The sequence below is a fragment of the Tachypleus tridentatus genome, chromosome 10, assembly GCF_004210375.1.
Source record: "Tachypleus tridentatus isolate NWPU-2018 chromosome 10, ASM421037v1, whole genome shotgun sequence".
Lineage (NCBI taxonomy): Eukaryota > Metazoa > Arthropoda > Merostomata > Xiphosura > Limulidae > Tachypleus > Tachypleus tridentatus.
This window is the reverse complement of record NC_134834.1, coordinates 139,598,118-139,742,296: the sequence shown is the minus strand read 5'-3', so window position 1 is coordinate 139,742,296 and position 144,179 is coordinate 139,598,118. Positions and strand designations below refer to the sequence as shown.

The following is a 144,179-nucleotide window of genomic DNA, read 5'->3' as shown; positions in this document are numbered from 1 at the left end:
ACTAGGTAAGGGCTACGTTTAAAGACTGACAACTCTAAAATGTTGGAATTGATTTATCTTGGTGAGCTGAACACTTATAGACCATCGTATAGTTTTGTACTTAACAACAAAGAAATAAGAAATATTTAATTATTAACAAAAAAGTGTTTGACTGCGTAATACCAATATTATAAGTTTACCGTTTGATCAAGTTCAGCATGGCCAGGTGGTTAAGGCATTTGGCTCGTAATATGAGGGTCGTAGGTTGGAATCATCGCCGCACCAAACTTGCTCGCTCTTTCACCCTTGGGAGCGTTATAATGTGACGGTAAATCCCATTATTCGTTGGTAAAAGAGTAGCCCAAGACTTGGCGGTGGGTGGCGATGACTATCTGCCTTCTCTCTAGTCTTATACTGCTAAATTAGGGACGACTATCGCAGATAGCCCTCGTGTAGCTTTGCGCGAAATTCAGAAAACAAAGAAACAAACTTGTTAAATTTACGTTCTAGAGCAGATAGAAATGCAAACAAACAAACTTCTACTAAATAACATAATAAGTTAGAATTACTTCTTTATAAATATATTTGATTCTTCAGTGATTTCAGATTTTCTTAAAATTGTTTTTACTCTCTAGAATTTTGTATCTACATGCACATAGATAAATGTATAAATTATTATCATTTAATACAATTTATTAAATTTTTAAGAATACATTTAACTTAAACGTCAAAATAATTCTTAAGATAAAAATTATTAAAAGTTCTAAAAGAGAAAAGAACTGATGTTTTATTTTGAACAAATAAAAATACTGTAATTCAAATCATGAATTAAATTTTTTACTTATTCTTCTACTTCATGTAATTACTTAAGTTATACATTCAAGCTGTAACTAATTATATTATTTATTTTAAATTAAATATAGTCAAAAGGTGTATGAATGTTTACGTTTAATAAGACCTGAATATCAGTAGGCCCGCATCTACTTTATCAAGATGTACTGGTTTTGGTTTACTTTATTCAGCAAACCTCAGTTAGAAATACAATAAACCATAAATATGTTTATGATGAGCCGTTGTTAGTATTTGAGTGAATTTCTATTTTCATAGTTAGCCGTTTATTATTAACCTTTAATAAGTAAGCTATTTTGAAGCGAGTTAGTTGACCCACAGTATATGTTCTCAAGGGCAGAAAGCAGTCAATACATACCCCCGGTTTCCACAGTCTCATTTCGTTATGGGTGGGTGATTTCTGGCTGACAAAATGATCAGAAACTAAACTCCATATTAATTGTTGTCTTCATTCTCAACTGAACAAATGATAGTCATCAAAATAACGAAGTGACTGAATTTTATTCTTTTACAGGTTTAGTAAGCATGAGATATTTCTTACCTCACATTGTTTGGTGACTAACAGTATGTTTATTTAATAAAAATAAGTTACAAACGCGTGCAGGACTATGGTTATCACGTCGTCTCCACCAATAACAAGATGCAGCCTCCCACCCTCTTAAAAAATAAAATCGTGGCCAGTGTATTGTACTTCGTGTTTGATCTGAGCGGAAATGGAAAGCAGATGGCTCTTTATATTCAGCTGAAAGAAACTTCTGTCCTTGGAGATGCTGTACAGCTAGTTGTATTGATAGGTGCAATAGCTGCAGATTGCATTATTTGTTACTTTTGATAACATGGAAACAACATTCTGGGGATACGTTTTCTTTTTATAAAAACCAAAACGTAAAAATGAATAATATTTTAGAAATAATATTAATATTTGTTTTGTCAGCACCATATAATATGTAATAGATAAGATAATAAGTCTTTACATATAATATGTAATAGATAAGATAATAAGTCTTTACATATAATATGTAATAGATAAGATAATAAGTCTTTACATATAATATGTAATAGATAAGATAATAAGTCTTTAGATTTGTGTGTATTTATTATATTATGTTCGTTTTTAAGCCGCAGCTGAGAGGCTCACAGAATTTCCCTGAGTTTGTTTCTTTTTCCCACGGGCAAACTTTAAGCTCATACTTCGCCATCTCTTGGCCAATTTGAGATCTAACTACAGTTTTGGACTCCAAAGCTCACACCTTTTGATGGATATATTTAACAACGCCCAAGGTCTCATATATTAACTTACTCTAACTCTGCCTAAAATAATTTCAGTTGAGAGTAGACTGGTTAAGATCCTTATGAATAATAAAGTCTAATCTGTACACTTGCACCCCACACTATGTTACTACCGCAAAATAATTATAGCTAATAAATACACAGGGTTGCTTCCTTTTCTATTTTCTTTTTCAAACACCAACAATCGAACATAACATAATTAAATATTTTACAAAAAACGACAGGCAGGTCTTCATGGTTTTGATGAAGTTTTATCCTGACTATCACAAGATTTCGAACTAGAGAATCTGGATTTTTAGAAGGATCCTCAACTTAATGGATTGAACAGGTACAGGTTTTTGTTGAGATGGTAAGAATTTCTTTTTCAGAAAAGTGGTTATAACAGTAAATCTGTAACAATTATTTGCAGTTAAAGTCATTACAACAGCGTTGAAGAGCTTAATCAATATGCTCAGACTGTAAATCCTCAACTTTAGTGGATTTAACAGATAATAGTTTTTGCTGAGATAGTAGGAACTTCATTTTATCTAAAGTGGTTTTATGCGTTTAGCTGTAATCATCGGAAAGAGCAGTTGCTTTATGTAGTGTTTTGACTTTCTTTTCATCCAAGTAAGTTTTGAGGTTCAAACTTCTCAATTACATAAAATTTTCTTGGTTCGTCCAAACTGTTACAAATATACATATAATTATACCATCGATCAAAACAAACCTCTTTTTCGTGGACAAATTCCATGCAAGTTTGATTATGTTACTTGCGATATCCTTTAACCTTTCGGTAATAACTCGTATGTTTATCATAATTAGTACAATCTTCTAAAGACAGAGTGGCATAAGCTTCTTGTGCTTTACTAATTAAAACACTCTGTGATAATAATAACGATTATTCAGTGGGCCATTCCATGGTTTGGACAGCCTTCTCAAGATATTGGAAATATTTATCAACTTTATTTTCATTGAATGGTGATTAAATAATAAAAAGTTGTCATTTAACCTGAGTCTAATTTCCATTTCTTTCGGACTAATCTATTTCTCGGCTTAGATAGGACCTTGTTCAACCTTGAGACATTTATTTCTCATTCATCTTCGATACGAATTTGTTCAAGCTCGATTTGTTTGAGTTTTAACTGAATCTCTAACTTATTTTATCAGTCAACTCTGATTGGCTAAAGGGGATACTAAAATATTCCCTTAATACTTCCTCAGACAACTAATCATCATAGAATAGTATTTCAATAATACGCTTTTTAGCTCATTTTTTCTCATTTTATTTCTTCTTGTTTTAAAACTTTAACAATTTCGAGCAATTCACTTTTGTTATATCTTTCTAGTTCGAAGGAGGGTGATTCAAAAATGTCTTCTAAAATAATAAATGATCAAGTCTTATTGGCTCTGATAAATATAAACTGAATTACGGTTTGAATTTAAATCGAATTTTTTTCTAATTTAGATGTTGGACACAAGTCCATTTTATTATGTTACCGATTATAATTTATTTCGGACGAGCCTCCAATTTATTATGTTACTGTAACAAATCTAGTAATGTATATTTTTTGTAATATAGATATTTGTTTTAGATTAATATATATTTAGGTATGCGTGTAACTTGTTAAATGTATATTGCAAAAGTCCCAGTTGTACTCTAAATTTGTAGCAGAGTCTCGAGTGTAACAATCAACAATGTATATATTTCGTAAATACCGCTATTTATTGCTGCACCTAGTGAATTTTTTTGAACTTCGCCTTAAAGCTTATAAATTGCAACATACTAAGAGACAGTCTGCGCCAGTCAGTATACAATAAACATCGGAAGCTATAATTTTGATATACGCTTATTAATTGAAAAACTATAGTATTTGACCAGGAATGGTTATAGATTTCGAGAATTACAAACCATTTAACTTCACCGAATTAACTTCGGACGTTAGTATTTCTACGAGAACATTAAATGTCTTTGTCGGTAAAAAGTCAGCTTGTAAACGACGTGAGACAAATTAAGAGTAGACAACTGGATAGCTTAAGCAAAGTGTAACAATATCAATTTGCCTCTGAGGAAGCGCTTGGGTTATAGGGTCTTTATTCATTAATATGAAGTTAGAATTAATTCGCTAGTTGTCGACCTAGACCGTCGATAAAATATTCGATTCCAGACCAGATAGAAGATTGAATATTGTTTGTGAGTTTGTAATTTTTTTGTATATAAATCATCATTTGTTAATAATTATTTGTAGTAATCGTTATTATAAATTGTATTGTTGTTTGTATATTAAAATATATTTGTGTTAAGAAAGAAATTTGTGTGTATCAATCTTATTGGTAAATATCTTAAATTTAATACATATCCACATTCAACTAATTCTAAATTTCGAGTTTTTGAAATAGTAATATGTTAACTAACATACGTTATGTATTAAATAAATCAGACACTAGTCCGAGATAAATTATAAAACGTAGCAGTTACACATTACGATTTCAAATAGCCTAAAACTGAGTTAAATAGCAATTTATATTTGGAATTTAATTAAATGTCTATATGCATTAGTTTCTTTTATATTTGCCAACAAGACTGATACTTATAGTTTTCTGTTTTAATACAAATGTAATATACGAACCACAACAAAATTTACAATAACGGTTATTACAAATTATGATCTATATACAAAAGATTTACAAACTTACAAACAATATTGAGTCTTCTAGCTGATCTGGAACTTCCTTGACGTCTTGTCGGTGATGCACGATGAGCGAATTAATTTTGATTGATATAGGTACAAACCCCTTAATAAGAAGTGCGCTTGCTCTCTGTTGTTTTTTCGCCGGCCACGCGCCAAATTATTCTACTGCTGAAGCTGTATAAAATTTTCTCAAAAATACTAAAGTTCGATGTGAATTTGTTGAAGTTAAATGGTTTATAATTTTCGAAATACATAAATTTCTTGGTCAAATATCTGAAGTTCCCAATTAATAAGCGTTCTAACAGTCACAGTTAATAAGTTTTAACTTCCGAGGTTTATGGCACCCCAACTATAGCAAAACAATAATATATACTGGCTTTTGGTGTCCCGCATTGCTTTGATTTGTATCCGTAAAGAGAGTTTCTCGAATTTTCAGCTTACTCAAGAACATAAACGATCCACCAGTAGTTACGTACACAGATATATTGTTGATTCTTACACTCATAAAATGTCTACAAATTTAATGAAATGGAAGGAATTTCATAATACAAATTTAATAGTATAAATTATATATATTTAACTTAAACAAACATTAATATTAAAATAGATATATGGTACAAAAGCGTCACAACCATCACTTAACTGTTATTTGTTTATAAACTTTAACACTTTTAATATTTCCAAGATGTTTCATTTACTGTACTGGTAGATAAATACAAACAAATGCAATATTGAGAAACACTCTCTTTAAGGGTCAGAATGCTGTTAAGTGATTAATTTAAACAGCTTGCTGAAACAAACTGTTAATATACGCACATAAAACTTGATGAAGAATAAAACTTTTTATACTTTACTTATCACTGTTTCAATGGAAGGGGCGTAAAAGTAAAATACAAATTGTAGGTTTTACTTTTAAGCTAGAAAAAAATAAATAGACAAAAAGGTTTTTCTACTTCTACGACCTTCAATGGTATAGCAATGAGTCTTTAGATTTTAACTCATAGTGGACAAAGTACAAATAGCTCATTCTTTTGAACATGATATTTTACTCAAGAATAAAGTATTGATTAGTTGAAAAAAATTATCTTACAATTTGTTGAATATTATTATTACATAGAATAATTACTTCCAAAGCTGATAGTTTCTCTTGACTAAAGAAGCCTACAAAAAAGAAAATCTGATGTTGAGAATTTTTTACAAACTTTACCTTAGATTATAAGGCCAATTTATATATTATTATTTATGATAACAGAAATATTCATATTTGCCAATAAAAATCTTCAATAGTGCATTTTCACACAGCTTCATTTATAAATAAAATTTTTAAGATGCTCTGACAGTGAGTTCATGTTCTACGTAATAAAGTTGATAAATCACTGCATTAGTAAACAAACAAATAATAGTTTAGGAATATACATTGTCACACAGAAAAAGAAATGAAATAGTCCTTACGAAGACTAAACAGATAAACATGTTATATTGTTGGTTTTCTCTTCACTAATGTTCACTAAAGGAAATAATGTTACAATTAATGAAACTATGTAGAATGGACGGCAATTGCCTGTTGTGGAGACATTCGAAACATCGTCCTCTACACTTGTGTCTTCACAACATTCAGTTGCCGTCCATTCTATAAAGTTTCATCATGAATGCTTTGCCTAAACAATCTATCAAAAATAATGTTAGAATTTTCATTTTACTAGAGCATACAATTTGGAAAGAATATCGCAAATCAACTTGATAAAATATTATTTAAAGTGTGACTGATTTACTATCAAATATTAATTTTAATATCGATATTTGTTTCAATTAAATACATGTTTAGAAATACATATAACTTGAACTGCTAAAACTCTATTGCGAAATTCCTCTCTATTCACTGAAGTTGTAGAAGGTTCTCGGTTGTAAGAATCAACAATGAACTGTATGTGTATGTGAATACTAGTGGTTGCCACTACTGTTGCCTCAACTGAAATTTTTAGAAACTTTCCTCTTAAACTTATAAAAAGTAACCAACACAACAAAATGTTTTTATGTTTAACTCTCTGTTTTATACTTAGAGTTTCATTAAATAGACAGTGAAAAACTTTACTGAGTATAGCAGAAGTATTTATATATTGTAGTCATACAGTAAATGTATGAGACATTAACCTCTATTTGCAACAATTACGATTTTATGTTTCACACTAATGTGTTTGAGTCTTTTTCTTTATTTTTTGTTCGAGTCCATTGTATTTTTCTGCATCAAGTATTTTGAAAATTCTTGTATTGGAGTCTTTTTCTTGGCTGCTTTTTCGATTTTGAAAACAACATCATTAGTATTGTCTGGCTTTGTTATTAATAAATCGACATGTTGTCCCAACTGAATAAAAGTCTTGTATTCTTGTCTACATAAGTTATAAGGTTTTCCCCCAGAATTATAATCATAATACGAACACATAAACTAATATGGATTCTCAATGTCTAACACTTCAGTGGTATACAGAGATAGAACAATCCTTTAAATATCACAGCCAAGATTCAGGCGAAATTAGGTAATAACAAATTAGAATGTTTTTGGTACGAGTCCAAATGATAACCCAGCAGCTGATGATCATTTTTCAGAAATCATTAAGTTTCTATGAAGACAATTTATTAATAACATCAGCTGATTTAATTAGAAACGAATACTATTGTTGGACAGAATGAAACGGATTCAATTTAGGATGATAATTAATTCTACATTGCCATAAAACCTTCCTACAGTTCTATCTCATGAGTTTTATAAACAGCTAAACTCTAGTTTAATAAGTTAGTGTCTTGAAGTGGTTTAATAATTCTTTATTTGTAATTTCAGAGATTTAGAAAACCTATAATTAAAACTTAATATTATCTTTTAAAAACTGTATTTGTTCTTAGTATAATTTTCACTTTCGAGTTATATGTTAAGAAACTTTAAACTTAAAAACAAAGCCAAAAATGAAATAATACTTACATTGCTTTAAAAAGAATTCTAAATAAAGAATACTCTTGTGAGCATTTGTGTGTTTTGCTATTCTACCGTTCTAAACTAACACTATATTAGTTAAAGTCTGAAAGGAATATTTATGTAAAGAAGAAAACTTAGGTCATAAAATATGAACGAAAATATATACTTAAATGTTTATCATGATATACGTTTAATGAAATCATTAAATTTATAATCTATAAATTTTATACTCTTACAGTCCAACAGTTTTAGGTTTAGGAGTGTACATATTGAACAGACGCTCTTGCCTCTGTCTATGTAAATAGAAGAAAATGCTAATTAGAATAAGGAAATAAAAAACAGTTTATTTTTATGAGTAGCTGCTTGACTAACACGCTACAATACAATTAAGTTACAAATTGAAACCTCTTTTTCGATTAAAATATACTGACATCTAAAACCATTGTGATCAAAATGACTTATATATCTTAGCTATGTTAGTTCAAAACCATATCAAGCATGAAATAATGTTAAACGTTATTATATGTTTCTAAACATGTAACTCTAAACTGCAATAATATTGTCTCTGTCCAATTTTGAAAATAGACCTGGTGCTACGTCAGTAAGATAAGGCCTGTTTTAAGAATCATCAGGATTATTGTAATGCAGGATATATTATAAATTTATTCACAAATACAGAAGCAGCACAATAATTAGAAATTTGTTCTATTTTAGGTTTATGTGTTTAAGTAGTTTAGGAGGACTTTAGTAATGTCAACCATAATCTACAGAATCCATAGGTGGTTGTAATTACACATGGGTTTATTTACACGTTTGTGTAGCACAATACCAAGCTACTCCACTCGCTCACTTATACTTCCAGAAAAATACATTTGTTATAATGTGACGGTCAATCCTACTATTGATAAATGAGCAGCTCAAGAGTTGGCATTGTGTGCTGATGACTAGCTGCCTTTTTTTTGTCTTATACTACTAAATTTGAAACGGCTAGGGTAGATAGCCCTCGTGTAGTTTTGTGCTTGATTCTAAACAAACTGAAAGAATACTAAAATACTTATTGTTTAAAGTATGTTTAAGTTTCACCATAGGTGTAACAGAGCTATAATAATATGATATGTGCTTTATGTATTGCTAGAGACCCAACAGTACTGAAGTAATGTACAGGCCTCTTCTAATTTACACAATGAACGAGGCTGCCTATGTTAACATTAATATGCTCAAACCCTTTTCACAAGTTCAGTAGTACTGTACATGTATCTGTCTGTTTTCACTATCTGTACATGTTTGTTTTTTTATTTTTCTGTACAACTGAACGAGTGAAAAATAATAGTTATGTTTTAGGTTTCATTATAGTTCCAGCAGTATTGAAACAATGTTAGATCTACATTGAACTTTAATATTCTATTAATGCAAATATCTATTCTAAGTTCTTCTGAGGTGCAAAATGGCTGTAATAATGTAAAAATGTGTTCAAAGTTTATTCGCAAATTCAAGAGCATCAAGGCAATAATATTTGGTTGGTCAGTTGTGACATATAGCAGAACAGTAATTTTGTTGAACTGGTCTCTTCCTACTTTCTGTATACGATACGTCTTACACAACTCTAATAATTTACATATCTCGTAATTTCACTGTTTGCTGTTATAATTTAAATAACTATTCAAAGGATCTCCATAATTTTCGTTATGAGTGATATAATAACGCATGTATTCGAAGTTTTTTTATACGATGAGAAAGACTGAAAATATAAATGTAGTAGCAATTATTTTAAATTTCCAGTAAAACTATGCAGATTATTAAATATCCTGGTCTCATTGTCTGTAGATCGAATAAAATTGTAATATTAACTTTCATAAAGTTTCCAAAATTCAACCAAGACGGTATTAAAGTATAGCCTTCTAATGACTCCCTGTACGCGTTCAATTGAAATGTAATAATACCAAACCTGTTTTAGGTATCTAAAGAGTCATAGAAAAGCTATAATATTCTCTAGGCCTTTTATACATTTTTCTACCAATCCATCCGTAATGTATAATGTTTTTCTAAGGTCCTCATGTAGGACAGTATTACATAATACGTCTGACATAGTTTTCTAAGGTCCTCATGTAGGACAGTATTACATAATACGTCTGACATAGTTTTCTTTACGTTTTTGTGTCTAGTAGGATTATTTTAATCCATAGCTTAATTTTTAGTTTCTTTTCTCAACATTTCTGTCACGACTGTAAAGAATATGTATAGATATGTTTCAATTCATCAGCAAAACTAATAAAACTTTTAATAACGAACTTAAAAGTCTAGTAAGATAGCAACGATAGAAAGCATTATTCGCATTTGGTTTATAAGCCTAATGAAACAGTAATTATTTGAAGACCTTTACTAGTTTTCTGTCCATATTTATTTCAACTACAATGTCATGTAGATTTAATCTAAATTCCTCCATAAATATACAAAGTTATAAAACGTAAAGGTTTGTTTTAAGCATCTTTACACATCCAACAAAACAGTAATGATACAAAATCTGTTTTAAGGCAGCAATGGTTGTAAAGAAACACACTGGACAATTAAAATTAAAATTAAGTTAACCGTTAAGTCGAAACAATTAAAATGATTTTGTACGCGAAACAAGTAAAAATTAAGATTCTTATGAAGACACATGGTAGTTTGTCGTGCGCCAAAACAACCTGCTGCAATGTGCTAGTTATAATAATATTAATAGTTTAGCGAATTTCCATCTTCTGTAGTTCAAACTATGGTAATCCAAACTATCACATATTCTCAGTGGATATGCTCTAGTGAATTCCTTCTTCACACACCAAACTTCAAGGTAATACATTAAAAAATACATGAAATATAAAGTTTTTTCCGTTTGTTTTTTATATCGCACTGAAAGTACAGAATCTTTATTTGATAGTAAAAGATACTTCAATTTTATGGATGTTTCTCAGATTTGGTACACTGATAAGTACTTACAATTAGGAGTCTCATGTGATGTCAATATAAGCCATATATTCAAGTTATTCAAATTTAACAATATTTTTGCACACGCTTACGCAGAATGTCACACGAGTTATCAGTCTGAAATTTTAATACAGATTCATCTAAAAGTAAAACTGGACAGTTTTTAGCTTTAATCATTCGTATTCAAGACGTGAGATTTAGAGCTGCAAAACTACAGAGTGAAAGAACAATCAGATAGATACCTTAATACTGGTTAAACCAAGCAAACGAGATTAACATTTTTCAACTCAAGTTTTGAAAAGAATCATACAGGTTAACGGTTATTATTCATTATCAATTTTTCAGCTCATATTTACTAAATTTTACGAAATTATCCTAATTAAAGAGTATTTAGCGTCACATGATACTAGCCTAAGCAATTAACACCAATAATTACAGCCATTGGTATGGCTGTGCCGATTGCATAGGGATGACAACAAGAAACTGTTAATCTAAATTCTATAGTAAACTATAAATACTGTCTGGGAGGAAAACCTACCATCATACATTTTAAATAAATACTGTTTTAGAGAGGGAAAACTACCATCATTTGTTTTAAAGAAAATCAGTTTGGTTCTGTAAAGTACAGATCTCTTCCGAATAATAGGAAAGCGATCGTCAAGCTAATGTTGGTTACTACAGAGTGTTACATTCTTACATGCTGTGGTTTGTTGGTGTGTTGTTAAAAATGTAACGATATCTAATCAAAAACACCTTAGGTGTGAAAAAACGGTGAGGTAAAAAAACAAAAAACGACTGACTGTTGACTTAAACGAATGAAATTAAAAGTGGTGGCCAAACTGATAGCTACACTTATAGCATTAATAATAATCTAACAGCAAATATTTATTCATTAATTAACTAGGCAGTGTATCTTGTTTTACCAACTGTCATGAACCAATTAAAACACAAATGCTCTTTGTATGACTGATAAATGAATATTATCATTGCTATAAGTGTAGTTACCAATTTGGCAACCAATTTTGATTTCATTCCTTTAAGTTGAACACTCACTAATTTTTTGTTGTATCTTTTTTCTTATAAAAGGTGTTTTTGTTAGATTGAATTTAAAGTTTTGGAATATTATTCTTAATAAAAAGGAAAAAATATTTGTTTGGTGAATAAACCTCACATTTGAAAATGATTAGTTACGTTTTGTGATGTCTCGAAACTGAAACTAAAATTTTGTGAGCTTTTATGTAAAACAGTAATAGTAATACATGACGCAAATTCTTCGTGACAGAAAGTTTGGGTTTAAAAGTCATATAACCTTTATAGTTATCACGTGAAACAATTGAAAGATGTGCTGTTCTCGTTAGGCAACCGTAGGAAAATGTCTACAAATGGACCGCTGAATTATTTCTATATATAAAAACAGTGGGATTTTTCAAAACTTCTGTTGAAACTTATTAGATTCAGGATAATAGAATGGACTGAATAATAATTAAAAAATACTATCTGAGTATGAAACAGAGATTAGAAACTTACAATCTAGTGCCTTATTTTTCGGTCATATTCTGTCATTTTTTGCGTTAACTAAAACATTTATCCGTGTATTTTCAGGTACACATCTTCTTTACAATTATAAAATGTTGATCAGAAGCAAAATTTTTATACATAACGCATATTTCAAAGTTGTAGATACAACAATTAAGCTTATAAATTTATGTAATCCCAGTTACCCAGTTTTTCAGGAACATTTTCTGGTGCTTATCACACGGTATGGGCTAGAGCACTGACAGAAATGTCGTTTTAGTTGCGTGTGTAGACGTTTCACATTTTCAGATATGGTATTGTATGGCTGAAACATGTAATTAAAAAAAAAAGGAAGATGCGCTATTAATAAAAGGAAAAGGAGTGGCAAGAGGGAAATTTCTATTTTGAAGCACTTGCTTAGCTATCATCAAAGTATAAGATCTGCATAATGTAGCATACTGTATTCCTTTATGACGGATATGTGTGTGTGTGCGATGTTCTTTTTAGTTCCATAGAATTCTCCTACAAAACCATCTTCCGCTCTTACTAAACAATGATGCTCTAGCACTATATCCATAGTCACTTCTATAGGATCTTAGAAATATTAATAGAAGGTTTGAGGATCTCAATACCCTAACGACTGTCAACCTTAAATACATTTCACTATTTTTATGTAAAGGTCGGTTAAAGCATACTTTGCATACAAATATTAATTCTGTTGTATTTTGGCACAGCGGTATGTCTGCGGTCTCATCATACCCGTGGTGAGCAGAACACAGAACATTGTGTAGCTTTGTGTTTAATTTCAAAACTAGCAAACAAAGAAACTGTTGTATTTAATCTTCCTTCCAGATTTAGAACTAAATACTAAAAAGGTTGATCAAGAACAGCACCGAGTAGTAACAGTAATATCTTAATCTGAAACCAAATTATTGAATAATACATTCATATAATTCATAAATAGTATATATATGCAATTTGAAATAGTTCTAAATAATGAATTTATTACATCAGGTTACTTTTGTTCAAAAACTCAGATAGTTTTTGTGATATGTTGTTGTTTAGAAATAAGCACAAAGCTACACAATGGGCTATCTGGGCTCCGCCCACCACGGGTGTCAAAACTCGGTTTTCAAGTTGTAAGTCCGCAGACATACCGCTGAGCCACTAGGGGGCTTTTTGTGACATATACTCATTTTAGTTTAATAAAAAGTTTAAAGCATCTGTTTATAGATTATTACAAGTAACAAACTAAAATTCTATAAATTCTTGGATGGCAAATAAATACTAAAGTTGAAAACACAAAACAAAACAATCTTTTACAAGGTTTCGTACTTTTCACATGACGCTGGTGCACAATTTGTTGTAGGTTTCTTTTTAAACCGCGCCGGCTCCCCAAGTTGTTACATATTCCCATGTTTTCCTATAAGTACAATGGATATTCTCATCTTGTAAATTCTAAACACCCTTATCTGAACACATCTTTTGGATATCACTGTATGAATGTTTTGGGTCAAAAGTGAAGTTTTACACGCACTTTTCAAAAGCGATAATTTTTAAGTAGCATCACACTATTTTTGAAACTCCAATCAATATAACATACATTCTATTAAGATATTTTGGTTTGTATGTAATATGAAGAAAAAATAATTTGCACTTATTCTAAAATTTGTATTCGTTCTGAAGCTAAAGTTAACTAAGTCTCATTCACTGAAAAGTGGTAAAGGCAGCGTTTACATGATTGTGTGTTAAAAGAGAAAATAACTGACAAGACAGAAAACATCTGATATATTTTGTATTCTTATTTCTTATAATTTATAACTAATGTAACTTTAGTTATTATATGAATATTTGCATATACTATTTTAATATGAGGGGCCTAAAATAAAATATTTTTATGAAAAATGACATTGAGAACTGCAGTAACTTTACGACAGTGCATTGGTGATTAAATTGACGTTATCAATCGTACATATTAATAATACTATCCTTGTTTCTAAATTTTACTTCTGTCTATCGTACAATTTATGAAACTTTAATAAGCAGTTTCGTTCTGTGGTTGTGGCGTAAAGCTACTACGCAATAAACTTGCTGTGTTCTGTTGACCGCGGGGAGTGGAGCCTTGGATTTTCTATAAACATACCACTGACCCACAAAAAGGAATTCTAGTGTACTTCTTCATTTTACTGTATGTTAACTGAATATAACATGCCGAATCTCACAGAACAAGAAAAAGTTATAAAGAATGGATGTAGACAAGACACAACAATAATGAACTCGTATAACAGCAGTGTTTAATATAACAGAGAAAAGAAAGAAGAGGTAAATCATAGAAATTCATGATAAAAAGTCACTAAGTAAGCATAAGTAAAGCATGTTGAATATAAGGTTAATCATAAGAATTTCCCTGTATTGAAATCAAGTTGAAAAAAAAAAAGAGCTGAATTATGTGCTGTCAAAAAAAGCTAGAGACAATAAATCAAATGAACATCTTGAGCAGTATTACACCATCTTGCTAGATAAATACCATATTTATTTATAAATTTGTTTGTTTGTTTGTTTTGAATTTCGCCCAAAGCTACACGAGGGCTATGTGCGCTAGCTGTACCTAATTTAGCAGTCTTGGGCTATTCTTTTATCAACAAACAGTGGGATTGACTGTACTTTATAACACCCACGCAGCTGAAAGGGTGAGCATGTTTGGTATGACAGGGATTCGAACCCACTCCCTAATCACCATTATGCATATAATAATTACTTTTGATGAAGTGTATCAAAATGTCTAATCTGGTGAAATGATAAGGCTGTTTATTAAATATTTAGTGGCAGCAGAAAATACATTGTTGATGAAATAAGGAATATTGCAAAAAGAGGAGAGTATTCCGTTAACGTTTGTCTTTTATGAAAAAACATTAATAACAAAATAAACAAGTATAAACTTAGTCAATTTTATCAGTAAAAAAATAACTTGTTATAATTTATTTGATTCATATAATATATAATTCATTACAATTATCTTTTAATTCACACATCTCCAAAAGTATTATAATATTACATCATTTTCATAAACCATTACAATAAAACATTACAATGCTATACCACTGCACATAGCATGGCAGCATTACAATAAAATATTGTCCCCATTTATACTTTGTAATTGTAAGTGTCTTAATTAAATGGGATTTTTCTTTTAAAAAAAATTAAAGTGTCTGATTTTCAGAAACTATTATTACTTTTTATTAAGAGACCACATTTTTAATATAGTGACGAAAAAAAAGAACTTGGAACTTATTCTAAAATTTGTTTTCCTTGCAAAATTAGAAGTAAATAAACTTGGGTTCCTGAAAATTGACAAAGTGAACGGTCGTGTGTATAACGTAGATGACAGAAACTTTCCTATTTTTGAAGCGATGAAATCAATGGATTTCTATAAAAAATAATATCAACAGAAAATAAGTGTTACATACTGTGGTTATTGTTAATTATTTAAGTACACATGCCAGTGAATTATTTGATTTCTTTTTTTATACCTATAACACCTCGATGTTTTGCTATCTTAGCCTTATATATTATTGCAGACCAAAAATTCTCTTCTCACACGGAGTGATTAATATTCTATACTTTCCCGCCATCTGCAGCGAAGTTCAAGAAACTTAGCAGGCTGTTTTGTCGCGGTTTTTTTCAGTCATTTTAGCAAAAAGTTACTATGTCACAGACTGTCTATGTTCTGTTCACTGTGAGCAGTAGAGCTCTGAATTGTACCATCAAAAAATATCTACACATACCTCTGTGGAAATAAATGTATTATTGTTTTAAATTACTTTAGAAAATGTAATGAAACTGTATAACTGGAACGAGACATGTTATTGAAGTATGAACCAAACAAACAAGCTAGTGAACTTAAAACGAGATATAACGTCTACGCATTATGCTATGTTTCCATATTTAATTTATCAATAAAGTGATTTCGTTATAGTTTGAATATGCAAAAACTGTTTTTAAACCGTGTAAACTATGTATGATGTTACACTTTTTCAGTTTGCTACACCTTTATGGAAATGATTAAATATCTTTCATTTTCACTTTTCTAGCTTAAATATTTATATAAAAAAGAATATAGTCCAAATATATAGATTAATCATTAATTCACACGTTTCAGTAAAATAACCTGTAAGAATTCTCTTGCATTGCCATCTAGTGGCCAATATAGTAAATACAGCTACGAAAACTGGACGAAAATTTCGCGTAGTGTTTTATAAACTTTTAAAATCAAAGTGAATATTTATATGTGAATACATACAATTAGAATCAATATAATATAGAACTGTACTTTCACTTTATTGTTACGTTTTACCATTTTGGCTTTTTATGTATCATTAAGATTTTGCATTTATAAGTTCTCTATGTGTGAAAACAAATAATTGAATTTTGTTTTCTTTACCACGATTTTATATTCTCACGATGACTGGTATGGGTATTAAAACTTTAATTAAAATAAAGTCACGACCTTCTTAGGTCATCTTTAGGTTAATTAAAGTTTCAATACCCATACCAGCCATCTTGAGAATACATTTTTACTTCAAGTGGGTTGGTTTTTCCGCCATCATGACTTGCCAGGATTATACTGGAGAAAATTTATAACTTTTAAAGTAACTAAGAAAAATAAATCATTACAAATTAAAATGTCGAATTTCATCAAATTTTTAACAATCACTACCGAACACCAACTTAAATTCGCTTAAAATCAAAAATGAAAAATTAGTACAAATCCATACACTCCAGAATTTCATACTCCTCAGTTATAATTCTACATGTTTTAAAATGTCATACTTCTCACCTCTCTGACAGTTGAATTTATGTTTCACTATTTAATTCTCCATGACTCTTTTCATCTTAATCTGACAAACAGGATCAAAATATCATTTTAAAACTACTATTAGTGGATGAAACTCAATCAGTATTCAAAATCAAGTATAACTAACCATGAAAACATTTTTGAACAATATTAAGATCATTTTATCCAGTAAACATAATTTTTCGCTGAGATGAAATAGCATATTCTTGTGTTTTATTTAATTTTGTTTTTGATATTTTACAATTCAACAGTTCTATTATGACAATCTTTTTAGTCTGTTAAAGTATAGTTATCGGATTTTCGTTTAAATTGTTGAATTTCAACTGAGGGCACGCTTGTAGTTATTTAACTTGCGACTGACACGTGCAGTTTATACTATTTCATATAATAACAATTTAGTGATACCTTAGTCTTAAATCATTGCATTGTAAATTCTAAGTTATTTTTTCACTATTATACATTCCTACACCGTAACAACATTATTAGTTATAAACAACATTGTGGTTTCTAGTAATTTACTTAAAGAAAAGGCGCTAACAGTGATAAATGGTTTAAATCGCGAATAAAAATTCTAAAATGATAATGTTCCAGTTGAATTAGACATACAAGTTAAATTGCTCAACCTCAAAAGTGTTGATTGAATGTTCACTATCCTCCCCTTTTCTAGCTCAAAAACCTACGTAAATAAATAGCTCATTTTGCCAGCTAATTAAATAAAACATGTTAAAAATAACAAATATAGTTCCTGCTGGAAACTCTTCTTCAACAGCTGCCACTAACAATTTTAAATATATTTTAAAATTTTTCTTAAATTTAATTTAGATACAAACACTACATCCAATTAAAAAGTTGTTTTTCTTAATTTATGGTTTCGAAAAAACTCTATAATTTATTATTGAAACTATGTTAGCTTCTTTAATAAATTTCAGTAATTTCTCTGTAAATTTCTCAAATACTTTTTTTAGAGAAAATTAGTTCAAGTTGTTCGATTTAAAGCTCCATTATGGCTTTGAAATTGCATTTGTTTTGCAAAAAAATTGTTTTTAAACTTTATGCAGCATGGATGGTTTCGCATCTTCAAATTCGCTTAAAAGTTAAATGTGCTAGAGAAAAAAATAAAACAAAAACGATGATATCTAATATCATAAAAACCTTAGCATTAAAATCCAAAAACCATGAATCATAATTCCTTTAAAATTTAAAATTTTATCTTATGGTTTATTAAATGGTTACAATGATTTATCATTCATCACGTAAATGTCTTTTAATAGTGTAATGCACAAACATAATTTCATGTATTGTTATGCATGAGACCAGTTTATATACAGAAATAAATTATTACGAAGCTCAGAAAAATGGATCATTCATTGTTCTTATTATCTGCTGGACAACTTTTTATTTATGCGTCATCACATTTGCAAACACACAATGTTAACATGAGACAAATAACATCACAATAAAAAAATAACACAAACATAGAGGTAACTCATAATAAAGTTAACAATTTCCTGCTGATGGAAATTAATCCTTCAAAAAAATTGTTTATTTACATTCATATATATATATATAGCAAAACGACATTCATAATTAGTTATTCATTGTGTGTATATATATATATACACACAGACATATACAGAACAAATATGAAACACCAATATATCCGTAAACACAGACCGAATTTAACATGATCATTTAAATAGTTTTTATTACATATACTCTCGTGTACAATATTTATATATAGTTATACACCTATATATGTACATAGAAGCAAAACCATAATGTGCTATACCATTAGTAAAATATTTTAAAAGTATGAAAATATTGAAAATTACAGCATTCACGATATGTTTTCTTAATTTTTAAACTACTTGCCTTCAGACGTAGCACATCACAGCCGATTTCTGAAGACTAACTTGATAAATAAACATACACATACACACATATGTAATTAACCCTATTTCAATAGTTCTGTATCGTACAGAAAATAGATAAAAAACAAGAATGAACAAAACAGTTTAAACAATAAAATGGTATTTGTACAGTTTAAATGCTCAAAATAGTGAGTATATGAAGGCTTAATACAAATATAAAATAAAATTGCATTAATAATTGTAGAATATTAACATAAACCTTTAGATTAATTCAGTTATTAAGATTATTTAATGCCTTCACTCCAGGAAGATCCTGAAATTTTGTTTGTGTAGGGCTCTCTTGTTTCGAAGTAGATGTGTGTATTCTTATAACAAAGCCACATTGGGCTATCTAAAGTGAATCCCTGATTTTAGCGTTGTAAATCCGAAGACATACCGCTGTACCTGCGGGGTGCTCGAGAAATGTGTAAATACACAAAATATGAACCTCTTAACTTAGTAATAAGAAATTATTTTCAAGGTTTTGAACAGCTAAACTTGTGATAATTAGTTGCGAAATTAAGGAAATATTATAAAGTGTTTGATTATCAATAAAAGTTTGTCCAATTTCACATTACTTTGTAGACTACATTATATTTAAGTTTCGACTTTTTTCAATATAACATTTTTAGATATATTTGTTAATATAGTTTCTTTCCTTATCAGTGATTCTTACGGTTTTCCAAAACACTGTTTCATATTAAGCAATAATTTCAAAAACATATTTCATAAACAATGTTCAATTCACTATTACTCTTCATGAAAATACATCTTTTATCAACGCTGTTTCATTTCGTAAAATATTTTTTTTTTTTTTTACAAAACGTACTTCGTAACACAAATTTCGAAAACAATGACATTTTTATCTATCTCGCTTTATAACAAATCGTCTGATAGAATGAACTTTCCTCATAATTGTTTCCCGTAACACGTTTCATCTTACATTTTTCCTTAACAGTGTACTGCTATCTATAAAAGCGATTTTCAAGGATATTATTACAGAAAATAAAATTTAAGTCATAAGACTGAATAGTCATTACAGCTTTCTAAGCAACGATATTTACACTACGCTTTCATGCTTTTCGGTTACCAATCTCTTTAATTAAATTGACTTATTATCTTTACGTATAAAAAATAACATGTTACAGAATAAGGCACTTGCCTCCTTATTGTTATCTCTCAAGCATATCTAATATTTTCTTTCCTATTTTCTGTAATTCTTTGAATGGTCGACCTAACAATGTGTATGTATCATTATGGTTTTGGAACTTTCTCGCAAATAGATGGTACTTTTTTTTTCTTCATTCTCACTGTCTAATTCTGTGACGTGACGTTAACATCAATCGTTGTAATAAAGGGTTGTTCTTAAGTCCCTAATTACAGTGCACAATAATCAACAATAGCCTGCCTAACCACAAATCTATGCCACTGGCTACGTTTGTGTAGATTTAACAACAATCTGATAAACTACTGGACAAGAAGTAAATAAAAGATATGTATCGTAAAGTAAAGGAGAAAATAAATGTATTTTCAAAGCCAGTTTCTCATACGTTTCATCTCTAGATACTTTTACATTTGTAAAATAAAATTATTCTACAAGTATTTATTTTATTAGTAAGTTTCAATAACTTTTATTTCGCTAAAACAAACCTTTAACTTATGATATAAATCTTCAATAATTAATGGCGATAAATTATACAATCACTTCATTTAAATTCAATACATTAGAAATTGTAACAGAAGTTTTTATATAATTTAATTAATTGAATTTTGCTATCAGAATAAATTACCAAGTGAATCTGAAGACTACACACATGATAAGTGTACTAAATAAAGCAAACACCCTAGATGTATCGCATAACCTACAAAAGTTGCAATGTAAAATACCCAATTTATCTACATGTGAAACATACCACATAACCCAGAAAAAAACATTAAGCGAAAAACAGAACTTGTACAGATACTGGTTGCACAACTCTTGACTCTGAAAATGTATAAGTTGCACTATACAAGTGAACGTCATACTAGGCATTCTGCATAACTCATAAAATGTATTATTTTGCACCACATAACTTACGAAACCCATTGGGTGACCAACTTAACCAACATATTATTCAATTATTTGTTTAAAACCTGAACCTCTTGACTGGCTACAGCCCTTCACGAGAGGGACAGAACGCACAAAGTAAATCTCACAAAACATACATACACGATAATATGATTCTTACAATTTAATACCAATCTAATCTAGTAGAGGGACTAAACATGATACATACTAGATTAAAGAAATAACCTGTGCACGTTGTAGACGAACCATGTAACAAATGTAAGTTATAAGCATACGACTCCATTCAGATATTCACATATTAGATAAATCACATCTTTTACACACCCATACATGAACACAGATGTACATATTGATATGTAAGACAAATCACGCAACACCTAAGTACTTCCAAATATATGGGCACTAGTGTATGTAATCTGCTGATGTTTTAACTTTTGGCATAGTGTCAGGTTTTATATTTTAGTTACTTTATTATCTCGTATTTTGTATTTAACAATTCGACTTAATGGACTCTTCTAGTCGCAGAAAAATTATTAAACCGATGTTATTTTTATTTGGTGTTTCTAAGTGTGAAGTGTTCAGGCTTGCAATTGAGTCACCGCAGAGAGGAAATTTAGTACCAACAGCAAATATTCTTTACGAAGAACTGTACTGACTTAGTGTTAAACTAATGAAGGATATGCACATTATCAACGAGGATGTATAGTAAGATATTCATTTTAAATTTAAGTATCATTCAGTTCAGCATGGTAAGAGCTCTGGTATTTGGCAAAGGGCCTCTTCGGCAGCGGTAAAGTGTGCCTTTAAAATAATATTATATTCTTATTGGAAACCATTGAGGGCCAGTAAAGAAACATTTGTTAAATTGTTTGTTTTGAATTTCGCGTAAAGCTACTCGAGGGCTATCTGCGCTAGCCGTCCCTAATTTTGCAGGGTAAGACTAGAGGGAAGGCAGCTAGTCTTCACCACCCAACGCCAACTCTTGGGCTACTCTTTTACCAACGAATAGTGGGATTGTCCGTCACATTATAACGCCCCCACGGCTGAAAGAGCAAGCATGTTTGTTGCGACGGAGATTCGAACCCGTGCCCCTCGGGTTACCAGTCGAACGCCTTAACACACTTTGCCATGCCGGGCCCAACATTTGTTAAAATTGATTGTCAGTATTATTAAGATAAATGTCAGAGAAATTATTGATCTATAGAGCAGTGTAAATAAATATTACTTTTTTTGTTGTTAAGTGTCTGATAGTTCAATTGAATACATGCAAAAATAGCAACAGTATAATTCTATAACTTTGCAAAAGTATTTATACAATGTAGTTTAGATAGATAAATATTTTCATATAATGTTAAAAAAGTGGAAAGGAATGCACAATATCTGCTCATTCTAATAAGAATGCACAACAAAATAAAAAACAACAACATACAAGTACAAACGTATTATTATATGCAAAGAAATGAAATATTTCATTAAGTTAACTTTTTATGCGACTTAAACAACTTATGCTATATACAAGGTAGACTATGAAGACCCTTCTATTCTGAGGAAACTATTATTTTCAATATTGGATCGCACAAAGTGGATAACATTATAAATGAAAAATGTTCGGATTAACTTTATATAAATTCAGTTAAATACCTGAGAATGGTGACTAACGCATGACAGAAAATCCGCTAAGATGTTTGAAATGTTTACAGTAAATCAAGATCACATATATTAATTCATAACTTGTTTTACAGAAGAATTCCATATGTAGGTGCAATTTTATGATGCCAACAAAGGGAGAAATATTAGATATAGCTTAAATTTTGCAAAAATTGTAAATAACAAGGCATGTGTTACTCTCATCAACATCAATACTGTTGTAAAAAAACAATTCCTGATCGAACGTATATATGTACTTTAATAACATCATTCTCCAAGTACAAAAGCAGCTAATTCCTAAAACAATGCCACAAACAAAATTGTTTACACAGGTCAAATGTAGGAAAGTTTTCAGAGAATTTCCAAATTGAAGCAGAAAAAACTCAATTCAAAATTATTTACTGTATTTTGACGTTTATTTTAATGTAATATAAGATTATTTTTATCAAACTCAATAAAAGAAGCAAAATAAAACTGCTGATGATAAAACAAAAACCACTACTAATAAAATGAAATATTTTAACATAATTACACTGTATTTAATTGAAAGATTATATGTGGATTGACCCAATTACACTATTTCTTTCAACATTTTTCACTAGTTTCATAGACCATAACATAATTAAGGTATAATGGTTATATATTAAGATAATTTTTCTAACATGAAATGTAGCACAAAATAAGATACAAGCCATGTCAAATTGTTCGTTGTTGCTTGGTTTCATACTCACAAGTTTGATTCTAATCAAGCACAAAGCTACTCAATGCTCTTCCCATCACGGGTATTGAAACCATGTTTCTAGCCACTGAGGGGCTGACAAGTTAAGTATTTTATCTGATGAGATTGAAACAGCATCAAAAAACAACAATCTTGAGAAGAATTAAGACATCTTATTTTGTGATAAAAAGAAGTCCACAATTTTCGTTACCTTGGTTTACAGTTTTAATCGTTATTGAGTTACCTTATGCTCAAAATATATCTTTTAAATAATGCAGCTGTCTGATTAATACATTTCCTTCTATTTCAGCAGTTAGTACTGTAACCTAACATTGCTTTAAAAGGACTTGAGGAAAATTAATGATCGATATAAACAAATCTTTTATCTTAGAAGAAGCTTATTTTGCTTTATTGTCTTTATACTATTTTGCTGTTCATTAAGTTAAAATTAACAGTCACAGTATACAATTTATAAAATATGCATATACTGAAAATTAAACTCAGTACTTATATATGATATGTAGGCACAACAAATCGATCTATGTATCAAAATATTCCTGTTTTGATAAAATGGAGAAAAAATAAGCTATCACAACATATTTAGTAAACACTGAGAGCAAAATACATTATTTTAATTGATAAATATTTGTAACACCAAGAACACTGCAAACATTTCTTTAAGTTTATAAATGCATACTATACAGGCAGGATGAAATAATTCTAAAAAAAATTAATAGTATTATCCTTTTATCTCTGCAAAACACCATCACGCTATAGAAGTTATTAACTGTCTATACTCAATATAACTTAAATTTTGCAATTTTGGTTCAGTACTTTAACATGGTAGTCTTTCCTTTTCATGCCAAAGGGTCTTAAAAATAAACTGCACTCTTAATATCCAACCTCTTAAACAATGATACACATAAATTTAATCCCTATTCCACCAAATATCTTATTGAAAATAATAAGAGCAATATTAAGTTTAAAGAATGAGGAAGCATTGCTAATTTTGATGAATTTTACTTCAAATAATTCAAAATCCTTATATCCACATTTTGACTTCAATAATAAAAACAATAATTTTCGCTTTATTTAAAGACTGAGTCTAGAATACATTTTATATATAGCATTACCGAAAGAATTTTTTTAAAATACAATGATCTCACACCATATTAAAATGTATTTAGAATAATAACAGGACAATTGAGTAGAATTTTTACATAGCAAATAAAGTAGTATTTCGCCCTGGTTACAAGATGTATTCTACAAGACCTGAAATAATGGATTGGCCAGTGAAGACACATCTTGTAGGCATGCAGCTAATCTGTACCAGATTCCGACAATTTGAAGATTATCTTACGTATAGTTAGGTGGACTCGTTTGACTCCACATCCATGTGCAATGTTGGGTACAACGGATACCAGCAGAACATTAACTTGGAAAAATCTAACTGATCCAACTGTATCTCTACTGCCCCTAGAAGCTGGTTGTGTTCAAAACCTTTTTGTCGTTCCCACACCATTACCTGGAGAACAGTAATCGATAAATAATGTGTTAATGATCAAAGAAAACATTTTGCAAACACCTTGTTTAAAATATTCTGAACATTATGTATATTTTCTACAATTAATTGTCATGAAAGTATGTATTAATAAGCCTGAACGCAGCTACCGATGCAACCACATACGAATGATAGCATATAACCTAAATCCACAAGATATGAAGTAAAATATGCACAGGAAATTGTAATAGCTAGACTCACACAGTAAATAAGATAAATTCTTTATCAGGTTGAATTTTTATTAACGAGCGCAAGAGGTGGAATGTAATTATACTGTTGAGAGTTGAAGCAGATACATATGTTTCAGACTAAAACAATCCATTTGTAAAGGATTTTCTACTACTTACGAACATTTGTGGGAAGAGGTTTTTCCTAATGAAACAGTGACGAGAAATAAGAACCATGAAAAACATTATGAGTAAAAAAAAACATCATTTGAACTCAAATAAAACTCATTTATCATTGAAACTTTTATACAAGTATTCCGATATTAGTTTCAGCACTTTCCTGTGTCCTTCTCGGCCGTCGAAGTCTCACAGAAAACACTGTTTTGTTCCAGCTTACATCTTGTATAATGAAAGTTGATCCTATACTTCCTGTAAGATTCACGAGTTTAGCAAAAAAGTTTAATGTGAAATAACCTTCGGAAATAATGACACTTGGTATGCAGTAACTAACATAGTTTTAATAATTCTTCATTCTATACAATTTTCTCTTTTACGGTTAGTTTGGAAGATTTCCAGTTTATATAATGACTAAAACTCTCATAAATGGGAAAATGAAATTATTTTTCTTTAATTCTTTTAGCATATTTTTCATGTTCTGTGGTTTTTCTGTTTATCTTTAATTCTGTCTTTGCAAAGTAAACCTTCCATATCAATGATAATGAATTATATAATTGTCTTATTTTCTACCTTCTTGTCGGGGTGTGTTTGATGTTAGATTCGAATTCTCATGTTTGTGATCACAATTTTAAGTTTTGAGAAACATAAGTGTAGTTGTAGAAGTTTTATCCATTTTGTAATTGCAACCATATAATCTAACATTTTCATGGAACATTTTTAAACCTGAATTACTTCTATTAACAAGTAGTATGAAGATTCCATGGTTGCTCTATGTTGTTTTTTTGTTTTTTTCATTTTGGTCAAACAACATATACACACATAATAATTTATACATTTTCATGAAAACAGTTAAACTTTCGTTACGGAAATCTAAAACTTAGGGGTGAATTGGAGGCAAAAAAATCTCCCTTTTCATAAACATACATATAAGAAGAATTAATACGAGATCTCCTTTTTATAATAACCGAAAATCTACAAACCTTTTAAGCTACATCCATTTTTTTCTTACGCTATTGTAAAATGATTAAAATCTCTATCGCTTCCTTTATGTTTCCAATACAATATGTAATCTACTAACATTATAACAAGAAATTTGGAACAATTATATATTGTAAAATAATTATGGTACTCTAAATGTTATTAAACATACACATCCTTTAAGCTATAAAACATTTTCTGAAACAAGATGAAGGAAATAAAGTCTTGGCCAAAATGTTTATGTATTGCTTTATGTTTATGTTGTTGTCTATATTCATGGAGAGATTATTGAGTAAATGCTTAAGTAATAACAGAGAAAATTGCGTATGATAGGACAAACATGTACGAAGTATTATTATGGTCTGTATAAGCTGTTATGAGCATTTGTTCGTTAACACACACACACCTGTTTTGTATAAAAAGGTGTGACATTGCCAGAACATAAGGCACTGAACGCAGAATTCTGAAACGTCATCGGACTAAAGGAAAAGTTCTTCCAGAAATTTTTATTGTGTGATGGAATTACTATAATAATTTTATTTTAATATCGATATTTGTTTCAATTAAGTATATACTTAGAAATTCACGTAATTTATACTATTAAACAGCAGTTGCAAAAATTCCTTTCTGTTCCCTAAAGTTATAGAAGATTCTGGAGTGTTACAATCAATAATGTACTATATAATGTGTAAGTACAAGTACTGTTGTGCAAGCTGAAATTTCTGGAATCTCGCCAAACGGTTATAAAAAGAGAAAGAGTATGTGTTATTAACGCTTATTAATCGCGCAACTACATATATTTGACCAGGAACGTTTATAGGTTTCGAACATTACAAACCATTCAACTTAAGCGGATTAACATAGGACGTTAATATTTTTACGAAGACATTATGTAATTTCAGCGGTGAAAAACTCAGGTATGATCAGTGAAGAGCTAGCTCTCTCCCCATTAATGGCCCGGTATGGCCCAGTGGGTTAAAGCGTTTGACTCGTATTCTGAGGGTCGCGGATTCGAATCCTGTTTGCACCAAACATGCTCGCTCTTTCAGCCGTGGGGGCGTTACAACGTGACGCTCAATCCCACTATGGTAACAGAGTAGCCCAAGAGATGACGGTGGAAGGTAATGACTAGCTGCCTTCCCTCTAGATTTACACTGCTAAATTAGGGACGGCTAGCGCAGATAGCCCTCGAGTAGCTTTGCGCGAAATTCAAAACAAACAAATCAACTCAGAATTAATTCGCTCCTCGTGAGCCCTTGGTAAGATATTAAGAAAGTTCCGTGTCTGATATGAGACTCAATATTGTTGTACGTTTGTAAATCTTTTGAATATAAATCATTATTTGTAATAATCGTTATCATAATATGTATTATTGTATATTAAAATATATTTCTCTTAAGAAAGAAAACTATGCATATAAATCTTGTTGGCAAATATTATAAATTTGATATATCTCTACATTTAATTAACTTCTTAATTTGAATTACGATTTAATTCAGTTTTAGGTTATTGTAACATGTAACAACTGATAGACGACGAAAAACTACTGCCCGCGAAGACCGTGTTTTGAACAGGTTTCCACGTCAAAGTTGAAAAAAGTCTTGCAACACCTTATGACAGGTATGGCATGAACATGTTCATCATATGGTATCCAGACAAGGTTATGTTACAAGAACTGCTCTCTACAAACCGATATTATGTAGAATTCGCCGCCGTCACCATAATGCTTGGGCAAGACAGCATATCAACTTACAATTAGAACACTAGCGACATGTCATGTTTTCAGATGAGTCCTATTTCTGGTTTGTTAAAGCTGATGGTAAAATTCATTTTCTTCATTTGCCCGGAGAATAGATGAGGGGAAACTAATTTTTCACAGAGCATACAATGAAGGCAGAACAGTAGTTTTTTAGCATCTGTTCCTTATGGTGGAAAAACTGATTTTCGTATCTTATAGAGAAACATCAATGGCACCTTCTATAGGCATCTCATATTTCTAACATATGCTAGGGCAAGTTTTGACAATAACTTTGAGTTTCAGGATGACAATGCCATTACCAACAGTACTCGTATTATACAGGATTGTCTCGATCAGGAAGACGTTACAAGACTGCTATGGCTAAGAAAGTCTCCAGGTTGCAATCCCATTGATTTGAAGAGCCAACTGAGAACACATTAGGATGAAATCACAGTTAATTACATATAAACACATCAATGGCATTTCACGTCCTTTTTTGTAGATTATTATAGTACAAGGAGGACCAAGTAAGTACTAAATGTTTAATACGAACTTATATGAAGATACAGACACTATGTATTATAATTTGATAGCATATATTGTCATTGTATATGTTTTGGTAAGGTTTTGTTTTGTGTTGAATTGCACATCTTTCTGTAGGTGTCTGATAAAATTCTTTGCTGTTCTAACAAATAATCATTCATGATGTCCATAGAACTTGTCTCATTATACACACTGCCTTTATAGATGTTTAATATAACATGCTTGTATCAACTTAACAGTGCTAAGCGTATTTATATTCAATCTTAACAATAATGTCTTATTTGTTACAAAATTTGCAAACGTTTTGATCAAGACTGTAGAACAACACAAAAAAAAACAAAAGTGAAGAATCACTTTTGTTTACTTTACAGCACGATGTTTAAACATATAGAAAATATTCTATAGAAAAATGAATTCAATTCTCTTAACATTATCCCAACTATATTACAAACACTTCAGCATCAAATAAATACCAACAAGTAAATAGAAGATAAATAAAAAGGAATACAGAATAAATTGAAGACAAAGAAAAGAGAAGACAAATAAAATAAAATACAAGATATATATAAAACAAAACGTATATATAATCACTTGCCTTTTACGCGAAAGTTTACGTTGGAGACAGAGAACAAATATAGGATATATTAATTTTTTATTCAAAAATAAGTAATTTTGTTCACATTTACCTACGTGTAACAATGATACTTCTCACTTTAATAACGCATTTGATACAATAAGACAAATGTTTTTATATTTTTTGCATTACTTTTATGGGCCGCCATGGCCTAGCGCGTAAGGCGTGCGACTCGTAATCCGCGGGTTCGCGCCCGCGTCGCGCTAAACATGCTCGCCCTCCCAGCCGTGGGGGCGTTATAATGTGACGGTCAATCCCACTTTTCGTTGGTAAAAGAGTAGCCCAAGAGTTGGCGGTGGGTGGTGATGACTAGCTGCCTTCCCTCTAGTCTTACACTGCTAAATTAGGGACGGCTAGCACAGATAGCCCTCGAGTAGCTTTGTGCGAAATTCCAAAACAAACAAGCATTACTTTTAAATAGAAGTGCTTTAGACGAAAACAATGCCTTGCATAAAACTGCACGTTTTATAATATAAAAAGAAAATATCTTGGATAGCAAAAGCACCAATGTTAAACCACACAAATCCTGCTATTCAGAATAATTAATAGAAAAGAAATAACTAAAGTACTCTGTAGCTGTAGTATCTAATACAAGGCGCATGTTTAAAGAATGACAAATGCAAATTCTTCAAATGTTTTAATCTTTCTTACAATCTAAAACTGATTTTTTGCTTTAGAATTTTATTGAGCGTAAAATCTGTCAGGTGAATCAACACTTGTGTAAAGTGTGCTATGAATTTTGATATAGTGGCAGAGCGATATTTTTGTTGTTTTTTTTGGTCAATTTCAAAGTAAATAAAAAAGGGTATCGTTCCACTAAAAAAAAATCAAAAATCATTATTTACGATGTAATAAACCTAGTAGACTATTTCAACACATGACAAATAACAAAGTTTTTGTATGCTAATATTCACTTACTCAAATTCTTACAACCCACACATGAAGATTGGTCTTGAATTTGAATAATTGTTTTTCTTCTTCAAATAATTCCCATTCTTATAGCATGTAATGATATTTTAAAAGGTTTATTTCAACTTAAAAATACTTACAAGAATTATATATTATACGTATTCAATAGCTTAATTTTTATTTTCAGATATAATTTTATTAAATTTATAGAACCGTTTATCCATTGTTATTATATGGTATTCGCTTTTTTTAAACACAAATTGCACTTTATGCGACAAGTAAATTAAACATTACAAGACAAAGTCTCACCGAATAATGTCTCACCTCTATAATTATTGGTATCGCTTTAAAACAAATCAGCTTTTGATGTTGCGTTCCTATTTCTAAAATTCAGATTTTTACAAACATTTGATATTTTGTTGAAAAATTTAGCGTTACTTTCATAAAGCATAACACGTATACTTTCTGAAAAATTATAACTATAAGACTTGAATGCAGTAATCAAGCAGATCTCATTTCTCTAATTTTTATAAATATTGAAGACGTTTTTTGAACGATTTTTCAATTGTGGACAGTTGCTCTAAGATTTTCTTTATATGAATTGAATCGTCATATTTTTTTATTTTGTATTCAGACAAAATTGTTTTTTCTGACGTCTTTTACATTTTTTGAAAATTTTAGTCTCTTGTATTTATCTGATGTAGTTGGCAATTGTGTCACTGAAGTAGAACCATTTCTTTTAATGAGACACCAGTTTGATGCAACAAAGTGTCGACTTTTTTGCAACAATGTGTAATTTTTCATATTGAAAAATACAAGTTATAACTACCAAATTAACCACATAATTAGGTTCTCACCTTGAAACAATTGTTTGTTTGTTTGTTTTGGAATTTCGCACAAAGCTACACGAGGGCTATCTGTGCTAGCTGTCCCTAATTTAGGAGTGTAAGACTAGAGGGAAGGCAGCTAGTCATCACCGCCAACTCTTGGGCTACTTTTTTACCAATGAATAGGGGGATTGACCGTCACATTATAAAGCCCCCACGGCTGGGAGGGCGAGCATTTTTGGCGCGACCGGGATGCGAACCCGCGACCCTCAGATTACGAGTCGCACGCCTTAACACGCTTGGCCATGCCGGGCCCACATTGAAACAAATAAACCTAAAATTGCAAACAAACAGTCTTTCGAGATGTCTTAAAAAACGTAATATAATTTAAATAAAAATGTAGACTATATAAAAAATATTTGGGTGAGACATTGTATGTATCCCTTAAGGAACAGCGGTTATTAACTTAGAACAACCGCTTCGGGGAAGCGCAAACAATTAATAGTTCCCCAGTGACACAACGGTAAGTTTTAAAGCTTATGACGCTAAAATTCGACAATTGATCCCATGATTGACACAGTACAGATATCATATTGTGTAGCCTTACAATAAACCAAACAAACTAATCTGAATCACCTGCCATTTATACAGCTCTTCTTAATTGACTAGTGGAATTGACTGTCACTTTCTTAAATTTTCAATTGCTGAAACAGAAATCGTATTCTGCAGAATATGATGAGTTCAACACTGGACTTGAAAACTTAAGAGGCTTTTGTTTGTTTAGAATTAAGCACAAAGGTTACACAATGGGGTATCTGTGCTCTGCCTACCACGGGTATCGAAACCCGGTTTTTAGTGTGTAAGTCCGCAGACATACCACTGCGCCACTGGGGGGCACTTAAGAGGTAAATAATACAATGTACTATTAACTTAAGCGTCTAGCGTCGTTGTGTATGTGTAGTAATATAGATTGATCGCTTTGGGTTTTTCTATTTTTCTCTGACTAACACTTTTGCTGACATGGAGTAAGAATTGTTATCTTTATCTGAAGAAATAATTTCAAGCTTATTCCTCCAAATAAAATATAAGCCTCTAAAACAAGTAATTTCCTCAAACATAGTTGCAAAAATAAATGGAAAATCCTAAACACATAAATAATCAAGAAAAAAGAAACTCCATTAGCTACTGCAAGATAAAGAAAGCAAAAAAAATGACTTTAAAGACAACCAAATTTCTATGCGTATATATCAATCTATTTTAAATACATTAGTAAATATTTGGTTTTATGTATCTTTGTCAGTTGTTTTTATTGAAGGGGTTTATTTTTCTTACTCTGGTCACATTTCGTAAATGAGGGGGTCGCGGATTCGAATTCCCGTCTAACCCAACCATGCTCGCCCTCTCAGCAATGGGAGCGTCATAATGTGACGGTCAATCCCACTATTCGTTGGTAAAAGTGTAGCCCAAGAGTAGGCGGTGGGTAATGATGACTTGCTGCCTTCCCTCTAGCCTTACACTGCTAAATTAGGGACGGCTAGAGCAGATAGCCTTCGAGTAGCTTTGCGCAAAATTCAAAACAAACAAAACAAAATCCTAAATGAATACAAACGTAAATAATATTTAAACAAAAATTTGTCGAAAAATAAACTATGCTAGGAGTTTAACTGGTAAAAATAGTGGAGCAGTAGCAGATAACATCATAAAAATATATAAAACATACATTAGACCCGTAATTGTCTATGCAGCCTCTGCGTGGATAAATCTAAGTAAAAAATTAGTACAAGCAAAACTAGAAACAATACAAAATACACTACTTACAACAGCTTATAAAGTACCAAGAAGCACATCATCAGAATTCCTGCATAAATACGCATATATAAAAACAATAGCAGATAGACTCCTACATAATACAATAAATGATTTTTGACAAAAATCGGAGAAAAAGTGAACTAGTAAGCGAACTAACAGATACTGCATACATGATGAGGATAGTCCTATACACATTTCCCCAGTAAATATATATTTTCAAAATAAAACAAAAAGGTCACCTATAAACTAGACTTCACATTACTTTAAAGATTAACTAATAAACGTTGAAAAGGAATTATGTGAATGTTTTATAGTTGATACCTATCTAATGAAAGTGCAAATTATTATGGAACTATAAAGAGATATGATTTATTTGCATCAAGTGTATGTATACATAGTTTGTTTGTTTGTTTTTTGAATTTTGCACAAAGCTACTCGAGAGCTATCTGTGCTAGCCGTCCCTAATTTAGCAGTGTAAGACTAGAGGGAAGGCAGCTAGTCATCACCACCCACCGCCAACTCTTGAGCTACTCTTTTACTAACGAATTTTGGGATTGATCGTCACATTATAACGCCCCCACGGCTGAAAGGGCGAGCATGTTTGGCGCATGTATAGATAGTGCGGATTACTCTGGCCCTCGTGTACAATGTATAGATACACTTGAAACAAATACAAAGAAAGGAGGAAGAGGTCAACAAAACCTGACCCTCCTGGGTATATAAACACTAATACCCAAATAACTATAAGAGAGAGCGAGAAATGAATACAAAATTAATTTTAGAATTTAGGTGTGACCATTTAATTCACACCACACCAAAAGCCCCTACACAACTTTTATTTACAATTTCTTTGTCTTAATTCCAAATCATATTTTATAAATTGATAATTACTCTCTTTCGACGAATGTTTGAAAATACAACATACGCAAAAACGTTTACGTCAAAAATGCTATTTTCTTTTCGAATATTCAAGAAAACGTTTCAAAAAGTTAAAGATGATATGAACACATAAGTGTGTGTGTGTATTGAGAAATGTTATGCTTACATATCGTAGGAGAAATATTACTAGAAATCATAGAATTTGCTTTTATTACATAGACATAATTGAGAAATTGTTTCATGAGATATCAATAAAGATAATAATCGTGAATAAAATGAGAGATCCAAGAATTATTGATTCATACAGTATGATAAACATATATGAAATATAATCGAATTCAAAATTATGTTCAGATTCAAATAGTATGAATATATCCAAACAATATGATCATCGTACAGGAAAACCTAAAGCGTAAGTCATTATAAAACTCTTAGCCTATAATCAACTGATTTGGTTACTAACCAGTAACCGACGACCTTGAATATCTAGAGCGCTGTACTTGAGCGTTTGACGATACTGCGGTTCCGATGAGTGTCGTACAACTCTGGTTTTTCTTTTCTGCATCTGCTTTTCGCCTTGTTTCAAGTACGTTTTTACGTAGGTATCTAAAAAAAAAAAAAGGAGGCACTCTACAACATTAGGCACTTCAACCTGAATGAAAGACGTTCTTTCGGAAAGGAAAGATTAGGGGTGGTTTGGAATGTTTCCTTTGTCGGTAGTGAAATAGTGGAATTTTTGAAATCCATTTATGTCTCATTACTTTCATTTTATATCCATGTAAACACAAAGAGGGAAAATAAGGTAGAAATATATATATATATATATACCTTCGCCAAGTTCCTACAGTTAAATATTTTAATAAATTTCAAGAAAGTAGAACAACTACTGCAGTTTACAAAAACAAATAAATACCTGTGTTTGCATTTTAATTAAAAGTATAGCTTGGTTAATCACAACGGACGTGTTACTGTTGACTAACGTATATAAAATTAATTATGTGTAAAATACGAAAGCAGACCAATGAGATGAAGTTTTTTTTATTAAACAACATAAAAAACTGTTTATGGACTCAAGCTATTTTTCACTTCTTAGGAGAGTTCCTTGCAACCTGAACGGCCAGAGAATATGAAATAATTATCACAACAACACAAAAGTATATAATACAAATCGCGAGGTTTAAATGCCTAAGAGTAGAATTAAAACAAAAAAAAAGAAGGAAAAATATAGTATATTATTGCGAAAACAATACCAGGAGGTTGTCCGGATGGATTCAGATTCAGTTCACGGGCACATATGACTTGAATTTCCAGTTGACCTTTAGTCATTAGAAATCCCAATTTAATGTCTCCCAAAGTGTCTGCTAGATGGTATGAAAAAATAAAAAATAAAATACTTTTTGCTGGTAATGTCCCATGATGATTCTTTAGAATACTTGTCATCAAAATATCGTATAGTTAATCAAAATATGAATTTTTATTTCTTGGATAACAGTTACACCATTCTGAAAATTTCAAGGCCTTGAAAGTTAAACAACACAAACGTAGCCACATAAAGTGCAATTTATTATTGGTTTATAAACTAACTGCATATTTAGATGTTGGTCAATCTACTCAAATTTACAGGTTATCAGCATGTCATAAATTAAACCATTGATGATCGTCAGGTAATTTTTGGTCATATTTTAGAGTGTTATTGAAATAAGTTAGACTCATTAAATTAAAGTAATTGGTGTTACAATATAATTTTGTTGTAACAGTTCATATATTATGTGATAGGCTATGCTCTATAATTTTTAATCAAATTTTCATTCCATATATCATATAAAGTATTTTTTACACTTATATCGAAAATAATATATTTTCTTAAATCCTTACCACTGCTTGGTTTGATTTTCTTAGAAAACACCTGGCCAGGCCCTCGGCGGGTTCCATTTCCTCCAATCTTCATTTCAGGTACTTCATTTTCTGAAGTAAAATCTGGACTCGACTGAGCTGATTCTAAGTTTTTCCTGTTGTAATATGTGGTTACATTAACAGATGGCAGTGGAGCTAAACCACTAAGTAGTAAACTAAAACAAAAGCTCATATTACTAAATCATACCATGTTGTCATTCTATGTCATACATAAAACAAAGCTGAGATACTACTGAAAAATGATTGTATCAAAAGGATGTAGCTTTATATGGAAATTTTTATTCCGCCATGACAAACGATAAAACAAATAAACATTTCCGATTAATTTTCACAGTTAAAATTGTTTGGTTATATTTAGCTTATTAACATGTTAACAACAATTATTTCTTTGGTTTGATATTCTTAAATTTGTTTGATTAAATTTTCTAAACTAATAATTTTTCTTATGAGTAGCGTTTAACTTATGATGAAAAAAATATGCCCGGATGTTATTTTGTGTTTCACAATTTAATTTTCTGAATTTAAAAAATATAACAAACTATTCTGGTTTCAGCGGTCTTGATTTACTATTACATATCTATTTTAATATCGATGCTAGTTTTAGTTAAATATATATTTAGAAATGAATATAATTCATACTGTTAAATTGCAAAATTTCCGCCTATACACTGAAGTTGTAGAAAATTCTCGAGCGTAAGAATCAACTTTAGATCTATGTAAATACTAGTATCGTTCTGGAAGCTGATATTTCTAGAAAATCTCCTCTCAAACTTATAAAAGGTAACCAACGCAATGCGGGGGAACAATTAGAATGTCGTTGGTAGAATTCTGCCTAACGGTTATAAAAGATAATCAACGCAATGCTCCAAGAGATAGAAAATTGTTGGCTCGCTACAATTGGTGTATTGTAAATCTCGAAAGCTATAGTTGTGATTAACGTCTATTAATTGGAAACTTCAGATATTTGTAGGTTTCAAACATTACATACTTTTAACTTCAGCGGATTAACATCAAACATCAGTATTTTTACGAAAACACTATATAACTTTATCGTTGAAAAAATCGCGCATGTTTTAGGAAGAACTATCTATCTCTTCGTTTGTTTGTTTTGAATTTCGCGAAGACTATCCACGCTAGTCGTCCCTAATTTTGCAGTGTAAGACCAGATGGAAGGCAGCTTGTCTTTACCACCCACCGCTAACTCTTGGGCTACTCTTTTACCAAGGAATAATGGGATTGATCTTCACATATAAAATCCCCATGGTTTAAAGAGCGAACATGTTTGGTGTGACAGGGATTCGATTCCGCTACCCACGGATTACGGGTCTAGTACCTTAACCACATGCCATGCCGGGCCCTATCTTTTCTTTAAATGAATTTTTCCTATATGAATTCAGAATTAATTCGCTCATCGTGAACCTTCGACAAGATTTCAAGAAAGTTCCAGATGTAATACAAGGCTCAGTATTGTTTGTAGATTTGTAAAACTTTTGTATATAAATCATTATTTGTAAAAAAAAAGACAAAAACTATATCCAATAATCATTATGATAAATTGTGAAAAACTCACGTGTGATCAGGGAAAAGCTGACTATCTCCCCGTTAAATGAATTATATCAACTCAGAATTAATCTGCTTCTCGTAAACTCTCGGTAAGATATGAAGGTTTGTTTGTTTGTTTTGAATTAAGCACAAAGCTACACAATGGGCTATCTGTGCTTTGCCCACCACGGGTATCGAAACCCGGTTTTTAGCGTTGTAAGTCCGCAGACATACCGCTGAGCCACTGGGGAGCAAGATATGAAGGAACTTCTGGATCACATACAACACACAATATTGTTTGTACGTTTGTAAAACTTTTGTATATAAATCATTATTTCTAATAACTGTTATTATAAATGTTATTATCGTTTGTATATTAAAATATATTTATTTTAAGAAAGAAAAATGTATTTATTCATTTTCTTGGCAAATATCATAAATGTAAAACATATTAACATTTAATTATCTTCTAAGTTTGGTTTAATATGTTTTGAATTTTGCACAAAGCTACACGAGGGCTATCTGCAGTAGCCGTCCCTAATTTAGCAGTTTAAGACTAGATTTGTTTGTTTGTTTGTTTTTGAATTTCGCACAAAGCTACTCGAGGGCTATCTGTGCTAGCCGTCCCTAATTTTGCAGTGTGAGACTAGAGGGAAGGTAGCTAGTCATCACCACCCACCGCCAACTCTTGGGCTACTCTTTTACCAACGAATAGTGGAATTGACCGTTACATTATAATGTCCCCACGGCTGAAAAGACGAGCATATTTGGTATGACGGGGATTGGAATCCGCGACTCTCAGATTACGAGTCGAGTGCTTTAACCATCTGGCCATGCCAGGCCAGCTTCTAAGTTCAAATTATAATTTAACTCAGTTTCAGGCTATTTGGAAACTTAATCCGTAATATAATAAATTGAACGTTTGTCCGAAACAAATCATAATACGTAACAAATAATAAAAATTGGGTTCATGTATGTAAGAATACTGTATTCTTGGCAGAGTAACCACAATGAGCCAGCATGTATCACCTTTAGCTCACAAGGAACCTCGTAAACTGTGAACCCGTAAACCATAAGCGTTCCACTACACTACTCGTCTTACCTAGACCCACAGACCTCTTGTCTTTATCCCATCTCAAGCTCAGTGTCCGAGATAGTTTTTCTTTGACCAAGTTTCCCAGATTCCTCTGTTCTTCAGCATCTCCTTAAAATAGTAATAATAGACTAAAAGTGACAGCAGATAAATAATATTACAAATTAAAAATAAGTAAGCTTCATTACTTATTTTTCAATATGGTCAATGAAAAAAAAATCACCAAAATATGCATGTACTTTACAAGTGGAGAAAAGTAACATTGAAACACTCATTATTCATGTAGAGTGTACAATTTTTAAATGATAAAAAATGACCAGGAACATGGTCCATAAAACATTAACTCAAGACCTGAACATTTCATTTTGAAAAAAAATCCCTGTCTAGAAGATATGCACTCTCAATAGTAACAACTATGACAAAGAAAACACTGTTTGTAATCACGTGTTTTCAAAAGACACAAAAAATGACTGTCAAAGACAGTTGTGTTCAAAATGGGTAAAATGAATAGAAAAGAAATTGCTGCCAATAAAACTTTTGTTTGTTTGTTGTCAAGCGCAATGCTATTCAATGGGATATCTGTGTTCTATCCTCTGCAATTATCAAATCATAATTTTAGTGTTATAAACCCTCAGACTTCATAAGAAGAGAAATTGACAGATTAAAACCCTATCCATAAGAAGTGTGGCTTCGTAATGTACACAATAGACATTAAAAACATGTACGCTCCCCAGTGGCTCAGCGGTATGTCTGAGGACCCGTGGTGGGCAGAGCACAGACAGACCATTGTGTAGCTTTGTGCTTAATTCAAAACAAACAAACAAAAACATGTACTCTGAAAATTGTTTCAGATATTCGAGTAACGTTTTATGAGATATATTTGCTGTAACCATCCGTAATTTTGGACTGATAGATTAAATCAAAGGCAACATTGATCGAACAAAAGGATTTGGTTGTTACTCAAATTACATATAAACGCACGCACAATCACAATATCTCAAAATATGGAACATAATTTTGCGGCAGCTAGCCACGAACCATGAATCTTCGAATTCACAGTTCGGCACACTAACATCATTGAAAAGCAGAACCTTTCGCAATGATAAAATACCATTGATTAAAGGATAATATACGCATCTTCTCTAAAAGAAGTTAACGCAGAGAGATGAAAACAGTTACTTTGAATTAAGGTATTACATCTAAATTTACAATTTTTCCAAACGTACAGGGCCTGGCATGGCCAAGCCCGTAAGGCGTGCGACTCGTAATCCGAGGGTCGCGGGTTCGCGCCCGCGTCGCGCTAAACTTGCTCGCCCTCCCAGCCGTGGGGGTGTATAATGTGACGGTCAATCCCACTATTCGTTGGTAAAAGAGTAGCCCAAGAGTTGGCGGTGGGTGGTGATGACTAGCTGCCTTCCCTCTAGTCTTACACTGCTAAATTAGGGACGGTTAGCACAGATAGCCCTCGTGTAGCTTTGTGCGAAATTCCAAAACAAACAAACCAAACGTATAAATTTTATGTGAAAATATTTTCTAGAAAAATCTGAATTAAAGGTACTATCCTTGACAATTACAATAAAAGAAATATCGTAGCTTTTTCTTTCTTTTTTTATTAATGTCCGGTGTCTCAGAGGAAGAAAAACCTATGATATTTCTTTTATTGTAACTATCAAGTATAGCACCTTTAATTCAGATTTTTTCAAAAAACAATTGTTACGTTAAATTTATACGTTTGGAAAAATTGCAGCTTTGGTATAATAAAACCTTAATTCGAAACCCAAATTTTAAAGATCTATTTCATACATCATAATTTACGTTTTTAAAACACATTAAAATAATTTTCCTTTGTATTAACGTAATTATTGATATAAGGGAAAAATAATTTCAACCGATATTTTACTAGAAGATACAAAATACTATAAAGTGCTGAATGTGTAAACTTCAGGTATTTAAAAATATATATATCAAATAATTATAGTACATTACAGGTAAAAATTATAAAAATAGTAATTATACGTAGTAAACTACTTCAAAATACAGGTCATAAGCAATTGCCAAAATGCGATCTTCTTTCCTATACCTCTTAAAATGAAATTCCTTAATCATAATCATGACAAAATATTTTTTCCTAAACTTTAGAAATATTTTTTTGTAGTTTCTGATCTCATAAATATACTTACTTTCAGAATCTGATGGTCGGTGAATTCTAAAACTGGCGCTTCTAGTACGTTCTGTTATTTTCGGCTTACTTGAATACAGAACTGTGGAAAGAAGGAAAAGTTTTAAAATAATACATTCTACAACCATATTAGCTCACATGCTAAATATATATTTATCAAATAACCTTTAGCTCCTGAATTGTTATCTTAAGGAACTAGAAGAGATATTAATTTTTCCAAATATTTATCAAATAAATAAAAAACTATATTTTCATGAGTTTACCTGCCGATGATAACTTATAAATGTATGTTAGGTAATGCATAAAAACTGAAATCGCAAAGACAAATAATGAGTAATTTTAAGTTTTGTTTCGTTGTTACATTTTCCAAAAGTCTAATTAAGTTGTGACAAGATGAATTATCATGGACACTAAGTTTTGCAGTGTTAAAATAGGGAAAACGTATTTGCCTTCAGGGTTTCACTAACGTTGTACTCACAATTGATGGACGTTCTAAAGTGAAAAAAAAAATGTTTATAAGATTCATCTCATGAAAATAGCTAAACAAAAAATTCGTAAGTATGTCTCATCATGTATGCTACTGAAAACTTGTGAAACAAGAAGGTAAGTAATTACTTAGGTGTTATTAGTAGTAATATATAGATTAATACAGTTAGAATAATGATATCCGAACCTTAATTTAACATTCTACACTGAAAGTATGGTAGAAGTACTAGGTGTTTATAATAATAATAATAATCTTGATTCAGGTGTTTAAAGCCGTTGTCCTTTTACACCCAAATATTTATGTTTAAACTAACATTTCTTTAATATTTATTTAAAGAATTTTCATATTTATTCTGTGGTACATTTATGCTTCATTCTCAATATTGAGCGTTAAATTCCCCCCAGTGGCACAGCGGTATGTCTACGGACTTACAACGCTACAAATCGGATTTCGATACCCGTGGTGGGCAGAGCACAGATAGCCCATTGTGTAGCTTTGTCCTCAATTCAAAACAACAACAACTGAGCGTTAAATATACTTACATTATTCAGTATATTTACTTTTTCAGTTTTTTAATAATTAAATATTCTTATAATGTTAAGCTGTAATATAAATATGTATACATTAATTGTTTGTTTGTTTTGAATTTCGCGCAAAGCTATACGGGGGTTATCCGCTGTAGTCGTCCCTAATTTAGCAGTGAAAGACTAGAGGGAAGGTAGCTAGTCATCACCACCCACTCTTGGACTACTCTTTTACCAATGAATAGTGGGATTGACCGTAACATTATAATGCCCATACGGCTGAAAGGGCGAACATGTTTGGTGCGACGAGTTTTTTTTTTTTGTTTTTTTTTGGTTTTTTAAACTTAAGCACAATCGCTCACATCTGTCACATTTGATTTCACATTTATTACTTTTATGTCCTTTCATTTGGGATAATTAGTTCCTGGTTTTTGTATAATTAATAAGTTGATTATAATGTTGTTATTTTTATTTGAGATGTTTCACTGACATATTCAAGAAAAAGAATACTGGATATGACAAAGTTATCTGGTTGGAATTAATTACTTTTAAACTTTTCTTGAGGAATAATCGTGAGTGGCTTTCCTATAAACTCAGGTGTGAAATACAATCGATTTCTTATGATATGAACATTACAAAAAACTTTAAGGATAATTGTTTTTCATCTTCATTTGCACAGTAGATGTTTTAGTTAAGGTTTTTAATATGGATTAAAATTACTGTTTTTTAGGATCAGAGTTTAAACTTCAGAAAACAACATAAACATACCTTACCAGGTGTACTGGAATATGTATGGCTGTATTTAAGGTATTTTTATCTAGTTGAAAGAAGATAATGGCTAAAGAGTTATATCACATTTTGTCCATAAGTTTAGCAGTAAATTATATTGTTAGTTGAAAGAAAAAATTTATTGCTAGTCAAATAACACCAGAAAATTTGAAAAGGTTGGGGTAGTTCTTCTAGTAAGATCATTGATAATAGTTTTTTGAATTATTATTCTTAAGATATTTGAACATATTAATTTTGTATATCAAAGCTAGTCATTTCGGATTTATGATTTAATATTTTCAGTGACTGAAGAAAGTCATATTATTTTTTACTGTGATTTCAGTGGTATTTTATAATGACAACTAGCCTCACTTTTATTTACAATATTAGTGTCTTCTTCACTTGGATCGCTTTACCATAAACACCACTGAAAACATACTGAGTTGTTGAGACAAATGGTCTTCATGTACGAATTAAGTGGAATTAACTATATATAGAGAGAATAACAATCCTTATATATTAAGCGAGAAATTAAAATATTGTAAACAAAGTGAACATATTTAGAGAAAAAACTTACGTTTCATAAAACTAGTATCTTTTATGTTCTTAACAAAAATGTAAAAACATCTTATGGGAATTTTGAGAGAAAAATATCTTTTAATTTGTAATCACAGTTGTTTAATACGATTTAATAGTTCTATGGGTGGAGCCACTTTTTCTATCAGTATAAGTAGTTATACATAAATTTGCTCGTTTAGGTTGTATATTGCACATGAAAATATTATGATGATGGTATAAACGGTCAGGGAAGATGTTTGTTTATTTTAGAAATGACTGCTCAGTGGCTCCGTGATAAACGTGAGGTCTCATAATGCCGGAATTCAGTATGCCATCTACACGGTTGATAGTTTATAATGCAACTTTCCACTAAAACAGACACACAGATATTCAAAACCATTGTTATTATTAAAAATAAAGAAATTTTATAGAAAATACATAGTTATTTATAAACCATTTAAAATAAACGAAAACCTGGTAAACTATCCTGAGAATGAAGGCCAGATGTTTTCTTGTTGATATGTTTCGAATCGCTGCATAACGGTACTAGGATCATACTCGTCCCGCCATCTTGCGACATCCGTTGCACTTGATAACATGTATCACGACGAAGAACTGCAGGGAAAGTAACGAGTGGATATTTTACAGGTCTTCATTGTTCTTGACGAAACATTCAATCCGTTCTTATGATTTCAAACATTAAGTTAATGTAAGTAATGTACTAAGAAAAAACCTAAGACATATTTCAGTAGTCTTGCAAACAATATTAAATAAATTTCATTAACATTAATTAAACGATCTGATGAGACGTCGAGTTATAACATTCTAGTGTAGGTCACTTCCCTGATTGAACCACATAGGCAGAAAACAAATAATAGGTTTCGAATCCTCTTCATCGCGAGTCTTATCTTTTTGATAAAAGCCCTACGATAGCAGGAAGATCATTTTGCTGATAGTTACTTTGAATATTAAAACAAGGAAAACGCAAAATGTAGAAACCTTAGGAAATAATTCACAGGATTACTAATAAATATAGAATGTGTCTTCATTATACTAAACTTGTATGTGTATTTTGGATTTGTCACAAAGGTTCTTAAACTACCTACTGCTGTCCCGTAATTTGAACTGCTTAACAGAGGGAAGACAACCAATCATCTTCACGATACAGCCAACTAAAAACGCTAAAGGAAGAACTATCACTGTTATAAAGAACTCACGTCTTAAAAGGCGGAGAATATTTTGTGGTATCGCACGAACTCGCCAGCTCAAAAATCCACAGGTCTACTACAGGTCCAGCCTGTATTATAATTATAAAGTAAATATTATGATTTTAAATTATTATTGAGCATTTAAAAATAATATATAATGAAGTTACGACTCCTTACAACAGCACACTTCAAACTGAAATCGTGATTGTTTGTTTGTTTTGAATTTTCGCGCAGAGCTGCGCAAGAGCTGTCTGCGCTAGCCGTCCCTAATTTTGCAGCGTAAGACTAGAGTGAAGGCAGTTAGTCATCACCACCCACCGCCAACTATTGGACTACTCTTTTACCAACTAATAGTGGGATTGACCGTACATTATAAAGTCCTCTCGGCTGAAAAAGCAAGCAGGTTTGATACGACGGAGATTCGAAACCGCCATCCTTGGATTACGGGTCAAGTGCCTTAACCACATGGCCAAACTGGGCCTCTAAAATGGTGAAGAAAATGTAATCTGTTAAGAATTTACTACATGAATAAATTAGTGACGAAAAAATGTTAAGTGAAAAGAAATAATTTGATTTCCACGTTCAGTATGTGTTTCAAGCAACCTTTAAACTTCTTCTTTAGAGTAGTTTTGGTGATAGTATATTTACTTAAACTTATTTATATAATATAAAAAATTTAATTATATTGTACTGAATATATGATAGTGCTGGATATTACAACAATATTAAGATGCAGTAGAATACAGAGACGTATGAACATAAACTTTAAACCGACTTTGAATATAGAAATTACCAAGTCACGGGAGGTATAATGTTGCAGCAAAACGCCATGTTTCAAAATTATATTTTACCATTATTTAAAGTCAGTAGTTTGATGTCCCTGTAATTTGATAAGTTTTGGGTAAGGCACGTTATAGTCTTTTCTGTTGCACAGTATCCATATACAGGTCGTGTGGTTAGAATTTCCAAGATTGGGATATTTCTTGCAAAACAAAGGAGCATGAATCATCTTGAGATTGCTAGAATCATCCAGAAAGACACCTATAACACGCACGTCATACTCGAGCAATAGCAAGCAAACTGTAATGTCTTGTGAAAAGTGATAATTCACGGAAATAAAGAGCAGTAAGAAAACCGTTCACGTTCTCCAAGCAACAGTACATAATATAATTAAAACTTATTTCTTTCTGGAAAAACAGCTAAAGTCATATACAGACAAGTTTCCAGTGATACATATCGTTTCAACCAAAGCATATTTCAAGCAAATGGAGAATGGAAGGTGTATTCATGCTATTCCTTACGAATACATATCAATCATGTTGACTTTTGATTTGAAAAGGGAACTAAGAAACAGTTGGATTACGAAAAGCACTCATGTGTAAGTGGTAGCCTTACGACGTAGCACGTTGTAATGAAAAGTACTCTGCAGGGTTATCAAGATTTACATTTGTAAGATAGATAATGACCAGGCATAACAACAAGAGCTTTAATAACACATTAAAGCCTCCTGTTCGGTTTAACATAACATAATCAACTTCTATATAACAATTTTTCTCATTAGCATTTTATAAATTCCTATGGCTAAATTTAAACATAACTGCCATAACCAAATCTTTAATATACGACAAGTTATATTTCTCTTGTACTTTTGTTTAGAATAATATATTTTTCCGTATGTAACTACGTTATAAAATGGTCTTTCTTTTCAGTTGCTTTTTTAATCGTCATTGTAAAGCCGTGGCTCAAATATTTAAGGAATATCATTTAAAGAGCCTTGTAAAGTTTGCAATAATGTTAGTAAGAAGTAAACCATACTAGGAGGATAATTTGCCGGTATATATCAACAACTTATACAAGTGTAAATATCTGTCTTGGTTTAACTGTTTGTTTGTACTTAAGCACAAAGCTACACAATGGGCTATCTATGCTCTCCCACAATGGATATCGAAATCCAGTTTCCAATGTTTTAAGTCTGCAAGCATATTGCTCCGTAGCTATGGGCTCTTGGTTTAATAAAAAACAACAACAACAGGGCATTGTCTTAATGTCTTAATTGTCTCTTGTGAAGTTTAATTAATAACGAAGAATGATGACAGTAGGATTTAAATGAATTAATAGTGGAGCCTTATAATCTCTGCCAAAATAAAGATTACTTTTAAACAAGTAATCCATTAGAGTATTTAGATTTCAGAACTGATTTTAATTAACATATAATTTGCTATAATTATTTTATTCGACTACTTCTTTAACTATTTAAATAAGACTTTGAAATGACAAGCTTCCCCAACACAAATATTCACATATCTATCTAACTTCTATGGCATAAAATATTTAAACCACGATGTCACCTTACTAAACCAGTAGCTTAGAACCATTTTGTTTCAAAATCAGTCATATGTCCTATTATAGTTTCAATTAGTAATATTAAGAAGTTGAATTGTTCCTTGTTGACGTTTAAAATGAATCAACCGCTTTAAGCTTATTGCATTTTTTTTTGCGATTGATTTCGTGATAACACATTACTATAGCTGTATAGAAATTTCTAAAAAGCTGACTGATGATAACGATGATTTACCCAGTTTTAAACAGAGTTATTTGTTACTCTTGGAGACAGAAACGACAATACTTTTCTGATCCTGTTCCATTCCTTTGAAGTACAATGACGTTAATCGTTATTTAAGTTGATTGTTACATTAATCAATATAACTTAGGGCGCTCGACTCGTAATCCGAGGGTCGCGAGTTCAAGTCCCCGTCACACCAAACATGCTCGCCCTTTCAGCCGTAGGGGCGTTATAAAGTAATTGTCAATCCCACTATTCGTTAGTAAAAGAGTAACCTTACACTGCTAACTTAGGGACGGCTAGCACATATAGTCCTCGTGTAGCTTTGCTCCAAATTCAAAAACAAATAAGCTAATATAATTTTTATTTTATTTTTTACAATATATGTAGCAGTAGGAATAAACTATCTACAACGCAGAAAGGGCTCAACAGTAGGGTAATATGAAGATATTTAAGTCTTAATACTATCAATAAATATACAGAGATGACTGGAAATTTGGGTATGGTAGCCTTAGGAGGAATTACGATTTAATTAAAAGCACTATGCAGAGTTATTTTCAAGGGTTATTTAAGCTGCAAATATACTGGATGAAATTAAATTTTAAAACCGAAATTAATCACATTTACTTTCGAGTCTGACTTGGCTAAACTGAAAACTTTGAACAGAGGCATATTTGTTATATTTGTTTTTACAGCAAAAGTAAAAACACAGACTAAATGGTTAGATCAGAAACTCACAGTTAAAACAAAAACATTTCAAATTTAGAATTGGTGTCCAAGGGGAAGAAAAAAGTCAAGATGACGTCATAGTTTCACACAAAGTATCACCAGAGGACGGGCTTTTGGGGAATGGCAAAGACGATGTTGATACCAGTGACGAAGACGTAATAGTTTCATAAAATATCACAAGGGTGCGCAATAACAAAAGAGTAGGTATTATGATACCATATTGCTATGAAGTGAAACCAAGGGGTACATTGCTAAGCTGCTATGACAGATCAAACTCGTCATAACAATGAAAGTAATCCAGAAAACGTGTTGCTGGTTAGACAAAGTGGAATCAAAGGGTATATTGGTATGACGTAGCTCAACATGACATTATAGTAATAAAGCGTTAAAAACCAATCATTTAATCTAATTTCATAAATGTGTATTTACTGTTTTGCTTTATAAGTAAAGCAATAACTATAAGTTACAAAAACTGATAGCCCTGTGGTGTTGCATACAGGTTTTATCTTATATTCTTGTGTATATTTATATATTTATTTATATTGCCAGTGTTTTACAAAGGCAAAATTACATACAGATTTCAAAATTATATTTTTCAGTTATATATAACGTATATTTTAATAAACCTTAAAGTGTTTCGATAGAATGAATAGTTATAGTTTCTATATTTAAACATACTTTTACAATGAGTGTACTGAAAACGACGCTTATCTAAGTTAAGTGCAATGATTCAACATAAACCTTAGACTTGCACATTTTCATCTTTGATCTATCCATATAACTAACTATTGTTACTGACAAAATATGTCATTTCGCTTATGTGCAAGGCGTTACTAAATATAGAGTTATTTTAGGAGAAGAGGTTCAATAGGATTTTAACATATCTACTGTTTTCTATTCACAAAATCATTAAAATAACTATTACAACATATATATCAGTTCTTTCATATATATTATTCATTATTTGAATGAGACAGTTATTATAACAAATAATTTATTTTACACACTTTTATCTTCCCAAAATGTGAGCTTATTTAATTATTTCTAAATAAATTAACACATAGTTTGACTTTATAAGTAGATATTCACATGTAATGCATATTATAATGCCTAGCATAAGTCATATTGTTATTTTAATCTTCTATGTGTAACTTCAATAATCATCTTTCTTAAAACATAAATAGTAAAACGTATGCTTAAATATAAAAGGTGAAACATTCATTAGTCTATAGAAACGCTAGCAGTCTATATAAAACTTAGGTGATATAAACATGAAAAATACAAATACAAGCTGAAATCACTATGCAGTCACACGGAACACTATTTGTCCTTCTAACACAGATGTAATACAAATGAAAACAAAAACATAAATTAAACATCTCTGCAACGTTACAGGACTATCAGACGTTGTAAATGTTATTTAATGCTTTACTTACAGAATTAAACTGTAAATACATGGTTATGAAATTAGATTAAATTAATAATTTTAAGATTATTACTGTAATCTTATGTTAATCTACAACATGCTAATATAACCTCTGATTTAATTTTGTGTAACTAGCAACACGTTTTCTGACCAACTTCTATTGTCATGACAACTTTTGCATGTCTTGGCGCCCCAGCAATGTGCCTTGAGTACTCTGCTCTCTCCTTCCACTTCGTGTAACTATGAAGGTATCGTCTCGTTACTAGTGGCATTATCATCTCTACTTATTCTTTATTTTGTGCCTTCTGGTGATACGTCGTGAAACTATAACGTCATAATTACCGGTAACATCAAGGTCTCTACTCCTTGTTGCAGCATGGCATGGGTTTGTGGTTAGGACGCTTCATTCGCAATCTCGGAGTGGTGAATTCGAATCCCGTCCCACTAAATATGCTCGCTCTTTTAGTCATGGGGGCATTATAAGTGACAGTCAATCCCACTGTTCATTGTTCAAACAGCAGCACAAGTGGTGGTGTTGAGTGGTGATGACTAGCTACCTTTCCTCTAGTATTTTACTGCTAAATTAGGGACAGCTAATGCAGATAGCCCTCGTGTAGCTTTGTGCAAAATTCAAAACAATGCAACCCAAACTTCCCCCTTCCTTCCTCCTGAGATAGACAATCAGTGCATGTGTTTAGAGTTAGAGGATAACTATTAATACTTCGTACTATAATAGTTTTATATTAATAATGTTGTATTTTGAAATATGATGTAGTTATGCTTTCGTATCTTCTTTCTAGACTGTTGATTTTTCTATGTAAAACATAATTCTATTTTCTAATGAAGCCTGGCATGATCTGATTAGGGGTTGCTGGTTCAAATCCCATAAGAAAGTACTAATTATATGCCTTTTTAGCCGTAATGGTGTCATATTGTGATGGTACAGCCCATTATTCTTTCATAAAGGAGAAGCCCAACAGTTGGCGATGACTGATGCTGACTAGCTGCCTTCTCTCTACTTTATCATTTAAAGGTGAAGGACAGATAGCCCACAAGTAGCTTAGCACGAAATACCAAAAACAAAGAAACAAACTTTTATAAAGAGAAATACGTTTAATCCTTTTCAAAATTACTGCTTATATTTCATTGATACAAAACTTTTTATGAATTCTTCGACTTTTAACACAAAGAAATTGATGCTGTATTACCAAAATTAGATAGTCCATAATTACAACTTTCTGTAATAGGTACTAGACTAGCGATTTCCATTTATGTCAATTATTATGCACGATTGACATTTTAGTGCATAAGGTGATTTAAAACATTTCAAAGTTACTCTTCGTTTTACTCAAATAAAACGTTTTCTTACTTGTTTTCAGTAGATAAGTATATAACGTTCTCAATTATTTTTTAAATGCAATTTTGAAATCTGAATTGAAACTAATCAATGTAAATTTCAAGACAGAACTTAACAACCCGTTTCAAAAATATTTAAATGTATGCTCCGAGAAATATAGTAAAAACTATAAATAATAACAACAAAATTAGTTTAAAGGAATGACATAAGATAATAATATCTAGTTAAAAATTAGCATAAACTTTTCACCCATACTTTAATAAAAGCTTATGGAGAAAACAAATAAAACTATTTTTTACAAGTAAAGATCACTTCATGAATTGCTACCTAAAATATCTAGATCACTAACAACGTTTTAGGAATTACATTTTGCTACAACATGGTTAAGACACAACACTGAACTGAATTTAACAAATTTTACTTGAGGAAATAGTTTCTTTAGAAACATCAGTAACTTGGAAAAATGAACTATAAAGTAGACTGTAAAAAGTGCAAAAGTATTAGGAAAAAAGAATATTTTGTTGTTATTTCCATTGTATGAGTCCAATTATTCCATACCATTATAGAACATAAATTTCAACAATATGGTAATATTTAACTGATCCTGTTGACAACTGAATGAGCCAGGACATGTCATAAAGGTTTTGTTTGAACGAAGATATTTATCAAATTTAGGGTCTGAAAAAACTTATGGTACCTCATGTAGTGTCTTAACTATACTGACAGAAGCTAGCAAGGAGCTAGCATACGGTACCAGTATACGTAGAATAAATCAATGTAATAGCACCCCACAAATAAACCTTAATAAAAACAGTGTTTAAAATTATATATATTAAGTTTTGTTTTCACGTCATGGCTCATAAAACAAAGAGAATTGTCAGTAGAACAGAGTGTTTGCATAAAAGCTTTATATGTCACGCCAAACATTCTTGCCCTTTTAGCCGTGAGGACATTATATCGTGACGGTCAATCCCCTATTCTTTGAAAAAAAATTAGACTAAGAGTTGATGGTGGGTGGCAATGACTAGCTGTCTTTCTTTTAGTATTACACTACTAAATTAAGGACGACTAGCGCAGATTGCTCTCGTGTAGATTTGCGCGGAATTTAAAACAAAGAACCAATATTATGATAATCTAATTTAATCGATTCACCCTGTTTACTCACATTTTTAGTTGTATTTACAATTCTAATTGTTCGGGGTCACCGGTGATAATCATAACTATGTCCCAATCGATTATACTCTAAAAACTGTTGAAGGTAGAAAGTGAACCACGTGATTTGTAGGAACAAAGGGGGAGAGAAGAGATTCCAACCTCGTTCTGTTCCAGATTATGTTTACTGAAAAGTTCGATGTGGTATAACAACAACAAACATTTATGACTTTGCAGCCTTCTTTTAAGGAATGCACATTGTAAAATCGGTAGAGCTAAAAATTTAAAACTGATTTCAACAATTTATTCTTCTCTTTGTTTTAAAAATATTTTTAAAGGGTTTGCATAACTTACATGCTGAATTCGAGGGTGAGCTTTTCACTGCATTTTCCTCTCCTCGAACCCGATAATTTTTGCCATCTATACCAACATATAATTTTTTTCTTTTAGTTATGGAAAAAAAAACAATACAAAAGAATAAAATTTAAAGCTGATTTCAACAATTTATTCCTCTCTATGTCTTAAAAATTTATTTTTAATGGATTTGCATAACTTACATGCTGAATTCAGAGTGAGTTTTTCACTGCACTTTCGTCTTCTTGAACCAAATAATATTTGTAACTATGTGTTATTCATTCATTTTACTTACCCTAATATTTTAGTAATGATGTCGTCGTAGTGAAACTAATACACCAATGATGTTTTCTAAAGAAATCTCAACTAAATCTTCATACAAAAGTATACTTCTTACCAAAATACAAATTAGTATAAATAGTTTCATTTTGAAATATACGTTGTGAAAATGTCTGAGCAGTACCATATGTTGTATTACTGTTCGTCATAATTTGGTGAGCTTGCGCCATCTGGTGTAAAGTCAAACGATACCACTCTGGACAATCTTGTAAATCTGCTCGTCGTAATGGAATCTGGGTTTCTCCCAGAAATGTTTTGCTTCCGGATAAACTCTGGTCCCATACAGTGATATCTAGTGACTTATTAAATAGCTGTAATACAAGAAATTATAAGAAATGGAAAATCTACGATTTATAATTTGTAAGTACTCTTTTATATAGCAAACACAATAAGAAATTGTAACACTTTTTTAAAAAAAATTATCTTGACAAACAAAGTTTTAACCCTGAACTTTTATCTTAAATAACGTTTACTAGGAAGTAGACATACTCATATTAAGGGTATAGAGTGAAGCTAAGAAATTAATTAGGTATTCCTTGGGAGACTAACTCCATGATTTTAATCTACTAAAGGATGCATTATTAAGATCGTGACTCAATTTTTTTTTTAGTTAGATTTTCACTAGTTTTGAATTATTGTTCGTTTGGGTGTGCATAATTTCGTCTTAATCTGTTACTTAATTCCTGTAGCTAGTGTCCATATTTACTTCTGTGTTGATTCAGCCTGCTTATTTGTTTCATTATAGTGTTAGGTGTTTCTCTTCTTCTGTATACTTTTACTAATTTGAATACGGTTGGATGAGGAAGCAAAAGTCACGACCTTTTTACAGAATTACATTCAAAATTTAATAAACCTACTTTATTAAAATCTTGTGTCATTAAATTTGGTTTTAAAATATAGTATGTAGTTTAAATATTTATATTATTTTACTTTCAATTTCAAAATGAAATATTTAAATATTTTCACATTTTTCACTTCTGTTTATCATGCAACCATCTGCTTTCTGAATTACCTTTATTGATTTTTCTCATATAGAATTTCAGTGTCCATCGATTAGAAAAAACTAGCGATAAATATTTAAGGGTCAGAAAACAGAATAATATTTTCTGAAATATTAATGAATTTGTTATCACCAGTACGGAACCTTTCCACATCTTTGCATGTTTTTGAAATCACTTATTTGCGCAAGCTTGCTTATTACTGGTACATGTTTATACCCAATACATTTGTTGCATTATATAAAGCATTAACTTGAAAAATACATCAACTGTTTTTCGGAAATTAACATGATTCAAATGTTAATAAAAATATTTATAAAAGCAAGTACCTGAGTGCAAACTGGCTTAAGGCTAAGATAAGTACTAAATTTCGTGTTTTTCTTTATAATAGTTATTATTATATATTTTTAGCAAAAGTAAATCAAAGACAAGTTTAAAACAAGCTTAAAACATTATTATACAATAAAGTTTATTTGTTGTAAATAAACACAAAGCTACACACACTAGGCTATCTGTGCTCTGCACACCACGGGTATGAAAACCTGGTTTGTAATGGTATGAGTCCGCACACAAACCGCTGTACCACTGGGGGACGTACAATGATGTTTGTTTTTGAATTTCGGACAAAGCTACTCGAGGGCTATCTGCGCTAGCCGTCCCTAATTTAGCGGTGTAAGACTAGAGGGATGGCAGCTAGTCATCACCATCTACCGCTAACTCTTGGGCTACTCTTTTACCAACGAATAGTGGGATTGACCGTCACATTATAATGCCCCCACAGCTGAAAGGGCGAGTATATTCGGTGTGACAGGAATTCGAACCCGCGACCATCGGATTACGAGTCAAGCGCCTTAACCACCTGAACGTACAATGGAGCTTCTATGACATGATCAAACAAAAGGTGTCTTGTGATTAACCCTCCAGGATCAAATAAAATAAAGCATAATGTTGGGTGATGTAACCTGAAATTCTGTTTACCTTTACATTCTTTGCATTCTCTTGGAGATTTACTTAGCAAATAGTTAAAAATGATTACAGCAATAAAACAATAAAATGAACAGAAAACAACTGTAATGTCTGCAGTTATTCTTCGTAAAAAATGAAATTTTGGATTTTATTTCGGATGTAATTTGCTACAGTTAATGTTATGGTAGATAAAGTAAGAAATAAAGCATAAAATGTTACTATAAATATATTGATATTTGTTTATGAGGGTTTATAAGTTATGTAAGTGAAATTTGAAAAACGTAAAATGAAAAGAAGTATTTTAATTCTAAGCATGAGAATCACCTTTCACTTAGACTGATTTTTACAGATTTCATAAATTTACATACAACACTTTGGTAAATAAATTTTTGTAAAAACTTAATTTTTGTTTACACACATATGTAATGTTTATTACAACCTTTCCAAAATTTTTTAATTAAATCTATAATATATATAGTTTCATGGAGATTATAAGGTTCATGAAAATGAGCGAGTTCGTATACAGAGATTTGAGCTTAAATGCAAATAAAACATCTCTATAGCAACCTTACTAGCGTTAACAGATTGTTTTTGTTTTGTTTGTTTTTTTAATTTCGCGCAAAGATACTCGAGGGCTATCTGCGCTAGCCGTCCATAAGTTAGCAGTGTAAGACTAGAGGTAAGGCAGCTTTTCATCACCACCCACCGCCAACGTCTGGGCTACTCTTTTACCAACGAATAGTGAGATTGACTGTCACGTTATAACGCCCCCACGGCTGAAAAGGCGAGCATGTTTTGTATAGAGTTAACAGAAGTAACTACAATACAAAATCACAGTGAAAAAAGTATATAACTCAAGCGCATCTGAATTAAGTCAATAATAAAAAGAAACAACAAAGGAAACTTGAAAAACAGAAACATGAGAACCGTAAACAGTTGCTACATATTTTCTGTTAATAAAAAAAATTGAAACTGTCAAACAATTGACAGATTTTTTTTCAAAAGGATCTTAACTTCGATCACAGAGCATCCAGTCAAAACATTAATGAAGTGTGATCTTTAATTAGAAAGAGATTTGGTATCCCCAGTTATGGAATTTGAAACAAGTGTACACCAGCCGTTAAAATAATTTTTGCCAACTTCACGTAAAGATACTGGAAAAAGCAAAGCTACTGCTAAACTATAAAAAATAAGAAAATGTCTCAAGTTGAATAATATGTTAGAATTATCATGACTTTCATACCCTTAGAGTGGAACATTGTAGCCTCAGCGAAGCGAATATATTATATAAATAAATTTAACAATCTTAGATTTCGAATTATTATATATTTTGCTTATTTAGTTATGTACTTCTATTTCATTTATTGAGGGTAGACAAGTGTTAGGATTTAATGTTGTAAAATTTTGGAGTTTCTTTTTCATGATAACATGAATAAACCTACAATTGTGAGATATTGGAATATGTGAGTATGGTTTCAATATCTTGATTACGAAATACAATATGTTATTATTATGCTACTCGATTCCATGAAGGAACATACGGCCCCAATCGCTTGTGGATTCATTAACAGGCTGATTTTTTAAGTGAGCAGATTGTTAGCTTACTGCACAACCCCCAACCAGGAGGAGAAACCTAAGCCGTCCCTAATTTTGCAGTGTAAGACTAGAGGGAAGGCAACTAGTCATCACCACCTACCGTCAACTCTTGGACTACTCTTGTACCAACGAATAGTGGGATTGACTGTCACATTATAACGCCCCCACGGCTGAAAGGGCGAGCATGTTTAGCGCGACTGGGATGCGAACCCGCGACCCTCGGATTACGAGTCGCACGCCTAACGCGCTCGGCGATGCCGGGCACACAATATGTTAGTGCTTTTATATATATACGTGAAAAATGAAAATAGTTGATGGAATCGAATTTGTTAGTTATTTCAAAGTAACTATTATAACATAACACGTAACAACATTGAGATAAATGAAATGATTATTGAAAATTCATTATTTTAAGAAGATATTTTTGAAAAATTCTATGGAAGTAATTAGTTTCCAGAAAATAAAGCAGAAACTAGGTTAAATTTTCCTTATGCCATAAAGATTTATTATAGAAAAGAACTCTGAAAGAATCATTAATAACAAATACGGAATAAGTATAAAACGTAATTGATGATAAAAACAAGTTAATTTATAAAAACATATATTGATTACTTTTCTTAACAAGAATTCCAGAAAACAGTTGAAATGTGTATACTAAAACAGATGTAAGGAATTTTGAATTATTTTGAAATAAATAAATCAGCAACAAAGTACAAGTTTGAGCCATAAAATCAGAATGATGGTCACAACGCAAGATATATATGTCTAAAATTCAGTATGCAATGAGGTGCTGGGAGAAGAGCTCAAGTGAGCTTTATCGAGTGTGTAGCTGGATGATGATATAAACATTCATCCTTTTCTTTAGTAACAGGACATAAAAATATTTTATCTTCAAGTGAACAACAAAAATGGTTGTAAACTTTAAGCATTCTTTGTGGTTTTTACAGTAAAGGGTAGTTATAATGAAAAGTATAACCCATGAATATAATTAAAAATATATAATTTAATATATTTTGCGTGTTGTTATAATATCTAATGTCATTTCCTGGCTATCACTCAAAACTTCTTCGAGTTGATGATCTACATGCTAATGCCCCTGTCTGCTTATCCCGGTATTTCAGCTATGTTATTCATAATACGGTATTAGTCTTTGAGGAGTACCCACACATTTGTAATGTATAAAATAAGATATATTACTATTATCACATGACATATAGCAGTGAACATTAAAAACTAAAGTTTCGAAAGTTAATAAGCTGATCAAGTATTAGTAAATGAAAATATTACTTAAAATTAAAAGTAAAAGATGTATGAATAGCAGCACAGTTATTGAAAAGATCCAATACTAGACTATACTAATAAGTATGAAGAAGGCTTAAATGATGCTTGGCATACTTTCTCCTAGGCGTTAAATTACATTGGACTATATCCATGGAAGGAAGTTTCGAGTTAACTTTGAAATATACTCCAAGTTATTATTATGTTTTTCATCAACTGAAAATATTTCGGATAGTTTGACTTCACCCATCCAAATTATAAAATCTGTAGTATATTTTCTTTTACTTGTTTGTAGATTTTTAATCTATTTTCCTTTTTTTAAACTCTTATAACAATTAAACGAGTAAATCATTAAACCATTGAGTAAATCTGATAAAAGAATGTTCTCATATTTTTCAAAATATTCTTGTGGTAGAACCCGTTAAGTAATGTTTTATACCTATTCATTTTTAATTTTTTGGACGTATCTTACCTCTTCGGGAGAAACTGATGGAAATACAAATGTTTTATTCCACTCTGGGCTCGTAGTTGGTTCTGCTACATGAGTTTTCATCGCACTAAATCCCCTAAAACAATAATTATCAATATTATATTCTTATATATGTGTCGATAAACTGGAAAGTAAGCCTAAAATTGCTCCGCCCTCTATCTCTTTATATATACATGTGTGTGCGTGCGTGTGTGTATCAGGCAGGCGGTAATATTGTCTATGCAGAATGGCTGCATAGATGGAAAATGAAAATAATATTTTAAATATCTCCTCAATAGGTCATCAATCAGAACTTTACATTGTTTCGTTTCATAGTAATATCTATGTAATTGTAGAGTCACGAGTTCTCAGAGCGTATGTAAATATCACAACAAAGAATCTCTTGTTCTTCTTTCTTCTGCTTCTCTTTCGTTAATGATTACTCAAAAACCAAAACAAAATTTCATTGAGGTGACATAGTTCCAAACGGACTATTCGCGCTTATAAGTGTTATTAAAAACTAGTTGTAATTAAATAAACATAGTTTTAGTGTATAATGTGTTATCAATAGCTCTTGAAGTTAGCTTTCTTACAGAAATTTGGTGTTCCTTTGAAAAGTTAAAGTACTGGATGAAATAGGAATTACAAACCATTAATAGATAAACAATAAACATTAAAGTTGGAATCTCATTGAATTTAGAAGTTGTTATAAACACAACTTTTCTACTTCTATTGAAACACTGTATTTAGAAGAAACAAACACACAAGTGAACAAGTAAAGAAAACACTTTTTAAGAAAAGGAAGTGAATATAGAAATGGCTAATATTAATCATTCAAAAACAATACTAACAATATAGTAAGGATGACATTTGCATCGTCCCTAAATAATAGTACAGACAAGAATTAATACAGCAATATGTATAACTATTCAATCAACACTGAGTTTAATTTTTCTTATTTTTGTGTGTTATTATCTACTACACTGTGTGCCTGTGCTTTTATATAGGGATGATACAAATGCCATCCTCACTATCTTGTTTGCATTCTTTTTGAATAATTGATATTAGGAATTCTACATTTGCTTCATTTTTTTGGAAGAGTTTTTTCTTTACTTGCGAATACACAATGTTATTACAATTCGTTTGGAAAACACAAAAGACTTTGTAAAAATACAAGTAAACGATTATCATTAGTAGTAAAAAATTCAGGACTCTATATATTATTAATTATTTAGGATATTATAACGTAAATAGTAATCAGTTAAATGATTAATCACCAACTTCAAAACTAGCATGAAAACGAGGAATAATTTAACAATTTGTGCCTTTAGTTTTTAATATGTTTTGTTAAATAAATATTATTTAATTAATATTGATTTTGAAACTATAGTTACTATAGATAAATTTAGTGTTTCCATCATGAGAAAAATTTGCTAATACATTTATTATTATTTTTATCCTTATGCTGTTGGTATTAAAACATGCCGTTTTTTTACGTTTCGCTCAGAAATCTTACTATAACAATTCCTAACAATACAAAGCCTAAAATTCTAAATCAGATAAATGCTGTTCGCAAACAAGTCAAATATAAAGATACCGAGGAAGGCAATTCTGAGGTATTATGTAATATTTTAAGTGAACGTCTAGAAAAAAAATTAATTTTCATTATATTAGATGGATTTAGTACCTTGAAAACGTATTCACACATTAACAATAATGTCACGTTTTGAAGAAATACAAATAAAGTAAACAGTTGTTTCTAATGAAGCTGTTTTTATTCAACACTCTAATAATCAAACTTAACAGTGTTATATGTAAATGCCAGCGAAACCTGTAAAAAAATATATTAACTAAAATTTGCTGATTGCATACGTTTTCAGTTCCACAAGTCAATTCTTGGTCGAAACACCTTTAGCATTATTAACTGCTGTGAGCCCTTTTGGATATATATTTACAGCTTTGAGCAATGGGAAGATGTAATATTTGCCAATTCTTTCTGGTAAAATTGCTCCAATTCTGACAAGTTTGTTGAGGATCGTTGATTAATTGCAATCTTCAAGTTTTGCTATAAATTGTCTGTAGGACTGAAGTCAGAATTTTAATGGGACACTGTAGGATATTCACTTCCTTCTTTAAAAACCCTCCAGTGTGGCTCTGATCTTGTGCTCTTTATCATTGTCCTGTTGAAATGTGAATTTTCGACACAATTTTAAATTCTTGGTTCACTCAATACGTGGAATTTTGTAAATCTTTCAAAATCACAGTTAACTTCACAGCTCGTCCCTAACAAGTTTCCTTCTTGTCCCGATGTTTAGTTTATCAGAGCAGTTTGATATGTGTAGCGACTTGGAGGTATGAAGTACATTTCTCTTCTTAATGATGAACTTTACTCCATTCCAGAAAATAATCGGATAATCAACGACTTTCAAATGCTATTGTGACCTTCCACTAATTTGTGTTTCTCTATCACATTATCCTTGGAAATCTCCTTGGTCTTCATGGTTAGGTTGTTGTATCACTATGTGAACTGTGGCTTGAACAGATGTATTTACTCTGAAGATCAGTTAAACACACTTTTAATATATACAGACAGAGATAGTTACACTAATTCTGTCACCATTCATACTAATCTTTTGCACCTGAACTGATTTAGGGTTGCTTTAGCAAAGAGATTGAATACTTGTGCAATTGAGGATATTCTAACGTTCTTTGAAAATCTAACTTACTTAATAATGTCAACATTTGTTTTAGTTTTCTCAATTTGAAGTAGATTGTGTAGACACTAAATATAAAATTCCATTTAAGAGCTTCATGATTACAAGCTCAGATGGCAACAAAATGTGTAGATACAGGGATGTTAAATACTTGTGCAAGACACTGTATTTGAAAATAGCTTTCTACTATATTTCATATGTTGTAAATCGCTGTAAAAACATATATATGATAGCTTACAACTATTAAGATATAACTGTTCTAACTCATTATTTTTTTCTACATCTAAATCTATATCTAAATATCAACGTTTTACAAGAGAAGTTCTAAGACACCTTAAAAGGTACAATACTTTTCTTTAGTATATTTTGTTAAATAACTAAAAAAAAGCATTTATTTTTTCTGGCTAAATTATTTAATGTTTTAAATTGAGATTTATTATAAACGTGTGCTATGAGACTTACGAGTTAGGCATCAATCGGAGCTTTGCATAGGCACAAGGTAATTTACCAGAACAAGATTTTCTACATCGCAGACCTCTGGCCGAAAGGAGCGTAATGACCAGATTACTCTGAGTCTGGTCAAACCAGATCTGTACTTCAATATCCCCTTGGATATAACTGGTATGCGTAAGATCATTCTGCAAAAATAACGAAATAAATGTAAATTGGTTCTGCATTGTTCGAAAAATGTTAGAAGAAAATAAAAACTGAAAAACCAAATGTTCACTTTCTGTCTCAAATTAATGAAGTTTATATCAAAGTTACTGATATTTATATATCTACGTTTGCAGACCAAAGCTTGACAAAAGTGGTTGAGTTTTTATTTGGCTTTATTTATTCTTTACCAAGTAACTTTATTCTCAGAAGCAAAATCTTGGGTAGAAAAGGGACAAGTAGAATTTTAAATTAAACTTGCCACAACTGACGATGTTTTTAAAGGATCTCACTCATTTCTACTTGGTCATTTAAGTCATGCGAATCTTTGTACAAAAAAAAAAGTGACAGTAAGGTTAACTAAGACATTGCTTTGTCTTCACTGGATACTTTTATTCTCAAAAGGATGAGAACAAGAAGACAAAAGATAGGTGGAAGCTTAAGATAAACTTATTATATTCGACTGAGTACTTTCAATAAGAGTTTAATGTAAAATCACGTTTTCAAATGAGTTACGCTAATAATATGATGCATATCAACTTTTGTTCATCTTACTCGTTTCGATCGTCTAGAAATAAACAAGAAGTTAAAGCAAAACGAATATCAAAAAAGGAGTTACTTCTGAGTAACACATGTTTGCTTACTTAAAGTACCTATGTTTTAGGACAACTCTGTTTTTGTAGTTAGTAGTTTAATTAAGTGTGTTGTTAAAGGAGAAACGTAAATCTTAACCTTCACAGTTTAGCTGTCATATATTCTTTATATCCTTTATTTATATTAGTTTTATGGCTATAAAAATAATTTTGTTTAGTGTTCAGTAAATACCTTTTTTCTTTTACATGTATGGATCACTCAGTAATAGTCATTATGGACTAGAAAGGGATTAAAGAAAGTTTACGTTTAACCTGAAACTCTATTCTAATCCTGGGAAGCAATATTTTTAGTTCTAAGAAACTTCTACTACATAACGCATTTAACTACTCACGGGAGTTTTAGGTAATTTTCTTCTAGTTGGAGATGTAGATTGACACAGTGCTTCAATTTCGTGATCTAAAAAATATATTGAGATATATTCAAAGCTACATGTTTATATTATAAATAAATATTAATGAAGCAATCCTTGTAATTTTGTCCAAGTTGAAACACATATAAATTGGTATCTGTACAATCTATATAACCATATCCTCATTTAAATAATGCAAATTATCAATCTCTGTGGTATATTTACCTAAAACTTTGTTCGTCAAAGTACTTTTGTACCTTTTGAGTTATTTTGTACAAGTGGCATTTAAACCAACTTTATCAGATGACAATAAAAAAAAGTGTAGGAAAGGTGTTGGAAATATCGTTTCAGAGTTTCACAATACAATAAAATATGATTTATTTCGTACACCGATCTGTGAGTTCCACCACCTTTATTTACTAAAACACATGTGTAGTATTACAGTCCTAACTCCTGTGCTTCAGGAATACAAACTGTTCAAGTGATTTTCACCCAGACCGACTTTGAGAAGATAATAATGAAAAAAGAGTTAAGTTACTAAGTCAATCACGTATTAAGTAGGACCTAGAATAAGTTATGATGTAAAATAAATGTCACTTAGAGTGGAATTTTTTAATTATGTTGCTTGCTACCTATAAATAATCACATTTTTGTGATGAGACTAGCAACGACGGATGATGACTCATAAATACGATAATTTATCGAGTGCACTTTACTTATGTACTACATTATAACGCCCTCACGGCTGAAAGGGCGAGCGTGTTTGGTGCAAGGAGGATTCGAAACCGCGACGCTCGAATTACGAATCGAACACCTTAACCCACCTTGCCATGCCGGGCATTTTAATTGAGGAGCTATTGTACTTCCTGTATTTGAGTTTTAACGTATTTTATTTTTATCTTACTAGTTCAGCTATTTTTAATTTGTGTTTGGAAGATATAGAGAATATATATTAAACAGATAAGATTATTTGAACATTGCAGAAGAATGTTGAGTTTTTAGTGGTACGAAAGGTCGAAATATACATCAAAATATTAAATATTTTTGTCACGTGATGGTATATATGATGTAATCTTCAATACCAAGGTGCATAATACACAAAGTACAAAGGCATATTAGTTTAGAGGAACTTGTTTCTGGCATGAACAATGAGAAGGGAAACAGCTGTTGTTATGAAACTTTTTGTAACACGATATGAACAGCCTATAACTTTGTCTTTTATCTCTGAATACGTTTATGTGAATAGTTCAAAACGTTTCTCTCACCTGTTCGAAGAATAAGACTAGAAGTTGCATGTTTCAGACGAGGACACGCAACGCTTTCTTGCTGATTGCTCGAGTTCCTGCTAAAAAGATATTAATGTAGAAATACACTTTCAAACGCTTTCGAATAAGAATATTATGTGTAGATGTTTTTATATTTTTATTGTTTTGGTGACCTAGGAGTAAACTAGAATATAAAGAAAAAATATAAATGAATTAATTCTCAGTAATATATGTCGGCGCATTTAAAATAACTATTGATTTGGGGTATGATAAAATACTTATCATATTTCCTATTTAACGCTAGTAAAGATAAGTATTTTTTGCAAATTTATTCGCATTTCACTGAATTAATCCTGGAAACGTAGATAATTTGTATTTCTCCTGAAAATTGTAAAAATATTCTTCTAAACTTTATAAGAAACTTTGTGAAAATAATCAAGAACATCTGGCTGGAAAGGAAGGCATTGTTTTTGTGGTATTGAAAACATAACACTTGGACAAGGCAAATCTGAAAACCAATAGTATCACACGATATATATAGGGTGTTCGGAAAGTCACTGTGCAGTTTTGTCTGTTAATAAATATATAAGTGCACAGTAACTTTTCGAACACCCTGTATAATCGAATCATGTTCATTACGATTGAGCATTCCTTTAGTTTTGCTTTTTGCTTGTTAAAATTATACTTAGCTCACAGTGACTATGCAGCAGCATAACGTGATTTTATTTCCGTTTCTAATTCTTCATTAATTAATAGTTTTAAATAAAATAGTAATGGCTTTACCACACATAGTGACAGTAGACAGTATTGGCATCATTTTTAGAAATACCTTATGGCAATTACCCGTTATTATTATTTTGTAAATATAACCTTCTATTTATATTCTCTTAACTCAAATATAATTAGTGAATTATTCAAACTGAATAAAAATTTAGATTTCTCTTTAGTATATATAAATATATATATATATATATATATATATTAATCTCACTCGTTTTTATATATCCAAAATTGAACAAGTATTGCAAAACATAATATTAAGTTCTATATAATTATTTAATTTCTAAAATTACAAATTGGTTTGTAATTGGTGTATTGTTTTATTTTAGGTGCATTAGTCTAACAGTATAAAGTGTGACAAATTATAATGGGTATGACCAGACATAAGTATGTGATCTCAGTTTGTAATAACTTTATTTAAGGTATTAATATTAAAACCAATAAACAACGGTGATGGTAGAGCTATGGATGATATTAACGTATAATAATTTTGGTTGACTGGACGGCAGCTGCCTGTTGTACAACTATCATTACCAATAAGATTCTCTTGTCCTTACACATTTTATGAAAACAGTAACCACCTCCAAGCAAGCTACAGTCCACATCCTATCGCGCTATGTTTTTCTTACTTTTTCCATTTTGAAGCAGAAATACCTCATCATAACTCATGACTGTCGTGTATTATTTCTTCTCTTTATCTTATAAGTTGATCTGTTGTTTCTGTTGTTTTTCGGAACTCATTTTGTACTTCCAGGAGTATTGATTTAGTTTCACGGTAATTTATGAGTCTACAATTTATGATTTTTTCAAGTATTTTTTCTAGATTTCTTGTCAGAATAATGAGCCTGTAATTTTGAAGGTTATTTTCTAATTTTCCTTCCTTCTGGAACACGAAAACATTGGCTTGTTTCCAAGTGTTTCGTATGTATTATGTTTATAGAGATAAGTGTATAAAGATATGAGATGTTAAAATAATCTCAGATCTTTCTTGAGTAATATGTTTTGAATGTTGTCTTGTCCTGGTGTTTTGGTTTTCAAAATGTTTATGTTTTCTTATACTTCTGTTACTGTAATAAGTTGTTTTGTTGTGTAGGCATGTTCCGCTTTTCTTATGTTACTATGGTGTATGAAGTGTGGTGTATATAAACTGCAATTAATTGTGATATGATTATTTACCAAGTTTATGAAGTGGTTTTTCCATGTTCTAGTCTGATGATGTTTTTAAAGTTATTGGAGTAGTTCTTTAAAGGTGTATGTTTTTAGTTTATTTGTATATTCTAGTCTCTCATTATGGTTAAATGTCGGGTGAGTGGTGATAGCGACTTTCTTTGACTTTGCAGTTTGTTTTTCAGATGGGACCAGAAATTCTTGGGATCTGTTTCTGAGATTATTTATTTACAGAATGTGTCTCAATTTCGTGATTTTAGTAGCTTAAGATCGTTTCTAATTTTGTTTCTGAGCGTATTTGAATTTTTGTTTGTGGATCGCTGGTTGTTATGTATGTTTTATTAATCTTCTTTCTTTCTTTATTTTGTTCATTATGTCAGTGTTCGGTTAGCAGTTAGTTCAGGTATTTTTTGTTGATACTTTTGATATACATCTATCTGCTGTTTCTGTGAGGCTATCTGCGATTACTAAACAATGGAAATCATTCAGTAACGTATGGCACAATGGACTCAGATGTAAACTGTCCAATCTAAGACTTCCTATGGAAAACATTCACTGAATTTCTAACTTCCTGGATGATAGGAGCATCTTAGTTCAGAGAGAATGTTGATGGTACCTACTCAGACCGCTGCACTCCGGAAACTTAAGATAATGCTTAGCCTTACCCTGTTTATCACGTATGTCAATGACATGCTTTTAAAAGACCTAAACCACCCTTTCTGCTCAATATTCAAAGATATGTTATAAACCGAAAGAGTGCCCCAAACCCAACAACAGCAACTTACAATATGCAATCATTTCTAAACTAAATATAATTGTACTGCAATACGTGAAGAATTAAAATTAATGTTCACAAAACACAAATCATATTATTTACAAAATCGTACTAAACAAGAAAATTAATACTGTAGCAACATCAGCAAAATTTTTAGAGATTACATTTGACTCAAAATTAAACTGGATACCACAAATTAATAGCATAAAAACCAGATTTTCGAAAAAAGCGAGTAACCTTAGGAGCCTGATTGGTAAAAAACAAGAAAAAACATAAGACAAATCGCAGAATACGCCTGCATAATATGGGTCAATGTATCAAAAACACACATCAACAAACTACAGCAAAATCAAAACTATATTTTGACGAAAGCATATACAGTCCCAAAATCAACAAACTCAGTATTTCTAAACAACTTTTCAAACATGCCACCTTTGTGAGACAGACTCCTGGGATAACTCGCTTCAATATTATAAACATTAATTTCAAAAACATTAATAAAAATGAACTGATGAGCAAAATAAAGAGTTACATAGTACATGATAAGCTAAATCCTACTGGACTAATTGAATTCTCGACAAAAACTTATTTTATAAGGGATATGTATTTAGAAATAGAATTATGTGTGTGAATATGAGTGCTAAGTGAAACTGTGTTGTGATCACGGTCTAATAGTGTGATGATGCATAAATGAATCGACTGCAATTATACGAGTTAATATTACCCTATGAACTGGACGTGGCATGAAAAGAGTATGCTAATTAAAACTATAGACAATGGAGAAAACTTACCACACTGTGAGTAGTGTAACAACGTAACAAAAATTTTTACCTAGGGTTCAGTAACAGTGTAAACAAAATAACTATTCCAGGGAAGGAGGGAGAGGTGAAACTGAAGCTCATCCTCTCTGGTTAAAACATGAACCGAATCCCGATGATAAACTAGAACATCACGAAGGTCTCCAGTCCACGCCAGTAAATCTTTTACACATCTTCTACGCCAGTTTCACTCAATATGCTCTGTAGACCAGAAAACCCAGACCTCTTACATAGAAAAAACAACATTAAATGACCAATAAATCCAGACAGAGAACTTTAAACCCAAATCCATAACGTAAGAACCTCTCTTGCTAAAAGTAACACACTCAAACTCACGATACATGAATCTCTTTTGATAAACACAGCAAACTAAAACTAACGACCTAGGAATTTCTCGTAAAGATTCAACCACTTGTGAGCATAAACTCCACACATATACTATCACCACGATTAAATGAAGTCAAACAGAGTTTCAACCCGAACCACATCAACAGCTTACAGCTTAGTCTGCTGTGGTCTCCAGTCAATTCTGTGATTCAACTCGTCGACTTTAAGGATAGACACCTCCATTGTTCACTTATGAAACCAAAGAGACATATCCTCGGTTCTCCTTTCTTCGCTGTTCCTCAAATATATATTTATGTGTACAACATTACACAAACAAGCAACACAGAAATAAACACGTACTTAAAAAAATAACACTAAAAAGGTTTAGTTTCATATTATTTTATTATTTATTGTTACCATTATAAAGAAAATATACAAAATTTAACTTTTGGAGTTATACATGTTTATAAATCTATAGTCACAAATAATACTAGGATTTTAATTTTGGTATTTCTATATACTTTTTTATTTATCAATAATGACAGCGCTTTAATTTTTGATGTTTCCAAACATTTTCATTAAAATTCATAACTAAGTGATTTTTATTTTACATAGGCAAATACTTTTTTTCCATTTACTTACAACATTTAGAACAACTCATTCACTTAATTCTCCCCGAACGAACTAAAAGTGTCCAGGAGAAACATATTTGCTCTAGGTTATTGCTGAAATATTCAAAAAGTACTTAGAGATAGAGATACCTAGTATATGGTTTATAAAGAAAAGCGAAAAGCCTGCCTCTGGTTACGATTTAGAAATCACATAGTCAGAATTTGAGCCTTTAGTGTGTAAATTATTCTAGTTTTCGTGAATTCTTGATAAACTCTCATGTCAACGTAAAACTCAGTTTTTATGACGTGTTTCTTTACGTACCCACCCACCTACATACTTTTACGAAAGAACTTATTTCCTCTATATTGTCATCTTAGCATATATGAAATTTATATTATTGAGCTTAATAGTTGTAGAAGTAAAAGGTTGCTTCATGAACCTTTTATTAAACGAAATTTTTAATAAAGAAATAAATACTATATTCTGGCAAATCTGGTCATTTACTTAAAGTTAAATATACCTAGGTTACTCAAACATACACTCCGAAGTTGTAATAAACATAACTAACTAAAAATAGCCCCTTGTTTCGATCAGATGCCTTCGACAACAATGCTAGACTATGGTTATATTGCTATTGTTGTTTTATGAGAATAGAACATGAAACATACATCTTGAATTGTTTAGTATACTAAATTAAAGGAAAAATTCAAACGTATAAAAATTATAGTGTATTTATATATGTAAATATATATATAACATTATAAGTAAATGGTAAAATAGAGAGAGAAAGACATTGCTTTGCTTAGAAATACTTACTTCCAAGCTGCTTTTTCAAATAGTAGTTCAGCTACATCACTGGATTGCTCGATAATAGCCGTTACTTCTTCATATGTCTTGTCTACCAGTGAGATTCCATTCCACTCGTGTATACGGTCTCCTATCCAAAACATAAATACCCATCTATATCACAGAAACATAAAGATATGTGCCATAATCAGTATATGTATTCACTATATTGTAACTATCTTAAGCCCTTCAAAGCTCTGGAAATTTCTCATTCTATTCATGCACTTGTTTTTACATTTTCATTTTCTGTTTGCATAGAAATTAATAATTGTGCATTTAACATGCCTTAATAGCTATTGACATTCCTAGTTTTCTTCTGAAAACTAATAAAACGTTATGAGTTTTATATTGTACGTTTACGAACTATTTTAAGAAACGTTTGAAGATAAGAAAGTAGAATGTAAATAATATTTTGAAGAATAACTCATTTAAATTTCTGATAAGAAACAAAATAAGCTGTAGATGTTTTATTTTTTCTCCACATTACTCTTAATTTGTCAGATTCAGATCCGAAATAGGATATATGAAAAAACAGTGTTTCAGATTTATTTTTCATTTTCTATAAGAAACTGAACATGAAGCCTTTCGTTCACAACCAAAACTCATCAGTTGGGCTAGACAAAGAGAGACAAAAGTTGTTTTTTCGTCAATTCATTGCAGTCAGAAGAGTTGTGAGATTTTATTGGCTATGAATAAACTAAAAGTATGTAAGCATTTTAAAGTACCAAAATGGACTCAGAAATAGAAAGTGAATGGTATGAAATAATGCTCGTCAAGAGTTCACAGCTTTATGTAACCATTTATGAAGGTATGAGAAAAATTTTTATGCAAGATAAATATAAGGAGGCAAGTTATTCATAGGGAAAGAAACATCTTAAACATGCTAAAACGTTCAGCTGAAGGAAATATTCGCATAGAGGATGCATTTTGAAGTTGGAAACAATATGTGGAAAATATGAGGTAAAGCTTTTGAAAATTACAAAGAATGTTCGAAAATGAGATATAATTATACAACTCGTGGATTGAACAGGATAGCTTAATTTTGAATCCAGATGCATATGTCATTCAGAAGTAAAAGTCTTTTATAGAAAGAAGGTTAGTATCCATGAGATATAACTTTAGATAATTCAAGGACGAATTAAAAATTGAATAATGAAATTATCTTCTCAACGACATTGCATAATAAATACACACACATACAAAATGCTGTAGAATATGACAAACAAAATTACTGCCCTATGTGAAAAAATTTTATCAAAGTATTTGGGTCCTGCAATGGGCCCGGCATGGCCAAGCGTGTTAAGGCGTGCGAATCGTAATCTGAGGGTCGCGGGTTCGCATCCCGGTCGCGCCAAACATGCTCGCCCTTTCAGCCGTAGGAGCGTTATATTGTGACGGTCAATCCCACTATTCGTTGGTAAAAGAGTAGCCCAAGAGTTGGCGGTGAGTGGTGATGACTAGCTGCCTTCCATCTAGTCTTACACTGCTAAATTATGGACGGCTAGCACAGATAGCCCTCGAGTAGTTTTGTGCGAAATTCCAAAACAAACGGGTCCTGCAAATTTTGGATGCAAGATATTTGTTGAGCAGTAGTGCCACCTACAAACATTTCAGAAATTATTTCTTTCTCTTAGTGGTTCAGCGGTAAGTCATCGGGATCATACTGCTAAAAATAATTTCGAAGGCCGTAGTTAGCACAGCACAGACATTTTATTGTATAGCTTTGTACTTAACAGCAAACAGTCAGTAACTGATGGAGCTGGACAGCGAATCATACAGGAAAGTAATGGTGTACGAAAGGTAGAGGTTATTGTTTCCATAAATATGGTCCAAACTTCTCAATAATAATGTTAAATCTTGAGTTAAATCGTTTGTAAATACTGTATAAAATCAAACAAACTGGTTTATGTTTTAAATGAATGGCATAAATTTATTTCTTAATAATTATAAATTAAATTTCAAAAAGCGAAATAACATTGGACTTTAGTTTACTTTTTTACCCAATAAAAAATAACAATACATAAAGTCTCTGCATTAGTGGGTAAAAAATCATATTGTCTTAGCACTTTCAAATTTCATTATGTTTATACATTTAAATGTTCATTTATTGCTTGTAGTTTAAATTTTCGAGATAAAACAAAAACAAAATATTTTTCTAGGATGCTAAATAAAAAAGTAATTTATTACCTTGATTGAGACCTTTCTTTTCTGCTGATCCACCAAGGACAGTCGAAGAGACATAAGCATGCAAGTGACCATCTTCAGAGAACTTCCCTCCTTTTACCTTTATGCCAAATCCCCTGACTAAATAAAAGTTGACTTTATTTTAAAACTTCACACCTGTATGTTGAGCAACACTTAATCAATATAAAATTACTCAATGACTCAATAATTACTTGCTCTTCTTCTTTGTCAAACATCTCTTCAGATGAGTTAAAATAATTTGCGATTAGTAAGCCATATTTACTAAATGTACAATAGCTGATAAGAGTATTAATTAAACTATACCTCTCTTCCCAGCAGCTCAGTGATATGGTAAACCATAAAGCTCATTACAAGTCTTTGTAACAACAAAATATTATTCTTGTTTGTTATTAAGCGTATAGTTTCACAAAGGTCTATCTTTGCTCTATCCACCACGGGTATCAAAACCCTGTTTTTTACAAAATAGATCTGTAGATATACCACTGTGCCATTGGGAAGCAACAACAAATAGTGATATTCAGGCTTGATGGAAGTAAAAAATACATTTTTTCTAGCTCTTGATATTTACTTCCACCTGTTTCAATGTAAAGGAATATACTTCTATTTAAAAATATGGTAAAAATCATAATATCCGCAGAATATAGTTAAAGACTTGTGTGTAATCTAATATCACCTAAAGATAAATAACATTAAATTTCAAACGTGTTAAGCTGAAAAAAATCTTTTTTTTCTAATTACTTATCTAAACAGACTAATTTGACTTTTTATTATATATGTAATTAGAACATTTTATTAAAAGGCGAGAATGTTAATCTACAGTTATCATTTTAAAAAGTTTTATATTATACTCATTATAGTTCTACACAAAGAATACTTATGCGCTAGATAAGTATATATAGGATAAGTACACAGAAATGCAAAATATAATAATTAGAGCAATTAATGAAGTACATAATGAACTACTAGCAGTTTATCATCCTCAAACTGAAATGTTTATTTATAAATCGCATATCGAATGCATCAATCCTCATGAAATAATTCAGATATAAATTGACTTATTACTTCTGTTCAGATGGTATGGTACGTTTTATTTCACTGGAATGTTTTTCAAGTACAATTTGTTTGTACAAAGCAACACAAAAGGCTATCTGTACTTTACTCACTATGGGTATTGAAACCCAGTTTTTTAGAGTATAAGTCTGCAGAAATACCGTTGTGCCACTGGAGGGCCTTTTCAGAGTACTATGGTCTTTGAGTTTCAGGTTAAAGAAAATAAACAGGTTTTTACCTGATAATTAATGGTGATAAATAATATGGTGCCCGAAAATGTTCAACACAGAAAATCAATATCATATTTTGAAATTACGTTATGAATCTAGTCGTCAATATTAAGAGAGTATTTTCTGGAATTTACCATTTGATCACTTAAAAATTCATTGTTTTTCATTATTAAGCACTAAACTGCTCACCACGGTTTTCGAAACCCGATTTCTAGTGGTACAAATCCGCAGACATACCATTGTGCTACTCGGCTTCCTTTCAAAGAGATAAGCTTGTCTTAATGGTTTACATGCCAGGCTGAAAAGTGGAAAGTCAAAGGTTCGAGATCATAATAAGATGATGAGCACTACCTCAACTGTCAAATACGAACACGTTATAAATGTGAAAGTCCACCACACTATTCGATTAAGTGAATGGGACCTCCTTAAAGTTTTTGTATCTTTGATCATCAGATCAAAATTAGTGATAGATTTTACTAAAATGTGGGACGAAAATATCATTAGCAGTGAGCGTACCTAACTGATGAAACAATTAATTGAAATTTTTACAAGAAGGAACATAGTAAGGCGAAAACTTAAGTAGCTTTCTATAGAACATAGCATTAGTGTGATTCGGTCATATTTTGTATCTATTTTTATTTTTGCTTCGTCATAAAAATACTTTTTGAACACCAACAGAATGTCACCACTTTCAGTCATTAATTCGTCTTTCTAGTTGTTACTAATAACTCTGAAACTATCATTTATTAATGGATTGTGAAATAGATGTATTATATGATTTTTCTCATTTTGGGCAGCAGTCATTTTCACTGCTTCACATGTGATCATTAAATATATACTTTTGATAATGATTAAGACTTGCTTGTTATATGCCATATTTACATTACAAAACACACACACACACTCAAAAGAAACCTACTAGGGTCGTTAGAACTAAGATAAAATATTAATTATGAACAATCTATAATAATAAAAGACTGTGTCTGTGGGTGTGTGTTTGTGTGTATGATCGACATAGCTCCAAAACGAAAGAACCTAAAAACCTGAAATTTTGCACACTTTCATATTATACCCTGAGAATGTGCACATATGTTTTATGTTTTATTACTTATTTACGTTTGTGCACATGTACATGTTTTTGTCAGACAAGCTAACAAAAATCACATAGACAAAGAATATTTGATTATCATAGCTCCAAGAGAAAAGAATCTAAAAACTTAAAATTTTACACCCATACTAAGTGGACCCTGGGTATTATTATTTATCTTATCCACGTGCGTGCGCATTATTTTAATGAAACAAGCTAGCGAGAAACCTTATAGAAAATAAGTGGTTCCTTATACGACAACTTTCAATATATAAAAAAGTCAAATACATGTTAGTAACAATGTATTCCAGCAATGGCTTTTGTGTCATGTTGCTTATTTAAAAGAGTATATATATTATACTTTTATACTAAAATGAGCTCATAATATGCAAAATATCAACCCAATAACCCAAGCGAAGCCGAGTGCTTTTGCTAGTTAAATATAAAACAACAAATTATAAATTACTGTTGATGTCACAATTATCAAATTAGTTATTTAAATAGTAATACATATAAGGAAAGTAAATATTAATCAGTGCGAAACAAAAATAATCATCAGTATCTTAAATAGTTATGTTAAAAAGTTCTCTCTTTGTTTCTGTGATAGTAACAAAATTTAGTATATTTTATTTTTGCGTGCTCAGACAGATCGTTAAACAAATGCGCTTATTTTTAGCCCAGAACACATTAAAATAAGTTGAAATGTCCCAAAATATTAAAAATATGTTAGATTATATAAACCTGAACATAATGGTTGATTAAACAATGAGAACTGTCATACAAAAAGAATACGTGGACTTCAGAATAATTTTGAAAATATATAATTAGAGCAGATTTTGTTGAAAAATTTTTCTCACATCTTTTGAGAAAGTCTGTAGCGTTCCTTAAGGAAAATACCCTATTATATTTTTCGAAATAAACATTTATTTGTGTGTTTTTCTTAAGCACAAAGCTACATAATGGGCTATCTGTGTTCTGCCCATCACAGGTATCGAAACGCGGTTATTAGCCACTGGAGAGCTCCAAATAAAGAAAAACTCCATCTTACATTCTGAACCTGAACGTTAAAAACAACCGACATTAATAACGTTTGTTTTTAAGAATTCTGAAACAATATTTTTTATTAATAGCATGTTTAAGATATTTAATCAAAAATGAAGTACACATAACGAGTCTTAATAGCTTTAAGCATTATCTAGAACCTATTCGCATTTCAACCACATAAAGTTATTGAAATAACTTACATTTTAATTACATAAAATTTCAGACCCATTAATTCTTTGATGTTCACATTAAGTTCTAGGACCAATGTTTATGTACCAAATGTATTTAAGGTTTGATAAAAAAAATGAATTTATTTTAATTATTTAACAACTATGATGCCATTTGATAACACATCTGTATGTGTGAGGGCTTATAATGCTAAAAATCGAGTTTCTATACACGCACTTGGTACAGAATAGATAGCCCATTGTGTAGCTTTAGGCCTAACAGGAAACAAACAGTTTGAACATCTCCTTTTTAAAGAATCGATGAGCAGCTGAAAAAAACATGTTTTTGATAACTGTCGAAGGAAGTACTGGATATTTTCTTCACCAAACTAAAACATTTCTACGCGTGTTATTGTTGTGATTCATTAATTTGTGAAATAATGAGATAATATCCTTAACACTTTAGAACTGCAACAATGGAACTCTTATTCTGTCATTTGGTACAACAATGGAGACCTTATTCTGTCATTTGATATTCGATATTCCTCTCATGTATCTTGTTGTATGTTGTCGAGTCTGTTCAGGTACCTGCTATACGAAATGTATACATATCTTGGCAGAATACTGCAGTGCAGTGAAGACAGCAGCTCTTTACAGTTTTCCTTTGATAGGACTTTACGTTTATGCTGGTTTGTAAGCCCATAACAACAGCAGAAGCAGCTTCTATGTTATATACGTTACAGTGATTCCTAATTTCGTGATAATGTGCATTGTTTTCAAACTTTCTTAGTATATACAGAGAGCAGGAGGTTTGTATGTGATTGTGTTATGTGGTGGCTGTTTTCTTTGTATTGTAACGCTGAATTTTGGAGACAACAGGGCGGCATCGTCGGCAGTAAGTTTGCCTTCAGTCTTCTAAGGTAGAAAAGGCCACCATTTGTTCTTATTATAATGTAAATACCATCTGAGCTTTCTTTGTTTACTAATCTTAGTATTACAGCGAGGAATATTGTAAATATTACTGGAGCTAAGACGTGCCCTTGTTTTAGCTGGTAACTTACATCAAGGATTTCATTTTTCTTTCCTCTAACAGAAATTGATGCTTTCACGTCATAGTAAAAACTTTTTAGCATTTTCACCATGTGGCAAGGTATCCACATATCTTCAACCGCTTCCACAAGGTTTCTTGGTCTACTGAATCGAATGTCTTTATAAAGTCCAAAGAAAAAAGTTAGATACTTTGATGTTGTATGAGCGTTTCTTACTTGTAGTTGACGTATTGTGAATAGTATATTAATAGTTGGTATGCATTGGCTTAGAAGCCACGTTGTCCTTCTAGAATAATATTATTTGCAATGACCTGTAGACGTCTTGATAATTTTTATCAAAAATTTTCAGTTACAGATAAGAAAGACATACCTCGATAATCCCCACATTCTACTCGGCCTCTTTTCTTTTGTAGATAGATCTTTTTCCATCTACCAACAATTGTTAAATAATTCTAGCAGTTATATGTTTAGCTGTCTATTTATATACTAAAGCATATTAAGTCAAGAAAAACAATGAAAATACCTCCCTTATTCGTTTGTTTCTTTGCTTTTCAGCACAAAAGACTATCTTTTCTGCACCCATCACAGGTATTAAAACACAATTTTTAGTGTTATTAAATCTCAGACTTTCCAGTCAGGCATTCCTGTAGGGACAAATTAACTTAACTGAAATGTAGTTATTCATTAGAACTAATATCAATAACTGATATGCTGATAGGGTTTACAAATATCGTGAATTCTCAAAATATGTTAGACCAATCAGTCATTCATTTGATAAATTATTTATCATCTGAATATAATGAGGCATATTATAAATAGGTCAAAACAGTCTAACATTCTAATGAAGCACGGAAAAGCAGATATTAAACGTCTTATTGTATTTAGAGCTGTAAACTCAGTATTCTAATCTGTCTATATAAAATTATGTACCTAAATTTAAACTATATGGTTTATTATCAGGAATACACAGAATAATGGAACTTCAGAAACGCTCCGCTTTTGTGATTTGTTGCATTAAATTAGTAAGTGCAGGTAAAACAAAACAAATTTACAGACCTGTAAATTTGAAATATCGTAAAAATATATCACTTTCTTATGTAACCAATATAAAAAAAATGTTATCAAATTCAATTTTATGTTTTTACATAGAAAATTTTATTTTATAAAAACATAAAGAGAAAATGCCATATTTTGGTCAGCCTCAAAATAATTAGAAGATTACAATACCCTAAGTCATAAAACTTACTGGAGTAAGAAGAATAGTGGCAGCCTAACTGGATTCTGTCTGTATGGAAGTCACAGTATCTCCTGTGGTTATGAAACATTATAAACCAATATATGGGAAAAGTGAAAGATCGAAAAGAAAAGCAAAAGATAAGAGTTAAAAAAAGGAAAAAATAGGTGTGAGAGGGAACGAATTAAACCGACAATAGTGAAGAAAGTAACACGCTGCTTGTTTAAAAAATCTAAATCTATGTGTTATTGATTACCAGTAATAAAAAGCATTTTGCTATATTTATATTGACGGTGAGTCAATTCCTACTAGGAATAAGTACAACTTAAATAATGTTAATAAACATAAGAAGGGAAATCAAAATGCGAATACAACATAATTTTGTGTAACTAAATACCACCAGTAAATATTTTTAATGGTTACATTACTGTAACACAATTTCTGATATAGATATAGGTTAAGTTTGCTTACAGTTTATATTTTTAAAAGAGGAAATCAAAGACTGAGTATACCTCGTAATGAAATAGTGTCAGAAGTGGGATTAATCATTTAATTAGGAACTGAAACCCAACAGTAAAGTAAGAGTTTGAATTGGATCTACAACAACACGACTGAAGGAGAAAAATCAACTGAATAAAGCAGTGAAATCGGGAAAGGGAATAGGAAAGGGTATAACATGTAGTACAAAATAGGATTCAAAATAGATGAGTTTTCTAACTTCAGTCTTCAAGAAATGACAAAACATTGGAGTAATTCTCATAAAGGTTATCATGGTAACAATTTAGAGATTGCTAAAATACAGTTAGAAACGAAACGTGTAGTAAGTGAAAATGAACTTTCGGGAAGCTGAGAATAAACGTTTAAAGTTAGAACTAGAAGATAGGTAGAAAGAAAGAGAGTTCGAGTTGATGATTAATAGAAGGCAGCGTAATTCTAGTCATAGAACTGATATACATAAAGATATACGCATGTCAAGCTGCTTAGATGTTGTGATAGCGATATATATATGTTTTTCTACGGTTTTGAAAACAAAGTGAGAACAGAGAAATAATTCTACTTTTGTGTTGTGATCTTTCAAATTATAGACTTTGCCGCTTACAGTAATTTTTCTTAGAAACTGTAAGTTAATTGATCTGTGACATGAATTTCGTATAATAATAATAATATATATATCTTTGTGTCTGGTTATACTTCTATGATTTCGATGAATAGTGATAAACCCATTCACTAGTTGCTTGACCATAACAGCACATAACTAGTATGAAGTTTGACAATCATAGTTAGACTAGAGAATTTATAGGAGTTTGTGAAAAATAAATAATAAAAAAAATACTATAAAGAATGACAAAGTTTGAACTTCTGATAAAATATGAAACACGGATAGAAAATAAATAATTAAATGGTTGTCATAAGTTTTAATAAATTCTGTAGTGAAATGGCGTTAGAAAAACCGGAAGTAACTAGGGAAAAAGGATTATTATTGACTGGAAGACAAAGTGTTGAGGTATAAATGTAATGAAAATGATGCAACAGATAATAGGTGTCAAACAGTACTCTTTAGATCATGTAAAGAGACAGTATTACAGTTAAACCATGATGCAATGTTGGCTGGACATTCAGACATAGCTAAAACGAAAGATTAGAGTCAGTAAAATCTAGTCTTGTCGGGTATATTTGGAAATGTATATAAAGATTTGTGTAAAGAGCTGTCCAGTATGTCCGTTAGCTGGTAAGAGAGACACGAAAGTGAAAAGATTAATAGTTAATTAGACATGTAGAGGAAGTAACACTAGATTTTAATGATGCATATAAAATAGTGGGAGAGCTTTTAATGGGTCTAGTTTCCTGAGGAATTCTTATAAGACTTAAGTGACAATATGAAGGCAGCAGGAGAAAATATGGATCACACTAGTCCTTAACGACTCCGGGTTTGAATCCCGGTCGCACCAAACGTGCTCACCATTTCAGCCGTTGGGGTGTTACAATGTAACGGTCAATCCCACTATTCGTTGGTAAAAGAGTAGCCCAGGAATTGGCGATGGTTGTTGATGGCTAGCTACTTCCCCTCTAGTCTCACACTGCTAAATTAGGGACTGCTAGCGTAGATAGCCCTCGTGTAGCTTTGCGCGAAATTCAAAAACAATCAAACAAACCTTAACGGCTCCAAGCAAAAGGAATATATGTGAGAGGAAGTGAAATGATTAAAGATGAATCTTTATGTAAGTAGGTTGAGGCAAAGGTTGGAAAAGAGGCGGATGTTAGCAACTAAAGGTACTCAGAATAGTGAGGATGAACGAAAGCTTCGCCATGATAAGAATAGTTGACAGTGAGAATTAAAAATTATTCAGTTTGTTTTGGTTCCGAAAATATTTTGCTGGCAGGATGGATAACGTTCTTCCTTATAGTTAGGCATGCGAGTAAAGCGAAGCATGTGATAGATGTACGGAATAGAGAAGTAGTAAGGATACTAGTAACGAGAGTGAACAGAAAACTAATTTAAATCCTTATGAACAACCAAGGTACGCTTAAAGTTTTGAAGGATTTACCTTGTGGATCATTATAGTTTAGAATATTGCCTAGGGAACAAAAGAGTTCTAGTAACATTTCAAAAGGTTACAGATAACATCTTACGAGGCTTAGGGGAAGAGTTACAACTCATACATGACATTGACTGGGATGAACATCTAAGAGTTTTAAGGGAAGTATTAGATATTTTGAGTAAAGCAGGTTCAACAGTAAAATCAGATAAATTTGAACTTGGAGTAGACCGCTTATAGTATCTAGGTCGCATGGTAGGTTAAATAGGTAAAGCATTGATTTCCTCTGCAGAGGTAGAGTAAAGCTATTATGCTTTGGGAGAAACCTATGGCAAATAAAGGAGTTTGATTTTTTCTTGGGATGGTAATATATGATAACTAATGTTTTCCCAGATTTCTAGAAATAGTAGATCTAACAACAACATTAACTTGTAAACCAGGACTGCAACGTTTTGTGTAAAATGAGACCGTTGAGAAGGCTTTAAAAAATTAAGAGAGGCGGTGTACGAAAAACAAACAAACAAAATACATAGCTATAAGTATACGTTATCCATCATTATACAAACTGATGCCTCCAGTACAGCTATGAGGGTCATGCAACAAATAAATGAAGATGGCATAGAACATCCAGTGGCGTATTTAAACAGATAATTATTTCAGCGAGAGACCTTTATCCATCACTGATAAAGAATGTTTGACGACAGTGAGAAGGCTTGACAAATTAAGATAATTTCTGTTAAGTAATGAGTTTCTCGTGAAAACGGACCATAAAGTGAAGAATGAAATCAAAAACAAACTGCTGCGATGGAGTCTGTTATTACAGGAATTTAATTTTATATCACGTTATAGACCAGTTATTGGCTATCAAAATATAAATGTTCTGGTTAAAACTAATTTACATGGATAATAATGTATATATTAACGAGATTTACGATCCACCAAGCTTGGGTTAAAACAGATACTGTGTTGGGAATGATTGATCATGTGAATAACTATAGGTACAAATAATTTTTGAAATTATTGGATGAAACTCTAAACAGTAAAAGATGGATGGAGGGAACAGTGTCTTCTGATTAACTTTTATGGCTATATAATATATATATATATGTACGTATGTATGTAAAATACTGTCATCTTTTGTTAATATTGTAATGGTGTCTTATAAGGAAGACTATGAATTTTTTTAAATGTTGCATTAATATACATGTATCTATATAACACTGAGAAGTTGTAAAATATCTGGAAACACTATGCGATATAATCAGTGATGTCGAGAAAACCCACTTGTAGAAAAATATATATGCAAAAACGGCTCGTTTGGGTTGAGAAATATTTTATATAGAAGAGCGAACAACGTTTCGACCTTCTTTGGTCATCGTCAGGTTCACAAAGAAAGAGGTAACTGACTGGAAGCTGACCACATGTCGAAACGTTGTTCGCTCTTCTATATAAAATATTTCTCAACCCAAACGAGCCGTTTTTGTATATATATTACTATGCGATATTCGTAAAGACAGTTGAATTGCCAGTTGTGCACAAAAGACTGTAAGTACATAAACAGCTTAAATAAGAGTATGATGATATGCATGGGAAAAATAACGATTAGAAAAAAAATCATCTGAAATTTAATACAATCAAGATTGTTGGATCTATTTAGGAAATGAAGGGAGATTTTATAAAGTTAAATGTAAGGAAACAGTAGTTGAGGTTTAGAATTAAAGGATTACGGTAATAGAAAACTATTATAGTAAGCACGTACATTGGCTGCCTTTTTTAGCATAGAGTCTATAAGGATCCTATTGTTACGAAACTGTATAATCTGTTATACAGGAAACAGATGCAATGTTATGAAAAAAAAAAAGACAAAATATTAAAGAAAAAGAAAATACCGGGATGTGCGAGAGAGAAGAAATGAAAAAAAAAAAAAAAGAGATGCGAAGAAAGAAAGTAATATGCTGCCAATTACAAGAGAAAACCTATCAATGCATTGTTGATTACCGGTAATAGACAGCAGTTTGCCATGTTCACACTGATGTTAATCAATTCCTGAAAGAAATACATACAACCTATATAAAGTTGATGGACAATGAAAGGGAACGCGAAGTTAGAGTACAGCACAATCATAGCAATCAGCGATAAGTTCATGGATGTATAATGCCAAAATCCGGGGTTCGTTTCTCCATAGTAAACAGATTTTAGATAGGCCATTGTTTCACTTTACACTAAGAAAACAACGTTTACGAGAGACACTCTGTAACTATTTGCGAAGAGACGATTCTTTAATATGACAGTAAGTTTACCTTTTTATTCCAGTCCCAAGTTTCTTTGTCTCAGTGTTTACATCAATGATAGATGAAAGAAAATTATATTGTTATGTTAATCGAATGTGAAACTATGAACACTACAAGTAAGCAACCTAAAGTTTTTCTTGAGGCTGTGATCTGTATAGCCTTATATAGATTTGTGAATGTCCGCTTGTTAAGTGATTGTGTATGTTCAAAAGCATGCGGTAGGTTTATTATGGAGTATTTTTGATAAAGTGTACCTGCAAAATAGAAATTACAAGAAGAGAACTAACTTTCTGAGAGTAGATAATAAGAAATGAATATTACCAGATACTTTTATTTGCTCTGAAAACGTATCTTGATTGCTTATTATTTCAAGTACAATGTTAGACAAAGAAATAGTTTAATCATTCAGAAAAAATTCGTGAATTTGAGATATTATATAACACTAGCTGATTACATGTGACGCCAATGCATTAGATCTGCGTGTGATGTATTCATGACGTCATATCTACTTCCTGAAAATGGAGAAAAATGAAGTTCTTCGTGACGGAAAACGGAGGCAAAACGAAAAAATCGTGACCTCTATTGCAAACTTACGTGCACACAGGAAAAACATTCGTGAAGTTGGGGGGTTGCATACTGCGTAATAAAGAAATTTTCCAGTGTCATATAAACAAACATTTCATTATAGTATGATTACAGATCAATGAATTAATGTAGAAATCCTATTATAAGTGTAGAACACCAAATATCACAGTAAAAATGTTTTTTTGTTAAATATAAAATGCTTGGTGCCAAATTCAAGATCATAATCCTAAAAGAACAAAAAACATGATCAGTAAAATGTAAGTCTTCCTATTTTTAAGATACATGTTTTACTCAAAGCCTGGTGCTTAGATCATTTACTGTATAATTTAAATAATATCAATCAATAATTTAAGCTTTATAAATTTTTGAAAACCAATAACTTATAAACAAATTATTGTATTACCTGGTTTGTTTGGATCACGATGGAGTCTTACTGACTGTAAAATCTTTTTTCGAGATGTCTCAGTATAAGTACCTGCAACATCAGAATTTAACATAATTATATTTGCTTTCGTCAACATAAAAACCTATTTAAAATTTTGGTTAACCTACTTTTCACAGAATTAGATTCTACAAATTATGGTTTTGTAATTTATTATTTTAATTTGTGTGAAGTATGAGGTATAATTCCAACAGTTGTGTTTGAAAAATACTTGTTTTGTAGTTGTAATGCTTTTTCAAAATAACGTTTTAAACGTAGTGCATATTTAGTCCAACATGAGAACAAAGGAAGAAAACCGCCTGAATGAATTTTTATATCAATATTTAATTTTTGATCTCAGATTAAAATATCAGTTATTTGATTCATACGTAGTTCAAGCATTATATACTAGTTGTATTACGCAAACATATGAAAACGTTAAATGTTGTATAATTTTATTGTATTTTATTAATAAACGAAGTGTTAAGTAGTATTATCAAGATATTAGTATGTAAGGGTGAAATGAATTTAATCAATATTTTTAACACTTTAACATAACCTACTGCACGACTTCTAATAAAATATGATTTTCAAATTGATAGAGAAAATGAGATACAAAAGAGAGATTCTTTAAGACAAGTTATTAGTCAAAAGAATAATACCCTCTTAATTTAAAGATTTTCATATTCGAATGCTTCACAATTTAAAAGTAATGACTGCTCGAAGTTTCTTAAGTAAAGAAAAATAATGCGTGCTTTTAAAAGTAAAAACTGTATTTTGTTTGACAAAAACAAATATTGAAAACTGTAACTCAAAGTAAATATCCGGCCCGGCATGGCCAAGCGTGCTAAGGTGTTCGAGTCGTAATCCGAGGGGAGCGGGTTCAAATCCCGGTCGCACTAAAAATGCTCGTCCTTTTAGCTGTTAGGGCATTATAATGTGACAGTCAATCCCACTATTCGGTGGTAAAAGAGTAGTCCAAGAGTTGGCGGTGGGTGGTGATGACTAGCTGTCTTCCCTCTAGTCTTACACTGATAAATTAGGGACAGATAGCACAGATAGCCCTCGAGTAGCTTTGCGCGAAATTAAAAAAAAAACAAAGTAAATATTATTTAAAAAACTGCTATAATTCATGAATAAATTCATGTTTTAATAGTTATTTTATGAATACATTTTTTCAGTCTTAGTTGATATTATGAAAGCATCATTGTTTGTTTAATTGAAGTGTGAAACATGCAGGTAGAAAATGGATAAATACTGGAGGTATATATATTCAGACATACTCATACTCATTTCGTTGCTCAATACACTTGAGTTATACAAATTTAAAACTAGCTTAAAATAATACGATATTCATGAGAAGGGTAAAGATATTTTCTAAGTGAGAAATTGCACAATAAACGGTATAAGAAACAATAAAGATAAGAAATTGTTTATTTAATAGGAAATTTATATTTTGTAAACTTATATTAGAGTGACATCTTTAAACATATGTCTGTGATTTACTCTATTTTAGTTGTAAATAAAATCTCTGACAACTTACAAGTGATAAACGCACTATAGACAAATGTCTATCTTTTAGATAATATTTTTATCAATATCTTGTTTATTTCAAAGTTGCTCGATTCTACTACTGGAACATTGTTTTTTTTTCTTTTATAAAGGTTTTGCCAAGTAAGCTAAATCAACTATTTTTCTTGTAACGACCATCGATCATAATATGTAGTTTCTTAACATAAACTTGGGTGTGGCGTTATAAAAACCGATTGTAACTGAAATATATGACTCAGTATGAAATATGTAAGTGTTTTTAATAAAAGAATAAACATTATTTTGCATGAGGTATTCAAACATCCAGCGCATTTTAGATGTCACAAGATGTAGCAAATAAGTATATATTTTTCCAAAAATCTATATTTATATACAAACGCCTTTTTGAAAAACGTATGAAATTTTAGTTCAAGAAATGAACCTTCTGTTACTTAACCCTCTAATGTTTCTATTCTAGCTTTCTATACTTCAAGTCAAAGATGCATGCTAGCGTTCTAAATATGACATCTTTTCACTTCGTTAATTTATTCAGAATGTTTCTGGCACGGTATTAAATATGAGAAAATAGATATTAATACCAGAAAGTAAGTAAGTATTTGACAGAAAGTAGCTAAGTCATTACGATGTTATTTTATGAGAGGCCTTCCGGTAGCACGGTGGTTATGTCTGCGGACTTATACTGCTAGGAATCGGCTTTTGAAACTTGTGGTGGGCAGAGCAAAGATACACCATTAGTGTTTTGTGCTAAACTAGAACAAACAATATATGAAATATGTGATTTAGATGTTAATCGGTAAGTTGCATTGTCTGTTAGCTTCTGCTAGACTTTAAGATACCATCTAATACCATCTATTGACCTACTTTGATTCTTTTTAAACTTAAATGCTACTTACTTACATATTTTAACCTAATTAATTTCCTTTGGAGGTCAGGTTTCATCTAGTAATATGTGTAGTAATCTAATTTGGTTCATTGAAATTAAAGTATCATGTAGCTATGTAGTTACCTAATTTAGTTCTTTTGAAGCTTAAATGTCCTTTTATAATTCATATTCAGCTAATTTCTTTTTCGGAAGCAACTTAGTTATAAGCAGTTGCCTAATTTGGTTTTTTGAAAGGTGGACATCGCATAGTAATGGTTATCAAACTTACCTGATTATTTTGGTTTAATATCTGATACAATAAGGCACATTTTGATTTCTCAGCAAAATTATAAACTATATCTCGTTAAATATTAAGACAGTGGATCACATTTGTGTGTTATATAATAGTTAATACTTATAATATAATAGTACTTATTGAAACTCCATAATTAAGGAAAACAAAGACAATTGTATGTTTAACTAATATTTCACATACTACAACCATGATTTCGTAACACAGTAATTTATTTTTCATAATAATACAATAGTTTAGACCTATAAAAAGAATGTTTAAAATTTAAACTCATTTGAAATAAGCGAAGTTGACTAAGAGACGTTTTTAAATTTATTGACAACCAAAGACGTTTTGAAAATTCATTATGTTAGGTTTAGTTGAATTAGACTTGTGTTAAAGGAAAGACAAGTAGTAGTGGAAAGTAATATTATAAGAAATGTCTCCTATTTGAAAAATAATTACACTTTAGCATTTAAAACTGTGTTCGTGTTGGTCAGTTCATAGCATATTAGGCAATATATTAAAAACTCCAAACTTTGAAACAAATATATGTACGAAATAATTACTTTACATTTTGTAATTTCTAAACCTCTATAAAATGAAACAAAATTTTAAATGCAAAAAATATCATTACTTCATTTGTTTGCTTTTTCCAGCGTTTCTAACGTTCTTCCAAGAATGACAAAAATATTTTTAGCATGTGTAGAATGAATGAGTTGCTACTTCCGCATGATGTAAAATTGTGAGTAAACTATAATTTCTTAGGGTTGTATGAAGCATAATTTATAACAATCTTATTCTAACTGTTTCATTTCACAAATACAGATCTAAAATAAAGGTGACGAGAATTCTAACGTTAGGCAATTACTTTACAGAAAACGTTAGCCCAACCGAATTACACAAAGATAATTTGATCATCAGTATTAATAGTCGTAAAAAATATTTTAATCCTGCAGCTATTGCATAATATCGCTTGTTTGTTATAAAGATATATTCCAAATAAAAACAACTAATACAAAAAACAACAACAAAACCAAAATTGGCATTGGGTATATTGAATATATTATTAACAGGAAAAATCTAAAATACATTATGACTATTCAAGCGAGGCTATGAGTGTGGCTGAACTGATGTTTGGAAGTATAATACTTTTCATTTTATTACATGCGTAACATTGTTTTTTTTAATTTCGCGCAAAGCTACACGAGAGTTATCTGCGCTCGCCGTCCCTAATTTTGCAGTGTAAGACCAGAGGGAAGGCAGCTAGTCATCACCACCCACCGCCAACTCTTGCGCTACTCTTTTAGCAATGAATAGTGGGATTGACCGTACCATTATAACGCCCCCACGGCTGAAAGGGTCGACCATGTTTGGTGCGACAGGAATTTGAACCTGGGACCCTCGGATTACGAGTCGAACGCCTCAACCCACCTGGCTATGCCGGCTCCACATACGTAAGGAAAACTTCGGGGAATTTTGAAAAAGAAGCCTAGTGGTCAAGGTATCTTGCAAGTTATTTAATTTTTGTTCTAGTTTAAAGTTAGTTTAGGAACTTTATCAAGGAAAGCAAGGATAATATTTAATTGTAGTTAACTATATGTTATCTGCATTATTAATGAGCAACAACTGCTATGGTGTGATCTAAATGAAAAGTGAATTAATTATTATAACTATATTGTAAACAATTTACAAATGAGAATTAGAGTAAAGAATAATACAACGTTATTTATTTCACTATTTGTTATTAATATCTTGGCGTGAGTTAACGTTACTATGATTCTGGAACACTGGTGAACCGGTAGTCTGGTATTTTTATTCCCAGAGCAGGTCAAGCAATCATAGTGTCAATAGGAGAAACCCACATTAGTTAGTTTGTTTCTTCTTGAATTTTGCGCAAAGGCGTTCGTAACTTAACAGTGAAAGACTAGAGGGAATAGAGCGTTCATCACCATCTACCGCCACCTCTTGGGCTACTCTTTTACCAACAAATAGAGAGATTGACTGTCACACTATAACGCCCTCACAGCAGAAAGAGCGAACATGTTTGGTGTGACGAGTATTCGAGTCAGTGACTCACAGATTGCGAGGCGAGAGCTCTAACCACCTGGTCATGCCGGGCCGCCTACATTAGTGATTCTAAGAGGTTATGAATGAAAGTAAGGTAGAATATGTAACAAAATGTCAACCACACTATGTTTGCCATATCCAGTTCAAAACGTTAATTGCAAAATGAAATTATAGGCAAATCGTGTATTACGCCTAGAAAGTACATCAGTTTTTGTTTTAGAGATACACTTTATTCTTAGGTTTTAGATACATTACAATGACAAAAATCACACCGTAGATATTCCCACTAATGTTAATCACAATTTAAAAGAAATAAATCTTTCCGTGCTGGCTTTGAAACTATTTCTTACACCATTAGTTTTGCTCAGACTGAAGGCCATGATTGCACACTAATAGGGGCCCAACATTTTGCTTCCTGTCAAACTTTTCTGAGTGATTGTGTGTTCACTTTTAGCCATCATCTCTGTATAAACTTCTCATAGATGGTTCAATGTGTATCACCTTTGGCACCCAAGACTTTATAAATTGCAGTCACCCTATCTTGTCTTTACCGTTTCAAGAAATGATGTTATTTAATTACTTTCTTGTTTGTATGGGAAACCAAAATAATATTTTTCACCACTTTGTTGTGGTTGAATTTTTTGATGTTATCCAACTTGAGCATTGTACTCTTTATAATGCTTTTCTTGAATGTTTGCAACCAACTCAAGAAAACATATAATATAAAAATAATTAAGAATCATCGGCATTTGCAGCATGATCACAAGTACCATGTTAACATTAACACTATGTGAAAATTAATAACGTATTCTCACTAATCACATTTACCATGTGTCTTGACTAAAAAACTTTTAAATTCAAAGAGCAAACAAAAGCTCTTGTAAATGCCGTTTCCTGCGGACGAAAATATGGTTTGCAGTATACTACCAATATTTGTAACAGTTTATTAATGTTTCCGATATTTCTGAATATTCACCATTCCATGCTACATTATAAAAATATATTAAATTACCTAAATGATATACTACATGTATTTTTGGAAACTTTGTTTTGAGCTACTCTGTTATTCACTAACTATAAGGAAAGCTAAAATGAGATAATAAACATTAGGTTAAACGTTTATTTACTTGTAAAAAGACATGTCATTTTTATGTTTAATAAACATTTCAGTTGTATTTTATTTTACACAATGTATTTTTATATTGATTAAATAACTTGTTTTAAAAAAATTAAGTGAAATGGTGTAAAGTTCTGTAACCCAAGAAAGATTTTAATAGAGAAGTTTACTGTTCAAATAAATTTCAGTAAAATTTTAAAGTTTATACACAAAACAATTAATATGCACAATATATGGTTTCATGACTTACTTTCAAAAACATTGTTAGTTTTATATCGTTTGATCTTTATTTACTAAGGTAAGTAGTAGTTTTGCTTATTTTGAGACTTGGTGGAAGTAAACTAGTACCTATATAAATTCAAAATTAATACCAGGTACAAATAATTTGTTCTCACCATTTCGGTCAGAATCTACGTCATCAATTACGATTTTGATGTTTTCTCCCTCAGGTGCTGACGCTCTTCTTTCTGTCCATCCAGTGTCTTCTCTGGGCAAATCAAGAGAATGAGTACTGCGGGTCTTACCTTGTGACGAAGGATGCAAACCAAGCTGGTTTTCCGGTTCAGGGAGTTGAGGAAGTGTTCTTCCTGTACTGTTTCTTCTTGGAAAGGGACTCTCTTTGACACACAACCCAGTTGTAAAAAGTGACCTATTAAATGGCCTCTGGTGATCTACGACTGAGTCTACCAGTACAAACGGAACACTTCTAATGCTTTGGGACGATGCATTGAATATATCTCCATCGTCTACTGAACATGATTTATCTGTAGAAAGATGTGAATGATCATCTGGAGATGGCGAGCTATCCACTGTTCCTGTTGGACTGAAATAACCGTCGTTTGAGAAAGGTGTACTCCTATAGTGTTTAATGTCTTTCCGTTTAACCCTGATGTGGCGAACTGCAAGTTTTCCTCCATTATGATAACCCTTGTGTATTCCACTAAAACTACTTCGATCACTGTGTGTGGATATGTCTCCACTGACATCACTCACATCGGAGCTTTCGGAACTGAATCTTCGTAAGTACAAAGCAGTTTCAGATGCAATATGCCTAAGTGGGTTTTCTATAGGTTTAGGTACTCCCAAATTATGACGACGTTTTGAAACGTCGTCCAGGTCCTTCTCAAGGCTCTCAAGGGCGCTGCTTGATTCCAGCGAAGTTATCATATCCGCTTTCGGTAAGTAGTCTTCTCTATAGTAAATTGGATCTGAATCTGGTTCTTCAACATTATATTTCTGTCGTTGGAATTTCGATCGGCGTTTATGTCTACTTTTTCTCCTACGTTCCTGCTCTTCTCTAATATAATGCTCTTCCAAAGAGCTCTCGGAAGCAGAAGAAATTCTGAAATGCTGAATAAGGTTTGTATGTGACGAATGTTTCATACGGTAAGAGCCATTAGGTTCCGTTGTTCGTGGAACAATCTGAAAAGCAAACAACTTTGGTTTATTTCCATCTTTCGTAGACTCTGATGAAGAACGACGATCACTTAAAGTTTCAGATGAAACATATCGTTCTCTGAAATGTTTATCTGGAGATGAAGGCCTTGAAAAATATTGTTTGGAAGTAGCTAAAACGTTTACCTTTTTTTTTTCCTGTTTTGGAATTTCAATAGATTTTTGCCTTTCTACAGATGGTCCACATTCTTTTCTTCTGAAAGAATTCTGTTTCATGTGATTGTCTTCTGTCTCGTGTAACCTTTGTACCTTTAATCTTTCCTTACTCACTACTTCATTCGCTACATCTATGCCTAAGTCTTTAAAATTTTTAGAAATAACATTGAGAGCCGGCACCTTTCGGTGTTTACTACCATTTTTCCATCTGATGACTGTAAAGTGTCAAGGTCGCTGCCTGCATCAAGGGTCGAGAATGAACTTTCTAGGCTTTCCATCCTTGCCTTTTGTGCCTACATGAGAATTGATAAGTAAAGCAATTGTGAAATTAGTTTGACGACAGTTTCACAGATAGCCCACAAATAGCTTTGTGCGAAATTCAAAAAACAATTAGTTTGACGACAGTTTAGTAATGCACTAAGTTTATAAGATTTTAGCGGAAAAAGAATTCAATAAAAAGTGAAAAATGGTTGCTACAAATTATAAACAAGACAATAAATAACTGAAAATCATATACATAATCTTTAGTTTGGATACGATGTTATTTCGTATTTCGAGGGATGGATGAAAAAATGCATACTATCATTTGTTATTATATTTTATCTATTGGATATAATGAAATAAATGGGCTATAAATGTCTTTTGACTCCTGTATAGCCAGCCAACCAAAGTTTATATTTTAGAGTTAACAAATGTCTATATTAACTAATACTAAGATATTAGATTTTGTTTGTGCTATCTAAGACACAATGCTAGTAACATGTTTCTTGAATTAGAGGAAAGCGGTAGAGTGGTCAAAGTTTCAGTGAAATCATTTTTATTGAGTTAAAGTCTTCTTTCCCATGATTGCTATCAGACAAAAGAAGAAGCGATATCTACTCAATTCATGTATTCGCCATCTGTTACGAGTCTAAAGCGTTTCTTTTTCAAAAATCCCTCTATTTTTATTTGCTTTTAATAGCAAAGTTGCACGATAGGCTATTTGCACTGTATCCATGATGTATTTTGAAACCACATTTTGTGAGTAAGCCTTCAACTCTACCGTTGAGCCAATGAAGGCTTTCACCAAGGAAATAAAATAAAAAAAACAAACATACATGTCGGCTTTTATTGAGAACTGGATAGGGTGTGTGTTTTCTTACAGCAAAGCTTGTTTGTTTGTTTGTTTTGAATTTCGCGCAAAGCTACTTGAGGGCTATCTGCGCTAGCCGTCCCTAATTTAGCATTGTAAGACTAAATGGAAGGCAGCTAGTCATCACCACCCACCGCCAACTCTTGGGCTACTTTTTTACCAACGAATAGTGGGAATGACCGCTCATTATAACGCCCCCACGGCTGAAAGGGCGAGCATGTTTGGTGCGACCGGGATTCGAACCCGCGAACCCGGGGATTACGAGTCGAACGCCTTAACACGCTTGACCATGCAGGACCCTACAGCAAAGCCACATTGGGTTCTCTGCTGAATTCACCGAGAGGAATCGAACTGGATAGGAAAGGTATTATATATTAAATAGTGAGAGAGGTCAACTTTATGACTAGTTGGCGCAGACATAATGTAAATGTAGGTGCGTAAGTATTTTCCATATGCAACGTTGCAGTATTAAACCAACACTAGATATAACAGTAGCCCAGAATCAGATATAAGATTTAAATTTTTAGTATCTGCTAATATTGGCATCTGTGTGTGTAGCATTCGTTTGTTAAATTCGCACAACTCATTGAAGATATGGAAACAAAAATAAAGTTACCATTCGACGAACCGATGGCACTCGATGCATGCCCGACCCTGGTGGAGGTTCTAACCCTAATCGATCTTGACCCTGCCTTCTTCTGCAGTAACTACATTTCCATTCCTACAATAAAATGCAAGAAGATATTGTGTAAAATAAAAAGAGCTATATCCACTTTGTAGCTTGTGTTTAGGAATTGAGCTTAAATGTTCATAACGTGAAGAAGTATGATGTGCTTTTAAGATATACATAAAAATATTTCAACTAGAAAATAACTCATGAGTATTTAGTTCTACAACTAATGAAAGGTCTTAATTGTGTGTTCTTACTTTTAACAAGTCATTTTTATTATCTAAAGTTATGTAAAACTCTTTTAAATGAAAATGTCCATCACTGGCTTAGCGGGGTAGGAATGAGATCATAAGCCATATATATCAGATTAACCCAAATGTACGAGGTGCAACAGTAAACGGGTGAATATCGTGCATACGTGCATACAAATGACTCTGGCAATGGTTAAGATAGTATTTGATTAATACGCCATAAAATTTACAGTTTTTCACAGGTCTGTAATATAATAGACTATTTATTTGTTTGTTTGTAGTTAAGCACAAAGCTACACAAAGCGGTATCTCTGCGGACTTACAACATTGGAATTCAAGTTTCGATACCCGTGGTAAGTAGAGCACAGATAACCCATTATTTGCGTTTTTCTTAACCTCAAACAAACCTCTCTTTAGAATTGTACAGTTTATCGTTTTTTTGTTATTAACATAACAGTTTCATTGATATATGACAAGCAGTTTATAAAATCCTTACGTACATTATCATTTAATTTACAGGAGTCTAGAACAATAAATACTGGCAAATCAATGGTGGATTTATTATTATGTAACCTATTACAGAATAAAAACAAAACAAGTAAATAATATGTTATCTTTTTTAACTAACATTAATTGAACCTAACAACTAACATTGTGTGTTTTTTCCTTCACTATTACATTCACTAATACTATTGGTCAGAATGTTTAATACATATTTATAGCTTTTACAATCATACTTTAACTATATAGATTATTTTGCTTTGTGAATTTCTTATACCGCCAAAAATACGGTTGAATGTAGCTGAGCAATTCAAACATAGCATCTTGTTTAAAGAAAGTATATCTACAGCTTCTCTCATTCTATTAGTGGTTCCTCAATACTCATTTCAACATTTAATTTAGTTACCACTCTCCAGAAGTGGTTTTCGAGCAGTTAAACGTCAATATTCCTCACTTACGAAAACACACAATTGTTAGTTGTTCCGTTCAAGTAATGTTTGTTAAAAATATAAAAAACTTCATTTTAATATACATCTAACTGTTATCAAGGTAACATTTACACTTCGTAATGGATTTACCATTATCTATTTATGGTAATATCAATGTCTGTTTTTAAGTAAATATATATTTAGAAGTGCATATGGCTAAAAATGTTAAATATGTGTTGCGAAATTCCCACCTGGTCTCTAAGATTCTCGAGTGTAAAAACCAACAATGTACTTTGCGTGTAAGTAAAATATTCTTGCCAAATAAACTTTCGATAACCTCGTCTAAATTTTATAAATCGATGCGCCAAGAGACAGTTTTCATATTGTTGCTGGTTTGCTACAGTCAGTATACTATACACCTTAGAAGCTATAACTGTGATAAACGCTTACTCATCAAAAAACTGCAGATATTTGATCAAGAACATTTACAGATTTTGGACATTAGAGACCGTTAAACTACAAAGAATTAACTTAAGACATTAGATAACTTTTTTGGTAAAAATTTAGATTGTAAACCACGTAAGGTCAGCCAAGAATAGAGCTAGCTAGTTTCCTGAAAAGAGAATTGTACCTGTGTATCAACATAGAATTAATTCGCTCATCGTGAACCGTAAAGAAAATTTTCAGCTCCAGGCCAGATAGAAGACTCTCTATTGCAAGTAAGTTTCTAAATCTTTTGTATATATAACATCGTTATTTGTAATAACTGTTGTTATAAATTGTATTATTATTTGTATATTAAAATATATTTGTGTTAAGAAAGAAAATTGAAAATTGTCTTGTTGGCAAATATCATAAATTCAATTAACTTTTAAATTACAATTAAAATTTCAGGCTATTTAATCGAAATAAGTAACGTAATAAATTAGGGGTTCGTCCGGGATAAATTATAATACATAACAACCTAAATATACAACAAGATAACTGAAAAGATCTGTGTTAGACTTTCGTAAATAACATACGTTGTAATAATTAGTATCAGTTTTAAATCGTGCTTGTTATTCATAGTTTCTTCAGTCTTTAATACAGCTCCGACGGAAACATGAATTTTTGATGCAATTTATCATAATACATTATTATTGGAAATATCATGACTGTCACTACTATTATAGGCTTTAAACTGTTGTTGTTTTGAATTAAGCCCAAACCTGCAAAATGGGCTATCTGTGCTCTGCTCACCACAGGTATCGAAACCCGGTTTTAGTGTTGTAAGTCCGCAGACATACCGCTGAGCCACTGGGGGACGCTTTAAAGAGATATGTCATTTTTCGACTGATTGACTGACAACAGATCGGAGTCTAAGTTGTTGATATGCGGATATAATTTGTTACAATTTATTTTTGATCATAAAAAATGGCATACCTGTAGTATTTTTCTTTATACCTTTTTGTCAGCTAGTGTAAAAATACTAAGTTGTGCTCTTTCTTCTTCCAGATTCAAAAGATATTTGGTTCCAAACTCTAACCATATAACATTTTAAGAATCAACTCCTATACCGTCATGTCAATTTAATGAAATATTTCCTGAACAGTGAGAAATGTATGTTTTTCTTAGGCTACCTGCTGTGTGCACCGAGTGGAATCGAAACCATGATTTTAGCGTTGTGAATCCGTAGACTTACCGCTGTCCCAGCGGGGGATGAACAGTAAAAAAATAATATAGAAACAAAAAGTACTGGTTAATTAACTTAACACAACTTAATTTTTGCTGTGAGTAGCTAATGTAATTTCATGTAGGTAGTTTGTTAAAAGCACTCTTCTAGTGAGTTTGTTTGTTAATGTAATTTGCGGTTACCTCCCTTAAATCTTAATCGTTAATTTTATATCTATAATATAATGTTACAACTTGTAACTCTGATGTTCAATAAACTGCTATGAAGTACAATAAGAAAGTCTATATAGAAATAATAAAACGCAGGTCTTATTTTGAGATAGTGTATGCTGTAATGGATTTACGGTTTTACGTACTGCGTCAACTTAAATTTGTAAACAATGTTTCAATCTCTGTACTGAATAAGAACCTAAAGGTCGTCCATTCCTATTGGTTAATGCAGCACTTAAAAACTTTAAATCACATTTAGATACACAATTATAGCTTGGAACCCTTTTCATTTTTATGTATATTAATTTAATTACATTATAAAATTCATTGTTGTTTTTTTCAGATTAATATTTATTTAATAACATATCAATAAAATCATTCATACTTGAGAGGTGTCATTTGGGTCTCTGGAGTAAGAAGCACAATCTTCACATACATACTGACCACATTCGTCACATTTCCGGCTCTGTTCATCAGAAGAAATACTCTTCCGACATATTCGACAGCTATCTCCTGATGCGATTCTTCGAGTCACAGTCTCTGCTGGTCTGGGTACACTTTAATTGAATGTTTTTTTTTTATTTTAAGAAATAAATTTTCAGATACATACATACATATATATATATAATAAAACCAAAACAGTTAAATTCGTTTAATATCTAAAAGAACAAGCATCACTTTCTAACATATGATATAAAAGCATAAAACTACGAAAATCAGACAAATATAAACTACTTGATGAGGAGAAATCCCCTTAAAATAAAAATATATCTTATATGGGTATTAACACTTTTACTGATAAGGAGAGAACAATGTGTCGACCTTTCCAGGTCATTTTCTGAAGATGACCTAGGAAGGTCGAAACGTTGTCCTCTCCTTATCAATAAATGTGTTAATACCCATACCAGACGTTCTGAGATACGAATATAGACTACAAAATACCAAAAGCAAAAACATTATTAAAATATCAACATCAAGTTACAAGTTATATTGTGGATAGTTATCATACTTATTTTAGGCTTTGAGGTATCTACCAAAGTCAGTTCTACAAATAGGTTGATATATATTATCTCTTACATTTAATCCCAGTTTGCATTCCTTACTTGATGAAAAGAACTCACAATATCACACATCTATGTCAACTTTCACTATTTGTAAATACTTGTGGAAAGGTGGTTCCTCAAAAAAATAAAAAAATAATCTAACAGAATTTTAAGACCCACCATATGTATTGAAAAATATAGCGTATTCCCTAAAGTAGGTTTTCCATATATTAACGTATTTCCAGCCATGGTTTTTGATGGTATTAGCCCCTTCATTTGTAAACACACACACACACATCATGTTTTCTTTTTCACTCAAAATCACAATGAAAATATATGGTTAAATCACGGAATTGAAAACACATAAAACATTAGGTTCATTTACATCACTTTAGGAATTTTGCATAATCTCGCTTATAACAGATAAACGATAAAAGTTTAAACAAACCATCAACATAATACCATAACCACAATATGACCATTACTGCTAGTTTCTGAATGTTTTCTTCTGCAATCCATCACCAGACTTTCGAACGTCTTGTATGAGCACCATACTTTAAGAAATAATTTGAAACACAATTCATCATAATATCTACAAACCTTGCTTTCCGAGGTTCCTCTTCTATGTGATCATCCGTTTCCCAAACCATTCGAAGAAGTGAGCGTTCTTTATCTGTTAGACGAGACGTTGCTGTTTTACCTGCTTTGATGGGTACCGTTCGATCACGAGTTAACGAGATTTCCTGAAGACCCGTTGTAAACGTCTGTCTAAGCTTATTAAGAGGACCTGAAGTAGTTCCGTCCTTGTTTTCAGAAGTCTTGACGATCTGAAAGTTCAAATAACATTTCTCATTTTTGTAGTATTGTTAGACATTTCTTACTGAAGCAGCTGAAAACTGTTAAAAGTACATAGTATGAACGTGCTTAAGAAGCGTAGAAAAAATATTTTAAGTGTCTGTTTAAAAAAATGCTAAAATATACAAATTATACATTTGTCACAGTGTTATGTCTGCGGATTTATACGACTAGAAACCGGATTTCGATATTTGTATTGGGCAGATCAAAGATAGCTCATTGTGTAGCTTTGTGCTTAACTTCAAACAAACAAGCTATATAGAGAATAATTTTGACGTCAGCTTCTTTGTCAGAAAGAATATTAATTAGCGTAGTATTTAATACAGTTAATATCATATTACAGAGGTTGAGTACATTATATTACAATTATTTTGGAACCTTACAACATCGTTACAAATCATGTCTCCAGGTCCGTTCATGCTCTATTTGAAAACAACTTTTGCAATAGTTCATTTCAGAAAGCTTCGTCATAACGTTTCTATATTTCAACAGCACGCGATTACTTCTTTCCAGCGTTCTATAACCCATCTAGTGCACAAGTACAACGATTTTCCAATTTCCCTTTTTAAACAATGTAAATACACAGAAATCTATAATCAGCTGCAACTTTATGCCTCTGTAATAGCATCAATACTCATTTCATTCTACAAGTGTTGGAAGTATCCAACAGGTATGTCATGGACGCAACTACAACTGAATATGTCGCCTTTTCAGACGTAGATTTTTCTTGATCAAGGTACATAATACTCGGTGGGTAAAGAGGATATTTGTATTAATGACCGTCGTGTTTGTGGATTTTCATCTATTACAAGACAGTGCACTTTGATTATCAAACTGGAATATCACTTGTTGCAGGTCTCTTTCTGGATGTTCCTAATTTTGTTCATATTCCTATTTTCTGAAACGCCATTTAGTACATGTGATATTTCTGTACTGGAAATTATAAATACCTGATCTCAGTATATCTCTATAATTTCTGTGCAGAAATATTTTTGCATCAGAAGGTCTCTTACATACCCCTTCGAACTTTAGTGAATTTTTGACGTCCACCATCCTCTAAAGACAATATCAAAAAGAAATTGTGATACATTACTTTCCACATCAACTTTATAACTGATGAAATGTTCATATGACTAGCTGATTTACATATTCTAAATTGTATTAATATAATGGGCTTAATTCTCTGTGTTTGATGAGGTACATATACTTTTCTCTTGTAATCAACGTCTAGAAAGTTTGAAATAGTATAAGGAAGTATGCATTCTGATTTATTTGAATCTGTCGTAACAACTTATACCTTCAATACAAGGAAAACCTAAAAATCAAAACTTACATAAAATGCTTGTAAATTAAATTTTTAAAAGTATTTAATGTGTTATTTGTGAAGCAATAAACTATTTCATCCTCTCTTATACTAAGAATATAAATGAGATGTTTAATAATTTTAACACTCTGCTTTCTTTTTTTCGTAATTTGACAACAACTTTTTACCAAAAAAAAATATACAATATGATAGCTGAAGTTTTACAACTTGTTTTCTACATGAATAAAAATCATGATATCTCACCTTTTTCATAAAAGACATCATATTAGTAGATCTCAGTTTGATTTGATATTTTTCGTGTTTTACTTTCCCTTTCTTTCTACAAGAACGTTTTGGTCAACAGTCAAACATCTCTGAACGTAGAAAGCCTTCGATGTTGAATCATATCTCTGCTCAATCACTATTCTCCAATTGCATTAGGTGACTAAAAAAAACAAAAAAGCTGTTTGGCTGTATGGAAGCTCTGCATATAGAAAAAAAAATTCTCCAAGGTTTAGCAAAATAGATCGGATATAGTTAAAGATAAGTAGTACGTGTAAGTTTAACAAATGTTGAACCTTCCACTTGCCACATCTCTACAATAGTGAAGTATTTCACCGTGGTAACTTATAATAGCGTTACTTACTTGAACATGGTTGGAGCGTCATATAATTCATCCAATAAAAAGATTATATAAGTGATAAAGCATCAACGTATAAAAGTTACATATACTTCTACATCCCTACTTCATATCATGACTTCATGACAGAATTATACACAAAACAGAACATTTTATTTTCGTAAAAAATATTGGTACACTAACCAAGACCAAATTTTAAAACGTAATATCACAGACAAAGTGGTAATTTTTTCTGATTGTCAAAAAATATATAACAGGTAACAAAATCATTAACCAGTAAAAAAGTAAAAAGATGAAGTATTAAACAGCTGTACATCAAGATCTAAGTTAGTCTTAGAATTATTTTTATACCTGTGTGTGATTGCGTGTGTTTTTTTATAGCAAAGCCACATCGGGCTATCTGCTGAGCCCAACAAGGGGAATCGAACCCCTGATTTTAGATTTTAATAACTGGTCTTCTAACTAAAAAAAAAACATAATTCAATAATATTCTTTTTCCAATAAAGATAAAACTCTTAAAACTTAATGTTTTCATAAGCTCAAATTATTTTCCCAAAAATTTAACTGTATAACTGTTTAGAATCTACTATTTATCATGCGTTATATTGAATAACAATAACATTTTTTTCTACACCTAACTATTACAAAAACATATGGCATCGTATTGATAAAACGTATCAATCTGCCAAACATCTTACTGATCATTTTCTTCAAGAAACTTTAAATAAGGATTTACAAAAAGAGATAAAAAACATTCGTTCACGTTTACAAAAATGCTGATACTGTTTTTGTACTCTATACTAATTAGTTATAAAAATTGTCAGCAGGAACCGCGTTTTACCAATGTATTTTATTGCAGGAATTTGAAAAGTATGCCTAATTAGATCGATGCTGTAGTTACTTCATCCATTCCAGAAAGAATAGCTTCAAGGTTCGCCAGGTTTTTCGAACGATAACTAAAGTAAATTCACGCAAAAATAAATTATAATAACTGGTATTAAAATTAATAAATAATATTGCATTATTAAGAATAACTCTAATTATGATCTTTGATAGACTCATATCAAATTGATGGTAACAGTATAATTTGCCAACTTAATCTAATTCACATCATTACGGTTGTTTTTACACGCAATTTGTAATATATAATATGTTTCAACAACTACAATGGCTGAGATATCTCAGCCAGTGTAATGAGTCCTAGTATTGGACGAATAAACGTCACCAGTACTGGATATGACAAATATACTTTTATATGTTATTATAATTTAAGTTTTGTTGCAGGTTTGAAGTCAAAAGAAAATTAACTCTCTTAATTTCAAGTGCTATTTTAAAACAACCAGAGTTAGTTCAATGATCTCCTGTTTTAGAAGACTAGTGGTGTCTTTGATGTTGTAAAAAATATTTTTGCAGTTGAAGTTCTTTAAAACCACTATTTTTATTGTATTCTACAATACAAAAATGCCCGTTATATGCTTACATATAAATACGTATAATGTTACCATCTTCGACGCACATGTTGCATTACTACTTTCTGAATTTATTTAACGTTACAACATTGTTAGCGCACAATTTTGCGAATAGTGCTTTGAATACTTGCAAAGATCCATCTTTCTAAAGCAGTTTATGTCATCACCTAGCTATCTCTCGTAACCACCTTTAAGTGTCACCTTCTGTTACTAGTCATCTATCGTTGTCACTTTTTAAAAGCATCCTAAAAGAATAATTTAAGGTACTATAACCCTTGACAGTGAAAATGGCGCAAGCCGAAACAAAAAACAACATTATAGCCTACTTATACACAAAACGTAAATTAAGTTCTTCAAATAATCTCATCGTATTTACGATAATAAGCCTCAACTGTGAAGGATTTTTTTCCTCCTTGATAACTTATCTTAGCTACCGAATAGAAAATATTTAGTGCAAGTAGTTTTATTTATGTGAAACTCCTGATGGAACAGCTCCAATTACTGAGAGTTGTTAAAATTAATTTTCCTTTGAAACAAACGAAGATGAAAGCGTATGCCCATCAAAATAACAACAGAAAAAATTCCAAAAATTCTATTGAACAAAGGTTTAACAATTTATAAAACGTAAGGTTTAAACTACAGCTCTACTCTATAGAAATAAAATTCAGGAATGGATTAGCCTAGTTGTAGAGTTCGATTTAAAACCCGTGCGATACTACAAAGTATTTCCTTTCCTTCAAGCCGCAGGTGCATAATAAAACTAATATTCTATCATTTAACATCGATGGTAGGCTTTAGAGTGTTGCGGAAGGGCTGCTTTTCTCCTGTTCAGAAATGTAAAAAAAATACCCTAAGTAGTTTTAACGTAGGAACAAATATTAGATCAAGTATTTATTCTTTAATTTTGGTTTGGTTTCTTCGTTTGTTTCCGATCTTTACACTGGCTATCTATGCTAGAAGTCCTCAATTTTGAACTAATAACTAAAAGGAATAGAGCCAACTATTATGCTTCAGTAATTGAATAGTGAGATTGGTTTTCACTTTCCAATAACAACACATGAAGACCAATTAAACAAAACATTACTACAAATGAGAAAAACTGACAGAATCTCAGAAAACATTTATTCTTACCTACGAAAGACCGACTCACGCACACCACAACAATACGGCACCCACAAACCTCACAAATCTGATTGTCCACTACGACCCATAATGTCGACCTATGAATCATTTAACTACAACCTTGGTAAATATTTAGCGTGAGCATTTTCTAAATATGTAACGTCAGCCGGCTTCTTCTTCAAAGACTATTTTAACTTTAAATATATCATTAATCACCTAAATCATAAAACGTTAATGGCCAGTTTTGATGTAATCTTCCTCTTCACAGAAGTCCCAACAACTGAAGCCTGAAAGATAGTTTTAGAACTTTATATCCTAGACCCCAACCCATCGATACGCATCCCCACCAACCAATTAGCAACCCTTTTAGAATTCAATGCCACCAAAACTGACTTTATGTTTAATAATCAAAACTACCTACAAATAAATGGCCCAAGTATGGGGAAACCGCTGTCACCAGTTCTAGCCAACATTTTTATGAAACAGATTGAATCTCAAGCAATCAATTCATCCTTACACCCACCATGGTACAGATATAATTGCTGGATTCACATCTACGGTACATACACTTAGTTTTCAATCATGTTAACTCGACACACCCCAACATTAAGTTCACCTGTGAACAGGAAAAATTAATCAAATAGCATTTCTTAACCTCAATATCACTAGAATTGATACACAATTAAAAACAGAAATCGAAAGAAAAATCACCAGTACTGGATTACACATTTCCTGGGACTCAGCACATGAAACAAAAGAAAACTCAACATATTAAGAAACCAAATAAATACAGCCACAGAACTATGCTTACCTGATAAAATTAACGATTAAATCAACAAAATAAAACGACACTCCATCAACATCAAGAAATTTCGTCAAAAAACCGTGCAAAAATTTATACGCAAACACCTAGACCAACAACAAAAAAACAACAATAAATCCCAAAATACAACAAACTACAAAACCTTATACTGCTTCATACCATATGTTCCCCACATCAGCAAAAAAATAACCAACATTTAGAAAACGTATAACAAAATACAACATTCCAATAAACATCAAATTTATTCAAAAACCAGGTACAAAACTAAAGTCAATACTACGTAAAAACTAAACTGACAAACACAACACCATTATAATTTATAAAATACAATGCAACAACTGCCAAGACTTCTATATTAGAGAAACAAGCAGTAACATGGAAACTAGATTCAAAGAAAAAAAACACCTTCACACGTTTTTAAACACTGTAACTCAAATAAATACAACATAACCATAGAAAACACACAGATACTAAGTATGGAAACAAATATAAACAAATGAAAAATCAAAGAATCCCTACTAATACAGCAACTAAAACCAAAATTAAACCAAAATATAAAGGAACTATACATATACAAATTAATAACCTAACATACAATTGCATCGCCCCCTACAATCCCGTACCAGTTTATTCTTCTCGTTTCTAAAACTTGTGTCAGACAACGATCACTTGCAAACTCTCTCTTTCTTAACCTGAAGATGACCTAGGAAGGTCGAAACGTTGTTCTCTCCTCATGAATAAAAGTGTTAATACCCATATCAGCCGTTCAGAGATACAAGTATTTTGTTTCTACTGAAAGACTTTAAAATTAATTTATTTTAAGAAGTTAAAACTTTGTTATCTATCCTGTCATCAAATATTGAAGCTTTTATGTGTGACATAAAAACCGGACAATGAAATTAATTTAGACCAAAAATAAGTTTATGCTGGGAAGTGTTACTCAAACATATTTTAATCGACATATTTTCAAAATTTTGACCAGCTGCATGTGTCCTAAGACACAACTAACCTGACAAAAACAGTTATTATAGTGTGATTGCTGAAATACTTCATCAACTATTTTCTTAAATTCTTGTTAGTAGTCATAAAAATATATATCTATAATTTTATGCTCTTCAAACACGTTGGTCTAAATGTACTAAAACACTTTGCGTGATTACTTGGCCTTGTTAAAACTGAGCTTTAATATAAGTCTGCTGATAAATTAAAATGTATGGACTATAGTTAAATACATTACAGAAAACAGATGAAAACTGTATATACTGTTCAGTATTCTTCTTGAGTTTAGTGGTTTTTGTTTTGTTTTGTTTTGTTTTGTTTTTTGCATTTTACAGTGCATTTCTCGATAAAGTCAAAAGTGTTAGCAACGCAATTCAATGTAACCACAAACACAACTTAGGATTAAAGGATTATTCCGATAAATTCAGATTATTTTTTAAATGATGATTTGATGAATGGTTTTCCTCCTGGTGGGTGTTGATCTCCTCTTAGGTTTATGGTAGGATTAGTAGTACGGAGGTAATCGTCGCTGTCGACAGCTTGTTTTCTCAACTGAACTAAGAACATGATGGATGTTAGAGGAAGAGATGTAATATTTCATATATTTATGTTTTTGTGCGCTGACAGACTTTAGCACTCATCGTTGTTGTTGAAAATCCATAATTATGCATAAGAATAATAAAAAAAATACAAACCTAAATCGTTCGGTATTCGAGCACTAAAAGTACATCTTTAAGTTTAATCAAACTTAAAAATTTATTTAACTTAAATTACGCAAAGACTCAAAATATGAGATATAAAATGTCTGATAGGGAAGAATGACACCATGAACTACAGAAGCTACTGAAACGAAGATGTAATCTAAACTTGTGCAAATTATTGTTCAACATTTTCCTTTGTGTTGTCTTACTTATAATTCTGAAATAATAAACTATAAATGCGATTCACAAATCCCGAACTATTCTATATTACTAAAAAACGTAGCATTAAGTTGTCGTAATAGGAAATTGTTTGATTTTTTTCTAATCCAGATGTTTTTAGGGAAGTTTAGGCAAATTGTATAATATTGTTCTTAAATTATGAAATAATTTTAACATGTTTAGCATTGCAGCCATGAAATAATTCGATGATTAATTTGAAGGACAATATCTTACGACAAATATCCTTCCTGTTTCTCGCTACATACCAAATTAGTTCAAGAGAAGTGGGTAGGTATACTAATCTTTTTCTCGAAACCATCAATTATGACTTTGTTTAAAATCTAATCCTCTTAATAATATCAAACAAATAACTGTTCCAAAATGCGCCGCATATTTATACTTCATTTACTTAAGTAGATAGTGCATAATCCTTAAAAGTCATGTGAAAAATTTTGACCTCTCCTTTAGTCACGAATCACTTACTAATATAAATGTGGTAGCTACAACGTTACTTACGTGCTAACGACATTTAACTGTACACATTCGTAAACACATAGAACCAGTTACTCTATCATCTTTGTTCTCCTCCTCTATCCACACAAACAGTCGGAATACACTGGACACAGTACATTCTGGATTGGATAAAATTTTAGTTACAGGCTTCATAAACTTGGAACTGCTTGTTAAAGAAAGGTATTCTTAAAAAAATCTCCTCAACTTGAATATTAATTCAACCTGTCTTAAGGCTATTTTAACTAATGTTTCCTCACTAGCTATACGAACAGGTTTACTGAGTTTTTTTATTTAATTTAAATCCACTATATTTTTAGTTTCACTTGCTTGCTTTTACGCTCCCCCTCTAGTAATAATTGTTTTCTGTAATACATAAGCTCTTGTTTAAGATTCAAGTTATTGATTTTAACTATAGATTTTATGTGTTTATTGTATAAATTCGTTTGAAACTGACTTAGTATATTCCACAACGTTCTATAAATATGTAGTTAATTTTCACTTTTATGCTTGTGTTCTTCATAATCATCAGACCACGTTTTTCGTTTTGTGAGTTGTATGTTATCAGAATCCACGCATCGAACAAACTTATGGATCCTAAGCAATTTGTTGGACAAATAGTTTAGAAAAGTATTTTTTATTTGGATCCCATTGGTAATTGTAGATTTCGGTTAAGATTTTATCGTGAGAGTTATCTACATACATTTTCTGTGAGAGAATAATATGGACAGGTGCGACATGTTACCGTAGGTTTTCAAGTCATATGTACATAAATACTTTGACACATTATCGTGAGTGTTAACCTTATACAAAGTTACGTCAACATGATAACATACCCATTATGGTACTTCGTGAAACAAGCTAAGAACATACAGTCAAATTTCTCGCCACCGGATGCACTTTCGACAGTTATCGTTTAACATGTAAGAAGTGACTAATGGATCTTTTGACCCATGACTTCCACACTATAAAGTACTATATAAATAAAATACGCATCGTATGATAAACAGATGTCGATGGTACTTGGTTTGCTATGTGTTTCAACCTTGAAAACAGCATGAATAATTTTATTAATAAAAATAAAAGTTCACAAAAACGCGTATGGTTTAGTATGTTTTGAATTTCGCACAAATCTATTCGAGGGCCATCTGCGCTAGCCGTCCCTAACTTAGCAGTGTAAGACTAGCGGGAAGGTAGCTAGTCATCACCATCTACCACCAACTCTTAGGCTACTCTTTTACCAACGAATAGTGAAATTGACCGTAACATTATAACGCCCCATGGCTGAAAGGGCAAGCATGTTTGGTGTGACGGGGATTCGAGTCCACATGTTACGAGACGAGCGCCTCAATCACCTGACCATATCGGGCCTCTCTAATTTTAAATCCTTAATGGACTAATTAAAAGAAATGTAGAAAGAACAAGAAATTCACTTTCAATTTCATCAAACATTATATGTTAATTTCTTATTTGTTTGCAATAAATTGTTTGGTATTTCCTGTATTGAGAAATGTGAAGCAGAACCCAAACGCTATTGCTATAATGCACGATAGCATCTTATTTCACATGATTTAAATAGTATACAACTTTGTAAAATGGAGAGTTATTCTAATGATTTGTTTTTGTCTCATCGCTAATCACAACATAATGCACATTGGAATTTTAAGGATTCTGATAGTAAAAGAAATGTCAACTTTTTCCAAGAATACGTAATATAAGACAGTTCCTTGTTGTAAAATGTGTCTACAAGACAAATCCTGTTAAATATCAGCGAGTGTTAAAATAAAATACCACAGTGTTAATAATATCTAACATAATAATATTTTGAGTTATATTATTTGCATAAATCACTAGTTTAAAACACAATTTTAGAAAGATATCATACTATAACGGAAATCTTATTCATATGATACTGGAAAAACCTTTTTTTATTACGTGATATGCAACCTCGAAATTGCGAAATTTTTATCCTTTGTGCATGTAGATTTGTAACAGGAAACACGATTTTCCCGTTTCACCTCCACTTCCAGTCACTAAAAACTTTATTTTTCTCCATTCTAAGAGTGCAGACATGTCTTCATGAATGTGTCACATGCGGATCTAATGCATTGGCGCCACTTGTAATTAAAAATAATTTTTCTATTTACGAAATAATAGAACTGATCTTCGAAAAAATAACTTTTGGACTAAACATGTAAATCCAAAAGCATCATTATGATTATTTGAAATTTACCATGACAAAGAATGTGAAGGTTTTGAACCCAAAACGAACGTTATCTACTTTTATTACATAAGTAAAAACATATCAACCTTCTTGTTGTGATAAAATCTTTTCGTTAGGCTTGTTATTGTTCTTTTCTAAATAATTTCTGTCATTGCTTTTGATAAAAGCTGCCTGGGATATTTACCAGGAAAAGAATTATTGAAGTGCAAAACAAGCTTTCTAAAGCAATATACATATTACATACTTCCACAAGTAAAGAGCACTAGGGGCTTACTGAACATATTTTCCAACCGACTATAAATGTCTTACATGGGACTTGATGCTGTGTGCAAATTATCGTATATAAACAAGTACTTTCAAATCAATAGTTATAAAAGACTATCACTTCGGAAAGAAGAAAGAAAAATAAAATATAAAAATATGCAAAATTCCACAAATAGAATAACATGTTAAAGTTTAAAAGAGTATACTAAAATAAACTGTGATAATAATGTTCGTTTACCAAAAAAAAAGAAAGACATTCTTAATTTCTTGAATTACGAGTAGTTAGAGCGTATTTTGTTTTGCACAGTAAACTACCTGACGGTAGGTGATATGTTATGCTATCACAGTTCGTGATGACGAGAAAACCCACTTGTAGAGAAAATTATCTTTTTAAAAACAGCTGGTATCGATAGAAAAAGCACTAATAGAGGAGCGAACAACATTTCGACCTTCTTCGGTCATTGTCAGGTTCACAAAGAAAGAAAAGGTTACTGACCAGTAGATGACCACACGTTTGACGGCAGTTGTGTAACTAAGTGTAGGAATGTAGATGGCGTGATTAGATGTTGGATATTTTTTATTAATATAAGTGCTCCTTTATATTGGTTTATTTTGGGCTTGAGTTGTTGTATAAGTAAGGCTTATTTCATTTTGCGTTTGTTTATGTTTGTTTCTTTATTTAGTATTTGGATGTGTTTTTATAGTTATGTTGTGTTTATTTCATTTGCAGTATTCGAAAACGGATGAAAGTGATTTTTTTGCGTTCTTTGAATCAGGTTTACATTTTTCTACTTGTTTCTTCAATACAGAAGTCGTGGCAGTTATTACATTGTATTTTATAAATAATGTTGGTGTGGTGTTTTTCAGCGTAGTTTTTACATAGTATAGACCTTAGTATGCAGCCGTATATGGTTTCGTGATTTTTTAAAATCGTGAGATATATTCACTTCTGTTAGTTAATTTTGCTTTTTGTTTCTGTGCGTGCGTATAATGTTTTCTACGGTTTGTGGAGGAAACTTGTTGCTGTTCATGAAGTATTGTTTTATTTTGTCCAATTCGTCGTTAATTTTATCTGGTGAGCATAGTTTTATGGTTGTGTTTATTTGGTTTCTTGGTGTGTTCAGTTTTTGTTTTGTTTCATGTGCTGAGTCCAAAGGAGTGTATAGTCCAGTATGGGTGATTTTTCAGTGGATTTCTGTTTTAAATTGTGTGTCGGTTCTTGTAATTTTGAGACTAAGAAATATATTTAATTGCTTCCTGTTCACATATGAAGTTAATGTTGGGATGTATAGAGTTAATGTGATTGAAAAAATTAAGTGTGTGTTTTGTAGATGTGAATCCCGCAATCGTGTCGTCTACACATCTGTACCAGTATAGTGGTGGATGTAATGCTGTGTTAATCGCTTGTGTTTCAAATTTTGTCATGAAAAAAATCCAGTTAATAGCAAATTTAATCAAAAACCAGGCACCAAAACTAAGGTCTATACTATGTAAAAACTACACTGACAAACACCACTCCAACATTATTTATAAAATACAATATGATAACTGCCATGACTTCTATATTGGAGAAACAAGTAGATAAATGGAAACCAGATTCAAAGAACACAAAACTTTTAAAGTCATCTTCACACGTTTTCGAACACTGCAGATCAGATAAACACAACACAACAATAGAAAACACTCAAATACTAAATAAAGAAACAAATATAAACAAACGCAAAATTAAAGAAGCCTTACTTTCACAACGCCCCCCGCTAGTACAGCGGTATGTCTCCGGATTTACAACTCTATAATTGGGGGTTCGATTCCCCTCGGTGGGCTGAGCAGATAGCCCTTTGTGGCTTTGCTAAACGAAAAAAAACTTTTACAACTGCTCAAGTCCAAAATAAACCAATACAAAGGAACACCTTTATACCTATATTAATAAAAATGTTTAACATCTAAGCACGCCCTCTACATTCTTACACTCAATTACACAACCGTCTTCAAAAATGTGATCAGCTACCGGTCAGTAACACTTTCTTTCTTTGTAAACCTGACGATGACCGAAGAAGGTCGAAACGTTGTTCGCTCCTGTGTCAGTGCTTTCTCTACTCATACCATCCGTTTTTAAATTTATAAGATATCATAGTTCCGCAAAGTGGAAAATTGGTCTCATTCAAGGCCGCTATGACAGTTGGAAGTTGACATACCACTATTACAGTTGACGACCGAATCTGTTTGCTGTCAGTGAGAACGTTGCTTAGAAATGTCACGTGGTATCATAGTTCGAATGTCACTCTACAGAGAGCATATTGTGTGTGTTTCTTTAAATTCAGATGGTATTTTTATAAAGGATAGATTGATGAAGGATACTAGCGTGCCTGAACTTATATTTTCAATTTTAATTTAAACTGTATTATATATGTTTTAGAAAGGCAGAATATGTTATTAGTACATTTAAGCACACAGTGGAAAAGTTGTTATCATATTTAATATTTCATTTTGATAAATATTGAAGAGAACAACTAGTATAACTGATTGTGTTTCTCAAATATCGAATTAGTTTACATTTAATTCTCTGAATAAGAACTCGATCGATTTGACCACCCATCTAAGCTCTTTGTACCCGTATAAAGTATTTTAAAAATTTAGATACTACTAATAATTAATAATATGGCGGTTTTTCATTAAAATTAAAAGCCTTCACATACAAAATATTCTTATTTTTTGTGAAGTATTTTAAATAAACTAAAAAACAGATTTTTGTCCACAAATTTGTTTATTTGAAGTTAATCCCAAAGCTACAAAACGGGCTGTCAGTGCTTCTTCCACAACAGGTACCAAAACCCGGTTTCTATCATTGTAAGTAAAAAGACATGCCATTGTGTCAATGGGAGATTGTCCACAAATTTATCGAATATTTGTTTTGAATAATCCTTGTGCTGGGTGATTTTCATGTAAAGTAAAAATACTTTTCTTCATTTCGAAAATCTCATATTTATGTAATCCATATAACCTTTTAAATAAATTTCAAATGTTGAATTTCAGTTAAACTTTATATTTCATCTCTTATTTCCTCTACCCTAACTCTAAACCAAGTTGGTTATTTTGATTGACTTCGTAACCACAAAAAGACGAAATAAATCCTAATTACTCTTTTTTCTGTCTAGAATGATTTGAAATTATAACACAAAACTACTTATGTTTATTCTAAGTTGCTTTAAACTTGTTACAATATACATCTACTTATATCTAAATTTTAATATTCTATTGTATTTTGAACCTTATCTAATTTCCATTGACGCCATTATAGCTTTTAAAATCTCTTAGAAAATGTAGAGTTCACAGTATTCTATCGAATTACGTTATACATGAGTTGCTCACATGTGTGCTTTGTAAAACATTTTTATTATATTTTTTATTTCACCTAATATAACCTTAACTAACCTAAAGACGTGTTCTATTTTTTTTATATTTGAGCTACTTTTTCAATAATAAATAAAGAATAAACAAGAACTGGTAAACCTACCTAAATCTTTTTTTTTTCTGTCGATTGTCGATGACATTTAACCCTACTTTTATTACGCACCGAATAATTTTTATTAAATCAAATAATGCACCAAATAACATCAAATAATAACAAGCAAAAAGTAGACACTTTCTCTCAACTATCACGATTTTTTTTGGTTTTCTCAATTTGTGACAATAACCATTAAAAATCATTCAATCTAGTCATTATCTTTCCGTTGGGAATGAAGCTTCTAATCGCAGTGAAATCGACAATTCTTCCATGTGAACGAAATTTATTCAGAACATAATGTAGTTGTAATATATATTTGGTAGGTAAAAAACGTTGGCTTTCTATTGGTTATAGAAAATATAAAATTAAATATAAGAAAAACTGTTAAGAAATTCTGAAAGAGAGGATGTGACAGGTGGTGTTACAGAAGGACCTGATTTTCTAATTGACAACTTTGTAACCAAACAGAATTGAAGGCTATAAAAATTATGGTTTGTCTGAGCAATGGTGGTTTTTAGAGGGTGTAATTTACGTTGAATTTTATACTTATTAGAGGGGTGATGATAAAATAGAGAAGATGACTAGAGAAAATGTGTCACATGTGTCATACTAAAAAAAATCAGGATTTTTGAAAGATTGCATTATAAAATTAAGAACTTAAAATTTATTTATTATTGAAATATAAATTATTAGCTAAGATTTTATGCTGTACTAATTGATATGGTCGCACGCGGAGTTTCCATTGTTATACTTAGTTTTAAGAATAAAACTAGAGGGTAACATTATGCATTTACAGAAAACTGAAATATCTAACCTTGACTTATTCCAATATTAATAGTAAAAGGTTCACTTTTAATGTTGTTATTTACACTTGCACTCTGAATAGTTTGTGTTCAAGGTGATGTTTGCATAAAGTGTATTTTTTACTTTACAGTTTTTATATTTCATTTGCACAATCTCCAGAACCTCGTAAATTAATATCAAAAGATTTTAAAAATAAACATTTATATCTTATTGATGGTTTTCTCTAATATATCTCTAACTCTATCTATGATCATCAACATACAATGTAACAAAATGTTTAAAATTAACAAAGGGATATATGTACACATCTTTCAATTTTCCCATAGAATTAATTCCAAACTTCTTTTTTGTCATATGAACGATTTCATGCTTTTATATTTTTTATTACAAACTATTTAAAAAACGTTCCTTTCAGATTTTTTATGAAATAATTTCATCAGATTCTGTGTACAGGCTAAATGAAAAAACAAACAAGATAGTGCTTAAACAAGCATTGTGTTTATTAAGCTTTCACAATCCAGGCAACAACAAGTTAAACTTACAAAATCATTAAAATATAAATAATATATAATTAACTACAATATAAATGTAAAACCTAAGTGCAATTTAGTTGTCTATGAACCTAATATGTATAAGTTAAGAAATTATATCCAAACACTAGCTACCCTTTATCAACAATGGACTGAGCTTTGTTTCATCGGTTATAATAAGCAACCACATAGCTTTAAAGTCTCGTTCTTAAGTTACCCAAATATAGGAAAATCGGATCTTTATATTCAACTTCAAACTGTTGCTTAGCAACACAGCTTTAACTTCACAAGTGGGTGTCGCTGACCTTAAACTGAGAAAGAATTTAGAACTATTTCCGAGGGTGGAGTGTGTGGGAGAAGAACATCTTAAGATGTTTCCAAATATTAATAAAATACGCCTCGGTATTGAACTTCGACAATTTAACATGATGGTCCAGGTTAGCTACTCACAGTTGTTTGTATAAGAACTCTTAAATGTTTCGAACTGTAAAGTTAAATGGATCGCGTGAAAGTAAAAACTGCAATTTTAATACATTGATGGTAATGTGTAATTATGTTTTGAATGTAACACAGTATTAAAGCAAAAAGAAAGTTAAAAACGACAGTGAAGGCTATATGTTTAAATCTCTAAATAATTTTTCGTGTTTAGCTTTATATGTTGGTTTGCTTCACTAAAGTTTAATTTTAAAGGACCTATGTAAATAACAATGTTTAATCATAACTATTGTTCAAAATTATTCGTGATGACGAGAAACCCATTGAAGTAAAAATGTATTCTCAAAAAGATTGATGTGGATATTAAAACTTTATTAGAATAAAGTACAGAACAACGTTTCGACCTTCTTAGGTCACCTTCAGGTTAAGATGACCGAAGAAAGTCGAAACATTGTTCTGTACTTTATTTTAATTAAAGTTTTAATACCCATACCAGCCATCTTAAGAATACATGTCCAAAATTATATTATTACGTTCTGTAAATATTTTCATTTTGAACATTAAAGTAACTACTATACACAAGTGTTCTTTCAACTCCTTTTGAAGTCATTAATAATAAATCCAGAGAATATAAAGGTCAACATGAACAATCAATAAACAGTGTGAACACTTCTATTCTACTGGATATTTAAGCTGGCTCATCACAACTGGAAGTAAGGTGAACATTTACTAATAGAGGATGGTGATAAACTTCAATGTATAAGAGAGCAAAATATTTTATGAAAACAAATAGTGACAAGTCAGTTGTAATACATTGTATCACTATTTATGGTCATAAACTAGTAAGCTGTAAATCTCATGCCTTATAATTAATACTGAAAATACCTAATCATATATTATATCAATAATTCAAAAACTGTAAATTATAAGTTTAATGCTCACCATATTTTAACTTACTTTTAATGGTGAGCTTTTGCATATAACTGAATTTAAAAGTAATTAAATTTAGTTAACTGGCTCTTTTATTTTACAGTATTACAAAACACTAACGATATTTCAGGTAGCATAAAATTCTTGTATACGTTTTACTCAGTTAAACTCTATGGACTTACTAATTTCGTTTTATCAAATGTTTTTAAACATTTAATACTAGTCTCCGCACAGAAAAGCTGTCATTAATTTGTATAAGTAAAATAACAAACTTTAACTTAGACTTGTCACACCACTGATATATTTATTGAGTAATCTGAGTAAAACCACAAACTTAAAAAAATGCTGAAACATTTATTAATAAAATTTCAAGATACTCTAATATACCATAAACATATTAGCTTATAAAATACAGGATGAGCTTTCATACAACGTTTGTACATTATATAGATATTTCTATTTTAATCAGAATTTATACTTTTCATTTGTATAACAAAGTCTGAAAACAAGTCGAATTTATCATGAGACATTTTACTACGTCATACTAAAGGCATGTATTCACATAAATAAAGAAATAAGTTATACAATGCGAACTAAACATGTACATTTTCAGTTAGTAGGCTCAGAAAAACTAGTTTATTGACTATTTGAAAACAGATAATTTCTCAAAACGATTTTGCAACTGTTATGGTAACATGAAATACTTGTTCACTTATAATTTATGGAAAGATCAAATATATTTATCGTCAGTTAGAAGGCAGTATGTGTGATTTCTTTTATATGAAACTTACTTTTAATCATAGCCAGTGTTTTATCACTAGTAGATGTAAGTGGAATCTCAGACTTAAATGTCACAAAAACTAAAGCATTTGTTAAAAACTTCGAGTTTAAAAAGACGAGTCTGTATATGATTTATCAAAAACTATGTGCACAATTCTACTTTTGAAGTTTTTAGGAACAAAACCTGTAAACGTTCTTTAGAAAAATATTTTAATTTTATAGCTTCTTTTGATAAAAGATATGACCTTTATAAAAACAAACACTATTCTTTCACACTTTTATAAATACATAATGTTTACTGTTTATCATAATGGAATAAATTTTGCAACAACAATATAAAACTATACAACTCAAAATATATTGAAATATTTATTTAAAAAACTTCAATATATAGTAATATACTACAAATATCTTAATTTATACGATGTTGAATTAGCTTTCATACAGCTCTTTGTACACTATGCTCATATTGCTATATTAGTTAGAGTTTATAATTTTCATTTGTGTGATATTATGTTGTAAAAACATTGAATTTGTAATGAGACATTTTAACATCTACATTGAAACAATGTTTTGATAATATGTGACATTATCTTTTATACTTATAGAAATAACATCAAATTTTATTATTCATCTTGCAAGTTGCCTTTAGTGTTTAATTTTAAATGTGACAAATTTTGGAAAGTACACTTAAAGTCTGACTAAATATCAAGGGTTAAATAATTATGTCTAGTTTAACCTTTTATGATAAACACGAAAGACAAAGGAATATTCGAGAATATTACTAAAACAGAGATATAACACAGTTCTGTATTTATCTACATGTATTTGAAAAAAAACACATACATCAATAACATGAGCCATCCTGATCTTGTTAAAGAAGATTTATAAATTTTTAAAGATCAGACGATTAATGATGATATTAATAGTAAATATAACGAATAGGAAACTTTTCATCAGCAAAGCTGACATTTGCAATTATAATTTTCTTTTTCTCATGTAGTTATGGTATGAAATGCACCTTTAAATTTCAGTTGTTTAAATAAAACGATTTTCTCCAATAAAAATAATGTTCCTCATCTTTCATTGTTTTCAGAAAGAATTCTCATTTAAAATATGTTATGTTTTTTTTCTTTTTGCATAAATCCAAGAAGTCATTCCAGTAATATTTGGGCAAAACAAATAGGAGACACACCAAACTGATTTCTATGAAGATAGTGATCACATAACTGTGCATTTTGAAAATATTTATCACAAGGTATACATTCATAATCCCTGAATCTTTGTATGTTTGTACATTAGTTTTACTCATTTATATGATATAAAACAAAGGAACTTTCCAAAAAGTGGCACAGAAGGGTTAAACTTTGTGAATAATTCTTTGGCATTTGTCCCTTAGTTACATGCATGTCAACGATAAGAAATTAAGAAACAATCGGGTTTCTATAGCTTAATAAAAACAATAACTGTTGTAGTTCGACTGATATGTCAAAAGCATTTGCCACTGCAAAACTTAGGTTACTTTTATATAGATATTGAAAATCTGACAGAGAATTATTAAACCTTGTGATGTCAAATAACTTTATCATTGGAACAATAAATATCTGGAATGCCAAAGTAGACGATCTCAATATACTGACTTGTAAGATATGTGATATCAAGACAAATGTGTAATGTACATGAAAAATACACAATTATCCTTTTACAAGAAATCAATTTATAAAGGGGGTTCATATAAATTTATATGAAAACAAGTCAGATTTTCACAATATGATTAGATTTATATCCAGAAACTGCATTCAAAGCCATGCTTATTATAATTAATTTACGCAAGTTTTTTATTATTTCAACCATATAAAATAATAACAGAGCTATACTAACTGTATATTTAATATTTACAAAAACGATGCATTAGATGTGATAAAAACCTTTCAGCAGTACATAAAATGTGTTACTAACACTATCTGACTTAGTAAAACGTACATAATGCACTTAAATATATTTAAATAAAAAACATAAATATAGCTTCAGATACGTTGAATTCTAAATGCCATCCTCTAGAAGTGTAGTAACACTGTCTGCTTATGTAAACATTATATTCCTATAGAAACGTATAAAGGAGGAAGTGTAATGTATTGTGAGTGTATTTTTGCTGGGGGAACAGGATATATTTGCAAAATAGATGAAATAATGGACCATTGCACGTAACATCAGATACTGATCCATCTTGCAAGTTATTTGCAAATTACTGATAAAGGATCCTACATCCAAGAATATAATGATTCCAAACACTAATTCAATCTATTAAAAAATTACTTAGCTAAGATAGAAGCTGCTAGAGCCCTTCATATGATGCAATGGCCACTACAGAGCCCTGAACTCAACCTAATAGGGCAGCTGTGGGATTTGGTTAAATCAAAAGTTACTTACAAAAACACTTTATACAATGTATTAGAGGCATTTGGAATAAAATACTAAAGTACACTTTGATTAAATGTGTTACAAGAATGTCTGAAAGGCTGTCTGCAGTTGTTAAAGCAAAAGGTACACACAAAATATTAACTGGGTGCTGAACTCAAGCATTTTGCCTGAGTTTCTGTTGCGCTAAATATGAAGATTGATAAAATGTTGATGTTTCACCTGTGACTTATCTTCATTTGTACTTTGAAAGCAGCCTGAAATCTAATTTTTAACTTTGTTTTAACACTTTTGCCCAGTGCTGTTTATTTACACTATTTGCTTATAAAGACTTAAATAATACTAGAACTATGATATCATATGACGTATGTTTTCCAATATTCTTTCTGGCAGCAGGCAACTTTTGTTATCAAGTATCATACAGTGGTCATGGTGGCCTAGGTGGCTTAGCAGCAATTTCAATCACCAAGTGTCATGGCAGCCTAGCGACAAGTTTCTAGCAATGTTCTCTCTTATTAACTTTATGGGACTATGACGTCATTTTTTGGAATCTGCCCTCTAGTGATAATTTATGAAACTATGACTCCAACGTCTCTATTCCTCCCAATTGCCTGAAGTTGGCAAACGTATCGGCTTCTGATGTTGTGACATGCAACACGCACACTAACTACTGTTATTTATTTTCATACATTATTTTCAAGATAAACTCTTACATGTTTTAAATATAAAAATACGAAAGTCGTAACCTATGTACGTATATAACAAACGAGCGTTTAAAACAATAGTTTGTCTGTTTGGTTAAGATCATGCAAATTACTTGGCGGCTATCTGTGTAAACCTTCCCTGATTATGAAGTGATCAACTAGAATAAAGAGAGAGCAATGTATTATAACGTACAAAAGAATGAAAGAGACGGCATGTTCAGTGATAATGTGCAGTTTGTTTTTAGAAATTAATGTAGTATTTAAATTGTTCTACTTGAATTTTTGTTTATAAAAAGTTTTCAATCAATCATAGAAAACGAATTATAATTTCAAAATGATTATGTTATAGAGGAACTCGAATATTAATGCACTGCTACTTGCTTCATCGTAATTACAACATCATCTAGAAGAACAATAAGAGAACTTTCTTCAGTCATTAAAATATTAGTGGTGATAATTTAAAATATTTCATGAAATAACGTGTTATGTGTCTTACGTTGTTCATTTGGTACTTATGTAAAACGAGAAATATTATTAACGTTATTAGTTTATAATAACAAACAAATGTTAGAATGAAGGTTAACAGATGTTGTAAGATCTACCACATACTGTGTTTTTAGTAGTAATTTAAATATGTAACGATATTTTAGAATTTCGAGTAACATATTAAATGCTGATATTCTACGAAACTCTTGAACTACGCACGATATTAAATATATATTGCACATATACTGGATACTGGACATTTAATTTCAACAGCTGCTCATATTGACTTTTACTGTACATAAATTATGTGATAATCCTCTAATGGTATTAGCTTTTCACATTGACTATTTAATGTATATACGATAAACACTGACTCTATAATATTCTTAAATATACATATATATTATCTCTTAGTAACAAATTATCTTTAGAAAATTTTCGTAATGCACATTGAAACTCTAATATACATGTACCAAATTATGGCTGTGTATCAACAAGATCTGCGCACTGAAATACTACTTCGGAAAACACATCAGATAATAGCTTTATAGTGGTATTAAGTGTTCTACTGTGAGCTATAAGTGTTGATAGTATAAAAAATTCAACGCACCATTATTCTATCTTCAAAAGAAGCTACCAAAAATAGCAACTAATGTTAAACACTGCCTTCAGTATACTACAGATAATTTAAATAATAAAAAATGTAAAATGAAATACAACGGTTTGAGAAATTATTTGAAATATTGTATTAATTAAGTTAATGTCTTTCTATCTAATTAATATTACTATAGTACCTAATATAATAAAATCTAACTTAAAGTAATGAATTAAAGACAAATGATAAGGATTTTTTTGCATTTAACTAGAGAAAAAACTTTAAAATGTATTTATATCCATAAAGTTAACAACAAATAAACAGCACAGATCTGAAGACATTCGAAAATGATAATTATAAAACAACTAAATATTTCTTATAACTACACAACACCGCTGGAAGTGAATTTCTCAAATGGAGGCACATGACGTAAAATAGTTGCACTAAGTGCTTTTAATAATTTTGCAGAAAATCCAGTTGTATGCAGAATCATATTTTTAAAAAGGTTCACTAAAACGCTTAAGACAAGCATCATAGGCTGTAACGAGAAGAGTTTCACATACACATTTCTCTCTTGACTTTTTAGTGATGAAATAACTATTGTTCTGACCGTTATCATTGTCTTTTTCTCTATACTTTTGTTTTTCAAGTGATGAATCTACATTTATATTGAAATAAGTCTCTCTAATAGAAAGTCGTTTATACCAAATCAGATTACAAGGAATATTTTTCTTCAGCACAAAAACACTGGTTAAATCATATAAGCTTACTTCATACACAAATATTATAAAATAAAGTTAAATTCGTGCAGTTTTGTTTTATATGTTTTTATATAAAACGTACCTCAAGAGCAAACTTTACGATTCATAATCTACATGTATATATATATATCTTGGTATCGTCAACAGCACATTTTTGTCATATAATGCTTTCAGAAATATTTGGCCTAGGATGGCCATGTGATTATGGCACACGACCCGTAATATGAGAGTAGCGGGTTCGAATCTCCATCACACCAAACATGCTTTCCCTCTCAGCCGTAAGAGTGTTATAATGTGACAGTTAATCCCACTATTCTTTGTTAAAAAATTAGCCTACTTTCGTAGTGGTTAGTATGGACAAGCTGACGGCTAGTGCAGATAGTCCTCGTGCAGCTTTGCACGCGATTCAAAACAAAAAACAAACATTTTTCTCCCTGTATTAATACCTTTCTTAAAGGAATCCAAGTTATCTGTAAGAAAGTGAACTTCGAGGGGCTCTGATAATATCGTTTCCACTCGCACCAAACATGCTCGCCCTTTCAGCCGTAAGGGCATTATAAAGTGGCGGTCAATCACACTATTCGTTGGTAAAAGAGATTCCAAGAGTTGGCGATGGGTGGTGATGACAAGCTGCCTTTCCTCTAATCTTACACTGTTAATTAGGGACGGGTAGCATAGATAGCCCTTGAGTAGCTTTGAGCAAAATTCAAAACAAATAAACCACTAGAATTATGATGTTTTTTAACTTACGTAAATACAGAAGAAACAAATCGAGTCGAGCGTTCTAATCACTTGGTCATTCCGATCCCATAATAGATGAGCATGTAGATACTCAATTCATTATACACTGTACAATCAGTGTCTTTAGGAATATAACCCCTATATTATGTATAAAGTAAAGGAGTGGAAAAAAAACTCGATACACATGCTATTAAATATTATTACACAAATTTGTGGAATAATTACTTTAAAAGACCGAAAGTTTATTTGAAGTGATTTTCCAAATGCATATGTTTTATTTGAAAAGTCTGCGTTTTTTACTGGTAAACGTTTATCATTTATCTTCTTTCTCTTTGTTACTTTATGTGCGAGTATTTTTTATGCTTATACAGTTTGCAAATAATGTATCTTTCATTTAATATCGTTTTACAAATGAAATCACGTTATTGCTACATCTCTTTTGTGTGAGTGAATGATCGAATTAATAAAACTATTATAACTTTGAGACGTTAAGTAGAAACAAAATTAAAGCAAGATTTGGTTTATATTTTAATTCGCAGGTTTGTTAGCAGTTATTAAAATTAATCTTTCGTATGATACTCAATATGTTTAAGAGAGATCAGTTTTTTTCCAATAAGATTTTATTTTACTTGCTAATAAACAATCAGAATACAGTATATTAGAGTTTCAATGTGAGACAGTTGTTTCTAGTAGATTGCTAATATTGTATATAAATGCATTGTAAAAACTCTCTAAAGAGTTCTTTATTTGCTTGCTTATTTCATGTATTCATATATATATTCGTAAAGTTAAGACTTCTTTCTGAAAATGTGTTTGTTTTGTTTTTAAATTTCGCGCAAAACTACACAAAGGGTATCTGCACTAGCCGTCTTTAATTTATCAGTGTAAAATTAGAGGGAAGGGAGCTAGTGAATACTAACCTCCACTAACTGTTAAACTGCAAATGAATAGTGAGATTGACCATTATATAATAGCGTCCCTATGGCTGTAAGTAAGTGAACTTCATGAAGTTATGATAATATTGTTTATTCTAGAATTATTATGTTTTATTTTAGCTTATGTAAGACAAAGAAGAAACAAATCGACTTTTCAGTACCCCTATGAACTTCGTAGTACATTACTTAACAAGTTGTTTTTGTTATCGTCTAGCAGAATAATAATTATAATAAGAATTATAAACAGAACGTTTTGAGCGGATTTTATTTTCATTATAAATCTAACATGTATGCTTTCTTTGTGCATTTATATATGTTATAAAGTGTTGTTTGAATATAATCTTTACTGTTTACGTGCTTTTTACTTGAATGTTCTATTAGAATATTTTTGTTATTCCTGTTATGAGCCACTTTTCTTTATATAGTAAAAAAGAAGTAACCTAAAATATTTTGATGTAAAATAGTAGAAAGGAAAAAATTAAGTATATATTATCTTACTACATACAAATAAACTTGTTTGTATTCCTGACACTTAAGTTTACCTTACGTAAACAGTACTTACTGACAAAGTTAAAAGTTAATACTTAATGAATACCACTAGGAAGTAATACTTGAGGGTAATAGGTGTGAGGTGGAACTTTGGATAATAATGGACATTTATTGATTAGTATTTACATTTTTTTTACAAAAAAACGCTTCTATAGTAAATTATTGTTAATTAAAAATTGCATTTAATTTTAAAATAACAGATCGGTGAGAGATATCCAAGTTATTCTAAGCATATACAAATGTTCATCACTCAAATTTCCTGTATGTGCACTTCAGCTGAGTAGTTTACGTATAATTACAGACAAACATATATTTCGAGATTTAACTTTAAGGGTGTGTCATGTAATAAAGTGAAAGAATTAATAAATTATATAGTAGCTTTACATACGAAAATACATGTTGAAAGGTTTTTGCTGGAAAAATAGACGGGAAAACAAGAACAGTTTTGGAATGTTGTGCTTATTGGTTTAAGAATCAGCCACAAATAATTCGACTGGGCATTTAACGTTTTAAGACGTGAATAGAATTATCGCAGAGGCTTTCCTGAATGCATTAAAAGAAATCTTTGTAATCATACTCATTGCTTGGATCCAACTGCTCTTCCGTAAGTTAGTGAAGTGTACAAACATTGTCAAAAGTCCAATAGTTTCTTTAGAGAAAAAAAGAAACGAAATTCTCAGTCGTTACACAACAAAAAATTCTAAGTTAAGGAAATAATATTCGATAACGTTTATGTTGTCTGTCAGATAATTCCCGAGATAAATTCACTGTAAGTGATAATGTACAATAGGCTTGAAATATCATTCTGACAAACAGGACGGAAATATATTTTATTTAATAATACAAAGCTTTACTCACTTTTCACCCATTATTTCGCCCTTTAGTTTAGATATTTTTAAACTAATCTCTTAAACTAATATAATTTTTCAGTTAAATAACAAAATATTTCTCTTTTTCAAACGTTCTTTTTCTTCTGCCTTGTCTCTTATTTAATATGCAAATCCTTTATTTTCTTCCATTAAAACAAATAAATTAATAATGCGGACGAATTTATTAACTGCTTAAATTTCGAAATAATTGTATTTAATAAAAGACCCCGGTGGTACAGCGGTAAGCCTACGGATTTACAATACTAAAAGCAGCGCCCGACTCCCCTCGGTGGACTCAGTAGATCGCCCGATGCAGTTTGGTATAAAATAAAAGCTCACACTTATTTAAAAAAAACAACAAACGAGATCAGAAATTTAGATTTCTTTATTTTCATTGATATAAAGGATAAAAAATCACGATAAAAGCTTTACAATCAAAAGCTCGGAAAATAAGGTTACACTTTTAAAGGTTATATTGTTTTAATGTAAGAAGGTGCTTCTGACATTATAGTCACTATTAGGTCAATGAAGTGAGAAAAGTTTGGAGTGTGCATGGTATCGATGAAAGGTACTTGTACGTAGAAAATATATATCAGTTTTCTTTACTTACTGGGCCAGGTATTACCAGGTGGTTACGACATTCGACTCTTAATGCGAGGGTCGCGGGTTCGAATCCTCGTCACACCAAACAGGCTTGTCCTCTCAGCCGTGAGGGCATTTATAATGTGACGGTCAATCTCACTATTCGATGGCGGTTGACGGTAATGACTAGCTGCCTTCCCTCTAGTCTTACACTGGTAAATTAGGGACGGCTAGCGCAGATAGCCCTTGTGTAGTTTACGTGAAATTCAAAACAAACCTAAACGGAAACTATGTGATGCATACATTCGTACAAAATATTTGTTTCACTCATAGCGATACACATTGTAATAAACGATTTCAATCCCAATGGTTTTAAATTCTTTACTTCTTTTATTCGTACCTAAATTTTCTACCTCTTCATATTTAACTTCGTACCCACGCATACGTGCTAAACAATGGATGACACAGTCAGTTTTTCATAAGATTCACAGTTTCTTTCAAGGCAGTCATTACTGATAGATTCGATATTAAAAAAATAATTAAAAGTTAAATTTTATGAATAGAAGCATTGTTCCAGTTATATAGAATTCGGTAATCCTCTACGTTATTGAAGTCATGGGAGAATACTATATGGAACCGTTTCGTTTACTTTGCTTTTGCTTTTTGTCTATCCCGGAATTTTTGTTTGCTTTACAAGGAGATATTAAGATACCATTCAACAAATGATTATTGAGGAAGCAAGTATAAATAGTTCAGATTTCAATGTAATGACGTAGAAATTCATTAAAGGACGAAAGATTTAAGTAAAACAGGAACAATATTACAGTAATACTTTCAGTCTAGGTGTGAGTAGAACTGTTACGTTCCCTATATGTCACGGATTGATGACAGATGTCGGAAGAAAATGTCTTCTATGAAAAGAAACAATTAAAATTCTTTGAAAGATAAACAAGAGTTAGTTTAAGAGAGTAAGATGCAGAAAGAGCGAGAGAGCTGTGTAAATAGCTAAATATAGGAAGATACATACCAACATACGTTACACATACAATGTGCAATTGATTGGAATTTGTATGGTGAACTTCAGTTTGATCACTTCTAATAGTAGTATATCTAACATAAATTAAATGTTGTTTACATAAATAGTATAAGCCACTAATAAACTCAATAAGCTTACAATCAGTAGAATTGTAGTACACGTATGGTTGATTAGTTTTAAGCAAGTACGTGATATAATTAATGTGTCAATACTGTTTAACGAGTGACTTGCAAGTGGTTAGTAATCTAATTTCATTATACTGTCTATGATCAACTTTACTTAGGATTAGATAGGTTGTTGAAAAGTTAATAAAACGATAGTAATATATATTTTATAATTTCTGTGTTGATTCTTGTACACAAATGAGCATAATTAAAATCATCTGATACATATATTAACTCTTATTTTTCAACTAATCTCAAGTTCAACTATAAAATGAAATTGGTCTGAATCATTTTTTATCTTTTTTGTTATTTCTTAACTTGAAAACAAAAATGTTAATGTACAAGTTATTCCTTGGCAAATTTACTTCTGTACGTATGTCGAAGATATCACAATGATAGCTAATACATGATAATGTCTAATAAGTTTTAGTTTACATATGATTTTGTTGACAATTATAAAATTTCTGAAACGAAAGAGCGTTATCCAGCATTAGAATATAAAAGACAACAAAATAGGTTATTCTCATGTCATGTATTTAAAGTGCTACAATGTTTACACGTCAAACAAAAGTAATCCTTCAATTGAATAAAGTGTTTTAACAATTCGTGAAAACTAGCAACGAAACTTGGTAATGTTGAGCTTAAAAACAATGCTATAAATGGGAATCCGGAGTGCACCTTTTGCTATTGTGAATCGTACGACAAGAACCCGTTGAGCCAAATCAACAGGTACCTGTACTACAAACGACATTAATCTAAATTTTGGTTTATTTTAACGCCGATTTCCTCGCTAAACAGAACTTTCATTCGCGACATTAATGTAGTAAAATTGAAATGTTTGTTTATCTTTCCATACTCATTGTATGTGGTTCCTCTATCAAATTCTACCGAAACGGATTCATTGTGACGCAGGCAAACAGATAGACAATTCTGCTGCTTTTAAGAATATTCCAGAAATAGAAGACACTGTCATAAGGAGATCATTTTAATTACGAATGCATTTTATCCATTTAAGATAAATGTAACAGAAAAGAAAAATTATTTCAAATTAACCCTGTTTTGTTATAAAGTCCATTTCTAGTTAAAATTAACACTTGATTTAAATTTTAAGTATTTTAGTCGTTTTTTTTATCTTTAAAGTGCTTACATTATAACAAATTGTTTCAAAAATAAGAAAAGAAATTGAAGTTGCACTTTGATCAACAAGATTTACCCTAGTCCACCAGTCTGTCAATGCCAAGAATCATGTGAACAATTGTAAATATAATTTATTTTGGATGGTAGCACTTCATAACTGATGATATGCTGGGGACACTGTTTTATGGTACTAAACGATCTTATTTCAGGTTTTCCTACACTTGAATTCACTAATATTAGTAGGTTTTGTAAAATTTAAAAACCTAATTAATAGAAACAACCGTTGAAGAATTCTTTGTTTGTTTGTTTTTAATTTCGTCCAAAGCTACACAACGACTATCTGCGCCAGACATCCTTAATTTAGCCCTGAAAGACTAAAGGAAAGGCGGCTAGTCATTACCAACCACCTCTAAATCTTGAGCGTCCTTTTTAACAGCAAATACGGGATTGATCATAATATTATAATACCTTCACGAATGAAAAGGTGAGCGTGTTTTGCGAGAGGGAGGTTCGAACCAACGCCCCTCAGTTTGCAAGTCGAGCGCTCTAAATATCTAGCCTAAATATAGGAAAATCTATTAACAAAATCACGGTAGACATATGAATGACTTTTTCTGTTATCATCTCTATCTTGGTAAGCTGGGTTTAGCCTTGTAGTTTCGGCGCTCGACTCGTAATCTGAAGATCGCGGCTTCTAATCCCCGTCCTCGAACACCCTTTCAGTCATAGTAACATTATAATATAACGACCAACCCCACTATTCATTGGTAAGAGAGCATCCCACGAGTAGTTGGTGGTTAGTGTTGACTAGCTGCCTTCCCTCTGGTCTATCACTGCTAAATTAGGGGCGGTTAGCGCAGATATCTATCGTATAGCATTGCACGAAATTCAAACCAATCGTAAGTGGGTTTGTGCTAAAGTGACAAATTAGCAACAACAACTCGGTAGATATCTATTTAATTATTAATTCTTCACCAAAACTTTAATATTAGCAAATAATTAAGACACGGAAGCCTAATTTGTTCTTTTATTTACTAGTTCCATTGCAGCAGAGGGACTATATTTTAAAGCCCAACTTTAGTAGAAACTTACGCTTCATATGTTTGTATCGATACTATTATACAGCCTACATCTGCTGATGTTTTGTAATTCAAAGTACTCCCGCTAACTGTTCTTAATATCAACGAGTTATATTATATGAAGTAAAATTCATCAGGAGTAAACACAATTTTAGCGAATTCCTTATTAGACATAATAATTTTTAAAAGATATGCTAATCTATCCGTATTTTTCTCTAAAATAGTCAACCAAACAAAATTAGCACCAGTTACAATTTTCTGGTCAGATAAACAATAAGTAACTATAAATTTATTACAAAATTTTAAAATACATTTTATAACCTCTGAAGAAATAATTTATAATTTGAGTAGTTTTTACAAGAAATCTCGAATTGGATACTAGATATAAATATGCATATTTATAACTATAATTTAAAACGCCGAAAGATAAATATACTTAGGCAACTCAGATACATATGTTTTTTTCTATATTGTGAATAATGACTTTAAGAATTTATACTCAGACTTGGTTTCCAATTTATATATATATACCCAATAAAGTATTGTGACTGGATGTTGATGATTTCTTAAACGGATTTTACCATACTGATAACTACATATCTACTGAAAGAATCGATATGAGAACGACTGAAGTATCATTCAGCTGGTACATAAAATAGTCGACATTGAAAATTGCATGAAAATCTAGGGTGCTGTATTTATATGCGTTTTGTTATCAAACAAGGATGATATTTGAACATATTCTTTGTGCAATACTTGAAAAATATTTTCTTGTATAAAAGCTTGTAAATAACTGGGAAGGTAAAAATATTAAAAGATCGAAAGTACACTTATTTTCGTTATCTGAGCAAATATTTTGCTTGTTATTTGAAACTGTTTTTTTTTCTTATCGAAAATCTGGTTCTCTTTAGAAGATGGAATTATTATCAGTTAGTCAATGTCTCTGAGCCACTCAGATAAATAACACTGAGAAATACCAAAACTTTGTGATCTGCAGTGTAAATCAGCTTTTGATTGGTTGATTTGGTGTTTTATGGCACAAAGCAGCGAGGCTATCTGTGCCATCAGCTTTTGAAGTTATCGATAAAGAAAAAAAAATGTATTCTGGAAATAAATGAATTTAATTAATATCTTAGTTCTATCAGGCGAATAAATCATTATTCTCAATGACCCCAAAATTATATCTACTTTAACATTCTCTTGTTTTCTGCTAGTTGAATTTAATCAACGTATTATAACATAACATTTGCTTTGAAGTAAAGTAGAATGAATTTGGTAATGAACATATACTAATTTATCTAAAATTTAGTATTTAGGACGCGTAAATCAGTAAAATTTTCATGCGAAGATTTGCTTTTCTCTCTCATCGTTTTCATTCAAAATGTAAAATGTTACGTGTTTACTGCCTTATTGTATGACATTTCTGATTGTTTTTCTGGAAATATTAACAAACATTTTAGCGTATTATTAGTATATGTGCGCATAATATATTGTAACGATCATAACACTTTAAATGATCGTTTTTTTCAGGACGTAAATTATTTGGAATCCTTGTTGATCCTTACTGTTAACTATTCATATATTTAAAATGTTAAAGTGCGAAATGTCTTTTGAACTAAAACATCATTATATGCTTCACTGTACATTCTATTTGAAACACAACACAATGTACAAAAGCAAAAAAAACACTTTAAAGTTAGCCCACGTGCTTCATTCAGCTCTTGTTTAACAAGCTATTAATAAAGTTAGATGGCATAGTTAAATCAATTGACTTCAGCAAAAGTATATTCTCTGAAGACTTTTGAAGCTTCCATAAAAGAAGTTCAAATAATTAATTTTACACAATTCCTGATGTGATGACGTCGAAGGAGCCGATTATAGAACACAAAAGACGAAAAGTGTTTCAATTATAAATTTGCTCGTGTAGGTGGAAAATATTGTAATAACTCGAAGCTAAAACAGTATCCACACGGTGTTATAATGAGTAAAACTTTATTTCAACTATTTTTATTTTAGTATTACACAACTGATTTCAATAAATCATTTTTATAGCATGTGTATTATAAGATTACTTTCTCATCGTTACTGAGAATAACATAAACCTACGTAATGAACTGGAAAACCTAACGCATACATTGAAACAAGAAGTATATTACACCAAATGACTACTAAATATTCCTTACAAAGGAAAGTAAAAGCTTACTTTAACACTTTTAAAAGTATATCTCTGTGAAATCTAAACCATGATGATACTTTATAATCACTATCGAGTCCATAAAACGCTAATTCTGATTTTTCAGTAAAAGATTTATTCAATGCAGTTTTAAGGTCAAAATTTCAAGTAAAATAGAATGAAATGTGAAATTTGATTTGGGGTTGCATACAGAGTAGTCCCCAGTCGAAGCTAATTTAAAAAAAAGAACTTCATTTGAACTGATAAAGAGTTATAATATTAAGTGTTTTGAAATGAGGGCATTCATGACCAAAGACGAATTTTAATATTATGATGTAATTCATTAATTTTTATAAAATATTTTCTTGAATAACTAACTATTTTCTTGTCATGGAAAACTACAATACATAATTAGCATCTGCTTGGATGTATCATTCTAATACAATTTTGTTTTAATTGTAAGCTACATCAAGCATAAGACTAATAAATGCTAGTAGTTGGGGCACGCTGCCAGAGTGACATATTCGAGTCGATCTCAAGAAATAGGGAGAGGTTGATATCATAGACAATAAAGATGATTATATCATATACATTAAATATATTACATCATAGTTTCATGAAGTATCATAAGACGATAGGGTGAAAAGAGGGAGGACGTGGCAGTATTAGGAACAGTGGTATCAGAATTTGATACCAGAGAGTCTGTTATTATAAGCAAATTGTGTTACTAAGGGTTATAGGCGAATGGTGTTATTAAGGTTCTGTAGGCGGAGAGTGTTACCAGAATTATAGGATACTATTATATTGTTGTAACAGAATCTTAAAACTAATCATTTAATCTACTTTCATAATAATAACTTTACAGTTTCGCTTTGTAAATAAAGAAGTAAATGTAAGTTACAAAGGCTGACAGTCCATAAGGCTCCATAAAGTTCTTAACTTATGTTTTTGTTGTTATTTGTGTTACATGTGATAGAAAAGGTAGACAAAGTTACTCAGGATAGTGTTTGGCTACATGTATTGTGTACATTTTAAACAAATGTTTCTGTACTTTGTGAGACAGTGTGCAGGTTTCAACACTCCTCATCGTATTTTTCATTTACTTTGTTTCTATACGATGATAGTGTTACTAACACATTCAACTTATTGATGAAAAGTTTCATCATATGTACCATTTTTATTGATATTTAATAGGACAGGAAGTTTTGTTTTAACATACTGATAATAGTTTTAATTTTTATGCTTAACGATATCTTTTACATTTATTGTCCTGTCGTGCACTTTTACTAGCTTGTAACTATGTTATTCATATAACAACAATTTTTATTATTATTGAAAAAAATATGACCTTTCATTTACATACATTTTATACCTTTATATTAGTAAAATATTTCATTATTACTTATGACAGTGTTACTTTAGGCAAATAATGTTCCGTAGGACACCTGCTGTTTTGCTTTCACAAGTTAACCAGATAACTATTATAATAAATATCAGTTGTATTGTCAATTATTTGAATGAAGCAGTTATTACAATCAATAATTTATTTTACACAGTCTTATTGCCCTTATATGTATGATTTTATTTTCCTACATTTAAACATAACAGATGAACGGCTTGCTGTTTGATTTTACTATGATTTAAAATAACAACACTTGCCATTCGCTTGATGTTCTATACATAGAGTTGTGATACTATTTGATGTCAAGACCACTGTTTTGTTATGGACTTTTCAGGTCGTCACACCTACAAATTGGGTAGGCATTGATGTCGAACAAATGATTGTTAGGATAAAGAAGAATTTGTTCTTGCCTTTGCCAAACCCTACTGATATATTTCCTTACCTTTCAAAATTTCACTTAAACTTTTTAGTTTTCGAAATGCACAAGTCAACGTAATCCCAAAAGGAACTATAATTATAAATCATGTAACTATTTCAATGAGTTTAAAACAATGTTTTGGTAACATGAATTATATATTTCAGGATTCTTATATGAAACTCACATTTTGTCATTTCCTAAACATGCGTACTTAATGAGACTTCAGATTCTATAAGTATCATAGTTTATAAATTTTTATACTAGCTTTTATATAGATTATATTCATTCCAACGTAAAAGTTTATGTTGTTTTTAAATGACACTGAAGAATAGATCAAAAGTTCAATTTAATTATTTTACGTTATAAATTCTACAGACTCAGAAATTATAATTAACAGATACAAAACAATGTTACAGTAACAACTAATATTCAGTGTTACTATATATCATACGAAGCATAAAAATAGAACTGGTCATGAACATATGTGACTAATGAACAAAATTCAGTTCTGAGTTGACTAACTGTAGTAAAGTGGAAAGCAAAGGTTGTCAGCAAAAAAAGAGCAGATTTACTGATAAGTGTTTGATTAATCCTATGTCAGATCAACTTCGCCAACCAAACTATCTTCACAACTACTATATACATACTTTATAGAAAATGTACCGTACAAGTAAATTACTGTTATTGGTTTCAACTGACAACATCGTTTTCACATAAAAGGTAATTGCAATTTTCAAGTGTTTTATGTTCGCTCACGCGAGTTAAATTTCTTATGCTTTCTTCTCGTTTTATGTTTTAAAATGAGATATATTTAGCTTCGTCTCTTTTGTCTAATTTCGTGATTACGCAACAGTAGAGAAGAACGAATGCGCTACTTTGAGTAGTACCATTTTCATTTCCACTGTAACCGATTAGAGTAAATGCTCTCACAGATAGGTAAACTTTCTGAAATATCTAAATGATACGAAAACTCTTTAAAAAAAAAGAGTCCATTGGTATGCTAAATTAAACAAGAGAAACATATATTTATAACAATTTAGTCTTAATGTCCCCTGAAATGATAAAATAATAAAAGTTTTACAACTTTGTTTTTCCAGGAAAATCTTTATTCCTGAATACTTAATGATACCAACAGATCAGCTGCAGTAATTCATATTTAACAGTATAAAAACTACATTATTAAAATAATTGATTCTGTATTTGATTATGTAACAGCAATTTTAAAGATATCAATAAACTGCTCACTAGGACCTGATTATTTTAAAACCAGACTCATTTTACACCCTTTTCTTTGTCTCTTGTTAAATATTAGTTATAGTAGGAACTTCGGACTTCCCTGACTACTCGTTACTGCAGTAACAATTGTAATACATATTTATTTTCGGTGGTGTTCTTGTTTATACATTATGGCCAAGCGCGTTAAGGCGTGCGACTCGTAATCTGAGGGTCGCGGGTTCGCATACCCGTCGCGCCAAACATGCTTGCCCTTTCCGCCGTAAGGGCGTTATAATATGACGGTCAATCCCACTATTCGTTGGTAAAAGAGTAGCCCAAGAATTGGCGGTGGGTGGTGATGACTAGCTGCTTTCCCTCTACCTTTACACTGCTAAATTAGGAACGGCTAGCACAGATATCCCTCTAGTAGCTTTGTGCGAAATTCAAAAACAAACAAACAAAATAAGTTTATACATTCATATTTTTGTTTTGTTTTCTTTGCGAAAGAAAAAACAAAATGGTTACTAAGAAACTTCGATTTTCATTTGCATGCTTTTACCATGACGAGCATGATTATGAAACAATAAAAACGTAATAGAAAATTCTATTGCACAACATAAAATCTGTAAAAACACAGTTTAATATTTGCAGTGTTCAATTGTAAGCGGAATAATCTAAATACTTGGTGAACCATTGATATACTGTATTGGTTGACAAACATTGCTATGCTTGAGCTCACACATTAAATACATTTGATCGATAAATTTAGTATTGACTATCATTTGATAAACAATATATATGTATAAACGTGAACATTCAAGATTTATGGAACACTGGTGGTGTACGAACACACAAACTGTTGTTAAAAGAAAGAATTCAGATTACAAGAGAAACTATACCTATGATTTGATGTCTATCAAATAAATATGCATGCTAACTTCATGAATTTTGTAGTATTATTAATTTATTATCATGATCTACGCTTTATAATAGCTATGTGAATGTGCAAGGCATTTTTTGTTAATCCATCACACATGATGTACGTGTTAATGTTACCACATCTTACATGATATTCCATGCAAGTTTATTATATTATTCTACTTTCAGCAATAGATAACGACAGCTATAGGGCTATCAGATCTGAAAAGACCAAAAAATAGTTAAAACCGCTGTAATGGAGAAGAAATAAATGTTCAATGTTTCGGCCATATGGATTTTAGAAATCTTAACTATGACCGTTTAATATTACGTTATTAAAGTGTAACATTTACATTATTTCATTAAGTACTATCTTGATAAAAATATATTACTCTGTTAACTAGTCAGATAAATAAAAATATAGTTTAAAACGGAGAAAAGATAACAAAACCTTCACTTATAAATTTTCTTTCCACATGAAAACGTGATATACATTGAACAAAAGAGGGCATAATACCCTATTCTATTCTTACATTCGTTACTTTCGTTACAGCTCATCAATGCTATCAGGAAAAACGAAATAAATAAATAAAGTAAAATTATACAGTAGTGAAATACAAGAAGTTTGTTGGTTTTCATGTATAGCTCTACAAATCAAAACCAAACTCCTTACTTGATACCGTAAGTAAATTACAGTTATAAACAAAGAAACGAATTAAAACTTTGCGTGACAATACAGAAAAAAATATATGCAAACTTAATTTGCCCATTTTCCGCGTAAAAAGTCTTCATTATTTTCTTACAAAGTTTATATAACGAACACACTGATATGTAAAAACTCAAGTATTTTGCATGACGAAAACAATCATAATTCTTAAATTTAATATGCAAAATCATTTGAAGCATTTTAAGAGCGTTTCTTAGCTTATTTGTAGTTAAGCACAAAGCTATAAATAGACTATCTGTGTTGTGCCCACCCTGGATATCGAAACTCACTTTCCTTAGTTATACCACTCTGTCTCAAGGGGGCGCGAGTGTTATAGAAAAAAATGTTAATATACTTAAGAATAAATTCGAATAAGGGTATATAATTTACAATGTTATGTCATATAAGACGAACTCTGGACACATATTTAAAGTAACACAATTTTATGTGCAAAATTGTATGCAATCAAGAAAAAGTAACAAGCATGAAATGAGCTGAAGATGAACAATAACATAAAAATGTTTTACTCTATAAAGTATTAATTTATGCTTATATAATCTAAACGTAAACAAACCGTATTATATGATATTTCACCTTAATATTAACTGAATTATAATGACTTCCAATCATACAAAACTATGTACTTATAGCGAAACTAAACAATTCACCTGGTTGTTCAGCTGGATCACCAGCTGAATAGATGCAGAAGAGACGTTAGATACATGCTATATGTAAATTTTAAAGATATAGTAAACACATTTTAGGTCGACGTCATATGTATATATGAGGTTGATGTTATAAATAGATGTTCAAGACATAATAACTACATATTAGTTGAATACTAAACAAGTGTTACGTATGTGATTTTGATATGTAACTTATAAGGAGAAATATGAGCTGTGGAAATATGTATTTGCAAACAACTGAAATTTCAACTTTTCTTTTCTAAGACAAATAACATTATTTGTAAAATAAGGTTAAAATAAACAAGAAAGTTTTCAATTTACACCATCATGCAAACTAGTTATATGATTTTGGGCAGAGAAAGATATTTAGCAAGTGGAGTTTTACTGTATCATATTATTTCTGATACATGATCTTATTACTCGTTTCGTATGTTCTTACTCGGTTACTTGGTACAGGCCCGGCATGGCCAAGCGTGTTAAGGCGTGCGACTCGTAATCTGAGGGTCGCGGGTTCGCATCCCGGTCGCGCCAAACATGCTCGCCCTTTCAGCCGTGGGGGCGTTATAATGTGACGATCAATCTCACTATTCGTTGGTAAAAGAGTAGCCCAAGAGTTGGCGGTGGGTGGTGATGACTAGCTGCTTTCCCTCTAATTTTACACTGCTTAATTAAGGGCGGCTAGCACAGATAGCCCTCGAGTAGCTTTGTGCGAAATTCCAAAACAAACAAACAATATTCGGTACATTAATTTTACTAATGTAAAATACGCTATCAAGTTACTATGCTTTAATAATGCCAACAAATGATAACCCTAAGAATCTACCTTAAGAAGCAATATATTAAGTTTCAGCTTTGTGCATTTTTATTTCAAGTTTGAAGGAATGGTTAAAGATGGCATCATATCCGTTATGTTTCGTTTGAATAATTCATCATCTCCACATTTATTCAAAATTAGTAAAATTGAAACAGAAGTGCATTCCCAGCTTAGGACAGCACATAAAGGAGAAAAAAATCATTTCAAAACTATGTCACCCTCTCATTATCAATGTTGATATAAAACACATCAAAAGTTCCAACATGAGGTCTAACACATGCAGATACAGAATAAATTGCTTAGGGAAAGGAAAGTTACACTGATAATTTCCATATTAAACTTTTCCTACATCATGAATCCCTTATATTTATTTTTAAGGTTACTAATTTAATATAACTGTATTATTACAATAAAAAGTAAAAAAATATTAGTTTTTATTCAAATTAATTTTTCTCTCTTACTACCACTATAGGTTTCATTTGTTTCAGATTATGTGTTTAGTATGTATAGGCAATAGAGTTTTGGTCATATTTCCATAGATATAAATTTATTTGCTATAGAAAATAATATACATAATATATTTATTTAACTTCTTTCATAGCAATTATTACGCCATTGCTTAATTTGAATTTCATTGTCTCAACTTATATATCTAAGCAACATGGATAATCAGAATCGTCTGTCAAAATAACTTACACTGACTACTTCAGCCATATTACAAACTCGCCTTTATAAAAGATTACAAAAATAATTAGAAAATTAATTTGAGTCACAAATTACCTGAAAAATTTGTAATGGTAATGAATTAATAAACATAAGTTCGTTTGATCAAGCGATACTTCTCTTTTACAGATTCTTTATTTGCTTTACGAAATTAACAATTTATTTTATATTAATTTTCAACGTATAATAGAAACGATATTGTTATTTCAGTTTAATCATTATAACTTTTTCTTGAACAGTAAAATCTTGATGAAGAGAAACCCACTTGAAGTAAAAATGCATCTCTGAACGGCTGGTATGGGTATCAACACTTTTACTAATAAAGCAGAGAACAACGTTATCTTCAGGTTAGCAAAGAGAGAGTTTGCAATTGACTGTTGCCAGGCACATGTCTTAGGGATGACAGTATAAACGGGTACAAGATTGTATAAGGCGTTACAGTTAGATGTTTGGTTATTAATTAGTATACGTATAAAGGTGTTCCTTTACATTTGTTTAATTTTGGTTTTAAAATGTACTTATTTTACTTTCATTACCAAATGATTAAAAATGTTCAAATCAAAACATCATAGTAGAAAATGAATGAACATATTTATATACTATGATCGTCTAGAAGGTTTGAATAATTTTCTATCAAACATCGGGTATATTAATTTTGAAGACAAACAATGTGTAAAATCATTTTAATGTAGGGATTGTTACGTTTTCTGGTTCACATTGTAACGGATTTACTGTTAGATGTTTATTTCAGTGCCTAAGTTTGTGTCTGTATAGTTTTCTTTTTTGCGTGTATTATATTTCTTGACTGTGTATAGCAAAAGTCTCGCCTGTTCTCGAAATTTGTAGGACGTTCGTCTGCATAATAATTTACAATATATTAGATGTGTATGTAACACTAGTGATTGACAGTATTGTTGCAAGCAATATTTTTTGAAGGTTTCAGTATTTCGCGTGATTCCTGTATAAAGTGGCTAGCCGAGAGACGAAAGAGGAGAATATTATTGGACAGCTACAGTCACTTTGCTATAGAACTAGGAAACTATAATTGTGATTAACGTCTATTAATCGAAAAACCAGAAAGGCTTATATATTTTGAAAATTACAAACAATTCAGCTTTACTGACTTACTTCGAAAGTTAGAATTCCTACGACAACATAAAACTTCTCCCTCGGTAAGAAGTGAACTCTAAACCGGTGTGAGACAAACCAAACTTGCTAGCATTAAGCGAGATGTAACAATATTAACTAAGTATTAATTTCCTTGTGGTGGACCTGGATCGACAATAAAATATCGAGTTCTAGACCGGATATAAGACTAAGTATTGTCTGAAAGTTTGTAAAACTGTTGTATATAAACTATAATTTGTAATAACTATTAATAATAACCATTATTATAAATTATAATGTTTTTTATGTTAGTATATTAAAATATATTTGTTTTTGAAAAGGAAATTGTATGTATCAATTTTGTGGCAAATAACATAAATTTAATACAAATTAACATTTAATTAACTACTGAGCTCAAATTCAAATTTCCGATTATTTGAGATAACGTACATAATATAATAAAGAGGAGACTCGTACGAAATGGATAATAATACGTTACAATATTTAATTTAATATTGAAAGAAAATCTTATGTTAAATCTGAGAGAAAACTCTTAACGTATTTTGTCAGTCGACAAATATTTGCTGATTACGGGCTACCAGCTGCACTGCTGACGTGGCTATGGTAACGAACGGGCTTCGTAATATCTCTTGTAAAAGCTTGCTATCTGGCAACCTCTTCTTTCAATCAAGTGCTTTACAGAACTGTAGATCCTTAAACGATTGTTAGCATCTTTTCAAAGGAAAAAAGCTGACCAGAATTGCACTAGCAACTTAAAGACATAAGCATAAAGTTAAAAAAGGTGTATTTAGCCTTCATTAATTGTTTTTCTTCCTTTCCACATTAAGCGACTCCACCAGAAAATGGCAACTGGAATATAAAGTACAGTACAGTTCTGTTTATATATATTTAACAACAAGAAGAGCAGATGATATTTTCTTATATAAAATCATTTGGATTAAGTTCACGCTTTTTCTCAGCATTAACCATTTAAGCTTTCGGTTGATACATAAGTAATAAATTTAACAAATTAAATGTACAGTAAGTCTTTGACAATGTGAAATTAAAAATCTTATTTCCTTTATTTTATTCTTCAAGGTTTCAAGTGATGAAAACCAAAAGTGTTTGATATTTCAAAGAATAGATTTATAGGAATATTCAAGAAACCCTTTAAAACTCTTCATTACAACATTTATTTAGGCCTGGAATCGCCTAGCGCGTAAGGCGTGCGACTCACAATTCGAGGGTCGCGGGTTCGCGCCCGCGTCGCGCCAAACATGCTCGCCCTCCCAACCGTGGGGGCGTATAAAGTGACTTCAATCCCACTATTCGTTGGTATAAGAGAAACTCCTACCACCAAGTAGGTGGTGATGACTAGCTGCCTTCCCTATTAGATTAGGGACGGCTCGGTGCAGTGGGCTAACAACCTACTCATTTAAATACCTATTAAAGAATCCGCCCTATGTTCCTAGATGGAATCTAATAGTGATAACTAACAACATATTTTGGAATAATTTTACAGTGCACATATCAAATTTAAAAATTTAAGTTGCATTCTGACCATTTACTGTTGATGTTTTAAGAACACTTTGAGGTCGTTTACTTGTCTTAACGAGTCTTGTACAATATACCTACATTTTCACGTTAAAGTATACTGTGAAGCTTAGTATACTTTTAAAACGTCCATATTATCAACAGTTTGTTGTAATGATACCTGAATGTGATGGCAAATGCTTTTATTGAAAATGACAGAAAGTATTTGAAAGTTTTTTTGTTTTGTTTTTTGGAAGAACATACGAGAACATTCGAAAAATTACTTAACGTCTAGAGTGAAATAAAGTTAGGTTGCATCAAACATAAGCATATGTTCGAAGACTTTTTATCTTTGTGGAACCTGGGAGAATGTTTATCTAGTAATCAGTAATATTTCAATTAAATAGTCTAGAGATATTCTGAATCAAGTTCTGTGTATTTTAATTCAGTAAAAAAGTTTCCACTCTCATGTTGTTTTAAAAACGTCATCGCTTGAAATCAATTCTATTTCCTACAAACATATTCTAAAATAATTTATAAAAAGTAAATAGGGAATACGTCTGTGACTAGATTTTGTTTTCATTAAAAATCTAAAGTAATTTCGACCCAAAGACGTGTTTTGAAGAATACTAATTGAGAAACGCATATAAGAGTATATAGAACGTGTAAACAAAGTTCAAAATTTAGAAACAGGATAAACTTAACTAAAATTCTTCTCGATTAACAGTCTCTGTTCCAAGTCGTTAATATGATAGGTATAATTGATTATCAGGTAATCTGTCTAACAGAACTGATTAACAGTAAAGTTAATTTGATAAATTTACTCCATTAATAGTCTCTTCTAGTACAAATTAACGTTAAAATCTTTGCAATTGAGAAAAAAATAAATCTGACTCAGACGAAATATTTTTGTCAGTTACTAGCATTGTTCAAAGAATTGACAATATCTACTCGAAGAAAAATAGCTGGAAAAAGGTTCATGAGTGACAGTTTCTACTCAAAGTGCAGATAATTTTGTAAATAACTTTGTTTAACAATCTGTTTCTGTAGTAAAATGTATCTTACAAGAATATTTGAAGTAATCCGAAGTAAATATAATCTATCAAAGGGTTTAAGTTGCCACTCTTTATTTTTTCTGTAAATAATTTCCTTGTTTCGAAGTTTGTACTGCAATTAGAGCTAGATGTATAAGCGTCTTCGAACGGCATATTCTGCTGTACCTAATTTAGCAGTGTAAGACTAGAGGGAAGGCAGCTAGTCATCACCACCTACCGCCAACTCTTGAGTTATTATTTCACCAACGAATAGTGGGACTCACGGTCACATTATAACACCCCCACGGTTCAAAGGGCGAGTATGTTTGGTGTGACAAGGATCCGAACCCGCAACCTTTAGATTGCGAGTAGAGAGCCTTAACGACCTGGCCATGTCGGGCCCAGTTAAATTACTCTGCGAACAGTTTCTACTCGTAGTAAATCTTGTTTGACAATTCTCTTCTCTTTTCGAAATGAAACAGCCCTCCGTTAGTACAGCAGTAAGTCTACAGATTTACAACGCTAAAATCAGGGGTTCGATTCCCCTCGGTGGGCACAGCAGACAGCATGAAGGTAAAAATAATCCGACAAAATTCTTAAATAACATATCTATATTAGAATTAAAGTTAATTGATTGACACTTTCAACTGAAAGCAAAAAAATAGTCTTACAAATGTTCTGAAATGGTAGTCTCTACTTCAAGTAGTCTGTCCTACAACCGTTTTCAAATGACAGTCTCTACAGGAAGTATATCTTGTCTGACAAGATGTTCTCAATTGAAACATTTAATTGAAATAAAGTAAGTCAGATAAACATCTAGATTTTAGTCGCTATTAAAATTAAAAGTTGTCTTATAAACATCCTCAACTAAAAATTCTACTCGAAATATCGTTGGTTTAACAAACCTTCTTGATTATCAGCGTCTTCTCGAAGTACGTTAGACTGACAAATGTCCTTCACTGAAAACCTCTGATATAAAGTTAGGTTCATGAAAGTTCTTTGCTCTAAGTGAGTAAGGCTTGAAAATCGTTCATGATTGTCTTCTCGAAATAACGTTATTCTATCAACGACCACGATTTGCAGTCTAACTTAATTTAGAGTGAGAAATGCACTCAACTAATAAGGTTACTCGAAGTTAGTGACACAAACGCCCTCGGTTGTCAATGCAAAAGTTATTTATAGTTGATTTGACAAAAGTTCTCAGATTGACCAATATCCTTAATTGGTACTTCATTTTCCATATTCAATTAAACTGACTAACGTTTTCGACCGAGAATTCTACTTCAAACATACCTAGTATGATAACTGTCTTCAGTTGAGAGGATGTAGACGGAAAAAAGTTTGTACATGCAAGTTATTTATTCATATGTATGAACAATCCACAAATAAACAGAAAGAGATATAATATTTTGAGGTTATTTAACACCTTCCACGTGAGCCGCCTCCAGTGGAATAACTGTATCTGCAGACTTATAACGAGTCCGATACCCATGATGGGCAGATAGCCTATTATGTATTTCTGTGCTTAACTTCAAACAACCAAAGAGTCTACACGGACCAGCCCAACATTTTTTAGTCAACACCCTGTTTAGGGTTATTTCGGTAAACTTTGATGAATGAAGCTCGGCAAATCTTCTAAAACGAAAACAGCAAAAAAACACAAAAAAGCAATTAAATAATAATGAAAGTATGATGAGCCCTATACGGGTTATACTATGGTGGTACTATACTGTAGGTTATACCATCCTTCTTATATTTACTCTTCAATGCAGAAATGACGTATTCAAGTTGAAAATCGCAAGGGACATCATCTTGTAAGCTGTAGCAGGTACGCGATACATTATGGAGTCGTTAACTTAAAAAAAAAAGTTGCAACTAATAATTTCTGTTATATTATTCCAATCCCTTTTTTGAGATAACGATACTATTGTGCTTTTATGACAATGTAGTAATTAAGTTACGAATATCCGATTCAACTGATATATCAAATTGATTTGGTTATCTTCGAATAAGTTCTTCTCTCACCCCACCTGGATTCTAAGTTTAGCTTATTTGCTACACTTAAACCATCACGTTCACAACTATACCCAGAACATTTCAAGCGTGTTTCATTGCTGACTGGCTCGTGTAACATGTGTTGTTGAAAGAACATTAACAATGTATTTGTTTGAAAAGTCATAAATGCAAAACACTTCGTCTATGATATTTTATCAATACATTATAGTTGAACTTTGTTTTGGTTTCATGAAATTAGATTACTAATATTCATTTTGCCAAGAGACAAAACACAATACGGTACCCAGAGATTTTCGTTTTATGAAATTTTATAAGAAATTTTATGTGACCTCATAAAAAACTGAATGAGTTGATACTAGCATAGAAAATATAAGACCAATACACGGAACTTCCGCAATAATGTTTTTTAGAGATTTTCCACATGTATAACTCGAATTCTTTAATACTTACCAGTTACTATTTAGTTATCGCTTAATATTTCTAAAATATTATCCATTTTCTGTATATATGTACAGCAGTAATTATCATTCCCTAAATTCAAGTCAGTTTTAATTTCATTTTATGTTCATTTTGCAGATTTTAATATTTAACATGCGAAGACTTGTTGGACGGTTTTGATTATACATTCTAAAATGAGTTTTGATTTTGTTTTTGTTTTTGAATTTCGAGCAAAGCTACTCGAGGGCTATCTGCCGTAGCTGTCCCTAATTTAACAGTGTAAGACAAGAGGGAAGACAGCTAGTCATCACCACCCACCACCATCTCTTAGGCTACTCTTTTACCAACGAATAGTGTGATTGACAGTCACATTATAAAGACCCCACGGCTGAAAAGGCGAGCATGTTTAGTGCTACGGGGAATCGAATCCGCGGTCCTCATGAGTTTCAATAAATCTGAAATTAATCTATAGGTTCTGAGGCAAGATATAATACAAAAATAGCATAATAGTTGTAACGCTGACAGAATTACACAAAACAAAATAATATATTGGACTTAAGTGAACATATTTTACTCTGCAAGATTGTAAATACAATAGAACGATAGCATATACGAAGCATCTTTAAAACAATATTTCAAATTTATTTTCTTTTCGGCGAAGTATTGAGTAAAAAGAATCAAAAGGTTAATTGTTTATAGCCGATTTAAGATGTATTCTACTTATATAATGAGCTATCAAGGAACTGTAGCAGAGTTCACAGAAACATTTCAATTAGCCTTTCTCACTAGTTCACTGAGATTAATATAACATCAGATTTCGTAAATTCAGTTTTACTTTACTAAATATTAATTGAAACATCGTTTTCTTGTGTAAATTCAATGTTTAAATGTAAATGTATATCCTTTATACACATTTACTTTGCTGATTAATTTTACTTTCTTAGTCAACAGAAAAGAGAATACATTTGGACGCTGCAGTATTTCCTGAGCTTGTCTAGCTTTAATAATAAAAAATAAATACTGATAAATTACTAAACAAGTAGTTTGCTTTTTGCATAATTAATTACTAGTGAAGTAAACCGCGTACAATAATGATATCCTGAATGGTTTTACAATGTACCAGCACTACAGGAAATCATATGTTTTTTGGTATAAGGTAGAAGTTCTTTCACTGAATAAAAGACGTAAGAACAGGTGGTTCTTCCGTGACCATAAATGACAAAATGATCGATTTATTGGTCTTGTTCAGCATGATGTTAACAACTTAACCATCGTGTTAGTATATGAACTAAACGAGTGAAAGAAGAAAAACTAAGTGACTCAAGGAACTTACGTTCAAGGCACTACTTTCAGAAGTCAGAAAGTAGAAAGCAACTTTGTTCTGATTTCCTGTTACAAGTCAGCTTGAGCACGATAACCAAACTATACCATTTATTAGGGAATCTATTTTCTTGTAAGTTCGATAACATGTTATCTTATTCGGTGTATTCTGCCTTATTAAAGTAAAATCTATCTTTCTATCTGTGTTTCATGAAAAACGAAACACCATACATGCCAATAACGTAATTCTCAATGACACAATGGCATTGGTATATATATAATGTTAATCAATGCTATTATAATATTATTCATAAAGACAACAGTAAATAATGTAGCCATTATCTCTCATCTGTTTCAAACCACGACGAGAATAATGTTTTCAGTTCAGTTTTTGTTCTTCTGACCAATCATTAGATGCTCCAATAAGTAATAATAAACAATCATATCTTCGTTTTTTTAACTTTAAACTATCTTTCTGCAACAATCACAATGTTTTATTCCATCACTTGAAAATTTTGTGTTCATATCTATCGGAACTTTTGTGCTCAATCATTCTGCTTTTCCAGAAATTTATGTTCAATCCTTTTGCCTTCCTAGTGATAATACTGATCAGAAAAATCCATGTACAGTCATTCTGATTTATAATATCATATCAATCACAACGTTTATGTTTGATTATTTTGCCTCCTCAGTGCTCATACCGATCAGAACATGTTGCTTTCTAGGAGTTATGTTCTTTGAAAACTATTTATATTTTCAGTGTTTATTCTGAACAAAAAATAATGTTTATGTCAAAAACAGTTAATAGAGTAGAAATATTTTGAAGAATTTCTAAAAGAAGAGTAATACTTTATTTGTCTTTATTGTTTATATTTTTTACAAATGGTTGCGTTTAAAATTAGGTTTGATTGTGAACGTCCGCTTAAAAACTAAACGTTTAAAAACACCATAACAAATAATAAACACGAAAGGGCTAAGCCTAATTGGGTAAAGTATTTTTAATTTGCATTGAACATCAGGCAGAAGCCAAAGGTAGGAAGAAAAATCTCATGATACTATGTTACAATTATCAGGTCATCCATTAAGTAATGTCCGATTTTAGGTTCAGAAAAAGAGAAAGCATTTCAAACGCTTTTAATATTATTTAGTCAATAATGTATGTTCTATTATTATTAATTACTTTCTGCCAACGATTCGCAAGCTTCTAAATGCCACTTCTATAAACTTCTTAAGATTTAGAGGAAAGAATGTGGAGAGGGTAGTTTTGACATCTTTATGTGTTCCAAGGTCTTTTTCATCACGATAGTTCTGCAAACTTTGGAATAAATAATAATTAGATAGAGCAAGGCCTGGAGAATAAGTAGGATGTGGAAGTTTTTCCCAGTCTACATTTTCAATCTCTGCAGATGTGATTCTTGCTATATAGGGCCGTGCATTATTCCGGTGTAACACCACACCTTTACGACTGATCAAAGCAGGCCTTTTTTCTTACAGTGCAACGTTCAAGCGCTCTAACTGTTGAGAATAGTTTGGTTTCGTTTGAATTTCTCGCAGAGCTACATTAAGGCTACCTGCGCTAGCCATCCATAATTCAGCAGGAAAGGTGATTTACGTACACGAGAGTGCAGAGAAGTGCAAATGTCTATTCTTGCTCTAAGGTTGGCTTCTGTCAAATCACGAGGGACTCATTTTCCAAGTTTTGACACCTTTTCAAACTGTTGAAGATGACGATGAACTGTTGAATAGGTTGAATTAAGCTTCTGTTCTAGCTTTTGATCTGTTACAGCACAATCTGCACTTGGTGAAACATTCAAGATGTTTATGGTGAGTAGTCTCTCAGTGAAAGAAAATGTCGAATATGTTTCAAAAGTTCAGATCAGGTGACTACAGCTAAGTGATGCGTCACGTTCAGGTCGTATTGTTGAGTTTAATATAGTTTCTGCTGCACTAAATGTTTTTTAAATGTTTTTTATGAGTTTTTTAAACTCATAGACCATTATATATGCCTAGTGTGCTCCTCGGACACATCCATCTTCATAAGAGTTTATTTGATTAATTATCTGAAAAAGTGGAGTTGGATTAG

The 144,179-nt window shown here is 31.2% G+C and overlaps 1 protein-coding gene across 1 annotated transcript; it reads right to left on the bottom strand.

The window, feature by feature from the left end:
* Positions 1–24,052: 24,052 nt before the first annotated feature.
* On the bottom strand, positions 24,053–98,038 carry LOC143228519 (uncharacterized). Its single transcript, XM_076459765.1, has 22 exons — positions 97,847–98,038; positions 96,025–96,251; positions 94,767–94,938; positions 91,267–91,371; positions 89,694–89,811; positions 88,303–89,661; positions 81,998–82,069; positions 70,303–70,419; positions 68,086–68,206; positions 62,791–62,870; positions 61,508–61,572; positions 60,331–60,506; positions 57,158–57,251; positions 51,972–52,158; positions 51,509–51,574; positions 43,194–43,334; positions 40,384–40,464; positions 38,213–38,314; positions 35,530–35,703; positions 34,905–35,015; positions 34,118–34,260; positions 24,053–24,957 (listed from the first exon to the last, which is right to left on the bottom strand). Exons 1-22 carry the CDS (start codon positions 97,865–97,867, stop codon positions 24,799–24,801), a joined length of 3,891 nt encoding a protein of 1,296 aa, XP_076315880.1. The 5' UTR covers positions 97,868–98,038; the 3' UTR covers positions 24,053–24,798.
* Positions 98,039–144,179: the final 46,141 nt, after the last annotated feature.

Bases quoted from the DNA above. Each gene is read 5' to 3' on its own strand.
- LOC143228519 (XM_076459765.1), bottom strand. From the start codon at position 97,867: ATGATGTCTTTTATGAAAAAG. The intron at 82,070-88,302 runs GTGAGAACAAAT...CTGATGTTGCAG, and splicing joins CGTAGATTCTGACCGAAATG to GTACTTATACTGAGACATCT. The intron at 35,704-38,212 runs GTAAGACGAGTA...TTAGTGGTTTAG, and splicing joins CAAGAGGTCTGTGGGTCTAG to CTCCACTGCCATCTGTTAAT.